Genomic DNA, 121,896 nt, shown 5'->3' on the forward strand with positions numbered 1-121,896 from the left:
GAACTAAAAAGGAGAACATTCAACAAAAGAACTCAAACAAAAGAAGAAAAAAACATACTCTCTCACAATGTGGCTGCAAATCGGGCAGCTAGCTTATAAAAACAAAGCAATTAGAAACAGTTTCATACTGGTAGTGCTTTAGGAGACAGAATGTTAAATTCTGAGCTTCGAACACTTTAAGCCACCTTTTGTGGCCTTTTGGTCTGAGGTCCCGTTCTCTCTAGTATTATGGGAATCAATAACCCCGCTCCCCCCAAATTTTTTTAAAATTAATACACAATTAGGTCAACTTACAGAAATATAATTAAGAACACAGAATTTGCGCATGCACATATGTTAGAAGAGAGAGAAACGGAAGTCTACAAGAATGCGTAATAACAAAGGTAACCAAACCCCTGCTGCTTTTGTTGGGCAAATCATAGCAAGACATGAAAGGATATGCATGCCTCACAAGATGGTCCCTAAAAAATTTGCCACAATGCAGTCAGTAGGGAGCACATCATGCATTTCTACAATAGCCTCCAATTACATTTAACTCAGAGGAGGCTACTTAAATCAATTGAGTAAACTGAAGGTAGGCCAGATTCAAAATATGCAATTCAAGTAGACCGAAACTGCAAGTTATGAATATAGCATATTCATAGCAACAGTGCTGTATATTATGTCATACATGCCAACCTGTGAACTTTATATTTTGTAAAAATTCTGCAGACAAAAATTTTTTATTAGCGAGATAGCACACATTTTTTAAAGCTTCCTCTCAGCACCCACACTGTTGCATTGATACACACATAATTAACCACTATTTAACAGCACACAAAGCAGCAGCAAACTGAAACACCAGAACTGACAACACTGTTTTATATCACCAGAGCACATTTGCAGTGTTCTTGCTGCTGCCGATTTAGCCTGTTTAAGAAATATATCTGAACAAACTGGCCTAAAGCAAGTGCCCCCTCTGGTATGCTCGTTAGAGATCTTCACGAAAAATTCAGGAGAGTTGACAGGTATGAATTATACCAACAAAACCTACAGCTTGTGTAAGTGGCAGGGACCATTTTGTACACACCTTGTCGCAGCATGCAGATCAGATGCTTTGCCGTGCTGTTCCGGCTGCAGATATGTCTTAGGTTCCTATGCGATGTAGAGATGCCTCTGGTTCACGAAATCTTGACATCCCTAAACAATAATAAATGTTCAATTTACTGTAATCCCTGCTGAAACTGCAAGCTTGCAAGTTAACAAGATCATGTTACATTCTGAAAAGTCTCATACAACCAAACTACCCGAAGCTGCATCTGGTTGTGCAAACATCTCATTGTTACATCACAAGCGGTTATTTAACATGAAATGAAACTGCAGCAAACATAAATCTACTATCAAAAGCTTCACACAAACGCACATCTGTAGGAAGTGAAATGTGAATTGTACTACGAAGAAAATTCCTTAGCACATGAAAAGTGTTCCAAATCGAATTTCTTTATGCAGTGGAACAAAGCATTGTCTCGAAGGACGATGCACTGGAAATTACAAGAACAAACGCCCTATTTTTCAGCAGAAAAAAAAAAATTCGATGAGAAAGAAACACGGCTGTTGTAATCTCGGCTTCTCTGAAATAAACATTTACAAGCACACGAAAACACACAGGACACCCAACACAAGAAATACAGTCTGTCTGGCGACACTATATGTAGTAGAATTCGCATACAAGCTAAAATCTGGCCATGCGTCAGACCCAACAATCTAGTACCATCTCGCGCAGCCGTTAGCTGACATACAGCCTCCCGCATTTTTAACTATATCGCACCAGCATACTATGAAATGGGTGTGCGTTGTCCTGAGAATAGCAGCTTAGCAGATGACGCTTGCGCAAGAGAGTGCTTTATGCGCCTCTGCTTAGTTTTGTCGGTCTCGCTAAGTATCGCCGTTGAAGGCGCTAAAATGGCCCATGATCGACGCTCGCGCAATATAGTTACAAATGCGGAAGGCTGTACTTCTAGAAATACCTATACAGAAATTACGTACACAAGCAGTAACTTTCCCTGCTTGATTTTTTTTCTTTACCATTCAGGTCAAACAATCACCGTTAGCATACGTTATAGCAGAAAGCAAATACATGATAAAGCTCCTGGCAACGTCCAATACGTTTCAGGACATTTTTTGTGAGGCTGTTCGCTAAATGTGCACTGCGACATGAACGAACATTCGAAAAACACATTTATCATTGTGGTCGCTTTACTAATCATCTCGTGATCCGTATAACAATTCACACTTCACGAACCATTGACTACAAAACTGCGCGCAAGCGCCGGACTTACCTTTCCAGGCGTAGTCGGCAAACGCTCCTTCATGTCAGGTCGCGGCGTCGACTGCACGACGATCCTTCCGACGTAAACACTGTTGAATTGCGGATGAACTACAGCACGTAATAGCTCAACAAATTCTTCCGTGCACTGTGATCCATGCGATATTATCAGAGGCCGGGAACAAAGAAAGCGCAAGCGGGCCATAACTACGATAATCGACATCGGCGAACCACGCGAAAGGTACTGCGAGCTACGTTACGCGGTCCCAGGGGTTAGGTGATCATCAAAGCACACAAGGGGCACGACATTTTCTTTCGGCACAGCGTACAGACGATTAAACATCCACATCGACCTGCCTTGATGCAGCGCGCACGCACAGCAACAGGGAGCAACAGCACGGAATGCCCATGGGGCAGTGGAAGCGCCTCCTGGGGGCACCGAAAACGACCATGCTTTCGTGCTTTTGCCCACTTTTGGCCCTTTGGTGACCGCATGTATCGTGACGGCGTAGTATGTGGTAGTTTGTATGGGTGTTCTGCGGTAGTATTTCGATATTATGCGTCTTATACGGCGGGTTCCAGCCACGTTCCTTTCAACAGTGAGGACAGTAATTTATAAAACTGCGGGACGGTGTGGCCGTGTGGCTGTGTGGCCGAGTGGTTACGACGCTCGGTTTGGGATCTGCAGTACGCGGGTTCAAATCCCGCTTGCGGCAATTTTTTTTTTTTTTCTCTTGTTATTTATTAACCTTTTCTTTCTTTTTTTTTTTTCGTCTGTGTTTGGCAGCGCCGTCGGTTGTGCGCCGACGCGAAGCGGCTGTCGTTGGGGTGTTGCGGAGCGCTCGCTCGTGTGTACCAATTTCAAATCGAATTTTTACCGTAAATCTGTTCAAGTATTAAATTGCATGGTATGACTTCATCGAGCATGACAGCTACATGTAGACCTTTTTGGTGCCAGTGGGACCAGTATGAGCCAGTTTAACTGGTTTAACTACCAAACGGGTCCCCTGTTTAGACCCATTTCTGTATCGGAGATTCCTGTTAAAACCTGCCTGCGGGCCAAATAGGCCCCTGTTTGGTGCCAGTGCCCAGTATGAACCAGTTTGTTCGCTAAACGGGGCCCCTGTTTAGACCTATTTCTGTGTGGGAGGGTCCCGTTTAAACCTATTTGCAAGCCAAACAGGACCCCGTTCAGACCCGTTTGTGTGTAAACGGGTCCTGTTTACACCTGTATGTTGCCAAACAGGACCCCGTTAAAACCTGTTTAAACCTGTATAACCCTGTTTGAATTTAAATAGGATTTTTTAGTAGGGTGAGACATCTGCGGTTCGGTTAATTTGGGAGAGGGTAACTTAATCCAGTATACCTGCACCGGCATGCTCTACCCCGGACTCTGACAAAGATGTGAATGGTTTTTCTTGTTTCTTGGACACTATTGTTGTGTGCCATCGTGATTGACGCGCACAGTACTGCAGTTTTTTTTATTAGAACTTTGAATTGTGTTAGAACTTTAGATTTTCTTGTGAGAACTTTGGCTTGCGTTCCGAAGTTTCCACGTGTTTTGTCATCAGTGTGTAAACATGAATTGTTTGAAAACCAAGAACTTTTCTTGAACGATCGCACGTGCCTGCACTTATGCGCACCCTCCTCCTAGGTTGTTTAGAATAGTTGCGGGCAACTATCTTAAGTGGGGGGCCCTTGTGATGATGTGGATAGTGGCGTGTGGCGGTGCCAAAACAAAGTGCGTGACAAGCCAGCTTGAAGTGTTGGTGATTGTATGGTAGCACCAAGAAGGGCATTGGTGATGATGATAATGGAAGAAGACCACCACGTGCCATGAACAAAGAAGTGGACGAGAGCACGCAGAGCGTGAGAGCGAGCGGCAGCCTCGAACGCAAGCTCGCAAAAACGGCGGCTGCAGGCTCGGGTACCGGCGACCGGGTGTCCAGCTACCGCGCGGACCTGGTCGGAGATCCAGCTCGTGGCTGGGCCTTCCTGCGCGCCAGCGGCCTGCTGTGATAGCGGCCTGGTGCAGTGCTTCCTGCTTGGACCGGGACGCCTGAGCTACCAGCTACCAGCCTGCTGAGCGAGCCCGAGGACTGGCGACCGGGCGTCCTGCTACCGTGCGGACCTGGTCGTGGATCCCGCCCATGGCTCTGCTCTCTTGTGTACCAGCGGCCTGCTGTGACAGCGGCCTGGTGCAGTGCTTCCTGCTGGCCACCGGGGCGCCTGGGCTACCTGTCCGCCGACCGAGCCCGACGTTATAGCGGCCGAGGCGTGACAGGCCAGGCGTTACTGGCCAGCTACAGCAGTGGCCTTTTATTCTACCGGCCTCCTGTTTTCCTCTTGCTTCCGCGTCGCGACAAGGTGCGGCGCGACAGCAGCGACGTAGCCACAACGACGCTCCACCGTCACAACCACCGTCACGGGCACCGCAACAACGAGGCACACGGGCGAGTGGTGGCGCATGAGTGCTAGGCACATGTTTATTTAGGACAAACGATTCGCGAACTATAGCCCACGTACATGTGCATGTAAATAGTCTGTATCGTTTAGCGTGTCTGTATAAAGTCTGTGTTTCGTGTAGCAAGCTCCCGTCTGCCGTGTCATTATTAAACGGATCCTGGGCCCAACTGGAAACCGGCAAGTCTGTCGTTTCCATCACAGAGACACACTCCGCCTAGTAAGGAGCCTAGTAGTCAGCAGGGTAACATACAGTCTGCCCTACTACAACCTAACTAAAGCGGAGAAGGAAAAAGCAGATGTAATCATAAAAATGGCGTACAAAACTGCCCTACGCCTACCAAAGAACACTCCAAATGAGAAACTTCTGGCCCTAGGACTTCATAACACCTTTGAAGAACTAGCCGAAGCTCAACTCATCTCGCAGAAAAACCGGCTCCTCCAAACACCCACAGGCAGGAGCGTGCTTGAGAGACTTGGTTACAATGCCCAACTCCAAGCCCACAAACAAACGCAAGAAATACCGCGCACCATCAGAAGCTGGTACCAGGTAACCCCGCTTCCCAAAAACATGGACCCGAACCTCCACCCCGGCAGGAGGCAGGCAAGGGCCCGATACATCGAAAGGAAATTCGGCTTTATGAATGCAGCACGATTTACCGACGCCGCACTCTACACAGGCAACGCTAAGAAAGCAGTAGCAGTGGTGACTGACTGCAGAGGAACAATAACCTCCAGCGGGTCGATATCCCCCAGCTCCATCACGGAAGCGGAGGAAGTCGCCATCGCACTCGCTATCCAAGAGGGAAGGAAATCAATGAAATCGCTGACAATCCTAACAGATTCGCAAACAGCATGCAGGAATTTCCAAAGAGGAAGGGCTGGTATGAATGCACACCGAATTCTCACCAAACTCAAAGAAGAATGCCAAAAAGAATTTATCCAAACGATTACATGGGTACCGGGACACGAAGGGATCACAGGGAATCTACATGCGGATAGAGCAGCCCGAGGATACGCTAACTACCGGGCCCTCAACACATCCGCTGTAGAGGACCTAACGCCCATCGATCCCGATTACTCGACTATATTAAACTACTATAGAGGGAATCGTATGCTCTACCCACCGCCCCACAGAAAACTAAAGACTGAAGAGGCCACCGATCTGCGTAGGCTACAGACAGGCACCTTCGTCAACTTACATAAACTACACAAGATACACCCCTCAGCCTTTAGAGACATGTGCCCATGGTGCGGGTCAACACCAACCCTGTACCACATAACATGGGAGTGTACATCACACAACATCGAACCTCACATACCAAATCCAAATAGAGATCAGTGGGAGGCACTGCTGGCCAGCTCAGACCTAGAGGACCAGATCCTCCTGGTCAGAAGAGCTAACAGGCTTGCGGAAGCCAGCGGAGCCCTGAAATAGGGGCCCCGACCATAGATAAGCCTCGCATGAGGCCAACTGAATAATTTATTTTACAATAAAGTTTATTCACTCACTCATTCCATTCCATTCAGCAAAACAATATGAATAGAGAATGAAGGTGATTGGCATATAGTATATACGTACTGTGTGGTTGTCCTTACAACATCGTGGCTAAAAACGGTCTGGTTAATACTACTAATAATAATAATGATAATAATCACTCACAAATTGAATGTCGTCAACTTCTTCGCATCTTGAGGACCTTATCATCAGTTTCCACGGTGATCGTCGGGCTTGGATCGTGAACAAAATGTCCACCGGGGACATCGAAACGCTATTTCGTCATTTTTTTTTTCTTTTCCTTATAACGCTCAGTGGAAAGAAATTTCGCCAAGTTCTGTTTTGTTGTCCGCGGATCGCAGGAAATCGCCGCGGAAGGGGGCTTCTCCTCACTCGTACCCTTAGTGCGGAAAAGCCAACTTACGAGGCGTCTGGCACAACGTGCAGACACGCTCGATACACCGAGCCGTATTCGGGCACGATCTCGCGAGCTCTTGACTCCCGTAATTTTACTACGAACGCGCCTCTACCGGAAGTAATTCTTCCTTTTCGATCATCCTGCCGAGCAGAACGGTGGTTCCCTTTCGCTGAAATAGCACCCAACGCGAGGACAACGAATCCTGGCAATGTTAGGTAGTTTTGGCTGAGCGTCGCTTGCGCTCAGATTTCATGCGCTGATTCGCACTTCAGGGAACGGCGTTGGTTCCGCATTGTTTTTATTTTTTTTTATTGCGATAGGACAACAATTACGCGGTCACTCGAGGTACATACGCGCCGCCGATGTTGTGCTGTCACGACATCGAACGACGCATGGGCGTCGCGGCCGGTGTAGAGATTTACAAGGTCTCCAAACACGCGGGAAAAGAGCAATGAGTTTGGCTGCGAAAAACGACAAAACTGATGTGGACGCGCCTCTCGATCACGCTCCTCCGCTCAATCGGCTCTACGGCGTATAGCGCGCGTTCCAACGCCTTCCGCTGCTGGCATAAGCATGTTGTGCGCACGCGCATTATATAGCGTTCCCGCTAAGCATCTGCCTGCATTCCACACCGCGGTGTACGTACACACAGTGGTCTGAGCGCAACGGAAAAGAAAGAGCCAATGTACGAACGTCGACGGTTTTGGGTGCGAAGCACTTTATGCGCCCGGGCTCGTCGACGTCGTCGTCACGGTAAGCAATCGGCTCGTGCTAGCGCTCACGCCCAGCGCGTGCCGAGCGTCCCGCATGCCGAGCGCTCCCGCGTTCGTCGTCGTCTTCCACAGCTGGCTACGTTGGCGCTCATCATTCCTGGTTAGAATTTCACTTCTCTTCTGTCGTCGTAATGGGGAGGCCGCGTTTACGGGGTTATGAACCATTGCTTAAGGCAGTATGAGACCATTAGCGGTGCATCACTGCATGCTTCGCACCTCCCCAGGGTTCACGTTATGTGGAGTGGCATTTTGCTCAATGGCTCATTTGACACTTACGCATGATATTTAATTCACCGCTCAAACTCGTGCTAACTGTAATAATAACTAATAAAAATGTCGCAGGTTTCACCCGAAAGGCGAAGCATCAGTTGCGATAGAGCTATACGAAGTAAAGATATTAGTTTTATCAGCTGTATAAACTTGGACATGCAGCAGCACCAGCAACGCGCAGAACTGTTGCCGACGCCGTCGGCGTTTTGCCCGCGTTTGCCCGCGTTTCCCGCGTTCGCACCGAACGCGCGCAGCGTTGGTGACTGTTGCCGGTGCCTCTGGGGGCGGCTCGGAGGAGGAGGAGGAGGAAAAAAAACTTTATTAAATAGGTAAAAGGTTTAACGGCAGGTCTGAGTGGGGCCCTCAGTCCAGGGAGGGCTCCACTGGCTCTAGCGGCTCGCTGAGCTTGGTCCAGGAGGGCCAGTTGGCTCTCCCGGTCCTCGCTTGCGAGCAGTGCCTCCCACTGCCGTACGAAGTCTGTCAGCCTTAGAAGGGGTGAGTTGATATCTCCCGGCCTAGCCATACAGTCCCACGTTATGTGAGCCAGCGTGGGTTTTGCTCCACACCACGGGCAGGTGTCTGTGTAATGCGCCGGGTGCATCTTGCATAGGAGATTTAGGTGTGGGTATGTGTCTTCGTTTGGATGCGACGCCAGTCCCGCGCTTGTATTCTTGTTAGTTTGGAGTGCGGAGGGCCGAATGTCCGTCTGTCCCTTCTCTGATTTTCCAATATGTCGCGCACTGCGGACGGAGGTTCCTCCAGGTTTCTGGCCGCCGCTCGGTTATTACTTCCTCGAGCTATGCGGTCTGCCCTTTCGTTCCCATCCAGTCCGTTGTGCGCTGGGCACCACGTTATGCCGTGATCCAGGTCTAGGCGTGAGCCCAGTAATCTTGTAGCGCTGCGCGGTAGAATTCCCCGCATGAAGAGTCGACACGCTGCCTGCGAGTCTGTAAGCACGTAAGCCGGTTGACCCTTAAAGTCGGCCTCCCGTATGGCCAGCGCTATGGCTGCAGCCTCTGCTGTGCATACCGAGGTAGTCTTCACTGTGGCAGTTATCGTAGTGACTTGGTTGGTTGCGGTGATTGTGTAGAAGTCTTTGCGAGTAGTTGCACTCGCGTCCGTGTAGTATAGGCGGCAGGATCATTGTCGAATCGCTTCTGCAGAGCCCTCGTCCTGGCCTGTCTGCGGCCTGCGTGGTATTTAGCATTCATGTTTCGTGGAATGGGTGAGACGTAGAGGTGGTCCCTCAAGTTTCGAGACAACAAGTCTGTGTCGTCGCCGCAGAACAGGGGTCGAGGTTCGTATCCCAGCCGTCGGAGGGTATACACCGGCCCTGCGGCGTAGAGCTCAGCCTTTCTCTTTGGGATATCAGAACTGCCGCGGCATGTTCTTCATATTTGTTGTATATACCCAAGCGCTCCAGGCGATCCGTGCTGACTGTGTTCGGGAGACCCAGAGCACATTTGTATGCCGTCCTGATAAGGGTGTCCACTTGCCTCATTTCAGTTTTGTTGAGGTTTTGGAAAGGGAGGCCGTAGGTGATGCGGCTAATCACAAACGATTGCACCAGCCTGATAGTTTCGTCCTCCGCGAGACCGTTGCGGCTGCGTCCCACTCGACAGATCATGCGTGCCACGTTCTGAACGGATGGTTTTAAACTCTAAATTGTGGCATCGACGTTGCCGTTATCTTGTATAAGTAAGCCGGAGGTTTTCGACGAGATCAGAACGGGACACTCGTCGAGCAGCGTCGGAAGTCTTTACCGCCTTCTCGCCTCGCAACGTTTTTATATAACTACGCATTTGGTGCCGCAGCTAAACGTCGCCTCCCCTCCCTCCCTTCCGTCCCCCCACGGCCTTTCGCGCGACGGAAGAAGTATACTTTGTATTATGCCTAAGGGCAAGCTTTCGAAATTAAAAAAAAAAAAGTTGCGTTTGCTCTCCGCCCTGCGTTCGCTCTCCGTGAAAGCGCGCGTCGCTCGCGCGCTTTCGCTCGCACATACAGCATACGGCGTGCGGCGACGATTTCAACGCCGTTGGACTTTATACGGAACCTCACGGTGACGACGACGCCGTTGGCAGAAATCCGCTTGAAGTGCCCATATAATTGTTATCGCAATAAAACCATAGAGTTTCTAAATAAAAAACCTAGAGGGAAAAGTGGCGCTAGTGTCTACGGGGGTTCTCCTGAACGTCGCCTCAACCTACATGGGAATGATGGGAAGTACAGGCTTCGGATTGACTTCTGTCTTGAAACTGGTGGCGTTTGCATGCGGCGCAGTAAGCGAAGCTGTATTAAAACATTTTCGTGCAAAAATTAATTTTATTTATGTTGTGTTTTATATAATGCATAATACATTGAATAAAGTTTGTATGACTTTGAGATTGAAGCATGGTTTACCACCAGGGTATGCATCGTTCTGCCTGATTTAGCGCCATTGAATAACTATTTATTTACTTTCACAACAGCAATAACAACCATGCATGTGCTTATATAAAAATACTCATCAAATATTTGTGGAAATAAAAATTTTGTATTATGAGAAAAGTGTTGCGCCTTTGAGAGACGCCTGCTCGCTGCGAACGCGGGGAAAGTGAACTTTTCTCGCAGACGCACTTGCGTCTGCGCAGACGCACTTGCGAACTCTCTCGCTCTTTCGAAAGGCTGCATCGGCTGTCACGATTGATGAACGTCTTCGAGTACTTTTAAACACATCTGCTGCAGTGCTATCTTGGACGCTTGTGGCCTCTTACGAGCATGCTTCACTATATTTTATGTTGACGTACCGCTTCTTCTGAAGTGCGCGCCAGCAACTGTTATGTCGTGGCTTTGCGCTTACCCGTTTTGCGACAGCAGACTACAGCCAGGAAGCAGCAACCTTTCCTACCACAAGTAAGTTTGTGTTCTACGGATTGTAGCAACTGCGCTTGGAGCAAAACAGCGAAACCAAAACTGACAAAAAAATACTTGTAGACTAGTTCGCCAGTCAACAGACTACCAATCCGTAGCCTGTACTTCCCATCATTCCCATGATAGTTGAACGATCGCAGCGCCACATTGCCCTCTAGTTATAGTAATATGAAACTCTATGCAATAAAACTAAATCAGTAAGAAAGGCGTCCATAATGGCCCATTTTTTTTTCTCCGCGATCTCGTCTTGTGCATCTCCGAGGTGGCGACGTCTGCAACGCCGCTCCTCATCGCGCCATGCAGCGTTCCGAGACGCCTGTGTTGCGCGGGGGCGCTGTTTCTGCGGCGCAACAGCCCCAGCAGTTGCCTCGCGTGCTGCGTCGCACCAACGTGATGATCCCGCCTACTTTTCAACACCGTCCAATGAGCTTTAGGCGCAGCGCTGTTGCTTGCTGTCCCTTTAAGTGATTCGCCATTTGTGCCTTTTTATTAACACGAAAGTGTTTTATGCCGGGGTCCACCAAGACTTCACTGACGTATTTCCGTCACTGACGTATTTCCGTCACGGAAATACGTCAGCTTACAATGTACACGAACATAATACAAAGAAAGAAACCAGAAGAAAAAGTTCCACAAACATGCAAAATTTGGAAATCGAACCCACGACCTCTCGGTCCGCGACGATAGATCGCCGAGCGTTTAACCCATTGCGCCACAAACGCATTTGCAGAGAGCTACACAGACGCGCCTTATATATCTAATACGCAGACCACACGCAGACCACACGTACGCTTGCAAACGCGCGCAAGCTCGCGTCCGCGCGCCCACGCATGCGCAGACGGTGCGGCACGGCTCGTACGCGGCGAAACGCGGCGCGATCTCGGTGATCAGCTCCTCTCAGTTATCGCGCGCCTGGGCTGCCTCGCGTAGGCGCGCCTGGCTACGCAGCGACGGCGCGGTACATTCAACTCTCAGTTAAGCAGAATTATACCATGCAAGAAAGTGCTTCTTCTTCACTTTTTGTGCTCATCTAACAGCTCCAAAAAGATAACAATTACGTTTATAGATATCGAAGCATTTTGAAGCACTGCCAACAACGAAATACGAAGTGGCGTCTGCCAAGGTGTAAACAAGTGAGGCCAGTGAGCGCGCGCTATCGCGCGTATTTGTGGATGCAAACCGCCATTCCTCGCTAGGCGCGGCAACCGCAAGGCGCGTAGACGCGAGCTTACGCGCGTCCGCAAGCGTACGTGTGGTCTGGACACTCCTCCGTGTACCCGCGCTCTTGCTCGGGGCGGTGCCGCCGCCTACGAGCAGAAAAGAGAAGTAATGCATTATGACACTAACGCGCACCGACAGTGAACGCTTCGGTGGTCTCAGCACTACGACGCCTCGATGCCAGCATTCGAAGGGACGCTGGCATCAAGAAGCACTACCAACGCCACCTAGGTGGCGTTCACCGTACTCAGCACAGCGGAGCGTGGCCTCCGCAATTACCTCTGAAAATGTTTCTGAAGTTGATCGCGGAGGCTGCAATTACGACGCGCTGTACGCGCTGATTTGACTCGGTGACGATTCAGTTACGTGCTTTGTCTTGCGCGTTGTATTAGTGTGTCAGTTACGTGCTTCGTCTTTCGCGTTGTGCTAGCGTGTGCAGCGTAGTGCAGCTTCCATATGCACGACGGTTGCTCATGGTCATCGACGTTGGTAGTCGTGATGGAGGAGACGTGCCACCAGGCGTCAGCGTGGGTGCATCAACGCCTAAGGGCGCTTTAGCCACAAAACACCAATAGACATTATATATCAATGTGCAATAAACATTACACTACTTCTGTGAAGACACGTTTCACTTTCGTGTTCTATACCGATTCCTATATAAGAGGGATCAACCACATTTTTTTTTTGTTTTTATATATAGCCTCGTCTTTCCGAGAAGCCAGCGACGCGCACTGAGCTTGGCTGCCAAACGACAAAGATGCCAGCTTGACGCAGCGTCACGTTCTGCGCCCGTTTAGCTGTGTAGTGGAGCGAGGGCAGCGTTCTACGTTCGGCATTGCGCGCACGCGCATTAGTGTTCGCGCTGAGCAGAGTGGACCGCGAACGCTCAGCTAAATCTGTCTGATAAGCGAGAGCTACTGGAGCCCAACTGCGGCACCCTTGTTACTGCGCGAAGTACAGACCTGCGAACATCTCCCGAATTTTCCGTAAAGGGTTTTAATTGGGGGATCGTTGTGCGATTTGACGAACGTTACGAGAAATAAATTTTGTCCACTAAAGGACTTGACTTGTCGGCCTCGCATCCTGCCGTTTGAAGTCTTCTGATGGTGATATATTGCACCAGAGGAGAATACTTGCTTCGAAGAAGCTTATACAGACAAGTTTCCGAAGCAGGCGAAAATGTTAGCAGCGGTGCCGTTGAGAAATTCATTGCGATCTGTTAGAAATAATGTTCTGGCTGCTTGTCAGTCTCTGCTGTTCCAAGTTATCGCTTATTCTTGTGCGTTGCGTCTAAATGAAAATAATCGTTTATGAAGCGCGAATGTATCTCGCAAAAAAAAAAAAAAAAAGCGTGCATGTGCTCGGGCACACTTTAAGGTAAGGCTTGCTATCCCCCTCTGTCTACCCCACCAACCTCTATCCACACCAACCAGTCGAAAAATGACTGCGTCCTCTGCAGATGACACGGGAATGCTTATGCCATTCTAAGGGGCGTTTCAGTTTTTCTTTACAAGCGCTCCTCTCTTCTTGGCCAGTCTCCCGTGGAAGGCAAGAGTCAGTTTGGAAACAAAACCGAGCAACACTCCCGCCACGCTGGCTCACAACGGTCATGCTTGCAGCTGTTGTAATTTCATGTAGTAATTGTTGCCGGAAACTGCCCGACGACGCAGCGGCTTCCCCGAAGCTATATCAGACTTCCACGGCCGTGTTTTCCGACAGAGAGGTGTCGCGCTATACGCGGGCTCTTCGTATAGCGCAACGGCGGCGGTCGTGTCTAAGAAGGAGCGCGACAAAGCCGCCGTGCCTCCTTCGGTGACCTTGTCGCGAAAGCCAGCCCGCTTCTTATCGGTTGATTCTCCACTCCGCGGCGGCGCGGGTGAATGATCGCTGTCGGCTCGTGCGCGCCGCAGCCCCGATTGAAGCGACGTACGTAGTACGTCTCTTGTCTGAGGTTCGGGACGAATCGTTGCGCCAAAGGTAAGAACGTATGAGAGTTTTGTAGTTTGCCCGCGAACATACGCAGCACCGGCCTAATTATACCGGAGTCGTGGTCCGCAGTATATAGCAATTCCGGTAAACGACCGCTTGGGACGCTTTGCGCAACTACGTGTATACAGCGAGCTTTGGAACGTTCTCTTGTGACGTGGGTGTTCTCGTAGGATGAAATTCAGGACTGAAGGCTATATACCGCTGTATGCGCTCCCGACAGAGTTTGCCGTAAAGTTTGGGCCGTCGAGCGCCGCGACACCTGTGGAAGCAGAAGCGCAACTATATATGTGGGACGGATGGGGAATAGGCACCCCTGTATAAGACAGCGCAGTTGCGTATTTAGAACCGTTGTTCTGGGGTAAGTTGGGGTATATTGGCGCGTTCAATAACAGAATGGATCTTTTTGAAACGCGTGAGCCGACGCTTACGTTTGCCGTTCCGCGTCGTTGTCCTTGTTATAGCCGTCATTCCTCAAATCACCGTTGACTGCGTCTTCGGTGCATCGTGTACTTTGACATTCCTAATGTCATCACCGGAGGGTTTCCGTCATTCTTTTACCTGTCCGTAGAGGCTTGGTTAAGATGTCATCGTCGCCACGGCAGGGCGAGAAAATTGTTTAGTAAATCGAGGTTAACGTAAAATGCGTGTCTTCTTTAGGTCGTTGCTCCGGGCGATCTGATTGATGCCTCTGTCGATTCCACCGCCGATGCTTCATATGTTGGCTTCATTGCCTCTGTGCTCTCGCTGCTGTTACTTCAGCATCCGGTGTGTAGGTGGGCGCCTGGGAGGTGCTATTCGCATGGAGCGGCGGTGTCCGGCTAATATAGCAACAATTCACTCTGATTTGCAACTCGAGGCGAGTTAATTTCGTTCGTATTTTTCAATTACGTTTGGATAGCGTGATGGCCTGTCACAGACTTGCGACAGCGCTGCAATGCTTAATAATAATGCTCCAAAAAGTCCACCGTGAGGCGGCCCTATTATATATATATTTTTGTCTATACCTTAACGCGCCCTTAAAATCTTAGTTTTCCATTTCGCTTTCTTCAGAATGTGGCCGCATGCAGATAGCACTGGTCCAGCGCAATGACTGCATTTCAGTGGCGTGAATATAATGTGCGCACTTCGTGATTAGCTCTGTGCGTTAGGTCGAGAAGCGGATAATCACTTTGAGCACACTAAAGTAAGCGAAAATTGAGCACTCGCAAGAGCGTCGAATCTGGGCCACGAAAGAGCGAGCTATACTCGAAATACACCGAGCCCAGTCGTGCTCGCAGACTCTGTACTGAATTGCGGTCACGCGAATAGATCGCTCGGTTATGGAAATCTGGAATTCGTCGCTCATCGCCCGGAAATGCCATGAGCGACTACAGTCAAAAGCGCGAAGTCTGAACAGGATGTATACATCAGTGACAAATGCTGCTGGTCGTCGCGCGGAACGATCAAACGACCGAATTTTGATACGTGCCAGGATAAAAAAAAGCGACTGCAAAACCTTCAGAAATATTTTACGCTGCGTAAGCAAAGCAAAGCAAATCAACTTAAATTATGAGAGCACGCGTGACGCCTGTTTAGGTGCGTGTTTGCTGCCCTAGCTCATACCGGCAACGTACACCGGGGAGACGACGTGGGGTTCGACTCGTATAGGCGACGAATGGACGCGACAACCACCTCCATCGCATCGCTTGTCGCCGTGATCGCGCGCAAGATCGCTTATATATACGTGGGGGGGGGGGGGGGGGGGGATATTTCATTCGTGGAAAGAGCCATCTCTTTAGCGGGCGGTATACGGTTTCCGCCGGAGACTTCGAGTATATACCTCTGTACACTGTAACTGCGGAATCCTTGCAAGACGAAATGGCAGCGCAGATATCGAGATGATGGCGCCACGCATATGTAATGAGTTCGGGTCTGCGCGATGTCGCCACAGCGGTGTGTGTGTGTGCGCGCGCGTGTCCCGTTGTTTACTGAGGAGGGGACAAAGATAGTCCTTCCCGCGTTGTCTGGAAAAGGCTTCGCGGTCGGGTCGATCGGCACGAGCGGACCTGGGGACCCTGCCCCTGGCTTCTGGGCAGCGGCTATAAGAGACCGTGGCCGTGTTCCAAAACTCGCCACAGACGGGAACGTGCATGGCTAAGCGGGAGGCGCAACCATGTGCACGCGATTAAAAAAAAACAATAAATTATGGGGTTTTACGTGCTAAAACCACGATCTGATTATGAGGCACGCCGTGCATTTTTTGACGTGTTCTTACTCTTTGCGCCGTATAGGCCATTTTTGGGACCCTCTTTCGGTGACGCCGACAGATTTTCGCGTAATAGGGCGCATAATGCTTTCGCATTAAAACGATCCAGGATATATATACGGTGCCGTCCAAACGACAGGCTGAGGGGGACGCTTGGAAACATCGATCTATAGGAAGGTCACCTGCACTAGAGAGAACGCAGCCACGTACTCTTTCTTATGCGCTTGATGTAAGTCACGTCTTGCTTTTCATAGGTTCACATTCGCAAAGAGTTGAAGCGCAGATATAGCGCGTGCTTTTCTCAGCTTTTTCGCGTCGCCGCGAGGTAGCGTCACGGGGCAGAAGCGCCTTTGCCATCGTCTGTCCTGACGCGTTCGGTTATTTGCGCTCGAAGCTGCCTTCTTAGCGGGTTTGCGGAGACAGTCTATTCCGATGCTGGCCAGAATTAGAACACACCGTGTGTGTGTATATGAGGCGGCATTCGCGGCACGTTCGAATCTAATGGCCGTCGTCGGCGCTGAGGCATTCGCGTATTAGTTGCGTTGTTCAAGTTTTCTCTGTCCAGGTTGTGAAGGCCACGGTTAGGAAGCTTCTGTGCGCACCTGCTCGCTTGGTCTGGCGGTGCGGCGCGACAAGATGCGATGCCTTCCTTTTTTTGTTTGCTAAAAAGCCCGGGAATGCGCAACTCGTTTACGCGTGTCGCATTTCCTTTCGTCCGAAACAAAACCGGAGCCTGTTTCCGTTCCACCGGCTTTATAGTGGAGGAGAGCAAACGGCGGCAGCCGTCTCTCTTCTCTCCCTCAATGCGATACGCCAGATGACGATGATTTAATGGCATCCCCTTTGAAAGGGGATGGTGACAAATAGCCGCCTATAGCCTGCTTGATTTAATCAGGTATGCTGTACATGTTTTTTATCTAGCAGTTTTGTATACATTCACTAATCTTTATTTCTTTTCCCCTCAATTGGATGACGCGAAAGAATACCTTGTACCGCTACCCATGACTGTAAGATATCAAATCAGGTGATATCAATCTCCTCCCTGCTTTTTTTCCACCAATACTGTAAACGTCTCTTGCTTATCTCGACTGCCGAGCGGTTGATGCTTCCGTCCACTTTAAACCCAAGCGCTTCTGGAATAGGTGCAGCGCTTGAGACGACTTATCCCGCGTCGAAATTCTCCTGTGATATCAGTGTGATTCGCCTTCCTAGCGCATATTACAGAGTTTCAGCGCGTCCGGTATTCGGGTAAACGTAAGCGGGCGGGCGTTTTACCGGATGAGCGGAGGCGCAAACGTGAACGACCTAAAGTCCCTATATAAATAAGTACCGCCATGCTTTGATCAACGCCGCTTCGCTCTCTTCTTTATCTCCGATTGGACGATGATAGCGCGCGCTTTGACTTCTTTATATTGATTTTTTTTTCTGCCTCAGAGCCATGTTGAAAGTCAATCTGCGCAGCCGCAGTCTCCGGCGACGGCTGCGCACGCCCGGCCTGAAAGTTTCAACGTGGACTTTCTAGGGCCGCCAGCCAACGCCGACTTGCTTTCGCAAGCAAAAAAAAAAAAAGAAAGAAAAAGAAAAGAAAAAAAAAGCAAGCGCTTTAGGAGAGGAGACGACGGAGGAAAGAGTAGATGGCGGTACTTTTCTTACTGACCCTTTTCGCGGAGCAGTTTGTTTTAGAGAAACGAGATGGCGCTCACGGCGGCGCGCCATATCTCTCCTCAGCGACCGCGCACGAATACGAAACCATTACCGCTTCTACCTTGTTTCTGTGCGATCAACTGTCGAAAATGCAACTGAGTTTTCGCTAACACACTGTACTCCAATCATGCTAGATTGAATCATGTGGGTTAAAGACGTGTGCAGCAGTTGGCTGCAAAAATAGTGACTGGCATGTTTAAGGAATAGAATGAATCTGTGTGGCCAAGTTCGCGGACCGCTGCTACAACTGTCTGAACGTGTTACCGGCACTTCGTGATGTACGGCTTTCCTCGAGGATACAGAAATTTGCTCATCCGCCAGCCTTGTATCGCTAACCTTCAAAGAAAGGGCTTCATCCCCAGAACGTCGGCGAGAGAATACCACTCGTTAAACAATGACAAAGGGAGTAGCGCCGCTTCCTGTCATAGTAAGTTTCGCGCACGTTATCTATACACATCTGTCCCAAATGGCAGGAAAAGTTACGCCCACTCTATCGCCAACGTATCAAGAATAAGTGAATGGGCGCACACTTGAATATATGCGCACTGTATGCGCACAATAAATGGTCGAAATATGGCGCACGAATGGTCGAAGCTGAATGTTTCGTGACGGTCCACAAGAGTAAGCGAGTTACTAGCTGTAATACATATTTGCTACAATGTACCCAATGTACAAAACAACTACGTTTCAAGCCTTGTGCGCAGCAATAACAAATCTATCGGAACTGAGCACACCCGCGAGCGATTAGGCAGAAAATAATCAGATAGTGGCCGCACCGAGGAACTTCACTGAGTCAGAAACTGACAAGCCACTGCTTCAAAGTATTTGCCGAATAACGAACACAGAGCAAAACACGCTAATCCTGACTGAATTCATAATCGGAAAGCTTGGATATCTTGGAATACATATTTAGCCCCGCTTTTAGAGCAAGCACCATATACGCTGCTAGCGCCGTTTGGGCATAGCTTAATCAGCTCCGAAAGCGCTTTTGCATGTTCTCTGAAGCTGTGATCAAAGCTTCGTGTCGTCCACCTAGTCACCGTTTACGATATCTCCGAAAACAGAGGTTTTCTAAGCTGCACCGGCGTCATACACTTCCATTGTAAACAAGGAGGCAACGGAGGCAGTTGAGGCAAGCAATGGACGCGTCACCACGTGATCAAACATGGCAGCGCCCACGGGATCGCCGCGAAAAGGGTCATATCCTGCACGGGGCAGCCACCTGGTGGCGCTCAGCTCAAGCAGACAAGCACGGAGCTAATATTGCTGTAAGCAAGTCTATTTTACTTCGCTGCTGATTTAAATTTTCGGCAGCGGCGTAATCGTGTTCCTGTCGAAAAAAAGCTTGTCTTTCTTCTGAGAGCTTCAGCAACCGTCGGCGCTACAAAGTTTGGCAGAAATTTGTTACCTACATCTCCATCACTGTCACAGAAGCGGTGCAGGAAAGCTGAAATACGTTCGCGCACGATTTCGTCGTCAGTGCTCTTAAAAACTAAATTAAAATAGGCTAATCGGGCTTTTTTGTCTGCTTTAGTCTTGGCAGTATGCGTGGACGAAGTAAATTTTCTACAAAAGGTGTAGCCCAACTAACACGAAGTCAAGCCCATCGCAAGTATTTGATCGGCAGCACAAGGACTAGTGGCCGTCATGGGGAATTAAACGAGCGACACTGATCTTATTTATGCCACTCGGGCTTGTGCAGAAACATAGCGCCCCTACCACAACGTTGTACTCATGCAAGACGAGTACCTGCTGAGCAAATTTGTGCAAGACTTACCCTAATTGTCGTTGTCACCAAGAAATCTTGAAAAAAAAAACTAAAAAAACTTTGCAGAACTAGAAATCCTGGTGTTCGCACACCACGGAGCCGCACATATGATGCCTCTATTTTAGCCATGTTCGTCAAACGCTTGGTTGGCTTGCTTTCCTGCGTCTTCCATTCCATGACGCCTATCGAGCTTCTCGGTCATATCTATCTCCATCTTCATATACTATCCCCATATATCTATCCCTATCTTCATGAAGCAGGTCACCGGGCGCGAACCTGCCTGCGGTGTCGGTGAGCAAGACGCACGCCGTCGGCCACTTCCCGCGTAATGCCTTAGGGATTGCCAAAAAAAATGCGAGCAACCTCATCTACTTAACTTCGTCCCGCTAGGTTATAGGGTGCCCGGCGACCGCTAGGGGCGCACATGGTGTTTGAAATCGAAACTATAGCGCTTGCCTTCCGGGGATCGGCTAATTTCATAGTGGATTTATTTGGTGTTTCGTGCTTCCCATAGTCGTCGCCTCCAAAATTTTGACTTGACCTGGATAAGTGGAATACGAGTTTTTTTTTTTTTTCTCATTGCCTTACTACCAGTTCCCTAGATCAGCTCGGCGGTTGTGGCCATTGAGCATTCGCGCGCTGGCTGTAAATGCTCCGCACTTACCCTTGCGTTCATACGCTGTCCGGTTCTCTGATTTATATTACTTTCTCGCGCCCCGCACGCTTTGAGAAACCGCTTCGTGCTCCGTGGGACCCTACGCTAGCTCTCGCTACGCGTACGCTCAATTGATCGAGGCTCGCAGAGAGAGCGCATGGCCGCAAACGACGTTACGCAAGCGCTTTCCTTCGTTGCCCGTCGGTGCCAACGATCGGTGAGGCGAGCTTCCCTGCAGCGCGTGGCGCAATCGTCCTCCGCCATCTACCAGTATAATATATACTGCTTCGTACCACACACCTCCCCACCCCCTCGCCATTTATCACTCCAGCGTTTCTTTTCATTTCTTCGCACTAATTGGCCCCGTGTTTTTCGGTAGTTGTGCTTCGTTTATAATTATCGCGAGGCTATAGAAGCGTGCGATGGAGCGATACGAAGATGACGACTCTCTCTATAACCGCCGCCGTGACTGTGGCATTGGGCTGCTGAGCACGCGAGGTCGCGGGTTCGTGTCCCAACCACGACGGCTCGCATTTTGGTGGGGGCGCAGAGGGAGGAGCTCTCGCGTGCGTAAGATTTAGGTTCAAGCTACAGCGAACCCCCGGAGGTGGTGAAAATGAATCCCGAGCTCTCCATTACTGCATCTCATAGCCACCAATGCTGCTTTTCGGACGTTAAGTCCCCCCACGAATTAATCCGATCGTTTCTTCGCGTTTATGTAGCCCCGTGTTTCACAGTTTTATGATTGTATAGTTATTGCAAAGGTAGAAGTGTGTAGCGGGGAGCGATACATAGTTAACACACACACCACACACACACACACACACACACACACACACACACACACACACACACATATATATATATATATATATATATATATATATATATATATATGCTGTCTTTCGTATCGGAATACCGCGATCTTCGAGGGCGCGCGTATCTCGGCTGCTGCTGCTGCGCCGGCGCAGACAACGTTTGTGTGTCACCAGACACACTCCGCGAAACCACCGCCTCCCGCGCGGCGTGTGTCCGAGAGTAGTAGTAGTAAGTGGTTCGTTGGGAAAGGGAAAAGGTTGGCGCTATCTTCTGCAGCCCTTGAGGGAGCACGGCTCAGCGCCAAACGTGTGTCCGAGACGGAAGGCGCTCTTGCTGCCAAAGATTTCCCCCTCTCATATCCCACGTGTCGCGCCTTCGGGGCAGTGGCATCGAATCGTGCGCCCACTTCCAAGGGAAGCTGTAGGCGTCGATTTTTCAGCGTTTCGCGGGAACTGTTTAGGAGAACAAAAAGTGTGCAGTCCAACAGCGTGCATCTTGGATTCTATGCCAAGCGATCGAGACTTTTCGTGAAGCGGGTTCAATTAAACGCCATAAAACTAAATGCGAATGCGTGCAAGTGTCTTTATCGTCCCTTGCCGCGAGCGTGATCACACGCAGTGTTCATGCACTGCGCAGATCGCAGCTTGAATGTCGGTGCTGTTTTTTTTTTTTTTTACGCTTACGCACTATAATACCCCGTTTGTAAACTTAGCAGTTCGTGAGAATGGGCACTTGTGGGACGTCGACGCAGCGATGACGCGCGATGACGAAGGTGATGTTTTGTGTTTGTACAGGGAAGAATGGCGGGGAGAGGTGTATGACAGAGAAGTGTACGACGTGGAAGACAAGAGCGCTCGTGTTTATCGCGCTTTGGGCGAACGTCGGAAGAAACTCGCAAGTGGTCCCGAATTCAAAACACCCCCGCCACTTCAGCCCGCTACGGCGTCTCTCATATCCTGCGCGTGCTGCCTCGTGACGTCTAATCCAAGATTTGATTTGATTGTTCGCTATCTCATCCGAACTGCCGACTTCGTTGTTGTTTTCCTCTACATCGCTTGTTGTGGGCTGCCGAGCTTGTTCTGGGGGAGTTTGTCTCGTTTTGCACATACTCGCAAGTTTTGGCTGTATACAGGTCGTTTACTGCACCAGAACAGAAAGAAAGAAGTGTCCGGTGCTGTTTCGATCGAACAATATTTTATTGGCGACAGTTCGCGGTATCGTGATCCTTCGTTACGTTTACTTATTCACTTTCTATTAACATTTCCATCATTTTTTACGGAACTCATTTTCATGTTTGCCTGCTATACAGTACTACCGCCAGATTTTTGTACTTTCCCCCGTTCATTATTATTATTGCCGTTAGTTTTCTTGCTTTTCGGTCTTGGCTGTCTGTCGCCTCTGTACTTGACTTGGCTACCTTCTGTGTGCGTAACCTTCTGTTGTTCTTCCTCGCAGGGACCCCTTTCTTGGATGTGTCCTACCGTACGTAGCTGCCTCTCTCCTCGCGGTCGGTGAGGTGGCTTCCCCACGTAGCGCGTCCCGCGACGTCTAAAGGTAAGCGACATTGGAACGTTGTCAGTGTTCTCTCGAGACTCGAAGGCGGGCAGCTGCTCGGGGACGTAACCGCCTTTCAAAGTTGGCTCTCATTAACGACCGGTGCGTTATGCGAACGCAAGATGTGCTGTCCTTCGAGATCCGCGTTGTTGGAGGACGCACCGGCGCAGCTCGAAGTCGTCACTCCACAAGCGAACAGTGGATACCCCTGACCTTGTCGCTCCGTTGTACGCATGTTAAATAAGTTAAATAAGTTCTCTTCTTTACTCTCTTCTATATGCCATCCGCCCACCCTGTTCTTTTAAAAGCGGCGCTTTTCCTTGCGAAACCTCGCCGGGTTTCGTGACCGTGGGTGTTGCGGCATGGCTGTTCTCTAACTGAATATAGGCCAACCAATCAGCGGAAGGCGCTGCCGCTGGGTATCTTGCACCACCACTAGGTGGCGCTCGCATCTGCGGCGGCGCCGGCCGTGCGGCGAAAAAAAAAGAGCACCAGAAAGCTCGTTTTCGCGCATAAGCGGCGGCGGCATTGCATTAGCCTTTCTACAGTGCCCGAATAAAGCCTTCCGTGTCACTTTGTGCGGACATTCAACAAACACAAACTCGTGTTTCGACTCTTTATGCCCTCACACAAAGCTTCACTGTATATAGATTCCAGCTTATTGGATCTTCTGCATTTTTGTACCCCCTTAAACCCTTTCTCCCCACCATACTGCCCACTGCTGTTCAGATGTCAGCAGCTAGCTGGGAATCCATTACCTTTCTATTTATTTACTTAAAAATTATCAGAACAAGCTATCACTACTACACTTCCCGTGTAGTAGAGAATGGTTGGAAGTAGTGATTGATTGGAAAAGCAGAGCATTTGCGATTATGTAACGAGAGCGAGAAAGCGGTCGGCCACGGCTCGGCTGCGCCAGCGGCGTCATCGTTGGGCCGTCGTCCTCTTCGGTCTGCTTGGCGTCGGCGCGAGCGTTGCACCGTGGACGGGCGAGAGGGGCGGGTGTCGCCTTTTCTTTATTTTTTCCTCCTCGCCCGCTGCCTGTGGCCTCGATCGCTGGCCACGGCGTGCTGCCGTCGAAGGTCACTGGCGCAGAGCGAAGCTGCTTGTCCGCATAGCACGCGTTGGACGTCCGAAGACTTGTTTGTTTGGTATCCGTTTTCGCTAGCCAGCACGGCACGTAACGGGATGGGCAGGGGGCAGATCGGAACCTGCCAATTTCATAGTGATCGCGAAAGGGAAACACTTGAGAGTCAGTTCCTACTGGTAAAGTATTCTTTCGAAACTCCCCTGTTTCCGTTAATTTCGCGGTAACAGTTTGATTGCTGGAATGAAAATATTATGGCTAAATGATTTTTTTTTTTTTCATTCTGAGCCGGAATCTCAGCGCTGGTCCGTCGGTGTGAGGTATATTTCAATTTATTCTCGTATTTGGGCCGTTGGGGCTAAGTGACAGTTATTACTACTTGCCAGATGCATTCTTTGCCTTCTTTAAAGTACAGTGCATTCGATTTTCACCGATAACTATGATTAAAACTAGGCCCGAATAGGCGCGGCGAAAAACCTCAACGTCACGACGAACTGCATGGTGCGTGCAGGGAACCTTGCCGTGGTGTAGCCACCAGTCATTGTACTCTTTCGCGCCTTTTCTGGCTTGCAGAACGAGCTTCGATCCTCTCGCGGTTTTACCGTGTCCATGAAGGTGTTACCGCTTGCAAGGATGACTGGTTACCGCGATCAAAAGTGACCGTGTGACACCGGTATTATAGGCGACAAGATGGCGCGTGCGTCCGCGCGGGAGACTGGATCCCAGGCGCGTACTTGCAATGCAATTCGACGAAAGTATAAGCCAGCCTCTGCTACCTCGTGTGGCCTCTTCAACAACGTAACGATTCCGCAGGTCATCTCGCGACCGCTCGCGTATTTTGTAGCATCTGCGTGACGTCACGCCACGGACTAAGGTTCTTAGCCGATGCACCAGCATGGCGGCCACGATCATCACGTCAGTGCAGCTATAGTAACGTGGCGATTACGATGATGACGTCAGGGTAAACCATCCTCGCTATCTCGCCCAAATCAATCACATTGATCCTTGCGTGTGCGTCCTGTAGCCAGTGACTAATCAAGGGTTGTAAGAGCGGCTGCTCTTCGCCCCAGATAGAGAGCGTGATTCGTCGGCCTCTGTCCCTCCGCAGTTCAAGAAATAGTCCCTGAGAATTCCCCAGCCCGGAGAGGAGGTATTCCCCAAAGAGAGAGAGATTACACTACAGTGGCTGATTATACGAAGGGGCATAGCCTGGAGGCTATGGAAGGGGTCGTTTGAAAAGGGGTCGGGAGAGGGATTTTCCCCACCTTCTTCCCCGAGTACCCCTTTGTTGACTCCTCCTTTCCCAACCCCTCCTCTTCGCAAGCACACACTCTCTCTCTCTCTGACGATGCGCGCTCACTTTTCGCGAGGACGTGGACGTCACCCGCGCCTAGCCAATATAGGGTTCCGCCGCCAAGGTGAGGCGCTTTCCAACGAGAAAAGGCAGGACATTGCGTGTGTCCGCCCGTTACAAAGGGGCTGGCCGCTACTACATCATCATCAGGGTGCGAAAGTGACCAAGACCAAGAGGACGCGATTCGCTGGCGCACGAATGCACGCGCCTGTCAAGAGGCATTCGCCCCCCCCCCCCCCCCCCCCCCCCCACTTTCCTTACTTTCGCCGCAGTAAATGTCGTCAAGGCACGTGCGTGTTTAGTGTGTGTGTGTTGTGTGTCCTTTGAACGTGTGCTCGATTGTCTATAGTGTGTGACCCACGTGTGTGGGGTGTTTGTGTGTTGACTGTCGGGTGCTGGGTTTTGTCGTTTGTCGCAGGCCGTCCCCCGGGGTTCTCTTTTCCTTGCGTGTGTCTCTCTCTTTGGTGGTGGGAGTAGTTGGTGTGGCCCTCGGCAACCCGGCGTCGTCGTCCCGGCGGTGATGGCCCCGTTCTCGGCGCGCGCGCCGGAGAACCAGCGCTCGCGGGTCTGCGGCGCGGCTGTGTCGTCGACGACGAGCATTGTCGAAGCCGCCGAGCGTCGTCGGGCGTGATGAGCGAACGCCACCACCACAGCCGCCAGCAGCAGCCGCACCGCCGGTGCTCCTCGTCCCAGCCCTCGGAGGCGCCGGACGCCGGCCGCAGGCTGAAGCAGCGGCCCAAGAAGGAGACCGCGGCGGCGGCGCCGTCGCCCGCGAGGGCTGCGACCTCCTCGCGGACTGCGCCCTCGCGACGGCCCAGCGAGGCGGCGAAGGCGGCCGCCGGGGCCCCGCCCGCGCGTAGGAACTCCAAGGTGCGCAAACACCCTCAGCTGCCGTGGTTTGCTACAAAAAATTACGAGAAAGGAAACTCCGGCGCTTGTGTCTATGGGGAGTTGCAATCGTGGCAGTTTAACAGGACTTTGGTTTTGTCTAGTTGGTTCATTATGTAAGCATAGTCGCCTGTATGAACCTAATTGTCCTGACCACCTGCTGTTCTCCATGTAGCCCCTTTGCAGTAGCGCACCCAGGATCTCTGCCAGGGGGGGTGACAGTTTGCCTTAGTTTGCCAATACCATCTAAACAGCACTAATTTAAATTTCTTATGGGAAATTGTCAAAAAATGACAGGGGACGAAATTCAAAATAAATCAGAAAAAAAATAGTACAGTATAAAGTTCATGGGTATAATTTTCGATATGATATCAAACCATAAGTTTAGTTACAAGTGTCTGGAATACTGAAATGTCTGGAATAATTAGAATGAATTAGAATTAATGCCGAGGTTCCAGTGCCACTAAGAGACACCTAAGTCAAAGATTAGGGTCGCCTACTGTTTTTTGCCTGCTACCCTGCCTATGCTTACATGGCTGTTTAGCCAATGTGGGAATGATGGTCAGTGCATGGATTTGCCCAAACCTTGTCCTTCTGGCTTCTAACGGCTTTGTGACTTTTCAAATGGAGCATCTTTTGACTAGGTATTGCATTATATAAGTGCCGCAATTCGTAATTATGCGTGTGTGCAGAAACAAATTGCCTTTCAGTGCTTGGAAATAAGTGGTGTCCAAAACGGGGGGGGGGGGGGGGGTGCAGCCAGGACGTGTGTTTCGGGCTCCTGCAATTGCTTACGGCACGTGCAGCCTGCAAGAAGATATAGCCTTCGAGATTTGTCTTTTTTTACTCCGAGGAAGTGGTCGCTGGGAGTTTGATTTGGGCATGACCTATGTAGAGATAAAACGTAATAAATGACGTCGCATAAAAATGTTTGAAGTCACAAGTACGAAGATCAGATGAATCATTGTACTGCCCATCACTCTCATGGTGCCTGAACAATTGCCACGCCAGAGTTCCTCTAGTAATTTTTTTGTAAGAAACTCTACGCCAGTTGCGACACCCTTCCACCCCCACCCTTGTATTTCTCGGGTACTCCAGTTGTAGAAGTGCATGCTGTGGTCCGTCGTACCATTTGTGTATGTATTGTGAAGATAATGTGTGGCCTTAGCCGACCCTTCTGACGATGGTAGTCTGATACTGAGGCTTGGCATAATCTGTGGCATGAAAAAAAAAAAAACACAGTAAGAGCACTTCTCAAGAATGCTTGAAACTTGGCAAGTTGGGGAGGTTGCGTGATTCTTGTGCTAGCATAAGAACACAAAAATGAGGACATGCATAAAGATATGCTTTACGTCCAGCCTTCCTGTTCCCCAAGCTTCCCACCCCCAGCAACGTGTCTTGAACTTCACTTGTTCAGCCTTGTTTCTTCAGGTTTGTGTCCCTGACCTTGTGTTCTTGTGTTAGTGCAAGAGTTCTGGAGCACATCTCAACCCCAGTTTTTGTAATGGAGTGATTTGGCCCTGCCAAGTTTCTTTAATGACTGGGATGGCAAAATGGTAAATTGTCTGCCTTCACAAACTTAAGTTACACACTTATGTGCCCATGTGGTACAATTCAACTTCGCTGGCCTTGTGGTGCAGTGGCAAAGGAGTTAAACAATCCAAATTTGTTTTGTGTTTTTTCATTCCTCTGTTTTTCGGAGAATTTCCAGCAAGGCATATCTAGTAAAAAAAAAAATCAATCACATACACACATGCAGCTTCTGTGACACCACTATTTCAACAATGAGTTAGCGCATTTGTTGTTTTTTATCCAATGGATATAGTAATGTAATAACTTTGGCTTTGGTTCGGCCTCCCTGAGCGTCTTATGCCTAATATTCCGAGTACCAGTACACAGTGGTAAGAGGTGACAAATGTCCACCGTCGACATCGGTGCTAGGCACTTAGGACACATTCTAAGGTTGTCACTTGCAGATCCCACCCAAGCAGCAGGGTGGCCCTGACACCTGCTGTCAGGGCCACCCCAACCCAAAGCTTCCAAACCGTGACAGCAACAGAGTGGATCGGAAAACTGGTCTGGTGCGCACCAGCCGAGTGCAGGAGGTAACATCTTCGTTCTGTCTTACCACCCTCTGCAGTCCAAGGCACAACAGCCACCGCCCAAGCCCCAGCCAAAGTCGCAGCAGCGGAAGCCGGAGCCGCCGGCGCGGCAGAACGGGGAGCGCATCGGCCGCAAGCGCAGAGCGGGCGCCGGGCGTACACAGGCCATCCTGGGCCTGTGCGACTCGTTCTCGTCGCAGTGCGACCTGCGAGGAAGCCGCTCTGCCTCTGCGGCAGTTCCTCCGGGGGCCGGTGCCCGGGCTGTGGAGTCGGTCCCAAGCCCTGGCCCCAACCTGCGACCCAAGTTTCCCGCCTTCCTGGCATCCATGGCAGCGGTTGAGGATTGGCCCACGGCTCGCGTCCAGCGTGTCGCCAGCCTCAATGCTATGGCCAAGGTACGCCATCCTCAGGGTTTGCTTTGCTTTGAGACACACTAAGGCAGTAAGGGGAAAGCTGTACTCGCAGATGAGTGGTGGAATGAAAAATGTTAGGGGCAAGATTAAGAGATGGAGGTAGCAGGGGGGATTAGAGTGTAAACGGGAGGAGCCAATATTTTACTTGCCGTTAAAAGGAAGAAGTGGAGTTGGGCAGGCCACATAATTTGTAGGGTAGATAACTTGTAGTCTATCAGGTTTACATGCCCAGAGAAGGGAAGCACAGCTGAGGATGGCAGGGAATTGGGTGGTGTGATGAAACTAGGAAATTTGCAGGCATAAGGTAGGGTTAGCTGGCACAAGACAGGGGTTGCCAAATTTATATATATATATTACTTTGTTATGTATTTGTTATATTCGTGTTCATTGTATCGTGATTGCAGAGCTCTGCGTCAAGGCCAACTTTTTTCTGCATTTCAGGTGCACATCTTGTATGAAAACGAGAGCCGCCCGGCCATCGTCGAAGCAGACGACACGCAGGAGGACTGCAAGGCCCTGGTGCCGCTGAGGACGGACCACCTGCCATCACCATCTCCGCCACCGCAGTCCCCTCCACCTCCATCTCCTCCTGCACCGACCACGGGGACCAAACGGAGGAAGAAGCCCACTGCAGTTGTTGCCCGTAAGGTGATCAAGCGGAAGCGGGATGTCCTCGACGCCGACGTGGAAATCATTGACACACGGCAGTGCCGTCGTATGGCCAGCCTCAATGCCCAAGCCATCATGGCTGCCAGCTACAGTCGGGAGCGCAGTAGCCGCAAGTTTGACAAGGAATCTCCATCATCATCCTCTTCCTCATCGTCATCGTCATCTTCGTCAGCAGCTTCGTGCGAACTTAAGGTGCCCCTTTCTGTCATGGCTTGCTTACTGTCTTAAAACATTTGTTAGAAACAATCCATAATGACTGTCAAAGGCAGCGATAGCTGCTTCTTTGAAATTGTTACTCATTCTTCTCTCATTTCTGATTGTTGATTAAGAAGCTTTAGCTAGAGGTAAACTCTGATTTCCCTATTGGCATACATGTAAAATGTAGGAATGCTTAGTTGTATGAGACAACTGCTGGACCAATTTGAATAAAGTGAATGAAGTTTATTGCATTTGGAGAGAGAGAGAGAGAGTTCTAGTGACTGTAGGAAGCAGAATATCAATTTATGGCTTGTAATTTTTTTATGAAAGTTCCCGAATATTGGTAAGTTTTAAAAAAAATCTAACCATGAAGTTTATGAATCTGTACCTCTGCACTGAAAACAGATATCACATTTCTAGTGAAGGCGCACACCACAGGCAGGAGGAGCAGCTGCGGAGCTAGCACTCCACCACTGAGATCACAGAGAACAAACCTTGTCAAATTTCCTTGCATTGGCTGCCGAGACAAAGTATTTCTCTGTTCCCATTTAATTAGATAGAGGCTCCCCAGCAAAAGCATCCTCCTAACAACGCTGCAAGATGTCTTATTTAGTGTTGCTTGTGTGCTACGTATCGGCATGGCAAGACATTGATGGACTGTCAAAATCGACTTGTAATGAATGTATGCTTCTAATGAATACAGATTGGATAAAACAAAGGTATTGGCACGTCGAATGCAACTTCGTTGTAACGAGGTACAAGTGTATCACGTGAATGTGTGCTGAAAGCTGCACAACTATACTGTAGACTTCCGACAATTTGACTCCTGTTAATTTGATTTTTCAGTTAATTCGGTCATGGCCAAAGGTCCCTGCCAACGCCCATACATATCTATGGGCCTAAACTTTCGGTATTTCAATTGTGGAATTGGCCTTCACCGGATTAGCTGGCTGGTCAAGCAAACATGCACCTGACCCCAATGGTGACCCCTGTGATGACTCCAATAATGGCAGCGTCTTTTTTGGTGGCACTTGGGGTACAGCGAATTCGCAGAACACACATAATCTGTTGTCGAAAATGCTTATTTTTGGTCTGCCCCACGAAGAATTAAAAGTGGGAACGGTAGCTCACAGTGAATTATTACAGTATTTACCTGACTATAATGGGCACCTTTGTTCCCCAAGAAAATTAGTCCGAAAATTGCTTGCATGGTGCAGTCCGTCATGAAACCAGATCCGCGTTCGCGCTGTTCGCAACAGATTAGCGTCGGAGCCAGCCAAGCCAGCATCGTAGCCATTGCCGTTGCAAGATGGCGACCAAGTTCTCGCAAAGCATGATGATGACGCTGTGCCGCTTTATTCTGGATATGAAAACTCATCTAAACAGTGTTAATTTACATGTTAAGCTAGCCGCAGCGAGTCTCGTCGCATGTTCTTGGTGTTCCAGAGAATTGCGTGCATTGCAGAACAAACTAGCCAAGTCTAGGCTTGGGCCACCATCCCGTTTGTGATTGTTGCAGAGTCATTTGATGAGTGCAAAGTAATTTGATAAATGCAGAATATCAAGCTCGTTATGGATCATACGTAGGATGACATGTCGTGGTTCTTTATAGACAAGTCTGTGAGATTTGGATGCCCATTAAGTAAATAAATCTATTATGTTAAGGTAAATTTCACTCGTTTCACCTTTTCTAATTGCCAGAATCGGAGGCATGCTACATGTTTCTTACTAAAAGATCGGGAACACATTGGATGTATACTTTGTTTAGCAGCTGTTATGTCACTTCTACATTAGTTTTCTATTTTAAACCCATAAAAATTGTCAGGGGGTTCGATTTGGGGGTGTGTTGCATTCAGCGCAAATACTGACTAGTGAATCAGGGGTGTGTTTCGACGTGTTTTCCTGCCTCTTGTTTCATTCCGAATTGTTAGAGCAATTTCGTCGGTCCCGTCATAGTCGAATGAACGGTAAACTGTATTTACAGACACTATTCTGTGGCAATGAAGAGAAAGCCGCACAAGTAGTAAGAGCACTTCTGTAAAACCTCCCAACATTTTTATTCACATTTGTTTAAGCCGGGGAAGAGAAAACAAAAATGTCTTATTTACGACAGCACAATAAGACGAAATGCCCCATTGAGTGTTAAATTTGACTTGTTCTTCTGCATTTCTCGTCGGCATTTGGGCACATGTGAAACAATCGCACGCGGAACCTATGCTGATCCACTATCTGTTCCAAAAAACCTAGAGAGCTGTCGAACTCAGCTGCACTACTTGATGCAGTAACACGTGCACAAAAGCTCTGCCCCTGTAGCTTTCCCATCATTGCCACAGAAAGTAGCCTGCGAGTAAACAGGTTTATTGTGGCAAGTCACCGTGCTGAACATTCATCGCTGTCTGATCCACTCTTTTGCTAGGTCGTACACCACCACCATCAGCAGGAGATTGTTGTCTGCTCAGTGCAGACGAAAACCGTCCACAAGACGGTGCAGGAGAAGGCCGAAGTGCCAGTGTTGCCCATCGTGCCCAAGGGGCCGCACGGGGAGGTAGTGAGGCGGCCGCGCAAGAACGACGCCAAGGGGTCGTCGTCTGCCGACGCGACGGCGTCGTCCTCATCGGTGGCGGTGAGCGAGTACCGCGAAGTGGTGCGCATCAACACCACCAAGGAGATGGCAGTGAAGGACGAGCGGCGCGAGAAGGAAGGCGTCACACACCTCTACCACTACCACACCAAGGCCACCTGCCTGCAGATGCAGACGACGTACAGCGGACCTCCGAGCCCCGTGCCGTCACACCCCGCAGTGCTGGGCCCTCAGGCACCGGGGTATGACCGGGGTTTGCACTCGGAGTGTGCATGGTGGGTCTTTTGCCTGGAGACTGACACAAGCGCTCCTCTCGTAGCTTTCGTTCCCCGCGATGGAGACTGCCACGTGGCATGCGCAATTGGTAATCCGGAGCCGCGGCTGATTGTATGGGGCAATCTCTTCTGTATGTCACTTTAGGGGAGGCGGGCGAGAATGTCCTTTGCACAGGGCCAAGAGTGCTGTGCTGGCACCTTAGTGCCAGGAATGGTGTCGCCTTTAGACAATGATACCCCTGGTGCCGAGTGACATGAAATGTCGCTAGCATGACTGTATCCTCGAAAGCAATTGACAGAAAGTTACACTCTTGGCAACACAAATGTTTCGTTGCTTACTGTAGAAAGAAGATGCAAATGGAAACAGCATTTTGGAGCATCAGAATGGCAAGTCGTATTGACAGGACCGAAGCCGTACTTAGTATAATTTAATCCTCCACTCTAAGTAACAGAATTCCGGATTCATACGTACCTCCTCCTTTTATGCCTGTTGATTTTGGAATAAATTTTAACACGAAAGTGTTTTATGCCGGGGTCCACCAAGACTTCACTGACGTATTTCCGTCACGGAAATACGTCAGCTTACAATGTACACGAACATAATACAAAGAAAGAAACCAGAAGAAAAAGTTCCACAAACATGCAAAATTTGGAAATCGAACCCACGACCTCTCGGTCTGCTACGATAGATCGCCGAGCGGTTAACCCATTGCGCCACAAACGCATTTGCAGAGAGCTACACAGACGCGCCTTATATATCTAACACTCCTCCGTGTACCCGCACTCTTGCTCGGGGCGGTGCCGCCGCCTACGAGCAGAAAAGAGAAGTACTACATTATGACACTAACGCACACCGACAGTGAACGCTTCGGTGGTCTTAGCACTACGACGCCTCGATGCCAGCATTCGAAGGGACGCTGGCATCAAGAAGCACTACCAACGCCACTTAGGAGGCGTTCACCGTACTCAGCAAAGCGGAGCGTGGCCTCCGCAATTAGCTCTGAAAATGTTTCTGAAGTTGACCGCGGAGGCTGCAATTACGACGCGCTGTACGCGCTGATTTGACTCGGTGACGATTCAGTTACGTGCTTTGTCTTGCGCGTTGTATTAGTGTGTCAGTTACGTGCTTCGTCTTTCGCGTTGTGCTAGCGTGTGCAGCGTAGTGCACCTTCCATATGCACGACGGTTGCTCATGGTCATCGACGTTGGTAGTCGTGATGGAGGAGACGTGCCACCAGGCGTCAGCGTGGGTGCATCAACGCCTAAGGGCGCTTTAGCCACAAAACACCAATAGACATTATATATCAATGTGCAATAAACATTACACTACTTCTGTGAAGACACGTTTCACTTTCGTGTTCTATACCGATTCCTATATAAGAGGGATCAACCACATTTTTTTTCAAAGGCCCTTAAAACTTGAAACACGTGCATCCCTTAAATTCCATGAAAATTAGGGTGGATGCAGTTTCGGGCAGAAGCATAGCTAGCATCCCACAGTTGTCCTTGTATGGGGTGGGGGCACTCACAAGTGCTGTGTGCAATGTGTGATAAGACCGATTCACAGTGCAAATACTGTCTCATTGTGCGGGCATATTAGTGTTGTCTTTATTTTGCAGGTGTGCGTTTGTAGTGGCCAAGTTCTGTATTTACTGAATCCATTACTGTTGGTCACCTGTTCAAAACGACACAGCTAAATCGCCATCACTGGGCGGCAGTTCAGAATATACGCTGAAGGTAATAGTCGAGAGAGACAAGCAACTTTCGATGCACATCAAGGATAAATGGATGTAGCCTGTTTCAACCTTCGCAAATTCTTAGTCAAATATTGCGCACGAACCGCGAGACTGTGAGCACGTTTTGCTGGCATGCAATTCTCGATTGCTGCGTGGTCATGTTCATGAGCTATGTTGTGTAATATGTACTTATAATCCATGCGGAAACTGAAATACCTTTTGAACCTAGTAAGAAAATCCTGATCTGTGGACAGCGCTGCGGTGAACGTTTGAACGAAATCGCGTTATGCTTGATGCAGCAGGGAGCTCGCATAAAAGATTGCTCTCTGTCTTTCCCGAGATGTTCGTGGTCCCCATTTTAATGCGGAAGCATTACATGGCTCATGAGGTGGAAAATCCAGCATTGACGTGACCGTGATGGTGCAAAAAAGTCAGGAGCCTAAGTGAGCCAATCGAGGTAGTTCATGCGTCAGTTAAGGCAAAGTTAATTAAGATATAGTCGTTCCTGGCCATGCATTACGTGGGAGCAAGAGCTCGTTAATGCATATGCACCATTCGAGGTCTTCTGTTAAACAGGCCAGTTCACAAGGGCCAACTGCAATGAAAAGTAAATGTTGCACTCCTTGTGTCTCCATTCATTTCAACTTTCTTTTCAAAAGTTTGTTTGTAAGCGTACTTCTTGAAAGTCTTTGCATTCATTCCAGCATGTAGCTTAGGCTTTAAAAAGAATGAAGCGTTTCGGGGCTGCCCTTTTAATTTTCGGCACCAAGTGGCACAACGTGGCGTTTCGAACGCGCTTGCAGGTATTATGGTCCACCGTCGTACCCTCCCGCCCTGACGGGTCCGCCGCCTCCCATGGCAGCGGCGGCAGCAGCGGCGCTCATGCCCCCGCCAACGGCCAGTGCTAGCTCGGCAACTGCTCCTCCTGCCTACGGTGTGAACCATGTCATGCCCATGAGCGGGGCGCCAGTGCACCGGCACTACGGCAGCGCCTTCACCGTGCCCCACTATGGACATGCGGTGCCATACCCACAGGCAGAGTACAGTGAGTAGTGCCCCTCCCCTCTACGGAGTTTGTCCCAACCATACAAAACAGACAGTGACGCTAGGGGAAGCACAGGGGAAATTAATTGACATGCTTAATTGAAATGGTAGAAATAATAAGGTAGACGGAAATGAAAGTAGAGAAAAGGCTAACTTGCCGCAGGTACCGATGGCTTTTATTTTGCACTTAGCAATTGGGCTACCCCGGAATTCATCCTCACTTTCTATCCTAGGTTATGTGTAGATCAGCCATAGGAGTGTTAGCCAGGGCCACTCACGGCCTTGGCAGACTTCCTTTTAACCACAGGCATGACATAGCATAAGAGCAGGCAACTGGCCAATGAGGCCACGCATACTGCCTCATGGCATCAAGGCTGCCAAGGTCGATCCCTCGCTATGCAATGAGCGAGATGAGTTGATTTCTTTTTTGGTTAATTGCAGTTGAGCAAAAGCCACGCAATTAGGTTTGTCAACAGGGTGTATGTAGCTTCAAGAATTCAAGTTTTCGTAGCCATGTGTGTTTTTCTCTTGTGCATTGCATGTTTGTGCGACAAACCTGTGATTGTTTCTGTCTCATTGTGAGGTCATCTCTGGTCTTTGCACTTCAGCACTGAACATGCAACATTGTTCATGTGGTAAAAAGAAACGTTGCATGAAACGTGATTCACAACTACGCAAGCCTTCTTGAGTGCAGTTAGGTTTTGACAGATAACAGCCATAACTTCTTTTCCTTGTTTTGTTTTTGTGTAAGGCATGCCTAAACGATCCCCGTGGGAAATGATCTTACGTGTAAAAAATGTCTTTGAAAAATAGTATGAGTAGTTTAACGTATTCTGACAGTCATCAAATGCCCTCAAAATTGGCCCAAGTGCAGTTTCATGTCACACAGAATTCTGGGAGTTCACCCACAAACTGACCCTCGGGGGTGGGGATTTTTTCTCTATGGTTCCAGTGCCCAGCTACTACCAACCTGCGGGGCCAATGATCCAGCCGCCGCCGCACGACCAATGCCTCATTCACAAGCCCGTGCCGTACCACCCACAGCATCGGGCCGCCCCAGTTCCCCCGCCTCCGCCCCCCAGCGGGTTCCCCTCTCCTCACTGCCCTTCCCCCCTCTGCCCCCCACCTCCTCCGCCGCACTGTTACTCGGAACACATGCCTTGCAGTCCCCCTCCACAGCCCCAGGGCAGCGGAGCCCCAGGCCCCACTCCTCCCCAGGGCTACCCGCCCTATCGGCCCGGCCCCTACCATGCCCAACCACCTTTCCAGCCGCAGCCTGCCTCTAGCTCGTCCAGCGCTCCGCCCCCAGTTTCGTCATCGGGCGTGGCTCCGCCTCCGGCTCCACCGCCCCAGTCAACCACCGACTCTTATCAGATGTCGACGACGGCGTCTGCAGCGACTGTTCCCAAGTCGGAGCCCGTGACACCGCCGGAAACCAAGTCACCGTCGCAGGGCAACGACTTTTCGGACGCTTCCAAAGCGGCAGGAAAGGACGGCGGGGCCAATGGCGAGTCGCGGACAACCCCCTTCCAGCCGGAAGCACAGCTGTCCGTGGCCGAGCCTCTAGTCCTGACAAAGAATGCGCCCAAGCCACCACCGGTGAAGCCAATGGCAACGACGCTGCAATCGGAGACGAACATCACGGCTATAGAACCGGTCGCGGCCACAAAGAAAAGACCAAGGAGTGTGGAGAAGCAGATCAAGGCTGGCACAGTGGCAGCGCAACAGAGATTGGGCCGAGCTTCGTCGGCAGAAGAACGAATGACCGACAAAAAGTCCTCTTCGGCAAAGACTGTGAAACGGAGCTTCCTGAAGACCAGCGAGACAGATAAGGTACCACTTTGCGTTAAGATTGAAGCGATAGGCATCGTGTTAGCCATCAGACAATGATGAGGCCAAGGAAAGCACGGGGCAAATGAACTGTTCTGCATTTTTAATTGAAGCATAGAAATAATAAGGCAAAGGAAAATTAAAGTGAACGAAAGCACAACTTGCTGCAGGTGGAAGCCAAACCCACGTCTTCCGCTTTTCTCTACCATAGAATGGCCACCACGGTAATCCTTACACCAACTTTCATGACCACGAGTGGCACTGGCCAACACTGCCAGAGCTAAATCTAGGACACACAGTGTAGGGGAGGACGGGCTAGCTCAACTAATAGAGCATCACATGCCTAATACAGATGCAAACAACACGAGTTTGGCTCCCACCTTCCGCAAATTCTCTTTACGTTCCCTTTCATATCCCTTTTTCTTATTTGTGCATTTCAGTTAAACAAACAGTTCGTTTCCCTAGTGCTTTCTCTGATATTCTTATGTTTGTTTGCTAGCATAACATAACTTATAAAGGTCAAGCCCCTCGGTTTCTCTCGTTCTTCTCACTCTGACATTTTGTTAGTGTTACTTGCCGTGGGGGCTCAGTGGATATTATGGTGCACTGATGTTGAGCATGAGATGGCTGGTTCAATTCACAGCCCTGGCTTCCACATTCCAATGGGGCAGTATGCAAAAACACTCGCATACTTTGATTTAGGTGTATGTTAAATGACTTCAGGTGGTCTGAATGAATCTGGAGCTCATCACTGCAGTGTCACTAGTATCCTGCAAGTTCCTTTGGGACGTTATGCCCTGTAATTCATTTTTATTGTTTTGGTGCGACTGTTAATGAGACTTTTGCAACTGTTAATGAGTTGCCAGATTTACTGCAGCAGTTGAATCGGTCGTACTTTCTAGTTGGAGAGGCAGACCTGTGGGCATAAATAAGCTCGGTGTCAACTCGGAGTTCCCCATTCAAATGCACGGGAAAAACTGGAAGTAGAGAACGGTTGAACAGACTTGAATTTATATAGTGTGCTTCATAAGGAGCGAAAGCTAAATTTTGCCTACTCTGGCAGCAACATTTTGATTTAGGGCCTGTAATATTTTACAGAAATCGCCAAAAAATCGGTAAATAAAAACATCGAAGCACACAGTTCGCAGCTCTGCACCTGTATGCCAAAAGCAAATATCAAGATTCTGTGATCTGCATCTGTAGGAGATCTTCTGAAGTGGACCAACTTGATTTGCAAGTTGGTGCCTGTGCTCTCTTCCATCCTTTGCCTCTTGCACTGTTCCCACAATGTGCAATTTTGCCCAGCTCTTTATTCTTTTGGAGATTGGTTTAGTGGAGCTTGTAATGCAAATGGTTCGTGCTTTAAAATGCACAGAAATAGTTGACAAAAGGCTGTTAGTCGTTAAGCATTGGTGTTCTTTTTTTTTCCCCCCCTCTTCGTTACAAAATGCTTTTGGTTAAACGAGTAAGAGGGAGTGCACCTACCCCCAACCCTTTTGGAGAAATGCTGCTTTTGTCCAGCGAGTGGTAAGCAGTATAGCTCCGTTACTGGTCATGTCAGTATTTATTTAAATCCACCCATGTAATGAACAAAGTTGTTTGCCTTCTTGTAAGCCGATCCCTCCTCACTCATTTCAAACTTCCCCTCATGATACCACTCCAGGTGTGCCTGCCGGCTGCTAAAAACGGCCTCAAGAAGTCTCTTCCAAACCATGTGGCAGCCGTTGGAGTCGCGGAGAAAAAGAGGCTGAGGCTATCTGTCGGACCAGAGGAGACCTCTCCAACAGAGCTGTCGTCCGGAACAGCGGAAAACGTTTCTTCTTCCGCATCCGCGGTGTCGACGCCTGTGGCTAGCAAGAAAAGTGCCGTCGTGACGAACACTGCCAACGACAGTGAAGGTGGTGTGAGCGAACATGCTGCGAGCCTGCCCCCGGGCAAGCCGCGGAAGGAGAACGGCTCGGCCGGCACCGCGCAGCCGACTGCAAAGAAGGTGCAGTCGTCCTCTGTGACTGGTGCGGCGGGGCCGAAAAACTCTTCCCTGCTGCAGGCCAACAAGACCCCCGTTGTAGTGCTTCCCCCGAGACTGCTGCTGAGCAACAAGCGACTGCCGCGGAGGAAGTTTGCTCACGGGTGGTCTTGGGATGGCGAGCCCATCCAGAGGGTCGTCGTCATGAACGTGAGTGGCGATGAGGACGGTTTTTTGCCAAGTATGCGTACAGTTGGCCACAAAACCTTGCAGCATGCGTGTTCCACGGCAAATGTGAATTTCAGCTTTGCTAAGGCGTGGTGCTTCTAATTTAATGAACTGCTCATGTGTCACAAAAGCTGCTGCACATTGAAATTAATTTGAGGCCATGGGCCCAGGCTTTGCAAAAGTGCAGGTCTTTTTTGCAGGTCCCATGTCCTGTGAACATTTAAGCTCTAAGCTATACATTTTTGTATGGAGGGTATTAGATCTTGCAGTTGAGTGTGGGAGTTGGCCGACGTTGAGGAGAATTTGACAACTGAAGGTTTATTTACATTATTTACAGGATTAGCAGAAAGTAAAGAACAGTAATAAAGTCACCGACAGCCAGCAGCAAATCGGATGCTGCGGCCCGTGGCAAGAAGAATGTCTCTCTTCTCGATATGTCTTTTAACCCCTTCGGTCTCTCGGGGTCACGTCATTTTCAGCCAATCGTCGAGTCGGCTCAGGTGGCGTCATTTTCGGCCAATGGCGACGCCCCAAGGGCTGTACTCTTTGATGGCTGCCTTTGTCCGGCATTTCCTCCTCGCCTGGTAGGCGCTCGGTTGGCTGGAGGGGACGAGTCATTCTCGAACGACCCTCCAGAGCTGCAAAACAGCTTTGTTCGGGACGAGAGTCAACTACCTGAAACCGTGCCAGCCTCCCGGTGCACTTTTGGGAAGAGCCAAGCAGGGGGGAGACAAAGGCTTCATGCGCGGCAGACGAAGTGGGGATAATCAACCGGTTTGACAAAACCGATATCACTGTCGACGGGCCCTGCGCACCAGGATTGACAAGTGACGGCGAGTGGTTGAGCTCGAAGAACTTGACGAATGTCAGTTAATGGTCCATATCTAGCAAGGGATTATATTTTTGAAAGATTGTTCTCCTCTTCCTCTATTCATTTCCGATCATCTGTGCCGGCATGTGGCTGACCTTTGTAGGAATTGTAGCACGACATTCGAATTTTCATGCAAAAGTATGAAAAGAAGCATTAAAAAATACGGCCCAGCATGATCAAGAGGTGATTTCGTTAAGGTTCATAACAGCAGAAGCAAAACAAGGATAAAAAGTGCAGTAGCGCTAACTCCAGCTATATATCTTTCGTCACGTCAGGGAAGTGGTTCTTTTTTCACATTCTCGTGCATCTACTTCACATAAAATTGCAGAAGTAACTGTAATCAAGCGAAATACACTGCTTTGAATTCGAAGCAGGTCCAGGCAACACTGAAAGCAGCCTCTCACAATGCCAACGGTAACCAGGAACTGAAGTGCAAGTACAAAATTTTGACTACAAGATAACTCTAAATGCTTTTGCATGGCAAAGGTGTTCTTTGTGGAAAAGATCTATGAGATTGCTTTGTGAATGTAATGTCACTGCACTGTAATGTCACTAGCAGGTATGTTGAACACAGTTGCTCATAGAAGTACAAGACCTGCAGAATCTGTTTGGAGATGGCCCCATGAGATACCAGCATTGATGTTGGTGCTTCCGTGAATTACGTGACTGACAAGCAAAGTGACTAGCAGGAAATTGTGTTCTTGGGGGCCCGGATTGAGAGTGCACACACCAGTTTTTCAAATTTTTTAAAGAACTACACTACTTTCATTACAGTGAAATGTAGCGTAAACGATTATTTGCTGCACACAGTGTGCGCTTAAGCCTCATTATAACGAAGTCATGTCCGACATGAACATGCCTTTGTTACATCTGATATTTGTTATAAGCGTACGCGCTCATATATATGCATATATACGAGGAAAAATTGATGATCGGTTACGTGCGAAAGAAACGCAAGCATGATGCTTCTGACGGGTTAGCGAAGGGTCTCGTGTCGATTTTGGTGACCATTTGGTGGCTTGCTGTATACATAGCACGCAAACAATCTCTCTGCATTGTTAATATGCAACTGGGCAGTCAGTGTGATTATGCGAGATCAGCATGTTGACTTGCTGGCTGTGGGCCCGCCAAGACAAGCCATTGGCCAAAATGGTTACGCATTTCCATGCTGTTTCAACTTGCTCGTGCTGCCACAATATACTACTTTGAAGTGTGAGTGAACAAATATACATTTTCTTTGCTGTAATTGATAGTGTAGCAGTCTTAAAAGGAGAACAGTACAAAAACTAGTTCGCTGTAGGTGAACATGTGTCCTGAAATTAAAGGCCGAACACTATTGCAGAATTTGTAAAGGCATTTCACTGGTTCCTTCTGTCTGATGAGTGCGTCTCTCCACTGAAAACTTTTCTTGTGGCCCCCATGATCAGGAGACACGCCACGGCTTACAATTGGATAAAGTGCTCGAGTGAAGTCGCCTGCGTGTGCAGGCGGCTTCACAAAGTTGCATGATACCTGAGATGTTGCTGACGCTCTTCTAATGGCAGCACGATGAGGTAGTGGGAAGGGCCCCACTGTAGAGTATTTGCAATGCAACTTTAATGTGCGGACCTCTCTGCAGCAATGTTGTCTCGTACCTTGCTTTCAGCTTTGTTGTAGCAATAGGATAACCCTTCCTTGAAGTATGCAGTCATTGCATTTTACCGGTGCTAACATCTGGGGCAGAAACTTGGAGGTTAACAATTAGGCTTGAGAAGTTAATGACCACGCGATGAGCGATGTGAGAAAAAAAAGAAGTTATAGCGTAATGTTAAGAGACAGGAAGACAGCAGCATGGATTGAAAAGCGAAGGGTGTAGTCGATATTCTAATTGACGTTAAAAAGAAATGGAGCTGGGCAGGCCATGTAATGGTAGAGCAGATAGGTAACCGGTGTGAAGAATTGGTGTGAAGAGAAGAAAAGCATAGTCGGGCACTGCAGAGGACTAGGTGGTGCGATGAAATTAGTAAATTTGCAGGCGTAAGATGGTGTCAGCTGGCGCAAGGCAGGAGAAATTGGAGATCACTGAAGGGGCCTTTGTTCATCAGTGGACTTCAATAAGCTTATGAAGATGATGGCAGTAGAATAGAAAGCAATTTGTGATCCATCGGGGCGAAGCATCGCTTTGACCACTCATGAACGCAAAAAGCACCGAAAAGCATTAGCGTCGGGAGGAGGCATTGCTACAAAATCGCCACCCTAGTGTTATATTTACTTCATTATCTCAAGGTTCGACTGCGTTTAATTTCTCCGTTTCTTGTGGTGTCTTGAGTTCTAAGCATTCTCATCTCTCTTGGCAGAACGAGGATACCCCACGCTTCCGGCTGTGCTTCCCAGCGATGCGGCATGTGGAGGGTGATGTAATTCGGGTACGGGACTGCGTGCTGCTCCGGTCGGGACCGCGCAAGATCGACCTGCCATTTGTGGCCAAAGTGGCGGCGCTGTGGGAGAATGCGGACGACGGCGAGATGATGATGAGTCTTCTGTGGTACTATCGTCCCGAGCACACGGACCAGGGCCGCAAGTCTCACCACATGGAGGACGAGATCTTTGCCTCCAAGCACCGCGACGCCAACAGTGTCGCGTGCATCGAGGACAAGTGCTACGTGCTGACCTTTGCCGAGTACTGCAGGTGAGGGGCAAAATGTGAAGTGCCTCTCGTTTCGTTGTTATGATGTTGATGATCGATAATGGCAACCCATTTGAATCAGGCTGGTGACAAATAGCCCCCTATACTGTTTCATGCATAGGGCAATGCTACGAAGGCTACAGAGACTTCTCACACTACTCACATCTGCCACGAAAACCTAGTGCACCACATATGAAAGAGTTATATAGGTATGCGCACTGCATTCTATGCAATTGTAATTAGAATTAAAATTTAAGTGTCATGCTTTTATGTTGCAAAATATGATGTATTCATTATATGAAAGCCGTCAATTATCCTAACCTATTTACCTCTAAACAAGCAGAGTTAAATGTTTCTACGGCCAGCGGCCACAGCGCTTCACTTATGCTCGCGACCAAAACGTAGAATTTCGCATACGCTGGAAGCACAAATGTGCTCCAGTAATGAGTGATTTGACATAAACTTGCGCCCACAAGTTGTAGTTGTAATATATGCAGTAGTCATTCCGCAGAGAACATCTCGAATCAAGAACATCTGTACTGTGACACATATGGAATGGGACTTCTACGACCAGTGGCCTTAGTGCATCACTTGCGCTCGCAACCACACTACTTGCATAGCTTCCATGGCATTGCCTGCTACGTACGAAACGGTCACAGTTAGTATAATTGGCCACAGCCTCTCCTTTCCTTTCCCTTTTTCGTCCTTCTCTATAAGTACCAGAAATTACCGTATTCACTCGTGTAACGCCAGCACACTACGATCTTTAAAAACAGTCAAAGGAGGCTCGCTTGCTGAAACAAATGTAGCAAGAACATGTTATAGCATTATTACTTATATCTCTGTAACCATACCCATGCAGCTTACTTTGGTATCATTGTGTAGAGGATACGTCATGCATGTATTGCGTGCACAGATGACACTGTTGTCGCACCATGCATGATGCAAATGGAGCTATATTTATCCTTGCACACAGTGTTCAGAGAGGTGTATTTCAGCAGTACATTTGTCCATCCGAGCATGAATGGTCATTATTGAAAGAGCTCGCTATGCCATTTCTAGTTATTTTTGTGCAGGGTGCATGCCTCTTACAAAGCAGGCTTGTGGCTGCTTGCCAAAGCCTCAAACTGCGCTCGGACTCCTACACAGAATAACACAACTGCTAGCAGCCAACTCTGAACACTTTCATTCATTTGTCCTCGTTGTTTCTGCTGTCCACTACTCTGAGATTCCCGTCACCTTGAAGCTCTCAATGACAGTTTCAAACGAAACCGCATGCCACGCATTCAAAGCCCACATGCACACTTCTTGCAGTGACGGCTTCGTAATGAGCCATGAACACCACGCCGCTTAATCCGTTAAACAGCACAACCAATACCGTCGAAGCATCCTGGGTCCATGCCACAGTGTAATCGCGATCTGATGGGATACCATGGCAATATCTATGTCGACAGGACAGTAAACAGTGCCATCCAGTGGCATATTGCAGAAAAATAACCAGCGTGCAGGGAGTGGCCTCTGACATTGCAACACGCACACCAGTGCAATCTGGAGGCCACACACGTGGGTGCGCATGATGCTTCGTGAAACTTTTGCCAATTGTCACGCTCTGTATGAGGGGACGAGCCTTACATGGTATTACCTAATACATGTACTGCTCTTTCTTGCTTCAAAAAAATGCTTACGTTTGCACGCCAAGCATTTCAATGAATGTGTCACTTCCTTTGCTTCATAGGTATCGAGCTCGAGCAAAGTTGCTCGAAGAAGGGATCCGGCCACCGATGGCAGTAGTGCCCGACCAAGAAGGCGGCTACGCTCGACGTGACAGGCTGCCTCCAGGTCGAATGGACCCGCAGATGGTGTTCTTCTGCCGGCGCGTGTACGACTTCCGTCAGAAGCGCATCCTCAAGAACCCTTCCTGAAGATGTCGTGCCCCGAGGCCCCCCCTTTCTCTCCTTCGAGGACAGCATAGGCAATGGATGACGCATTCCGACACAGCGGTGTGACCCACGGCAGTTCCCGTGTTCCACCTCCATCGTTTTTTTTTTTTTTTTCTAGTTTTCTGTTGTTCTCTCTGTTCATCTGTGGGCATCATATTGATGGGTTCCTTTTGTTTGTCTGGGCTGGGCTCGGATGTCATTTCGCAGTTTCCTGCCCTGATTGCTGAAGACAGCGTTGCACCCTGGTACTCGATGCATGTTAAGAGCGGGGACGCGAAGCGATGTAGCCGAGCTGCGGTGTGGTGAAAGGCGATTTGCCTCACCAGTCTCCAAGTTGAAACATGCTGCAGCTTGCGACTGTCGGTTTTCGAGTGCCGCTTTCATTGCCGTCAGCAGAGATCTGGTTTGGTGCTGTGGGGGCACCCTTATACAGTGCAATGAGTTGTGGAAGCAAGTTTGCAAGTGCAAGTGCTTGCAGTTCGGGTTATGAGGTGCGTGCGATAACCACGCACAGCAAGAGATTACCGAGAAACTCTACAGTCCATCTGAACTGAGCCCAAAGTTAACTAAGTTGCTGCTAACTCATCATTCGTCACAGCTGTTCAAAACGAAGTGCTGATTTTAAGATATGCTGTTCCTATGCAGTAGAGTTCTTCTGTTTGCACGTTTAGCAGTTAACCATCATTTATTCCATCCTTTCTGCAGAACCAGTGAGCTTGCACTACAAGATTTCTATAGCACATTGTACATCTGGGTATGAACAAAGCTAAAGCTTTCAGTCTGAAGACAACTGCCAGAAAAAGCAACGTAACCAAATGAAAGCCTGATCAAAAGCCCCATGCACAATCTAGTTCCTTGTAATCTGAGGACTTCGTGTTTGCTGCAGTGGGTAGTAGTAATATTAGTTCTGTAATACAGGTACCTGGGCAGTTTGTTTCATTGTATATTTGCAAGTATGTTTTGCTAATTGCTGCCGAATGGCCTCTTCCTTTTGGACCCTTCATCTGCGAAACGCTACTGGAGGGGCCAGCCGTACTTAAGGAAATATTGGAAGCCAAGCATTGTAAAGCCACTCTGCACACATGTTGTGGTACGTTTTCATCATACACTTGAAAGGCACAATCAGTTCAGAGCAGTGCCTCGAGCATATGTGCATTTGAACTCTGTGTACGTTAAATTTGTTAACACTTCCTATAGGTATTTGTGCCGACTACATTGTTTTGTTACTCTCACTAGATGTGAGATCCTATGTTAAAAACAGCTGCACCAGTTTGTGGCTGGTTGCTGACCTTCAGTGACTTCGTTGCATCCTCATTGTCACTTGCAAAGTTGCTTGTGTGTTGTTTCTCGTGAAAGTGTCATTTTTTACTTGATGCAGTATTTTTCCTTCTTTCATGTGTGAACGTGCAAGGAACGTTGTCGGCTGTTGTCGGCTCAGTTGTTTCAAGCCGGAGCATTGAAAAAGTTTGGCGCAGGAAAAATGCAACAGATGTCTTTGCCCCTGAAGATGAGCGCCATCGTGCTTCGAGCGCCCGAGTGGAGCACGCAGAGCCATTTAACATGCCACCAGTTTTGAATTCAATCTTCACCGCATATCCCATCTTCCCGCTCTTGGTTCACGAAAAAAAAAAAAATGCGGACGATTGGGGGGCTGAAGTCTGGCGCAAATGCAACGGCCAGAAGTTGGGAGCACATCCTGTAAATCGAACGCGGACCAATCACGATCAAACACGGACAAGCAGCATCTATCGTCACCCTTCAGGAGCAATCTACAGTCATCATTCCCCACTGTCAACTGCTGTGTTGCAAAGCTGTCCTCCAAAGACATTTTCAATCAGCACAAAGTAACTGAGGCGACGTGCGGCACCATAAGCGTTTGGACATTGCTGTGTTGTCAAAAAGCACTCGCGTACGCAAGCGGAGGTTGTGCCTCTGCGTGAACTTTGTTCCACTAGCAGTGACCCTGCAGAAACGGCAAGAGCAACATTGAATCAATGTGTTAGCGCCGTCACGAGCCATTCGAAACGGCACAGGAGCCCCAGGGTTCAGTGGCGCCCTCGTACTAGTTTGACTGAAGTTGTGGGGAGGGAGGGGGTGTGCTTCGTGTCAGGACTTGTGTTAATAATTTGTTGTGAAATAAATTCTCCTTTCTCTCTACCTTTTTTTTTTTTTTTTTGCTACTGTGAAACCACCGTGTGCATGTGCGTTAGGTGTTTCTTTAACCTAGGAGCCTCTTTTTCTTTTTTTTCTTTTCCTCTTTTTATAATGCTGCTTAGTTGCACTACAGTGCAACAGCACTTTGCCATCTGCTGCTGCAACACTCCGTAATGTGAACTGTAGCCACTGAAATTTCCTCGTCCTTTCATTCATTGAAAGGTTCCCGCTTGCCTTAATTTTTTACTCTACGTTGTACAAAGAACTACCCTACTAATTTTTTTATGATTTCACCTTTGGTTTGTCAGGTTTGCCCGGGATTGGTGGTCTTACACGCTGTGCCACTAATTTCATCTTTTTTCTCCCTGCATTTATGCAAATGAAACAATGCCTATCTATATATAAATACATATATAAATATATATATATATATATGAGAGTATATAAAGATGCACATATTGTGTTAGTCAGTCATGAAATTGTCAGTTTTGGCAACTTTAGATTCTTCTTTCACCCCATTTTGTTTTCGTTTTTTTTTTTTAATTGCACGCCGACTTTAATATATACACTTGTTTTCTGCATGCTTCTGCAGCCTGTAGATTTTTGCCCCTTTTCATTGTGTGTTGCATGTACTTTTGAGGATTCGTCTCTAAAGGTACAGACCCGCATATTTATTTTTAGCAATCCACCTGCCCACTTTTAAAAATATATATACAGATAACAGTTGAACCTCATTATAACGAAGTTGCGTCTGACACAAAAATACCTTCGTTATATCACTATTCATAGTGTTAAAGAGTAACATTCTAGATTTACTTTGTTATATCCGATAATTCGTTATACCCATGTTGACTATGTGGAGGTTCAACTGTATCTGAACGCTGAAGAACTCTGCAGGGTGGACATAACAGGGGTGGCTAGCCCGTATTGATGCTAAAAGCCAGTGCATTATCTGTGACTTCACAAGAGCTGCTGCAAAATTGTTTGCATTCAACTTGACATTAGACACTTTATGTAAGTGTTCCATTCTTTGCTGTTTCCATCTCCGCCGGGGCAAGCCGTAGTTGTAGGACTTGGAAGTCTTCTAAGCTGTGTTCGATATGAGGGTCCACTCTATATAGACCTCTGTAAATGTGACAAAAATCGCTTCCCTGCGTTTCAGCCCCTCGCACCGGCCTATCGGGGAGCTTTAGGTACCCCGGATTCCTTGTGGCTGTTGGGTAGTCCTCGCACTCTTCAGGAAGAGTGGAGGAAAGTGTGCCGAACCACATTGCCACTCTACTGGTTTCGAAGTCCAACGGCATCTCGGAGACCAAGCATTTGAGAATGTGCGAAATGTTTGTATGGCCGTTAGGCGACTCCCGTGTGTGTCGCTCTATACTAGGTAGTTCTCGCCACAAATTGCCCATAAACGCACGTTCGTCAAGCCCGACAGCCCTCATTCCTTGAGAGTATTTTGAGCCGTGTGTTGAAGACTGCGGTGGGTTCGCGAGACTTTGCAGCTCTTGCTGTATGGCCCACTTTCGAGGACTTTTGATGTCTCCAAGCTTGCTAGTGGTAGCCTTTTGGTTTGCGCTTGTGCGGTGTGTTTGGTGCGCAGTTGTGGTATCTCCTGCAGTGTTGCTTGCTGTCTGTTAGCTTTGTGGTGGATTTTTTTTTTTTTCTCTCTCCTACAATGCTAGTGACAGTGGGCCCAGCATAAACTTGTGCCTGTGGAATGGGGCACATGCCCCTCCTCTCCACGCTGTGTGGCTGTGAGGGTCAGTGCAAAAAAAAAAATTACTGGGGCATTGTTCTTCAGAATGATGCAATGCTTGTCTTTTCGGACTGACGCAGCGTGTGCTTTCTTTGTCGAGTTGCTCCCCCCCCCCCCCCCCCCCCACGAAAGCTTGTCACTTACCGGGTTTTTGTTCAGCGAATCTAGCTGCTGCTTTGTGTGCAAAACAAAGCAAGGAAATCGGCTGAGTTAAGCCTAGAGGAACGAAGGATTGGTAACGAGGACTCGCGTGCTGTGAAGCGTTAGTCCTAGTTGATACGACTGACGAGCGAAGACGTGACAGTATCGGTCGCCAGGTTTCGATGCCCCTATGCTTTCGGCCTTACGCTGCTCCCGTCCTGATGCATTACATCTGCTTCGTTCACTTACGATGTTCATGTGTCATAAGAGCGTCGTCTGCCGCAAACGCCGACTTGTCGCAGGCCGCGTCCGTCAGGACATCCGGGGATAGCGTCGGGAGATAAGGGTTTCGGTACTGGGCGCCCTAGTCAGGCGTTTTCCTGAACCGTTGCGGAATGATTGTGCTTCACGGCAAAATGCAACTGGCGTCGCGCGCGCAGCTTGTAATATTATGAGTCGGCGAATGCATTTGGCATGGTTTAAGTGTTGTTTTGAAGATTAGTACGATGGGCACGGAGGATTTAGCAGCAGCTCGCAACACTAGCATGCTAGTTAGTACCGTTTATAGTAACCTGTAGTACAACACTTTGGCGTCGGAGCCAGCGTTCCCCCTTTTTCCGCCTCCCTCCGTTTTTTTTTATTGGCCATTTTGCACCATGGCGAGACACTGTCAAATTCGTTGGCTCAAAGCGCGAGCATGGCAGAATTTTACTTTGCCCAGTATTATTTCGGACATTTGTAAATTTTGCCATGTTGGAAGCAACCCTGGGGTGAGCCAATCAGGTTATGACCGGATAGCGAATTCGACAATATGGTGGATCATGCCAGAGTTCAGGTGACTTGTGCACAAGATCGTCCGCGCTTCTCGGAGAGATGTGTACCTGGTAGCATAATGCCGTAACGACGCCTGAACGTGTTAGTCGCGAGCTGTCGCTATAATCTGCCTGCGCCGTCGCTTGGTACTCTTTGAAAGTGGGCAGTTCGGGTGTGCAACTGCCGTGAGCTGCGTTCGCGGGTATGAAACCCGGCGGATGCGACACCCTCGCCGCTTTGCGTCGGCCCATCTCCGATGTGCCTAGAGTTGAATTACTGTATATGCTCCTTACGGGATACAGTGACTCTAGGTGTGTCCGAACTACCGAATTGATCAAAAGTGCAGCTAGAAGCTTTCAGGAATGTCCCGCAATTAATTGGGCGCGGGTTAAACTTGGGGGGGGGGGGGGGGGGGGGATAATCCCCACTGTCGACATCCCCGTAACTCGTTGGCTTGCCATCTGGAACTTCGGCATTTCCTGCTGTAGAATGAGCCTCATTCGTTTAGGCATCGCTCTGGTCCCGTACTCAGTTTTGTCTTCGTACTTGTAGCAGCTTGACCAAATTGAAAGACGCTAGTTTGCCTTCCGCACGGTGCGTTTCTTGTAGATTGCTTTAAAACACTGTGGTGCGGCAGGATTATCCCGTGATGCACCTGAAACATCTCTTCCGTGACTTCCATCCCCCCACCACCAACCGTTGGCTTTGCGTACCTTACAGTGTCCCATGGCATATCGCATTTGTTGGTGGGGCCGTCTGTTCGAAGTGTTCTTCCGATTGAGTTATTCGGCAAACTGCCATTTAGGAAACCATCGTGGCTCCGGGCTAAAGTGACGCAGAAAGACACGGCTGGGCGCTTTCAGAATCCGATTTTTTTTTTCTCCCGTTCTGCTTTTATGTTTCAAGCTGAAAGACCACTCTATCGATCGATCTGCTAGACTACCCCCTCGCACATCGTGTGTCGTGTTGAAGTGACCGAAGAACGCCCATCTGTGATAGGTAGTAGTTTATATACTGGTGACGTCAGCGACAGCCGTATTTGGACTCGACCGGCATCTCTGTTCTTTTTTGGGGGGGGTGAAAGAAAGGACCGCGGCGCTAGATTTCCGCAGCCGCGTCCTTATGATGCAGACGGCGTCTGCGCAGTCTCGTCTGTTCGACAGACGCGTCGAAAGCAGACGACGCTTTTTGGCGGTCTCTCGCGCACCGACGCCGCTTTTGAGAGAATCGCGAAGCGCTCTCCTTTGGGAGCACTGCCTATATATTATATATCTATGTGCGACAACATTTCGAGTATCTATACTATGTGTATCGGTAATTGTGCCTCTGCGAGTGGCTTAGAAGCAGTACTGGTGGTCTGTTGCCGCGCGGTGTACTTTTCTTGAAGTTACTAACATCCTTGCCGGGTCGCCATCTTCACGTGTGTTATCGCCTCCCCCTTTCCCCATTTTTCATTTTCACTGCGTTGTTTGCCCGATCAGTTTGTTCGTGGATTTATGTGTGTTGTTGAACCTCCTGTTCTCTTTCCCCTACACAAAAAAATCGAAAGTGCATTTGATAATGAGAGTAATAAAAAGAGTGAAAAGAAAGCTTTGTAGCTGTCTTTTTTGTGCCCGGTCCTTTTAAAAGCACACTAAAGAGAAACTATCCGTTTATACAGCTGACGTGTTTCATGAAAACTCTTACACAATGACAATAACTAGCGGAGAAATAGAAGACCAAACTTGCCTCTTTTGAAATACGTGCCCAAACCGCAACGCCGGTAAGTCAGCATTACGTAACGAAATTCGGGAAGGTTTCGTATTTGGCCCGTCTTGGTGCATAGGCAGACCTCAAAAGTTCCTGTATTGCTGTCTCTGGTTCACGTCGGATATACACTTTAATCATCCTACGTTGACGAACACTCAACTAAACCGTAAGACACTCTAGTGACGTCACCGAGAAGCTGCGTGGTGGGAGAACTTCACGAGGGCGTCGCGCCCGTCTTTCGTTTTGTACAACTTTTGGCTTGCCAAACTTCCGCTCGCTATGAGGGCAAGTTTTTTTGTTTTTCCCCCTCGATATTTAGGTACGTAGTCTACTTACTGATACAGGTTAACTTATGCTCGCGCGTTCGTCGTCTTCTGCCACAGCTGGTTCCGGTGCAACCATAAAGGCCAACTGCAACGAATTTCGAACCGCGTAGAAAGCCTAGACGCAAAGCAGCGTCCATGCAAAATTTTGCGTTCTAAATGCGAGTAAATGCACCACGAAAAGCATTAAGTCATTTTAATTTTCTTTTATTCGTGTCGACGCAGGACTTGCAACGTTTAGGGCTGCAACACTATAGTGGCACAGATTGCGAACAATCAACTTTACGCAAGGACTAAAATCGTATTTGTGAACAGACCAAACTAAAGAACAAGGAGTATACACGAAATGTGTCCTCTGCGTAAACACCAGGAAGTCGAACTCACGCACAGCACCGTACACCCACACGCGGTATAGGTGCAATTCGGACCTCTGATGTCGGCCACGGAGATTTGCATCACACTGACACATCTAGATAAGAATTGACGGCTGTTACACAAAACAATTGGGTATTCGTACAAGCACTTTGCACCATCCCGACCATTCACTCGATAACTATAAACGAGTAAAATAAGTATAGACCAAGACGTGAGCATCTGCGTATTTCCTGATTTAAAAAAAAAAAAAAAACTATACTGCCACAAATGTATGTGCGCATTCTCAACCACATTCCGGGCGGTCGTCGCATATATTATTTCGTGTGAAAGTCGTGGTTTCTTCCACCACCCGCCAGCTATGGATCATATATATCTAGAAGCCTTTCTTGTCTGTGTAGGTAGCAAGCTTGGGCCGACATCAATGGATAGAGGCATGATCGGCTAGGCCGGCGGAATCGTCTTGCTATGCAGTCGGCAACCTTATTGTGCTCTTCCACGTACGCGACTGCCATATGCCTCTTATAAGATGCCGCCGTTCAGGGCTAAAGTTTGTCAGTAGGACGTCCGTCTGTCCGCGATTAATGCCAGCTATGCCTCTTGCAATTGATACGCCATGACCAAACAGCAGAGCAGGAATTTGTTCGGCGAACATGTTGGAGCTGCTTGGCGTGTCGCATGTGACAGGCACAAGAGCGCTTGAGGAGCGGAGGGATGGTCACATCGTCGTCGAAGATACGTAAATGATCACGTCGCTGATCTTCACAGGGTACGTTCGAATCTGCGCCCATCCAAAACGTGACCGACCTGGCCGGAATGTTTATAATAGCGCCGTATTCCTGCAGGAAATCCATTTCCAATATCACGTCTCTGCAGTACTCCGGCAAAATTCTGGCAGTGCATTTGCCTGCTGGGGTCATCAATTGACCTCCCGCCGTTCTTATGTGGGGACCCGTCCATGATGTCTTGACTTTATTAAGGCTATCGGCGAGTTTCTGGCTGATTATCGAGAAATCGGCCTCAGTATCTACTAACGCGGTTACTGGGTAACGTCTATAAAAACAGCGAGGTCGGCATTTACGACTTCCCTTGGGTTCGGCAGAAGCATATCGTCCGATCGCACAGATAGTGTTGCGGGTGTTATAGCATTTCGACGGTCGGTAACCTCCCCCCTAAAGGTCGCTCCTGTTAGTTTCCCCGACGAGTGTTAGGGCATCTGCCGCCCCTGACCACCTTACCCCGACTACATCGGCGTAACTGAGACCTTGCGGCGAAGAGCTCGGTGCAGGTGACGGAGAGCGGGGTCGACGAGTGGATGGTTGTCCTTGTGTAGCACCGTCGTCAGTGTAGCGCCTGTTTTAGAAGCGAGCTCGAGGGAAGGTAAGTGGAAAGATCTGGTATCCAGCGTCACGTTACGTACGAAATAGCGTGCGTGAGCGTTGTTTGCTTGAGCCGCGCACCATCAGAATTGGAGGACGCTTAAGCTTCGCCTTTAAGAGTGGAACGCGATATCATTTAAAGATCCCTGGCTGCTTGTCTGGCTTCTTTTTTTTTTCTCGTATATTCAAATTACAATCCGACGCTATCATGTCTGTAGGTTATAGTTAATCGTACTTTACGATTTTTCTGACGGACTTTAAGAAATTCATTTTTTGTTTACCAACACCTTGCGCCATGCGGAGGGCCTGTGTGGTCGGGGTGGTTCGGGATGAATTTCTCCGCCACGGATGTCACGGACGCCGATGCTTACGCCGACGCCGGATTTTCTGCGACACGGTTTCTGCGACATCGCGTTAAAGACGGTAAACATGGCCGGCTTCTCCACAATGAAAGCGCAAGGGACAGCGGTCGACGGTGCGCCACATGTCCGTCCTGCGAACAAGTGGTCGACTTGTGGGTGTTCTCTGCGGCCAAGTTGGGCGTTGTACGGCGCGGATGGTGGCTCGTTGAAAGGATGAGCCATTGGTGACGAGTTGTAGGCTGCTGCTGGATGAGGACGACAAATATAGCCGACGCGTAGATCACTGACCGTATGTCCGGTAGGGAGTCTGGCAACGAGAATGCTTGCCTGGTTTCTTGTCGCACAACCTCTGCGACAGAAGCCTCCACTGACTCTTGCGGAGTCGCAAGGAGGTTGCGAATCTCTTCACGAACGACCTCCCGAATGAGCTCACGAAGCGAATACTCATTGCCGGCAGTCAGAACAGATACGCTGCTCGAGGCGTTGTTTAGGCGATCGTAAGGCCGGCAACGTTGTTGCACATGCTCGTTCGATCGAAGTATAGCCTCAGAAATGAATTCCGCAACGGTTGTCGGCGGGTTGCGAAGACCGGCGAAAAGTTGTTCCTTGACGCCTCGCATCAAGTGACGGATTTTATTTGCTTCCGGCATCTCTGGGTCAGCGCGGCGGAACAGGCGGGTCATATCCTCCGCAAACATGGCGACGCTCTCATTCGCTTTCTGGATGCGCGGCTCGATTAGTTGGTGGGCAGAATCGCGACGATCGTTGTTTGCGAAGGTGGTTCTAAGCTGCTGTCGAAATTCATTCCAGGAAGTCAGTGTGGCTTCCCGGTTCTCGCACCACGTACGAGTGCTGTCCGCCAGGGTGAAGCAGACGCCTGCGAACTTCTGCAGTCCACCGATTCGCCTTGACGACTCGCTCGTATTGCGCGAGCCAATCTTCGACGTTCTCGTAAGCATCAGCGTGGAATGTCTCGGGACTCTGCGGGTGCTGTAGAGTCACCTGAGAAGGTGACTCTACAGTCACCTGAGTCACCAGTAGAGTCACCTGAGAAGTCACCTGCGGTTGGCATCTCGTTGGGTGGTGGGCCGGTATGTGGGAGGTTTTCCAACAGGATCACCGCTATTACCTCCACAAGTCAGCGACTGTAACGGTGGACGGGAGTGTCCACTGTAGAAAGTGGTTGCGAGTTTTAACTGGACGTTGCACTCCGCACAGCAGTTCCGGGCATCAGGCAGTACCCAGCATGCACCTCCACCAGTGTCGCACGACGCTAAGAACAGTATACAGGACGACGGTGCGACAACAAACACAAGCTCTATATTCAGAGACTCGAGAATAATTGGCCGCGCCAACTTTGTCCTCTTCGGAGAGAAACACGCTTGCTCTCGTGTCCCTGACTTCATTGTCTTCTGTGGCTGTTAGCTGCTTTAGTCGTGACAATATGTCCCTTCGCGTATACACCCTTCTTCCGGCACACTTAAACAACATTTTTACAATTAAACGATTCTTATTGAAAACGAAATAAAAAAAGAACACATTCACCGACGATTACGATACTCCCAATGCGAAATTTGAGCGCAGCTCTATATGTGATTTCATTTCGCGATATATTGGCTAGCGCGGACAATCTGCCTCGTGCGGCACGTTGCAAACGCAGCGAAGTGTGGCGCGACTGCCTCGCTAATCGGGAGATCGCGAGAGGCAGCGCGTGGGTGACGCGTGGGTGCGATTCGCAGCAGCCGCCGCAGACAGTCTTCCGCTCATGCACTGCTTTGTTTCGATATATGGTATCGTTGGACGCGCTTGCAGCATGCCATCGGTGAACAGACGACGGCGCGCTACTCTGGCGCCATCTCGTCGCGGCGGTCGTCGCCCGTCTTGCGCGGCGCTACGATTTTCTTCCCACCCTTTCGCCATACCCTCCTCCTCCTTCGCTTTGCTCCTCGCGCTCTCTTCGCTATCGCCGTTTTTCATATCCGCGTCCGCTTTCATCTTTCGCTGTGCTCGTTCGCTCGGTTACAAGGGTCGCCGACAACGCCGAGCACTTGCCGCAGGGACGGGCGCTTAAAAGCTGCGCTCTAAATCGTTACGAATTTAAGGGACTGCCGTCAAGCAATTTTTTGTGTAGGTACTTCCATGCTGCCATACGGTCACTCTATCCATGGCAGCATGGGAGCGCCTACCTACACGCACGCGCACCCACAAACGGATTCTCGTGTTGCAACTCCTATCGAGCGCGATAGTATGTGCAGAAGGGTCCCAGCGAAAACGCCTCGTTCATGGGACATCGAAGTTGTGTCTTATATCCGTACACCGCTTTTGAAACAAATAGGATCCATCCGCCCGGCATCTGACTTCGGATGACGTATCAAGGGCGTCCCAATGATAATGTACCTGACCCTTTTTTTCCACCCACACGTGACCATGTTATACAGGCTGTTTCATTTTAGCTGCACCAAATTTTTAAAAATTGCCTGTGGCAGATAGCACAATTATAATCCTTGATCTAAACTACTCGATGAGGTGGTCATTACTTCCACGAGAAATCAAAATGCCTAATTGTGTAATTAGCATGATTACGCTAGTTAACTTTTTAATTAATGATTTTACGGCACATCTTTCAATCTACGAATTATAGCCCCTGAGTTCGCAAGGCGCATCCGCTTGGAACGAATCCTCAGGACCGAACCAGTTTCGAGATATTAATTTTTAACGTGTCCGACAAAATGTATGGGCGTTCCAGTTAACTTTTGGAGGAAAACGCTGTTTTATGCACTGAAGCACAAAGTTAACTGGAACGTGTGTGTGTGTGTGTGTGTGTGTGTGTGTGTGTGTGTGTGTGTGTGTGTGTGTGTGTGTGTGTGTGTGTGTGTGTGTGTGTGTGTGTGTGTGTGTGTGTGTGTGTGTGTGAGAGAGAGATGTGTAGAGAGAGAAAACTTTTTATTTACAAAAGTCCTGAGGCTCGACTGTTTCAAGCCGAGGCGGCCGGGCCGCACCCACGATGGCACCGTTAGGCCCAGCCCTTCAGCGACATCGTGGGCCCTCTGGCAGCCCGTAGCTGATCTTGAAAAGATGAACTCTATAGCATCTTCTTCCAATGGAGCCATTCATCTTCAGGGTTGGTGAGAGTCGCAGGGCATCCTGCGAGCATGTGTCTGATCCCAATGATGTCATTGCACGCATGACAATCTTTCTTGACCTCCCTTTCTGGATAAATTTTATCAAGTTGGTACGGCGTGGGATAAGTTCCTGTTTGTAATAGTCTCAGTGAAACTGCCTGAGCCCTGTTCAGCTTTGAATGTGGCATGGAAATATTCTGCGTCCTAGATGGTAGTGTTTAGTAATCTCGTTATATATTAATAAATGATCTCTAAATTCCCCGGCCTGGTGGTGGACGGCTCGGTTGTGACTGTCACGGCTAGCAAGTCCTCGTGCCAAGTCATGAGTAGCCTCATTGAGGTTAGCCCGGGTCTCGTCCACTTCTCCCATATGCGCAGGAAACCATTGGATTTCAGTTCTCATACTCATAGTGTTTTCAATAAGTTTAGCTGCAACCGCGGCCACGTAACCTTTATCGAAACCCTTTATAGCAGCTTTGGAATCGCTGTAAATAAAAGTCCATTTATTGTTCCTGATGGCTAGAGCAATTGCCACTTGCTCCACCACCATGGAATCGCTCTGCCCCTATTGCCTGTAGTATATTCCTGCCGGCTCGTGTTTTTGTCAATCTTTCCTGTTGCGCTAGCTGCTGAGCCTCCGCAATTTCCTCTATTGTGTTGTGCACCCCTAGACTCGTCAATCTCTCGGTTGAAGTGTTAATCGGTATCCCTAGGGTAGCTTTAATGAGCTTCCTAATCCTCGTGTTAAGTTTGTTAAGTTCTACCTGCGTCTATTTGAATAATCCATCAACATAAGTGAAATGACAGAGAGCAAAAGCATGAACTCTATATCCTGAAAGCACTGTCTTCCCCCACGCCTCTGTGTCTATTGGGAATTCTCCTTAGTAGCCTAATGACTTCATCGGTTTTATTTGAGATATGCTCTATTGTTACATAGTTCGCATTATTCGCTTCTATGTGGAATCCAAGAACTTTGATTCCTTCGACTAGCCTGATTGTAGTTCCTTCGTGAGTGTGTAAGTTCACTCTGGGCTCGTCTGTCAGGATGTAACCTCTTGGTTTTCTACCTCTTCTACGATGTTTCAAAACCAAAAGTTCCGATTTGACTGCCCAGCATTTCAGCCCCATATCCTTCAGTGTATTCTCTACAATATATACACTTTCCTGTAATATGGCCTCCGCCTGTCCTACGTTACCTTTGGCACTCCATATGGTTATGTCGTCAGCATATATCACGTAATGTATATCCTCAATCTTCTCCAAATTTCTGGCAACCCTAGACATTGCTAAATTGAATAGCATGGGCGAGAGTACTGCTCCTTGCGGGGTGCCCCTATTTCCCAAGTTCTTTGCCTCTGACTTAAGCTCCCCCAACATGAGGTGTGCAGACCTATCTCCGAGAAAGTCCTTAACCATGTTAAAAAATCTCTTGCCTAGCCCCATCGCAGAGAGAACGTCAAGTATGGCCTTATGATATATGCGGTCAAAGGCTTTTTCTACGTCCAAACCCAAGAGCGCTCTCGTGTGCGCTGGGCTGGCCTGTACGGCAAACGCAAGATAAAACCGGCATGTTTTAAAATTTACCTGACTTCGAGGGGCGCGGACGAAGGCAAAAATTGCAGTTCTTTTATTTTTTTCTTGACAAGCTAGACAAGTGACAACGCCGAGTGTTATATTGAACAATCCAGATCATAAGATGCGATGTTGTTGCAAAATTTGAACGATAGCAGCCACAAGCGCAAAATAATTTGTTTAGTGTTATTAAGGGGAGAAAAAAAAAAAAGAACGCAGTTCTCTGCATATATGTGCGTGTATATAACGCAACCCAACAGACAGACAAGAAACTTTATTTCTCAACCCGACGAAAAAAAAAAAAATGTCAGGTCGTTCGGCAGCCCCGCTGCGGTGTCATTCAATGGAAATCGTGTTCGTATTCATCGAAACGCGTTCTGTCGTCTGCTCACCGCCGCCTTATACTGAGCAGAAGAACGCAGCGGTCAGATAAAACGGATTTTTAAGACTGACACGTGACCAATTATACTTGATGAGAATGGGACGCGGTCAGGGAGGTTCAGCGGCGCGAACAATCTGTTATCTCTAAATACTGGGCGCGCGAAACGCGGTGTCTGACCGCCACTTCAAGGTGTTGCCGCGCAAGATGAGGGACAGTCCCAACCGGCGGTGGGCGCGCTGGTCTTTGGCGGCGGGACTTCAAAGGACGCCGCCGGGAGTACGACGACGTGTGTCGTGCTAAACCATGGACGCTAAACAATGACATTTGCAACGCGGCCTGAGGTTATCATACACTGGGCTACCGCAGAGGAACTCCGCCATTGTTGAAGAAGTCACTCCTTATCTTTCTTCTAATCACGTGGTTTCCGTTCGCGCGATATACGGCGATCCAGGGGCGTTCCGAAGTGTTTGGCCGGTGGGATGACAAGGGTGGCTGTTTGATTGATGAGTACTGTCGTTCGGCGAAGTTGGTGCGGCATATCGCGAGTTCTAACGACGCGAAAAGAAGTGACGAGGAAAGATAAACTTACGCACAGGACCTGCAGTGTTCCTGCGTGCATCTTTGTCCTCGTCTGTTCGCGCCGTTTAGGTTTTTCATGTGAAGATTGGGCCCGTCGGTACTTGATAAGGAAGAATGATGAAACTAACACTGGACACTGAAGGGAAGCATGGTGCTAACTAACTGCAGACGGGTCTATTATAGCAATGCAAAGGGGTGCTGGCATTGGCTTCGCCGAAGCGTCTCGTTTAAACTTGCGTGGGGGGCTAAATATACCGCGGAGTTACGTAATTGGTGGCGTAATTAAGCGTGTCACTTATTGTCACGTTGTTAAAGGAATGCCGGCGCATATTTTCGTGGTTATGGGAACGCGATCGCAGGTTTTATCGCACGCGAAATTATAAGGCACTCGGCAAGCACGAAGGTTGGGAAACGCTTTGTGTATATGGCATCTTAATTTGATCGTGTAAAATTGGTTTCTAAATGCCGGAAGTGTCGTCATCGTCATTGTCGCGACGTCATATGGCACAGCAAAATGAGCCGACGTTGTGTAGCGGTAAGCCAATGATGGTGCCATGGTGCTGATGATGGTGCCATGGATGATGGTGCCATGGTGCTAATGATGGTGCCATGGTAAGCCAATGACGGTGCTCATAATACTATAAAAATAATTAATTAACATGTGCACGTTTCTGCTGGGTGCGAACCCGAAGTGGGTCAACGAAGTGTCATAGTAATTTTTTATTGTAGTATTTAGATGGCCCGGCCCAACATTCAACGCACATAGGAAGTGACTTGTCGGAAAGTAATGTCAGTATACTCCTATAAACAAGGCGACGAGACGAAGTAAGTGTTGTATACCTCTATTGCGTCGCTTGCTGCTTCAAGCGATAGGTGATTATACTAGCAAATGCTTTGAAGAGACCCTAAAAATAAATATTTAATCAGTCTAGGCTGATAAAGTATTCTTTCAAAACTGTATTTACTTCGGTTTCGATGTAACGCGATGAACTGTACGAAAGAAAATAAAGGTCGAAGTTAATTTGTTCTCTTTTTTTCTTTTTTTCTTGCATTTTTTTTTTTTAATTTCGCGCCGAATCACAGGAACCGGTAAGTCAGTGTGAAGTGGCATCGCTAAAACGGAACGAAACAAGAAATCGCCTTAGAAAAAAAATAATAAACAAAAAGGAAGACAGAAGAAAGTGCACAAGATGTCAGACCCGTCTTTCCTGTATTGTAAAGCAGTCTTGTTTCGGCCCGTTTTAGCGCTGTTTGCTTCCAAATCATGTACCAACTATAGCTATAACCTAGGTGTCATTCTGAACATACTAGTCAAATTCTGTATTGGTGGCATTTTGAGCCAGTCTGAGAGGCCCAGAGTGCTGCTACGTCCTCTGCGATTCGCTCAAAATGCCTCCAATACCAAATTTGTCAATATGGTGGAATTTGACCACGTCCAGAATAAGCACCCTTAGGTGCGTTACTTCCTCGTATTTGGGCCATTGTGGCCTCAGGAAAAGGTTATTCAACGTTACTCGCCAAGTTCAATCTTTTGCTTATCTTCATTCCCCGATTGCGACTCCTAATCTCCCCGACTTCTCCTCTCCCCAACTCCCCCTCTCCTCGCCTCCTTTCCCCGACTACCCCTCTCCTCCATCCCACTGCTTATCCTTTCCAAATCTCCCTGCGAGGATGCCTATGTCTGTCGGCGTGCCTCTTTGATCTCTTTGATTTCTTTATATTTTGCCGCCCGCGTGAAAAATTCACAAGATAGTGAGATATCTGGGAAAGAAAGAAAGGAAAAAGACGAAGGAATCCCAAATGTGGTTGTCTGAATTGATGAAGCTCGTGTCTCTTTCGGCGTGTCCGGCAGAGTTGGGTGTCGTCTGCTATCGTAGTCCATAAGTCCGTCTGCCACCACAGTCCACACTGCCGTCTGCTTACACCCGGGGTCACTGCGCGCACATCCTACGAGAATGTAGGCATTCCGCGCAGGATATGGCCAGAAACGGTACGCCTGATTAGGGATCTGCGAAGTTTGTGCATCGAACGTGGAGTGTGTTTCTTTTTTTTTTTTTTGTTTTTCATCACGTTTTCGGTGTTACCGCTCTCGGGGATAATTGCGATTCGACTCCCTTCGCTTGTACGCTTCCGCGTGGCTTACTTCCATCTCCGCAACACCCGAAGAAGCCGTGCAAGGTCCCGTGGATTACAAGAACGTCGTCGACACTCTGGCAAGTTTCACGTTTGGTTATATATTATAACTTATTTTCTTCCTACATCGGTTTCGTGATATCTTTACGGAACCATTTCCTCTCTACAGCAAGCAAGCGCTGTGCCTCTTCTGGGGCAGTTCTTACAAAAGCCTTTTGCGTATATATATATATATATATATATATATATATATATATATATATATATATATATATATATATATATATTTTTTTTACATCGTGATTGTTTCTTAAGATGCTTACGAATCTAATAATAACCAGGGATGTGAATTGTATCTTTGCTAAATGTATTATAAATACTATCTTAAGCTATCTATAAGGATATCTTAGGATAGTGTTTGTGTTATAGTATTATAGGTACCTGTGCCATGATATATTCGGAAAAAAGTGTGTCAGTGTCTGTACTTGCGATACAATAATTAGGGTTAAGATGCGAGATACTCCACCGCAATATCCACGGAGACGCCCAGTCGCTGAACGCTGGTAAATTAATGTGATTGAAGCTTAATCTAAGACACGATAATGGCTTTCAATACACATCCATGGTTAACACGATAAGCAGAGATATAAATATACTAAACACCAAAATGAAAATTAATTTGGCAAATAATACTTATTGATATGGTAAATGATACTGGTGTTGCCAGAGCTTTTAATACCTTATTAAAGGACTCAGATGTCACTAATGATATGGCAACACTTGCACATACTTGAAGAACACATAGAAAACTAATACGCACCGCAAGGTTGGTATATAATTGAACAATGTGACACACAATGTAATGATCGATTTGTGCAGCATAATCAAACCATGTATATCGGCGTTGTTTACACGTGTTAAAAGCAACGCAATAGACTATACAGCTCACGACTATTGTATACTGTAGTATACAAATGTGTTAGGCAAGAGGCAAAATTAGATTTATCCTAATAGAGGTTCGAGTTAGAATTTGTATTTCAGCATGCAAGAACCACTCGCGGGCAATGTTTCTTTATTGCATTTGATGCTTAACCTTGTCCCCGTATTGCTGAAAAGGACAATGTTCCCACAGAGTCAATTATTGTTACTTTTGCTGGCACAAACCGTCAGTCACAGTGACTTCAGTGACTTCTCAGTTCTTCATATCCGTAGTAACATGCGTAATAGTGTCCAATAGCCAAATATCATCCTTGTGTTGACAGATTCTTTTTGAAGACAATGTCCTCTTTGCTGACTTGATACGGGTTTGCCGTATCTGGAATCTGGCTATATTGTGACCACTTCCTGAAAAAAAAAATACGGTTGGTGGGGTAACTTGTAGATGTCGTACATAAACGTGAAAATTGTATCAAATTATACCTCTCCATCCCGAAACACGTAGCAATAAATATGTAGTGTAATTAGCCGGAAACACTCGAAGCTCACTGGGGTCAGGATGGATGGATGGATGGATGGATGAGGCTGAACCCTTTAAACCGGGCGGTGGCATACGCCACTTAGCCATGACTATTAACATATTTTGTACTTTGTGGTGGGTGAAATTTCACCCCTGCCTTTATTTTATCCACCAATCAGATAACCTCTGTTTGGTTATTTCTACCCGCTTAAAGTCTATTTTGCCTTCACTGTCCCTAAACCCCAATGCTTTGAAAAAATCAGCCCCGTTGCCTTGTACTGTAGGGTTAAGTCCTTTACAGAAAAGTATGAGGTTTCCTCTTCCCGTTTCCTCTTCTTCTCCACACGCGCAGCACAACGTGTCTATACCTTGGTACTTGACTCGGTACATCTTAGTCCGCAATACACCCGTCCTGGCTTCAAACAACAAAGAGCTTCCCCTAGAATTATCGTAGATATTTTCTTTGGCAATTTCTTGCTTGAAAGTTCGGTATGTTCCCAGTGCTGATTTCGTCTGCGTCCCTGTTTTCCACAGACCCCTCTCTGTTTCCTTAACCTTTTTCTTAACCGCTGTTTCCTGGTTTGCACCCCTCCTGCAGTCCAAATATTTGATTGACAATTTTCTGGTCAGCTTCCTCCATTTTGTATCAACATTCCTCATGTACAAATAACTGAAAACTCTCCTTGCCTATCGCTTTTCTGCCATTTCTCTCAATCGCTCCTCAAATTCTATCTTGCTGCTGGCTTCCCTGCCCTCGAATGACGTCCATCCCATGTCACCCTGTACCCCCTGATTTGGTGTATTTCCGTGTGCTCCCAGAGCCAGTCTACCTACCCCTCGCTGCTTAACTTCCAACCTTGCTCGAACCTCTGATCTCATGCACAGGACCGCATTGCCGAAAGTCAAACTAGGGACCATCACCCCTTTCCAAATCCCTCTCACCACTTCGTACCTATTGTAATTCCACAGTGCCCTATTTTTCATCACAGCTGCATTTCTGCTACCTTTAGCCGTCACATATTGTTCATGTTCCGTTAGGTACTCAGCCCCATTGTTTATCCACACTCCCAGATATTTGTACTTATCCACCACCTCCAGCGTAACCTCCTGTATCCTATGCTCGCTGCCCTGATTATCATTAAAAGTCATGACTGCCGATTTTTCTTTACTAAACTTCAAACCTAAGCTATCTCCCTCTTTACCACAGTTGTCCATTAATCTCTGCAAGTCTTCCTTGCTGTCAGCCATAAGTACAATGTCATCTGCATACATCAGTCCTGGTAATGACTGTTTAATCCATTCTCCCTGCTTGAAATAGGAAAGGTTGATATATTAGCGATATTTTACTACTAGCGCCATCTACCGAGTATGCGCTAACTTACGCGCGCGCGCGGGGTGTCCCGGATGTTCCCGCATGCCCCGCGCTATCGCCGCGCGCGTCGAGTTTGCCTGCTCTTAAAGACAAGGTGCTATTTGCTGACTTCACACGGGTCTGACGTATCTGGGATCTGCTTATCTTGTAACCACCTGCTTCAACATCACCACCACCACCACCACCATCTTGTAACCACTTCCGGAAAAAGAAAGAAGGAGTTAGCCAAGCGTCGACGCAAAAGAATACGATACAATACGATACGAAATGACTGAATAATGAACATGAATACGAAACAGAAAGAGACAGTATAGCGAGATATAATCATCATTTAATAATCTAATCAGCCATTTTTACTGATAAATCATTAGGGTGGCGGGTTGGGCTAGTTTGTTTTTCATAGTGGCGTTGTGCGAAACAAGACACGAAGGACGAGTAAAATCCTCGATACTCTTCGTGGCCTGAAATAAAGGTGAACAAGTTGTTGTAATATTCCTTGTGAAACTGTGGACATTACAAGGTTGTAGAGGAATACTTCATCGAAGGTCTTGTGCCTGGCATTTCTTGCTTTCTCTTTTTATTATTATTATTATTTTTTTGTAGTTGTCGACTCCATAATTGCGACACGAAGCCTCAATTCATCGAGAGCGCCGCAAATAGCTAATTACAGCGTCTTTTGTGGGACCCGTTCGAGACCCGCGCTAAATTAAGCGCGGCTTCGGACGTGACGAAAGGGGATACGGTGGCCACGTGGTATCACAAAAAAAAAAAAAAAAAAAACTTAGAGCGCCCCGCTCAGTCCGGTGCGCTGGTCGAAGTCCGTATGCCACGAACTGCGAATGGACAACTTGAGAAATTCGCAGCGACCTCTAGCTCCAACATCATAAACATTTCTCCCTCTTCCGTGTCGTCTCGTTTTGCCGCGTTTGCTTTCGAAATTGCAGCCGGCAGAGTATGGACGTGCTATAAGGTTGCAAGCATCACAAGGCCGCCTTTATCTTCCATGTACAGTATACACATATTCTCCTTAGACCTGAAAACAGCGGAGCGGCATGAGCACTAGCTATGCAAGTTGTTTATTTTTTTTTTATTTTTTTTTTTTTTTTTTTTTTATTACCGACAGGCGTGTTACTAACGTGAAAAACATTTTTCTTTTCTTTAGGGGGAAGCTTTAGGTCGGGAGATTCTATCTATACGCATGGGGAACGGAGAAATTGTTTTTCTCGGCAACCTCTGCACCGAATTTGATAAAGTTTGTTGCATTTAAACGAAGTAGTTAAAATCTACTAAGTTTCAAGTAGTTAAACGTAGTAAGAAGTGGGTTTTCAATTTATGTCATCAGTCTTTTTTAGCAATTTCCTGAGAATTGCTAAATTTCAAAAAAAAAAAACTCAATTATCAAGTTTGCTATACTCCGCAACTCAGCAATAAACGAAGGTTTATTGCTGTAAACTGTAACTAATAATACACCTAAAGCGGACAAAATTCATTTATTGCAAACAGCTCTGAAGTGTACCACTAAATTATATAACAGTTGCAGTTTACGGAACTGCGATATCTGCTTTCAGTGCAGAGTTTCGGAGTTGTAAACTGCGTGCTTCATTTTTTTTTTTCTTTAACTTTCCCATTTTCGACAATTTTCGTAAATTATTTGAGGTCTGAAAGTAAACTTCTACTTACTAGAGTTGCTGGAATTGCACAATCTCTCTCAGGTGCAACTAATTTCATTCAAATCGGTCAAGCAGTTGTCTCATGAACTGCGTTTTTTACATCTATTTGAATAGGTAAATTGTAGTTGGTCCGAAGCTAGAGCTTCCTCATAAGTATGTCGGTTTGACGCCGAAGGCAGCACATTGGTGTACGTGGAGAAAGTGACCCTATGCCCATTTTCCTAGCCGTAAAAAAAGAAAGAAAATGAAAGAAAGAAAGAAAGAAAGAAAAAGTTTCCTTTTGTCTACACACACAGATCAAGGCTTAGCATCACGTGGCAGTTATAGCTTGTTAATGCTGAATCCCCAATTTTAATGTCGACTGAACGTATTCGAAAGCGCACTTATTCGCGGGTACTTTTTGTCGCCTGTGACGACACATCGATCAAGTTGGTGGCAATTTTCACGAAAACCAACCTCAAGTACCCTGCTTTATATCCGGGATGAATATTTTACGAAGTCACTTCCGAGTTATAGCTTCGAAAAGGATTGAAGGCCACGCGCATCATAATGTGTCAGGTGTCGCTCGAGGATATACCGCCTCGAGGCGCTAACGCGAACAAACCGCACGAAACCAATTTCCGCCCTCTGATATAGTTTCCGCCTGGTTCAAGCCTCGTTTGTAGGACGTGAAGCAGCGCTGACGTCAATGTGTTGTGCTCTGTTTATTGGCTTCTCCGTTTTTCTTTCTTTCTATTTTTTTTTTTTTTTTTTTTTTAGCTTGCCACCCCGCCTACATTTTGTCCGCTTTTGTCAGCGAGGAAATGACTGGAGATACGCGTTCCCTAACGATTTTGGATATCCCTTTTCTCCTTATACGCTATACCGTGTTCCTGTGTGGTCTTGAAGCGCCAAAACACGTTCCATTTGCTCCCACGGAATACTTCTCTTTTCCCTTGTGACACGCGCAGACAGCGAAAAAAAAAAAAAAGAAATGGCAGAAACGTGACAGTTTTTCTGAAATTCCGCTTCCATTGCCGAGCGATGCCAAGACTGGGAATTGCCGTCTGCTTCCATAGCTGTGTCCGAGTGAAATCGTCTGCTCGTAACGTCGTCTGCATGGAAAACCAGCTCACCTCGTCTGCACATTCTAAGCCGTCGTCTGCTTCACGAGTCGTTCGTCGCAGTTTCTCGTAAGTCAAGCAGCTTTTTTTTCTATCACCCTGTGTAGTTTACTCAGAAACTCAACCAGTCTCCGTTTTTTATTTGCTTTAGTTAATAGTTCTGCACAATTTACCTCCTGGAGCTTCCATTGACGTGCTACAATGCGCGAGATGTTATACTCACGTTAACTGTTTCGAAGCGATGACGGTGGGAAAGGAGGTCCCGTCTAAATACATGGGAAATGAGAAATGTTTGTTCCCGAATATCTTTCGCACCTACCTAACCGAAACAAGCATGTTTTCTTAATAGAATTAGCTTTTTTTAATTAGCCTTTATAATCAAAAATTGCTCCAAATTTAACTCTAGGCCATAGAATTTCTTTCTAAGGGATGATCGTATCCTCAATCCTCGTTTTGGCTCAGAAGAAAGCCAAGTGTAACAAGTAGAACATATTCTCAGCTGCATGCCTAATGAATATTTCTTGAGAATCTTTCCAAGAGAAAAATTACATTCGTAATTTATATCCTAATATAATAAACATATTTTAGTTAATTTGCATAATATTTAAGAGAAATGCGGCAGTGGAATAGTTGGTTAAACATACTAGAGTTTGCGCGCAAAAGCAACTAAAGGACCACACTGGAGCGAATACACTAACATAGAATCGACACATGATGGTTGGCTGGCATTTTTCATAGGTCAGGTGGGTCGCTGCCTCAGTGATCGCCTCCGTGAGCATGTAAATAATGTGGAAAATGCACGTGTTGATTGGCTGGTGCATCATTGTACAAGCTGCGGATGTAAGCCTTGTTTTGATGTTCGTACTGAGGGGTTATTCTGAAAGGGTCCACCTAGTGGACATGTCCATTTCGTCTGCTACTAAAATTCTGATTGGCTGGGCTGGGGCGCGCGTCAGAAGAAGAGAGGTGCCTTAAGCCAATCAGCACTTCAGCAGCAAACGAAATGGACATGTCCACTATAGGTGGACACTTACAGAATAGCCCCCTGTTGTCCGTAAATATCGTGACCAGCTGACTCGTCAAATATGGAAGCCAATCTGAGTTTAGGACTCAGATTGTGTCAGTACTCCGTCAGTGCTTTTCACTGATAAAGAAATTGACTTCCTGAAAAGGTGAATAGTTGCTGTCACGAGCTATATATCGTTGAAATGTATATTAGCCGCTGTTTTCACGAATAAAGTTTGTTGGACGTTAGCGCTCTGCCTTTCCCTGTATTCTTCTCAAGTTCTTGCGCTATTCAAAAATCATTTACCATAATATACTAACAGGCCCAAATTGCTGCGGTTGTGAGCTTTTAGTGGTTATTTCTTTCTTTTATGTTTTATCGAAGAAGAATAAATTCAATTTAATTATATTCATTACTCTCACCCTTTTTTTAAAGAACAGGATAATTCTGCTTTCTTCAAGTGCGTCCGGGGAAACAGCGCTGCTAAATGTTAAATTAATAATGTGAGCCGATGTACTAAATATAATGTCAACTACACATATGCCAAGTGCTTCTACGACCACTCTAAGCAATTAAAAAAAAAAAATCGCCTGTGGCAGATAGCACAACCATAGTCCATGAGCTGGTCCCTTCGAGGAGGCGGACATTACTTGCACGATAAATCGATATGAATAATCGACTAATTAAAAATCACATAAATTCTTAACTGATTACCTTACGGCACACATTGCAACTTAGAATTTGTTGCCGGTTAGGCTGCAAGGCCTAACTACTTGAAAAGAATTCTGTTGACACCGTTTTCGAGCTATGCGACATCAAACTTGCGGCAAAAATGCACTGTCGTTCCACTTACTTTATTTACCAAAACACCGGGTTATACATTGAAGCACAAAAGTAACTGGACCGCTAATGTATTTCTTCGCGAAGTTCGGAAATCTAGATAATATCTAAAGACTGATGTCATCCTGAGAATTCGTTTGAAGTGAATCCGCCTTCGCGAACTCCCCGGCTACAATTTGTAAACTAGAATATATGTGCTGTATGGTAATTAGTTAAAACTTAATTCGTGTAGTTTTGTTAATTATTCCATTATGAGTTTTGATTTCTCGTCCAAATAATGTCCCGCTGTTCGAGCAATCCAGTTCAGGGATTACAATTGCGCTATCTGCCACAGGTGATATTTAAAAATTGGTTAACGTCTTCGCAGAAACACCTGTTACCGACTTTTAACGCCAACGCGTATTTATACATTTATACAATCAATATCAGGGCTCGTGCATTTGTTATCACGAATTGTATTGCGGACCTTGCTTGGAGCTGTGCGATACAAAAATAAGGAATGCGACACGTGTGGAAAGTTATCACACCGAGAAAGAGCAGGTGTGCATTGCAGAGAACCTAAGTAATCGCTGGAGTTTGACAACATATCTCCGTTCAACTGGATTTCTGATATGCCATTGATACTTGCTTTTTTAAAAGAAAAGAAAAAAGAAGGTTTATTATAGGTCATTTCTTGCTCGAGTTGTTGCCTGCTTCCTGTATTTGATTTTGATAGTGGGTCTTCCTAGCTACCTTTAGCGAATAATTTGAACTACTACCGTATTTATTACAACGGTCAAGCTAATACGAATTAAAAGGCTTTCTATTCTTTTTTTCTTCTTCTTTTTTTTAGCTTTTCGAACTCACTTAAGCAGACTTTGTTGCAAAGCAGGGATTTCTCAAGGGTGTTGAGTAGGGGTGGGCGAATATTCGAAGTTACAAACAAATCCAATATAACACACTAACTATTCATATTCGTATTCGAAAATGAACTATATTCGATACTTTAGAATATCCAAAACTAACCGAATATTTTGCAACGACCGACTGTCAAAGTCGGATTACTTTTCTCTGTCTCCTAAACAAAGTATCGCAAATTATCAGAAGTGAATCAAGGATGAAAGTTTTTGAAGCAATGCTAAACGAAACGAGTAACGACGCGAGCTGTGTTTTCAGTTTCACGGCGGCAGCCTTCACGAAAACCTGTGATTTCTGGTTGTATAGCCTGTAAATTTAGTGTTTCTTGCCGTCGGGTCAGGTAGCAGTCCTTTCTTTTACGTTACAACCAGTTATGTTTTTCTTGGAACGGGCCCTTTTGCATGTATTTGTGGCACACAATGCCAAGTTTTTCCACAGCTCTTGATATTTTTTAACAACCACTTACTTTGAGTTTTTGGATAGCTATAGTCATACAGCAGCCATCCATTCTTGCAAAGCTTGTTTTCAACCAGACTAAAGATTTTGAGAGGCCATTTGTGCATTTTGTTTTAGAATTAGTGATGTTTTGTTTAAAACGGATTGTAATTGTCCTGTGATATAGTAGGCTGTGTATTTTTTAAAGCATGAAATGATTATAGCTCCCGTTGTCGGCGAACTAGCGTATCTAATGTGGTCCTGTACAAGGGGTTGGGGTCCAGAGACCGCATTTTCCTAAGTTTTGACTGGTTGCCCGGATGATGTCGTTTTGCTCTCTCAACGATGCCAGGATGTTCTCGTTTCGTTCTCGCCCCATTCTCGTCTTGAGTGCCCGGATAACCGCTCTGGATTTTGGCTCAAGGTCTCTTGAAGGTCGCCGACAACGGGAGCTAAAAGCATTTCATGCTTAAAAATCGATGACGTCATCTCAGTACGCCTTTAACGCATTGACGTCCACCACGTGATCCTGTGGTTACGAGTGTAAAATAACCGGTGCCTCGCTATCTTTCTCCCGGCTGTTGGACATATGGCGCGAAACGGCAGGTAGCTCCCCCTTGCGACGTTCTGACAAACAACATGGCGTCTCCACCGGCGGCAGCAGACGAAACTCGTGAGCCCCGAGCCAAGTACAGCCGCAGCCAGCTGGACAGGCTGGAAGACGTGTTCCGCCACCAGCAGTTCATCGACCCGCAGCAGACTCTGCAACTCTCCTGCGAACTGGGCATCTCCGTCAAGCAGACCAGGGTAAGCGGCAATTTGCATCGAGTTGCGACGTCTATAAGACCTGACGTAAGAGGATTCCCAGCAAAGAGTTTCTATCGTTTCTTGAAACGGAGTATATTAAAGACACCTTGCGATACTTTCTTCAAGCGAAACGCTTTTAATGCGATGACCTTATAGGCGGACCTCAACCGCTTTGAAAAGAAATAGCGACCAACCCCGAAAGCAGTGCAGTCTAACACAGGCTACAAATGACAGGAAGATTAGTGTCCAACGTTTTGCTGAACCTCTAATTGTCCTATATAGTATATGCACAATAATTACGGTAGCGCAATAATATATTGTTTTGCTACCGACGCCTGTATCGCAGCACATTATGTAGCGCACAGTCCGTCATTTAAATAATAGAAAGTCTTAGTTTGTCCATTAAACGTATATGTTTCACGTGGTGCGCGATTCTTCGATGCGAAACGCTTCGACGAGCGACGCCGAGCTGCTGCCGCCGGAGGTTTGTTTTCTTCTCACGCTTTCGCCGTATACCCTCCTCCTCCGCTTTCCTCCCTTGCGCTCTCTTCTCTCTCGCCGTCTTCGCTCTTGTATTCTTCGCTCGGTTTCGCCGAGGGACGACTCCGACACTCAACGCAGGAGCGGGCGCCTAACAGCTGTGCTCTAAAACAAACTTCACTCTACGTAGACTGTGCGCAGTCAAGAGCCGTTGACTGACATGGCCGGTACGAAAGGGCAGTTACGACTGTCAGTCGCTGTCCATGCGATCTCAGAGGCGTCTTAGTCCCCTTCGCTCTCTCCTAATAGCGAATCCGCACCAAATCGCCCAGTTCGCCATTCTAACATGTTCGCATACCACTGACCTCCTAACCCTAACGTGGCGGCGGCTGTTGCAGACGTGGTTCCAGAACAAGCGTGCCATGCTCCGGAGACGGGCAATCAAGGTTGCCGGCAGCAGCTACGTGCCAAACCTGCAGCTGCCGGCAGGGCTCCCAAGACGCACCCGACACCACCGGTTTCACCGCGATACAACCGCCGGTCGGCGTCGCCCGCGGCTGTGCCACCTGCGACCACGGTCGTCTGTCCCGGACTCCAGGTGCGGTCGCAGACTCTCGCGGGAACCGAGACCCAACCGCAGCAGAGCCTGCCATCGCTTGGTTCTTTTCCCGCAGGGCCCGACTTCCTCACGGTTCCGCAGCTACGATGGGACGGCAGAGTGTAAGTATACGATATATATTGCTACGAGGATGCCCCCGTATACGTGTACAATCAATCCTTCGAAATTTACAAGCAGCTGCACAGATTCAAGCAGAAGACAAGATGGCATGTTATACTCCGAGCTAGACCTTTTTCACACTCCAAGACGCTGGAAGCCGCCTTTATTCTGACATGATATTTTTGACTCTTCACTTTTTTTTTCTCGCGTTAAATGAAGGTGCCCGACCTCTAAACCTCAGAAAAAAAGTACAGGCAAGCCTCGGAGGGCACTAAACAACCTAATAGCTTTTCTACAGCCACTTCCGGTTTCGTTTACCAGGAGTTGACTGCGTCGTGACGTCATGGGGTGGTCACGTGGGAGCAGGACATCGAGACGCTTTAACGCTCGCGCCTGTTCGCTCGGTCGTCTACTATAGACAGTTTTCAGCAGCGGCGCACGGGCGCGGCCATGTTTGATCACGTGATTGCGCCGGCATGACTGGCCTTGGGTTGAAGGCCAGCGAAGGAGCCGTACTGCTGTAGTCGTGGGCGACGGTGCGGCAAGCGGCGTTGTTTCGGGTGGACAGCGGCTGGATCGACGACACAAAGCTCTGGCCCATGGTTCAACGATCAGGTAAGTGAACCATTGTTTGTCATTTTAACGTTGTATGTGCTCGCGCCGGAGCGCTCTGGCGCTCGATCATCGTGCATGCGCGTCGCTCGTTCGCGCCGAGCGATTCGAGCTCATGGAGGCTTCTTGTGCGGCGTTCACGTCAGTTCGCTAGTTCTTTTTCTTTTTGTGGTTAGTGTGGTGTACTTAAGCTACGATCTGAGCTGTTTGAAGTGGTTGCCCAGCCTCTCGCGCTTTGCTTGACACAGCATACACATTCGAGGCCTCGAATGTGTATGCTTGAGCGCCGAGTGAAAAATCCGTGTCCGCTTGTGTGTTGACATCTCGCTCGCTGGTATTTTAGCTTCCCACATACGTTGAGGCAAGCGTTTGCCTCGATACTGGTGCACTGATCTCTGCAGAATTCACCTGTGCGGCGGGCACGCAATAGTTTCGCGTAGTTGACTTCAGAGCGGCAGATTGTGATTGTTGGATCCACTAACTGAATGCCCCCGAACGGGTGTTGTTTCATAGTAAAACCCGTGTCACACGGGCACGTTCGATCGCAATTGAGCCTCGATCCGAATCCAGTCGGTCGTGATCCGCAAATCGTAATCGAAGTGTCCGATTTCGATCGGAGACCGACGTAAGCAGCTTCTAGCTCAGTGTGACAGAAAACGAGGTACAACGAGAAAGAAAGAGATCCGAAGAAATAACCCTCTAAAAAGGCCGTTTTATTTTTTATGCACGTATAATTTTGAAAATCTGTGTGCTGCGTCGACGCCATGAACGTAGTTCTGAGAGTTTGAACTTTCCAAACTCTTCATAGGAGAGCAACATCAGCTTAGTAATCAAATATGTATGAATTATTGAAACTCCAGAACTATAATTTATAAATCCAAACGATCAGTTTAATGTCAGACTGTATCTATTGTGTTATTTTAGTTATTTCAAACATCTGCGGATGTCTTGAGGAGTAAATAAAAAATCAGCTTTCTTTCATTGCCATTTTTTTTTCATTCCCGCAGTACATACAAATGTTTCTCCCCTATTTCAGTTGTCTACGACTACATGGTCAAGGCAATCGACCAAGATGGGAAGCCTGCACTGGACTACAGGGGGTTTGCAGATGGCATCAACCTTTTTGACAGTGGCAATGTTGGGAAAGCTTTGTGTCAATCCAAGGATGGCATCTGCTGCATAAAGCTGTGTTCCAAGCTGCAGTGTTGGGTAGGGATAGTCCTTGGTTGGACGCCCATCAACAAAGTGAATAGAACATGCCTGAAAGAAAAGGGTGATTCATGTAATATTTACAATGGTTTGCTTTTATTTGAACGTAAGAATAAAGGAGTCCACATAAATAAAAGCACGCACATGGGTAACGCATGCAGTTCTTATTGCAAACTGCCACAAATGTGACAAAAAAGGCAAAAGCAATGTGCTGCCAATGTCTTTTCCATAATCACAAATAATGTCATAATTTCATAGTGTCAAATAATGCCACAATTTCGCGATGTCAAAAGAGGCTATGAAAATTAAAGTAAATAATATATATATATTCAGCATGCGCTTTGGGGGAAACCTAAAAGACACAAGGCAGAAGGAAACAGCTGATTTGTAGTTACCACTACTTTAATACGCAGCTAATCAAATAATGTCAAACTGGTAAGTTTGAAATTATTTACTTTTATTTTCATAGTTTCTCTTCACATTTACGATAAACGATACGATAAACATGCAACCAACGCTTCTAGCGTTGTTTAAAACAATAATTTTGTGCTACAGCGTCAACACAGCTAGCTTTCGCGCACCTGTGGCCACAAACAACTCCAGGTCTACGTTCTGATCACACCGTGCATCCGAAACAGCAGCGAAACCAACATATGTAAAATCAGACGCGCAGGCAGGAATTCAAGCTTAACGATTTAAAAATGCGATTCAGATAGCACTTTTCCTATCTTTTTTGCAGGAGTTCTCACCGCGACAACTAGTACGCCTTAATTGGCACCGATCCCGGCGCATATACGCACGTGGCGTGTAATTTCGCTTAAGGATAAACATCACTGATAGCAGGTGACTGTTCCAATACGATATCGCTAATGCTTGTGTTCTGCCACGGAAACACCGCACGGTGACCTTAATGTACAACAAGCGCAAGATGGGAAGTTGATACACTATTCCGCACGCCGAGCACGTTCGCTTATTCGGTACTATGATCGGCTACTTACTCTTGCCGATGTGCCTTAATTGAAGTTCTTTCTCTGTAGGTTCGCTATCCAGCATTGTCGGGTGAGCTTGTTTTTCTTTCCTTGAGGAAATCCGCTCATGGAAAACGGCCTCGGGCACGGGCAGTCTTGATGCAGCTGTGGCGCGTGTATTTCACACACCGACGTGTTCCACAGCTTAATGTCGCCATCACAGTTTTTGCATCCGACCACAGCACACGTTTTCCCTCTTAATCTCCACATGGAGCAGAATATTGTTCGACGTTTGACAAACTGCGCTTGTTAAACGCCGCTGGCTACGCTTTCGCGACTGAGCAATGGTAGTTTCGTTTGCGCGCCCAAGGCCAGAGATGTCCGACACGCGCGGCGCTCCGGTGGCGCCATCTGATTTCAGTTGCACAAACCGGCTGCTGCAAATCGTCTATACTGCGCTGCTACATTGGGCCTCACATCTAGCCGGATGTGAGTACCATAACGTCGCTCCCACGTGACCATCCTCTGCGTCATGACGTCCTGCCACAAGTCACCTCCTGGCAAACGAAGCCGAAACTGGCTGTAGAAAAGCTATAAGATTGTAATATTTAGCGCGCTCTGAGGCCTGCCAGTATTTTCCCTGTGGTTTCGTGATCCCGCCCTATCATATAACGCTCAGAAAAAAAAAAGCGAGGAATCGAAAATATCATGTCAGTATCTGCTTTAAATGAAAGTTTTCTGAGTCTGTCAAACGTCTACAGACCTCAAGTAGGTTGCATCACTTCATTACAAACTTCATCTATCTACAGGCAATATATGCAGTCGCCACACTGCCCCTGGTAGCGTAGAGACCCTGCGTGTCTAGAACACTATAGGGTGGCGTTAGTATTTATCGAGGCACCGCTAATTATTGGCGCAACGAGAAGGGCCACCAATGGCACGAATTATGCCCTTGGCATGTGAAGTACAGACGACTCTCCACAGGAGCGATGGCCGCCTTTACGAAATAAGCTTGACAGTCTTTCGAATTTCTGCATAATTCAATCAAACTGCTTTACCTCCTTGTTGATTTATGCTATTGCATACAGAGGCCAGTAAGTACTTTGCAACAGCTGCGTGGCGTCGGTTGGCGTAGTATTCCTGTGTATGGTCCCCTACGGTAGCCATGTACTCTCTACGGGAGCCACTATACTTCATTTTATAGTTAGCACTATCCTTCGTTTCATACTGAGCAGACCATGCCGCGGAAGCCATACGTGTGGTCGTGCGAGTGTCGCTCCGAGCGTTTCTCACTGCAGTTTTTTTTTTAATTATTATTATTATCTGCGATGCTTTCTACGGAACAACTATCTCATGTATTACAACTACAACCGGTGAACGTAAGGTTACGTAAAATCGTGTATTATTTGTGCATTTCTGGGCTTCCAGTATGCGACGAACTATGTTTTGGTCGCGAATGCAAGCAGTGCGCTGCGGCTGGTCGCAAAAGCGTGTCACTCCGCGCACTCGGGGGGTAAACAGGTCCACATTTGCGACATTTTACGTGTAACAGTTACGTCATATTCTGCGACATGAAAGTATGATAGTTCATGTTGCACCGAGTTACATGACGCATACCTTTATCTTTTTTTATATCTAACGTAATATTTTGGTCGCGAATTTGAGCAATGAGAGAACTCTCTAATGTTCGTAGCGTTGTCTGCTACGTACGAAACAGAGTATAGGGTTCTAATGTATACAAGAGCACTAGGTCGATGTAGAGTTACTGTATATACAGATTGCAGTAACTGTAACCGCAGTAACTATTTTAACAGCGGAACTGTTTAAGCTGGCAGTAAGTCCGTGATGCGTCGTAAAAAATGTGGGCCGATCCTGGCGGTTGTGCAGAAAGGGTCCAAGCGCAATGGCACATACCCCTGTGAACTAGCGAAGCTGAGCCTGGATAAGTCTAGCTAAGCATGGTTGGGACTACTTAAGCTTAGTCATTAATCGATAGCCAATCAATAGCTAATCGATAATTGCACAATAATCAATACATTCCGGAAAATTCTGGGGATGACTCGGTAGTGCTTAGTCTAGCCCAAATACGTGGCCAATACCTTGCGATAGCCAATCAATAGCTAATCGATAATCGACAAATAATCAATACATTCCGGGAATTGCTGGGGATGACTTGGTAGTGCTTAGCCTATAGCCCAAAAGCCAGGACTAGCTAGGTGCCCATCAGCTCCGCTGTCTCTTTAGCATTGCGCCTACAGTGCAAGCTACGCTAATTTTTTATACAGATACTGTTTATACAGCCTTGGAAATTTCAGCCTTGTCATGTGTTCGGCAGACGACACTCTTGAGAAAGGCCGCGCGCACGGCGGCATCGAGCGGGGTTTTCCCGCGGTTTTCGGACAATATGTACCACGGAACGAATCCTATGCAAGCAACATTATTGTACTTTTAAGCATGAAAATGTGGTTGCACGTCCAACTCATTGCGTGCTCATGAGATGAAAGTCCACAAAAATAATGTTGAATTTAGTGTTAATGAGAAATTCGAAGGGTAAATTCGTCTGAGCCAAACAAAAACTGCGAGAGTCTGACGTCTCTCATAGCATCTTCTACGTAACAGTGTATATATGTAACTGAGGCCTCCAGCAGCTCTTATCGGTGCCGCTGCAGTGGGCAACACGGGAGCATCGTTTGACTGCCGTCTTCTTCGCATGCCACGGACGAGGTCGCCGCCACAGGTGGTAGACTGCTCACTGAAGCACCGTGCGAGAGGTGCCTGTGCATTCCTATTAATTGGACCGCAGACTACGAAACGGGTTGTTTGTACAACGTCTAATAATGAACAAAAGTTGACAGTCACTTTAGCGTATACGCCAAAGAGGATGAAGGCGAAAGCCTGCGCGATCACGAGACAGGCATTAAATTACGTCACATTCTCATGCGAATGCGTTACTTCCTATTACTTGTTTTCTCCTCTCTGTCCCGACGTGGGAGCGGCCATAAACGCGCGCCATAAAGGACCCCAATAAAGTTTTTCATCAATCCATCCATCCCACCAAAGGTCGTGGGTTCGAGTGCCTTAATTAACTATATCTTAATTAACTGTGCCTTAATTAACTTCGCCCTAATTAACACTAAAGGTCGGGGGTTTGAGTGCCTTAACTTTGCCCTAATTAACACCAAAGGTCGTGGGTTCCACTCCCATGAATGGTGATGGGTTCGACCATCAATTTTGATGCCATAACTGCCGGACGGTAATATTTTCGATAGATGAGCCATCTAAGGCTTTCGCTTTAATAAGTGTAAGGTCGCAGGCTTCTTGCAGACACGTTATAAGCTCTATTTGACACATCTATGAACCTTTGTAGTTTGTCTGAATGCAGCTGTTTTTCTTGTTCTTTTGTGTGTGAGTGTGGGCACGGTCCTTTGCCATTGTCCACATATCATCCTTCCCGATACAATCGTGTAAGACTGCCGCAATTCGTTGCCGTGCAGGTCTCCCACGACACCGTCATCTCCGTCTCCAGCGATGAGCAGCGGCGACGAGGAATTCCTGTCCGCGTCGCTGGAACTTAGGCCTAACGTGGCGGCACCCGCTAACCGACAGTTCGGCAGCTTCGATTCGCTCTGGCCAAGCAGGCAGCCGCCACCTCCTCCGCTGACCTCGTCCCTCAGCCATTCGGCGCCGTGCGTATCGCTCGGCGGGAGCCAGCCAGGGCTCGACTACGTCCAGTACCGACAAACGCCCTCAAGCATCTCGTCTCGTGAGTATATATACTTTGTACCACGTTTCAAAATGCTTAATTGAACAGGTATCAAATTACTCTAATTAACTTTTATTTAAATTAGTTACCTTACGGCGCATATTTCAATCTACGAATTGTAGCCGGTGAGTTCGCAAGGCATATCCACTTGGAACGAATTCGCAGGACTACACCAGTTTCGAGAGAATAATTTTCGAGGTGTCCGACGAAATGCATTGGCGTTCCAGTTACTTTCGTGCTTCACTGCATGAAACAGCGTTTTTCCTTTAAAAAAAAGTTAGTGGAATAACCGGCAATTCTTACCGGAACATTGACGGCGCATATCTCGAAACGTCAAGCTAAACCTATATCTAATCATTTCGTTGGGCGCTGACAAAAGTCGTCGTGCACTATCTAGTTTCTAGACGTCTGCAACGCCGCTGGCGGCGGTCCTCGTCACTAAGCCACCGTTGTGAGACGCCCGGCATTACTGCCGGGGCGCTGCCTCTGCCGCGCAGAAGCACTTGTCTTGCGTATACTGCGTGCTGTGCTAACATGTCACCCTCCCGTGTATTGCTACAGAACACCGTTCGAGGAACTCGAACCACGAACCTAAGCATCGCTATCGCTTTCTGTGTTGCGACCTTCGGGCGAAACCGCCAGTTTTAACGCGACGGCGTTAAGGGCCCCGTGTCGCAGGAAATCCGGTGTCGGCGTCGGCGTGCGGCGTCCGCGGCTGAGAAAATCACCCGGAACCACCCCGACCACGCAGGCCCTCCGCGTGGCGCAGAGACGTTAGTGAAACTAATTGAATTTCTCAAAGTAAAATCCGTCAGAAAAATTGTAAAGTACGACTTAACCACAACCTACAGACATGATAGCGTCGTATTGTAATTTAGATGTCCGAGAAAACATAATTCTGTTACGAGGAAACTCAAACACAAACCCCTTTTCCAGCATTTCTACCATACTAACAGCGGCGCGCCCTGGTAAGTTACTTGCAAAAACACCATCCAGATGGCGCTCGCTTCCTCGGCAGCGTAAAACGGCAGCGGCGCGCTGAGGCGAAGGTGGAGAAAAGAGAAAGCTGCCGCGTTGCCGGGAAGCCATGACATGCAGCCAGGGATCTTTGAATGCTACCGCGTTCCACTCTCAAAGGCGAAGCTTAAGCGTCCTCCAATTTTTATGTGCGTCTTCTCCTGTTTCTTTTTGCCTTTAGCTGCAAGTATGTGGCAAGGACAGCCGCAGGGGCAGCACGTGCAAGTTCCTCGGCGACCAGTGAGCGACGTCCAGCAGCGGGACTGGTGGTCGCCATCTTTACAGACGAACGACGCAGGCGCCAACTCCGCAGGGAACTCCGAGCTCGTACCCAGCATCGGCAGTCTGACGTCTCTCGTGCTGGAGTTGGAAGCAGCCGCCATCGAAGGCGGAGGAGACAGCGGCCCTGGCACTGGTTGAAGGTTGCGGACGCGCGATGATACTCCGGACGTGCGATCGGACGTACCACTTGTCTCACCAAAGATCGTATGCATCCGAAAACGGTGCTAACAATCAGAGAAACGCGACTAAACCTTAACTCTTCCTGGTCCAATGATTCCTGTAGGAGTCGTAATGGTTTTTTTTTTACAGCAAATATCCGGCTTCAATAAACTTAAACGGCCGAACGGATTTTCAGAAACGTGAGTGTAAGCGCTGCTAGTGCATAATTTGTCGGCTTTGTGCAGTAGATAAATATGGCTCTCCGTGATATTGCACAAGTATTGCACAAGTGTCCACGTTTTGTCTTACGCTGATGTCAGGCGTCTGTTCTGCATATTGTGGAGGGGGGGGGGGGGGGCGCTACCCAGAATACATTGTGTTTTTGGCAGCTCGTGAGGAAAACCATTTATTGCCAAAGGTACACTCCAGTGGGATTTCAAAAAAAAATTCCAGCTTTTTGTCGTTCAGACATGCGTAATACACCATTTTCACTGTATTTAAAACATTTCGAAAGGAAGGGTTAAGGGCTCCTTAAAAAAAAAAAAGACTACCACAATAACTCATTTTTGTACGCGATATCCTTAACATGGTTAGAACACAGATGTCTGGCAAGTAGTGTAGAAAATGTAATTCAATAAAAGCGATGATAGAATGTCTACCGCTATCTACGCAGAAAAAAAAGAGAAAAAGAAAAAAAAAGAAAAAAAACACCATTTGCTCCGCACGAAAGAAGCCATTCAGGAAGTGGCAAAGTAACTGCGACGAAATGAGATCGTCATAAGCCAAAAAGTCACAATTGCTAATGACGAACTGAGGTCGTGCATGATGCCTTAAGGGGTTAAACAGGCCGTGCAGAATACAGAAAGAGACTTGGCGATCTTCTCATCTGCCACAGTCACGCATTATCATGTACTGTCAGTGAACGTGCCAAAAGCTACACAACTTTGCTGCAAGACGTGTAAAAGACTCCACTGAAAGAAAGTGAAGGTGATAGAATGACCTCTTGCGTGCATTGTAGCGAATATGCTTACATACAGAGTAATTACATCTCAATTTCCATGTGTACATTTCCGTCACCCTTTTTTTTTCGTTTTTAATAAAGACATTTGATCACTCCCTCATTTGCTGTTCAGTTAGTCATGTCGTGCTTTTATGAGACTTGAATCATCGGCTGAAAAGACACGCACAATTACTGCCTGCATGCAATACAAGGAAAAGCCATTGCGTTTTTCATTCATTTAGCCGTGCTGTACTGCAAGCAAAATGATCGACTGTCAGCCAAGTCACCCTATTGTCCAGCTTGTCTTGAAAAGTATATCAGACATGCCGCTCTATCAAAGATGACTGCGAATGATGCAGAAGTTAAATGGAAACGCACATTTCGAACTGTTTACAGTGGAATCTCGTTGATACGATCTCCACGGGAACCGGGTAATAAAGCGTATCATCCGAAAATTGTATCATCCAACGTGTTATCCAACCAAATCGTATTATCGGACACTGTTTGATTGCTATAATGACGTTATTCATTTGTAATCCCGATTTATACTGACTAGGCATGTTTTAATTTCCCACTCCTGCTTGGGCCTGTCATGGCCTGCAGTATTGTGAAATAAATAAATAAAAGAAAAAGAAACGTATTGTCCCGAAAAACGTATTATGCGGAATCGCATCAACGAGGTTCCACTGTACATGTTTTACAACGAAGCACCCTACGGCGAGTCGAGTCGTAGCGACACTTGCGGGCTTTTTGGGAGAAGCCGGTGGTTATGCGGCCGAGGTGGCTGCAGTGAGCGAGACGAGAAACTGCTCGGGAAAGATATCCGTTGAGGGTACAGGAGCAGAGAAGAAAGAGGCGTCCGGGACTTAACTTGGTGAGCGGCCGTATATATAGCCGAGGAAAAACGGAGAAAAGCCAGTGGTGCGTTGTGTATAGCCGTATTGTACGCGAAAGTGACGAAGGTCAGGATTGCATACAAGCTCGTGTGGTCCGGGCGGATGTATACATCATATCAGACAGAGTTCGATGGAAGCGTTCTGTCAATTAGCCGTTGGTCTGTGGATATATAGCTAGAAGTTGTCTATACAAGTGGTGCTTGAGGAGTGCAGAATTTCGGTAGCAGTAGAAGAAATATAGGTTGTGCCGCGGTCGCTGAGGAGAACGCGAGGAGCTCCATGACGCAAGAATATGTTGCGCGGAAAGAAATCGGCGACTTCAGAGGTGGTTCCACTTTGCACAGGAACTGTCTCAGTCCGCACAGCGAGTCAGGTGGTCAACGGCCGTCACAGTCCAACGATTGGCGTTGGAAGTCAAGGGAACGTGGCCGTACAAGTCCATTCGAACGACCTCGAATGGTGAAGAGGGGCAAGGAAGAGGTTGCAGTATGACAGAGGGAGCAGAGGTGGGTCGTTTGCGGTGTTGGCAAGGCACGCAAGGGGCGACGTACTTGGCAACGGATGAAGAGAGGGCAGGCCAGGAACAGGAAGGGAGAGGGGGGGAGGGCGACTGTACCACCAGCTTTACCCTGGTGGTACAGTCGAAAGAGCAACAATTACAACGGGCTGAGTGCCGACAGCGCCTGTGGCAGTTGGTCCACGGGGCGACAGTAGGAGTTCGGGAGTGGAGTTTAAGGCGGTAAGGAAATGCAGACCCCCTCAGAGAAGCGAAGAAGGCCAGGGGCAACCACAATCCATCTAGACAAGGTATGGCCGTAAGGTAAACTGAGTACGTTGGCATCCCCAATGTTGCTAGAATTAACGCTTCTGATAATCTCTTCTCTAGACGGCAAAGGCACGTGATCGGTGGAAGTGACGAGGCGGATACACACTTCGTCTTTGGGAAGTGAATGGCTGGTGGAACTCAAGAATGGTGCAGTGGTGACAAGATAGGAAAGCAGTCGCACGGAGACAGTCTCCCACCCCAAAATGAGTTGGTGGGCACACTCACGGAGTACTTCAAGAACCATGTAATCACAAATGTCGTCCATAGAAACACGGACTGTGCACTGCCGCGATTGGACAACCGATAACGTCGTTCGCTCCACGAAAAGAAGGGCACTTTTTTTGGAGGCGGGAACAAAAGTCGGCACGAATCATCGAAATAGCAGCACCGCCATGTTGATGAGAGCATCTATACGCGTACACTTTCCACAAGCAACAAATTCGACGGCCGCTCTGGAGAAATTCTATGGGCTGTCCGGTGGATGCAGGTCCCCCCCCCCTGGAACTCCAGCGGGGAGTCTTCCGAGTGGGCGTTAACCATAGAGGCGGGCCGGAGAGGCTTGACGCTGAGCGGCAATGTACGGAGAAGGTGAGCGGCGCCGAGATTCGCGGTAATTCATAGGTAGTACATCCACAGGGTTGGGAGGCGAGCGCGACCGGTGCGTAAAAGGGCGGTATAGGACGTGAGCTGGCAGCTCACGGGTGGACGGACGTCGGTACCTTCACAAGGAGCATAGCCGCGCCGCTCATCCTGCGAGAACACCCGTGTACTTAGATTTAGGTGCACGTTAAAGAACCCCAGGTGGTCCAAATTTCTGGAGTCCCTCACTACGGCGTGCCTCATAATCAGATCGTGGTTTTGGCACGTAAAGCCCCATAATTTAATTTTTGTTGGCGACGCGTCGACCAAAGCGCGGAGAGGTATACAGTCAGGCACAAAAGTTTATGGACCACGATATCTCAGAAAACGTTTAATTTCCGACAAGCGTGTAACAGTATAAGCGGTAAAACCGTACGTCACTATGTTGTTCGCATATAATAGTAGAGACTGCAAATGCTGGCGGTGTGGGGCCGTCGAGACATTTGAGCTTTCTCTCAGATCTCGTGTTCCGTAAAATTTTGTGGTTTACTGTACATATGCCTTCGATATAGCCACAGTAATAACAGGTAGGTCGAGCATAATACAATGTAGCCAGAGGAGCGTGGTCTCTGGGGGTAGGCAAAGGGATGGTGACGGCTGGAGACTGTGCGGAAACGCGTTGGCAAAATTAAGCACAGGACGAGCGCCAGAAACGTCTGAACGCGACGCGCTAGCCAGACGCGATCTCCTCTTTAATGATGTCACGCAAGCCAGTTGAAGGAGGAGTGCCGGTATAGTTTAGGGAGCATATAGGAAGAGCATCTCCCGTTAAAGCTCTTCTCGAACGATGTCGCGGATCAGTGCTCTCAAGTCCGCGTAGGCAGACGAGTACCAGAAGCATCGGTGCACAGGAGTTCCTCAAGTCGCTAGCAAACAGTGATGACGTCCTGAATGGTAGCGGATCTCAGCATATATCAAGGGCGTCAAAGGCGCCTGTGTTAGTATGCCTTTGATAATATGACGTATGCGGTCGCTTTGGGACACGATGGAGTTCACCCGATTGCACACTGTCAGAACATCTTCAGTGCAAATGAGATGTAGGATTCGCCTGGGAATTGGATGCGCCCACCGAGCTTTCTTTCGCGAGCTCAGCGGGGCGCCGAATAATCTGACGAAACTGTCGCGTGAACGTTGCCCAGTCGGGAAGCTCATGCTGGTTCATGGTTCCAAAACCAGCTTCTCACGACGTCGCGCAGTTTCTGAGAGCTATCGCACCTGTTGAAGTTGCTGACTCGGTCGTAGTTGTCGAGCAAGTCCTCGACGTCATGCCCACGTAGACCAGCGAATAACGCTTGTGGATCATTGTGATGACAGGTTCTTTCGTTTAATGGTTTAGATGGTTCTCTAAGCCGGAGCCTCCGAGATCCCAATTGAGGACAAAGGCGTTTGTTGTAGAACGAAAAGCAAACAAACGAAACAAACGAAAAGCAACCGTTAAAACAAACACTCAAAAAAGAAATATCACGGCAAAAAACGCACTCGGAGCTAGCATGGTATCAATAGCACACAAGTTCGGGCTGAGCACGTGTGTGAGGGCGCGTATAATAGTTCGCAGAGGATGGGAGGCGGCGAAACGACTAAAAGACGTGGCGTTCGTCTCACCACAATTCGGCGGATGAGCGGGCGACCAGAGTGCGGTAGCTCCGGTTTGAAGAGGGAAGGCAGGCGGCTTGGCGGCACGGGCAGATGGCGGTGGTGTTCTGGCCAGGCAGCTGGGCGTAGAACTCGGGCCCCTAGCTCGACTGCTCACGTTCTGCCCATGGGCGCATAAGGCGGCTTGACGGCACGGGCAGATGGCGGTGGTGTTCTGGCCAGGCAGCTGGGCGTAGAACTCGGGCCCTAGCTCTACTGCTCACGTTCTGCCCATGGGCGCATAAGGCGGCTTGACGGCACGGGCAGATGGCGGAGGCGTTCTGGCCAGGCAGCTGGGCTTATAGAACTCGGGCCCATAGCCCGACTGCTCTCGTTCTGCCCACGGGCGCATAAGGCGGCTTGACGGCACGGGCATATGGCGGCGGCGTTCTGGCCAGGCAGCTGGGCTTATAGAACTCGGGCCCATAGCCCGACTGCTCTCGTTCTGCCCACGGGCGCATAAGGCGGCTTGACGGCACGGGCATATGGCGGCGGCGTTCTGGCCAGGCAGCTGGGCTTATAGAACTCGGGCCCATAGCCCGACTGCTCTCGTTCTGCCCACGGGAGCTCACCTGTTCGCAGGAGCTCACCGGCCTCGGGCAGCAGTTCTTGATCGGATAGAACTGCATCAGGTAGAGTGCGACGCCCAGGAGTGGGTTGGCAGAAGGCCCCAGTCGGGTGAAGTCCTGGTGGCTCGGGTCCGCAACCCGACAGCGTGTCTTTAACTCCCGGTCCGGTGGCCGACCTTCTCCTACCGTCGCTTAATTCCAGGGACTCTCCCCTCGATCTTCTGCCAGCGCGCCTCGCTTTTCTGCTGCTCTGGCCGATTCCTCCTTTGCTGATTGGCCGCTCAAAACTCCGTGTTTTCTCCTGATAAGATGCCTTTTCCTTTATCTTTTTGCGCCGCGTGTTCACGTGCCGGACGCTCTTTGACGTTGTCGTCTTTAATCCAGCACGGAATTCGCCTGCGCGCGCGCTCCTTGTCGTCTGCATCTTGCCTGTCTCCACCCACCGCACCGTGTCGCGCATTCCACACACCATCATGCGCCGACGGCTGATGGTGTGTGGAATGATGGGGGAGAGAGATTTATTTACGAGCCTTCAATCTGGTGGAACCAAGCCATTCACGAAGGAGTAGTTATGATGTTAAAAGCTAGGTCCTGTGGAATCAGGTCAAACATTATTTTTTTAAAACATCCCTGAGTGAAGGCCCTATTTAGTGTAATTCAATTGCGTTGTCAAGCGCAAATTAACCTATGACAATTTTGCCTAAAGATGTGATAATGTTTTGGCAGTGTAACAACTAAGTCAGTACTTGTTGACGTTGGTATAGCCGTGCAAAGGGCAAGACAGATTTTTTTTATTGTCACTTTTCTATAGAAAACGATAACGTTTTTTATCCGCCCCTTGCTATTGAAACCATGTTCGCAGAGGCACTACATGGTGATGAAGACGTTTCCTCTATGCAGATTTTCTTTCTCTGCGTAATCACGTGCACGATCAGAATTCCACCAGAGATAACTATAAACGCACCTTTTATTGACGATACCACAAGCTCATATTTCCTTGGGATACCTTTCAAAACTGATGAAAAGGTCGCAGCGTTAATATTTTACATACCTATTAAAGAAGACAAAGTTGTCGGTGAAATCAATTAATTTTTTTAATAGTGCGCGAAAGTGTGAGGTTGATTATCTAAAGAAATTAAAGGGCCGACAGTATACATATCAATCACTATCGGACAGTGAATCACTAGTGGTAACGCCGACCACAGCTGAAGAAAAGGTGGAATTGCCCGAGGTAGCAATTAACCGCTTCACTCACGGTGTACACATTTGTGTACGCGACTTATTCTTGCCGTTTCTGTGCAGTTGTTGCAAGGAATTAATCACAAAACTAATCTTAGGGAAAATTAAACGTTCTGCTTACCTCAAGTACCTTCATTTTACTTCTGAGGGAAATGTATCGCTACCGAAGATCGCTTTGGAGAAGGCACTACTGTGTCTGACGGGAGGTGTGACGTGGGAACGTTTCTGCAGCAATTGGCGAAATAACTCTTTTCTTTATAGTAAAGCTCGCAACCAATAATTAACTTGTGCAGGTAATTCACACTAGTCATTCAATTATATTTATGAAGAAACGCATCATTACAGAGTGCACAACAATTACATACTTCATCACCCTGTAATTACTGGCGACTCATCATAAAATGCAGAAAGAGTAATCCTAGCACCTTGACTTGCTCTAAATGGAGCCTGCAGCACCTTGGCATAAGATTATGTAAATTTCATACATTTATCGACAGTCGATCATAATTCGTGACCGAAGGGGTGAAATGCTAAATCTCAGAGCGATTGATCGCGAATAAACAAACGTTACAACTTCAGAATTTTCTCGCTGTGGTGGCTACCTATGGCTTTCTACCGCTGAACACGAAATCGGGTGCTCGATTCCCGGCGGCAAGAATTCGCGCGTGTGTTTAGCTTGAGGTGCACATTTAACCCCCAGGCGGCCAGAAATAATCCGGAGCTACGACGTCTCGCATGACCCCGGTGCTGATTTTGAGAGCTAAAACACGTAAAACAGCTGGACCGTAACTGCCATAACTGTAGAGAGCGTGGTGCACAACCTGGAAATATTATTTCCACTAATAATATTTCGCATTTAAAACATGTGGTTAATTCTGTCGCTTCTTAGTCACTGTTTGATGCCTTGACCTCTAGAGAGAGTCGCCAAGGTCGCATTTGAAACCGCATGCTCTGTTTTTGCGATTGAAAGCGAACATTCGACATTCGCGTCGAAGACCGTCTGCTCCTCGGCGTCGTCTGCTAGCGCATGTACAACGCCGGCGGGATGACTGCAGTGAAGCGCCTCGAGGGCATCTGCGAGCGAAGCGCGGCTGCAAAACGTGACCTCTCCACGCACACACACACACTCAGAGGCGGCATGTTCGGCCCCAGTGGCCCCCCGCCAGTGCTCTACGCCGTTGCGCCATTCGGCCCAGGTAGCGAGCGAGCGCCTGCAGCGCACGGCTGCCTGCGGCCCTTGTGTTTACAAGGTGGCTGTGACGTCACGGCGCGCACGTGGGTAGGAGAACCGCGTGGCCAGCGTGGCGCTAGCGTCGGCCATATTTTCTCCTCCGCTCGCATTGCGCTTCCCCCGTCGGCCGTGTTGACGGCGGTTTTTCTGTGGTGCGAACGCGAGGCGTTTGTAATACTCGACCCTTTTTTTTTTTTACCCCCACCATCGCCACCACGACTGTTCGGCTCGCCGTCCAGGAATAATGAGCGATGAAGAGCGCGACGTGGACATCGAAAGCGACGTGAGTAGAAAACCCCGCGCGCGAAGCACGCGCGATAACCCAGCGAGCGTGGCCCACAGTTGGTCATGCGGCAGCGGCCGCCGCCGTCGCTACGTCGACGTTGGCCCGCGCGTCTGCTTGCTAAGGTAGCGTGGGTCCGCTTACACCGGGTCTGCGGTGACTACACGCAAGCTGCCCGGGGGTTTGGACTCGAGCGTTGTTCTTCTCTTGTCTCTCAAAATGAGGCGGGCTCCACTACTTGGCGTTTCGGGTTTTTTTCTTTCTTTTTTTTTTTCCTTGGCCCTCGGTAGCTAGGCCTAGTGTCCTGTCGGTCCTCTCCCCGTCACCGGTTCGTCGCGCCTACGTGCTCGAGCGGCACATGCAGCTCTAGGCGGCCGGGAAAGTCGGCTGGTGCAACGCCCCGCGCCGTAGCTTGCTAGGAGGACGTGACCGCTATTCGTCCGCCGCCGTTCGCATGTGTAGCATGGACGCGGCGGCTGTTCAGCTGCGCGCTGCCACTCACGTGACTACAAAAAAAATCACGCCGCTTCAACCAACACAAACCAACGCCTGCTGCTTTGCTCCCCTGTCAGCATTGCTGTCGACTTCTTTTGTCCCATTTTTTTTTTTTTTTTCCTACGGCAGTTAGAAGCTCTCTCGACTATTTTACTTACTAGCGCGAAGCGACGGTGCGATTTTTGACGGCAACTTGCGGTGCCTCCATTAAACATAGCTTGCGTGGCTGTCAGCTGTAGGGAGAGCCATTTTTTTTTTTTCTTCTTTTACTACTTCTTCGTTGCTTCTCGTTCGGCTAGATCGGCTCTCGATCCCAGCGGCCTTCAGCCGCTCGTGCTGTGCTGTGCCGCTTTCGTTCGAAACGCGCCACGGCGTTGTTCAATCCCGATCGGCCCGCACCGATTGCAATTAGCGATAGCGCGTTTGATTACTTAGTTTTCGTAATTTGGTTAATTAGGGCGTTGCGTTAGCTTCCGTCGTTCGCCGTTAGCGCCCGTTCGTCGGACCTCGACACGACGCTGGTGCTTTCGCGTAAGCTATGTGCCTTGGATGAACTACGTTGTAGCGACGCGTTGAACCGTGTCGTACGCTGTGTATGCCCCCGCTGGCACTGCGCATTGAAATTTCGCCTCGGGACTCTCGCCAGCCCCTAGCGTTTATGGCCGAAGCGCGCGGCGTTTTAATTCTGGCAGTCGACTGCTCGCGTTCCCGTAATTAACCCCGTTTACCAGACGCTAGTCCGCTAGCAGACGCCTACCCCGCTTTCTACGTCATCGCGAGTCGCAGACGACGGTGCGAGTGCGGCAGATTCGAAATTAAGGGCTCGAAATGTGCGTCGGGGGGTTGACGCACCGGATGCGAGCGCCGGATGTGTTGCGCGCACGAGCCCGTTTCTCTTTTGTGCTGGGCCGTTCTCCGTAGTCATCGATGACCCGACCACTGCGCGACCCGAACGAAATAAATAGCGGCGAGCATCCGAACTAGAGAGTCGAGCACGCCGTTGCGATTGGAAGCGTCGACGGTGCTTGAGAGGCTCGGGCACTGGCCCGATCAATATGTGACCCTGCGCCTGCTTTCGACCGAGTGTTAGTAATCTAACGCCTTTTGTTTTTCTTCTTTTTCTTTTTCCGCGACCTGAATGCTCAGCAGCCGGTGCTTATGAACACCGTGCAGCTAGATATCTTCGTTAGACGTAAAGAAACTTGGGAAGTATTTGATTCTGTTAACCAATGCACTTCTTGGTTATAAAAAAAATAATTATTTTAATGAATTTAGCCGGCTGCTATTGGGAATCGGAAATTTCACAGTGTTCGTTTCTGGTGACTGTTAAATCGTATGTTCAGTGCACTCCTTGGTGACCAGGTTTTTATTGTCGATCCACTCAGCTTCAGCAGCTTAGTGTTCTTGCGAAATTTTACCAGTTGCTATTGGGAATAGGATGATGATCCAGTTGAACCGCTTGAACGTTCTCATCTGGGCCGTTTCGTGCAATATACAAATGAATTCATTGCACTAAACCATTATGCATGCTTGCATATCTTTCTTGCATTGTTTATCAGCGACAGATACATTTTGCTCATCTTTGCATGAGGAAATGCAGATTGCATGCACACATCATCTCAGCATTTTGCATCGTAATGCCTTTGACATTGTTCTTGTATGTCTTTTTTTTTTCAGTCGTGATGCAGTGTCTAATTTATTGAGAATGCATTGGTATGGCCCGTTTCAATTCACAGCACAGCCATCCTTATAGCTGCAAGACTGCTGTGTGTAGTGTTTGCATTGTTCTAGCGTGTGCATGTTTGATTGGCCCGTGCTGGTTCCTTTATAAAGATCACAATAAGACGAGCTGTCATCATCACTGTCATCTGTTAGTCATCTTCACTCAATTAAAATAATTGTTACAATTGCTGTTGTCATATCTCAGTATTTGTAGCAAATACAAGACTAAATTAAGGTCAGTGTTATCATTGTGCAACAAATTCAAATTTATCATCGTGCAGTCAGTATCATTCACCAGAACTCTCAACAGCTATCGTAGACCAAATTATGGGCAATGCTGTCACTCTGTAATGAACGTCATTCCACCGATGCCAGTCATTTCGCAGTCAGTATCTCGGACGTTTAGCATATTCTCACACAGTAATAGTGTGTTGTTACTTGAGTTGTTTTTCCAACTCAGCCTTACATTTCGTTGACTTCCAGTCGCACCCCACAGTTTAAGTGTTTTCTGGCACAGGGTTTTCTATTCAATGTGCTGGAATGTTGCATTGCTGGGCACGAGGTCACAGGATCGAATCCTGACTGCGGCGGCTGCATTTCTGTAGAGGCGAAATGCAAAAACGCCTGTGTGCTTGCGTTGTAGTGCACGTTAAAGAACCCCAGGTGGGCAAAATTTATCCGGAGCCCTCCAATGGCATGCCTCATAATCGGAACTGGTTTGGGCACGTAAAACCCCGGAAAGATGCTTACTCTGCAGTGCCCTCGTTAGAGAAAGGCAAGGGCTTGTGTCAGCGAATCTGTATTGGGAGTCTGCTGTTTAGGAAATGGAAGAAGGGATTGTTCATTGGGGGGGGGGGGGGGGGGGCACACTACGAAATATAACTCGTAATGCAGGAACACTCAGATGTGTAGTGCAGGGCATCTCTTTCAGGAGGGGAGTTGGTTCTTGGACTACATTAAAAAAAATCGGTTATTTGAGTTACGGTGTTGGAAGACTTGTCAACGTGGAATTTTATGTGCTTGCTTCGTACATGAAGTTCGCTATTATCTCGTTTAGTTCCAATTTTATGCAAAATTCCTTTATCTATTTTTCTGGAAAATTTTGCAAAGAATCAGTTTTTCAGTTGTCAGAAAGGGTATCAGTGGCTTCCGCACGATTGTCAGAATTCGATATGACCAACTGTATTGCTCTCCCTGCTCTAGAACAAGAGTTGCGAGACTTTCATCAACACAGTCTTGCAACTCTTTTTCTAGGACAGACAGGCCCTCTGCTGAACCACCCTAAACGGATATCGCCAGCTAGCCAGGAAGTGTAGCCCCTCATTTACATGACGGTCTGTCGTCACCATTGGCAGCATCTGTGCTGCTCAGCCCGTAGTTGGACCAGTTGCCAACTGTCACTGTTGGGCTTTTGAAACTCTCCGCCCAGTGCGACGTTTCAGTTCGTTTGTCTGCTTCAAGGATTCCTTCTTCTCAAGTGACAGGTCAAGTGGAAGTTGCGTCATGCTGCACATTCCCTTTTGGTTAACTAGCAGCCGGCAGCTTCTGCGTTGTCACCACCGCTGTTTAATGGGGACACTAGTCACGCGTTCAAGGTTCATCGCTTGACGTGTAATGTTTTCAAGTTTGTACTCGCCAGTGCACTTTACAACGTGGTGTTGGAAGCTGTGATGATGGGAAATCAGACCAATCTATATTGATGCAAATTGATGGCAAAAGAGTCCATGTTCTTTAATTTAGGTGCACTTGAATAGAAGTGCACTTCATGAAGGTTAACCTGGAACTTCCCGCTGTAGTTACCCTTATAGACTGGGCGTTGCTTCAAGACATACATTTTCTAAATCCTCAATGCAGTCACTTAGCTGGAATGTCACGGTGAGCTTATGTGTAATTCTGGACCGATTTTCTAGTGCACAGATAACGTAGGCAAGGAAATGGACAGCATGCGTGCAGACTTTCATTAGCCTTTGTTTCAAGGTCACCTTTGGGAAAGCGATCACTTTCATAATATTTCAGATGGCCTAGCATCGAATGTGTCCATGCCCACGGCCCACAGCGTTCTGGGCACCGTGCCAAGGACATTATCTTCGCTGAATGCCCTGCATGGTATTCAGCTTAGTCACTTTTTTTTTTTTTCATGCGTGCGCGTGCGTCTGAATGAATCTCGCACGTTGGTGGCCTGTCTCTTAGCATTTTGTGAATGCTTACCATTCGTGTGTGACATCAACCTGAGATGACATCACCTGTGTCATCAACTGACATTGTCCTGTGTTGCTGCGCTCTTCCCTCCCACTACAGGCGGACAAGAGGGCGCACCACAACGCGCTGGAACGAAGACGAAGGGATCACATCAAATTCAGCTTCACCAGCCTACGTGACGCTGTGCCATCACTACAAGGGGAGAAGGTGAGCTGCGGACATTTTTTTCCTGGATTGGGCGCTTCTCTGTTGAAGCTGGTTGCTTTCAAACCAGCTAGCTTCTTCTGGTTGGTTAGATTATGCAGCTTGTTACTTCACTAAAAAAACGAAACAAAAAAACACTGTTGTAAGCTGCATCTATTGGGACATCTAAAGTGAATAAAGTTGATGCATTAAAAGCTGCCCTTACAATATCAAATGATTTGGGAATGTGACTTCAACAAAAACACTGTAAAAAGTGTAACAATTTCACTTCAGCTGTGAACTAATATTTGGTCACTTCAAGTGCCCTGGCAAGTGCAGCTTCTTTTTTTTTTTCTTTTTTTTTTCTTTTTTTTTTGTCTCAAGTTACGGTAGTTGTAGAAGTAGTTGTGCTTTTCAGCAGTTCTCAATTTGATTCACTTGGCAAAGTGCCAACATTCATAACTTGAATTCACATAGTTGTGATAAAATATATTGTACTATCAACAGGAAATAGAGGGGAGGGGGAAGGTTCAGTTTTGGGTAGCAACAGGTATGATGAGCACTCTGCACAGATTATGTTATCATCTTGCCATTAGTTTCTGCTTTCTTGTTAGGCTGTGAACTACAACTTTTTTGTGCGTGAAGTACGAATAGTTTGGTGACGGCACGTTTCTGCAAGACCAGTACGACTATATTAGCTTGTCAAAGGGCATGTGCTGTCTGGTGTGCTTGTTGAACGCACAGCAATCCCTCATTAGCCATTCCAGCAGACAATGCATCGAGCCAGTCCTGACGGTTGTGAAGCCCGTCTGGTTACAATGGTCACCAGAAAGAGGCCAAGCATTCCTAACTGGCAAACACAAATTCCAAGACCGAGGCATTTGTTTATGCCGGGCTAGGCATGGGCAATGGATTGCGCACACTGGCCAGCCAATGTGCATGCCAGCAATCATTGCACCTGTCCTGTAGGCATCCGCGAGTGACTGCCAGCCATTCACTTGTTTCGATGGTCTCGCATCAACAGCAACTTCGGGTTCCTCGTACCGTGTTCGCAGATTGCGGTGGCCGATGAGACCCCGTTTTTGCAACGCCGATTTGTCCCATCAGATAGTAGTTCTTCCGCTGCACCCTTGTTAAAAAGCATCTGGTATTTACTCCAGCCAAAGCCGAATACTTTTCGCTTTGTGAAATGATGCACTTAAGAGTGAATTCAAGCTCTTTTGCAATGAATTGAATCTGCTGTTATCAGGGGAATTAGTGCACAATGTTCACGAAGAAATTCCACCACTGTGTCTTCAGGTTCAGTATGAACAGCGTAGTGCTTGTGGTATGAAGTTTTCAATGAAAGTCAACGGTTGCACTGTTTCAATTTCTGTTCATGGAGAGCGATAAGTTCAGAGCCGCCATGTTCCTGTTAGGTTACGCTTATCCTATTGCATTGTTTTCGAATGCAGCGCTTAAGTCATGCCAAGACCTGATAATTTCGCACCCTGAGGCATTATTAACACACCTTAGCAGAGAATTTGCGAAGTTTGCAACAGCAACAGTAAAAAAAGGAGAGACTTTATCTGTTGCTATTTGTTGCCTTGTACCAAATTGGCCAGACGACAATTGAAATTGTGCCAAAGACCGCTAATAAGACAAGGAGGCACTTTTTCACAATTTCTTCTGAGAAAAACTCGATACATATTTCAATTTTTACGGTGGTTTACGCAGCATTAGTGGAGGAACACAATCCTAACAACTTTGCATGAATAAAAAAATCTAGCCAAATTGGCACTATTTTTAGAGAGAAAAAAAAGAGCCCCGAAACAATTTTGACAATTATTGTGCAAACATACTGAGTCATTAAGGTCGGTCCTTCTGATCATTAAATGACGCATTTAAGCACTCCGCATAAAGCGTGTAATTATAAGGTTTTAAAAACGTGTTTCGCTGCTGATCGTCGCGGCGCTGCTGCCCTGAGTTTTCGGCCACCCCTTACCAATTGACGTAGTTAGCCCAATTGGATGCCAACTTGAGCGAGCTATCCGATAGGCTACCCAGGTCGTGTCATTGATAATTTTTCCAACTTTATGGTGAACAAATCTTGTTTGTCATAGTTTGCATGTTGGTTAACTTGTTTCTATACGAAAAAGTAACAGAAAGAGAATACACAACAGCAATTTATCACTACACTCAAGCACTTCTGGCACACAGCAACTGTTGTCTGCTTGTGTTCTCCGTGTTAACGTGAGCTGCAGGGCCAGTGTTGGTCTTGAGCTTTCATTTCGCGAGCACCTTGAATCGCCCTTGATACGTTGTGGGCTGCAAATCTAGAGATCTGCAACCTGTCAAGCGGCGACCTCATGTCCCTCTGCAAGGCAACATGTGAGCGGAGTGGCTGCAGGGCATTGGGCTGTCTTGTCCGTAATCTGATCAGCACCAGCATCCACATGTTTGCGTCATTCACTTCACGTCGGAGTATTACCACAAGGGAATTTTAGCGTGTCTGGTATTTGGATAAGCGCAAGCAGACTGGGCGTTTTACCGGATGAGAGGCGGCACAAAGATGAATGGCCTGCAGAGTGCAGCCACCTGGTAAATTTTCGGCTGGAGCGTAATTGTGAACACATTCATTGTCTCTCTTAAATGTTTAAATTGTTTGACACTTGGTTACAGCAGTAGTAGCTCTGTTCGTCTGGTTAACTCTGTGCCAACAGGTGGCGGTACCGTGTAGGCCACTCTAGAGTCACTGGAAAAATTTTCGAGTATCGCATTTGTTTTCCGCGCACCGTCGCCTGCCGCGGCCACCGGTGATTGGGGCGCTCGTGTCACGTGACCTTTTGCCGCCATATCCCTTCCAAGCCCTTTCAGTTGACACGTCGAACCCATAGCGTACGTGCCACGCACGGAGAGCACTTGGTCGTTTCGTTCAACGCTTGCGTTATGCTTGCGAACACAGGCGTCAGAAATAACCCATCATGATGCCTGGTTGCTGCGCCTTCGGGTGCAGCAACCGAATGGAGTCCGGGAAGGCATTTTTCTGTATTCCGTGCGGGAAGGACGACGGTGAACGACGTTCTGCATGGCTCCACAGAATTGGCAGCAAAAACTTCGCGCCCTCGAAGAACACCCACTTGTGCGAGGGAAGTTTCTTGAATAACTAGTTTGCTGGACAGTTATTGCTTTCAAGCGACTGTACTTGCGTGTGACCGCTAAACTTTATCTGTCCTGTTCACGCTCATCGCTCTGCGTGCGACTGTTGAACACTATGTAGCTAGCACACGCGGTTTTGAGTGAGCTGTTCTGTTCGCGTGGCTCGCTTTGTTTCACGCTATTCAAAATCGCCCAGTACCTATCTTTCAAGTAAGCTCTCCTGTTCGAGTGGCCCGCTCTGCTTTGCGCTATTGTTTCCAGTAAACTGTTCGGTTCGCACAGCTCGCGCTATTGAAAATCGCCCAGTACCTATCTTTCAAGTAAGCTCTCCGGTTCGCGCTGCCTGCTCTGCTTTGCGCTATTGTTTCCAGTAAACTGTTGGGTTTGCACGGCTCGCTTTGTTTCGCGCTATTGAAAATCGCCCAGTGCCTATGTTTCAAGTAAGCTCCTCTACTTAGTGCAGTTGAAAACATCATAGTACGAACTTTCTAGCAAGCTCTCCACTGTTTCATTCGGTTTGCGCGCCGCGTTTGAAAAACGTACATACATGTCAAGTAAGCTGCAGTGCCGTGAGTGCAGTGATAAGAGCATCATTTAAAAAATAGAAGTGCTCAATGTTACAATTCCGTTTTAGAAACCTAGTTTTTACCGTGTCTTCGCAACTTTTATTTAGAAAATGTCTTTTTGTGTTAATGTTCTGATTCACATAAAGGGTATACAATAAAAGGAGCATGATCAAAAATAAATATAGGAAAACCGCACTACTGTTTAGTACTGGCAATGTCAACACAATACTCAGAACACAGTAGCAGATTGGAATTAAGTGCACTAAAAGGTTCACGCTATCAAAGGTACAAAAAGGCATTCGTACACATTCTTTATAGCCGTATGCAGATACCTGCTTAAGTTTTGCGTGAATTAAAAGCTGTTAACCAGTCGTTTACAACGTTACCTTCAAAGAGCTTATTTGACAAATCGATGAGAACATTACAAGCACGCATTCGCAAACACGCCAGTAGCCGCAAACCGCAAACGCGAAGTTTGACGCGAAGTTTGCTTGCAGCGGCTACTGGCGTTTTATCACTGGTACGTGACAGGCAACTTTATGAATCTACATAAAAATTACTGCTCACACTTCGCTCCGATTATACAGATTAACCAGCGCAGCAGTAAGCTGTTTACATTTGCTTGCTTTTGCACTTCGAAAGGACGCGAACGAGCACTATGAAGGCAATGTAACACCCGCTGCACATTCCATCGGCTGTCAAGCTGCGTTTTTAGCGCAAACACAACCTCAAGGCCCAGTTTTCACGTGAAATATGTTTCAAGCGAATTCACTGGGCGCATACAAGTATGTTTGCAGCAGCTCTGCACATAGCACATGACGCAAGACGAAGTCCATAAAGCGACACGTAGAGCATCGGTTCGCGAGCATCGGAATCAGCGCCGCACATTTGATACGTTCCGTCGCTTACCGCGCAGTACGTTCATTACCGTTGATATCTCGGTGTCACCTGTGACATCCACAAAAATAATCCAGTTTCGCGAAACGAAACGCGACATCTAGGGGGGAAATCCGTCGGTTAACTCAATGCTGTTCAATGCACGCTAGCACCGCTACAGCGCGTCGACGGTCTGGAAGGGATATGGCCGCCTGTCACCCAATGTTGCCGGCATGCCGCGTATCTTTGCGGTATTCTGAAATTTTTTCCAGTGACTCTAGGCCACTCAGGCCACACGTTTATGCTAAAGCCCTTCGATCACAGCCGTAGTAGTATGGAAAGGATTTAGATTGCGCCTCTGCCCATCCTGTAATCGTCCATAGATCTCTTAATATGAGCCGCTTCACTTAAATTGTGGCGCTAATGTTCTACTGTAGCTGTACCCTACACGTCTACAAAATTTGGTCAAACCGTTTTAGGGGGCCCTTAAATGGGTTAAAGAAAAAGCAAGCAGGTTTTGTGTGGCCATAGAACATATGCGAGATGATTCTCACTAGTGTGTGCTACTTGTTGCCTTCCCTCGCAGGCATCGCGGGCTCAGATCCTAAAGAAGGCAGCAGACTACATCCAGTCTATGCGGCGCAAGAACACGGCACACCTGCAGGACATCGAGGACCTCAAGCGACAGAACAAGCTCCTCGAGGAACAAAGTACTGACTGCATGCCAACTCTCGCATGCTTGCCTTCTAACTGCAATAGCATTTCTTTGCGTGCCTTTACCAACTCTTCTGAGTAGGGCTAGCTGTCCAGCCACTGAAGTAAGTTTAGAAAGAAAGAAAAGAACGGCCGTAACACGAGTGCTCTACCACTACTTCACAACTGCGTTGCGTTGGTCAGAAAAAATGTGCAGTGTGTCCAAAAAGTCATGGTGTCGTTTTGACCGGTCACAGGAAAGCAGCAGAACAAGATAGAAATGCGAAATCTTCACCAAATAAAAGGAAAAATCTCCAAGTTTCCGTAGTACGATGTGCAAGAGTGTGCCCACACAGGTGATGACGCAGCACCACGAACTGCACAGTAGCGGATCAGCCCATGCCAGTTGAGATGTGGACGGTACAGAGGAAAGTTCAGTGTGTTCTGTGGCTTGCTAAATTCTAATCCGTGACCATAGTGCAACGTGAATATCAATGCGTGTACAACAAAGCGCCACCACACAGGAATAACAATAATTGGCGGGTAAGCAGTTGAAGGTTACCGGCAGTTTGTCGGACAAAACCCGTTCTGGTAGGCCATCAGTAAGTGACGAGTCTATAATTGTTTAGGTATGTGTAGGGCAACAAATGGAGGCCATATCGAACTGCACTGAACAGGTATGAACACTGCACTGAAGTTTTTCTTTTATTTGGTGTAAATTTCACAATTCTATAAACTTTTGTCAGAAAAGTTCCAAGACAAAGGTCATAAAAAAATATAAAATTGCATTTACTAAGTAATGATCCTACTTCCTTCCTATCAAAGTAGTCCCATTGGCTATCTATTGACCCTTTTCGCGGCGATCCCGTGGGCGCTGCCATGTTTGATCACGTGGTGATGCGTCCATTGCTTGCCTCAACTGCCTCCGTTGCCGCCTTGTTTGCAATGGAAGTGTATGACGCCGGCACGGCTTAGAAAACCTTTGTTTTGGGAGATATCATAAACGGTGACTGGGTGAACGACACGGAGCTTTGATCACAGCTTCAGAGGACATGCAAAAGCGCTTTCGGAGCTGATTAACCTATGTTCATATGGCGCAAGCAGCGTATATTGTGCTTGTTCTAAAAGCGGGGCTAAATATGTATTTCAAGCTATCCAAACATTCCACTCATGAATTGAATCAGGATTAGTGTGTTTTGCTCTTTGTACTTTATTTGGCAAATATTTTGAAGCAGCGGCTTGTCAGTTTCTGACACAGTGAAGATCCTCGGTGCGACCACTATCTGATTATTTTCTACCTAATCGCTCGCGGGTGTGCTCAGTTCCGATAGATTTGTTCTTGCTGCGCACAAGGCTTGAAACGTAGCTGTTCTGCACATTGCAATACCTTGTAGCAAATGCGTATTATGGCGAGTAACTCGCTTACTCTTGTGGACCTTCACGAAACATTCAGCTTCGACCATTCGTGCGCTATTGATGTAGTATCGTCACGTATTGTGCGTATATGTGTGCATATATTCAAGTGTGCGCCCATTCACTTATTCTTGACACGTTGGCGAAAGAGTGGATGTAAGTTTCCGTGCTGGTTGGGGTAGATATGCGTAAATACTGTGCGCGAAACCTACTATGACAGGAGGCGGCGTGATTCCCGTTATCATTGTTTAAAGAGCAGTACTCAATCTTGCCGACGTTCCGGGGCTGAAGCCCTTTCTTTGAAGGTTAGCAATACAACGCAGGCGGATGAGCAAATTTGTGTATCCTCGAGGAGAGCCGTACATCTCGAAGTGCCGGAAACACGTACGCGCAATTGCAGCAGCGGTCCGCGAACTTGGCCCCACATATTCATTACATTCCTTAATATGTCAGTCACTATTTTTGCAGCCAACTACTGCACACGTCTTCAATCCACAGGATTCAAACCAGAGTGAATAGAGCCCAGTGCATTAGCGAAAACTCAGTAGCATTTCCGACAGCTGATCGCACAGAAGCAAGGTGGAAGTGGTAATGGTTTCGTATTCGTGCGCGGTCGCTGAGGAGAGGTATGGCGCGCTGCCGTAAGCGCCATCTCGTTTCTCTAAAACCAACTGCTCCGCAAAAAGGGTCAATACACAATTGTCAACATTTTAGGAGGTCTTGGAAGCAAGCAGGGAAATCTCTAACTGCAATGCTTGTAAGCTCATTTGTCACAGCCCATTGGATGTCTGCGATATCTTGATGAAGCTTTCCTTTCAGTCGCCTTTTCATTCGCGGAAACAAGAAAAAAAATCATACGGTGAGGGGTCAGGCGAATATGGCGGATGTGGGATCGCAAAAACAATGTCTGGCCAGATACTCGTTGACAGATAAAGCAGTATGGGGTCTTGCATTGTCATGCAGCAAGAACCAGTCCTGAGAATGCCACAAATCAGGACGGTGATGCTGAATTGCTACTCGCAAACATTTAGAGACTTCGATGTAACGAGTTTGGTTCACTGTTTGACCTGAAGGAACATACTCATGGTGAACCAATCCTTTACTATCAAAAAATGCGATCACCATTGTCTTTGTTCTGGAAGGTTGTCGTTTGACTTTTTTTGAGGCTGGTGATTCATGACTCTGCCATTCAGCACTTCGACACTTCGTATGAGGATCATACTGGTAGCACCAACTTTCATCCCCTGCAATAATCTTTGACACAAATGTGGGTGACACAAGTGTGGGATCACATCTGGCCCTATCCAATAGTTCAGCGCAAATTCGTCTTTCCTCTTTCTGTTCATCTGTTAGTGAGTGAGGGACGATTTTTGCATTAAGTTTACGTTTCCCTAAATCTCTGCGTAAAATCTTATGACACGCATCACAATTCAAATTCAGTTCTTCTGATATGATACACACAGTTACACGACATTTTTCTTGCAATAACTGCCTTACACGCTCCAGCACGTTTGCATCGGTATGTGCTGTAGACGGGTGACCAGCTCTGGGATCGTCTTGCACTGAATCTCTGCCTTCACGAAACCTTTTGTGCCACTCGAAAACACTACTTCTTGACAGTGCCTCGCCTGCATATGCTTGCTTCATCATGTTCCACGTTTCACTAGGTGTTTTCCCGAGCTTAACACGAAACTTAATGTTCACTCTTTGCTCACAGTCAGCATCCGTTGTGTCACCTTAACTAAGGCGACAACAATCCGAACAATGTTATGCGAAGCACAGCCCTGCCACCTAGTGAGCTTGTGCAGAAACATGGCCACGGTTATGTCAAATAATAACACCTACCAGGTAACATAAAAACAGTTCCTTTTTAGTATTGCAAACTCAGAAATAAAAAAAATTGTCCTAGAACCTTTCTGACAAAGGTTGTATCATGTTTCGTTAATTTCCTGTGACCGGTCAAAAGTGCACCATGACTTTACAGACACACTGTATACAGTGTGGTAAAGCACACTTGCAACGAACATTGCCGTAGTGCATATGTTTTCACTATATTTGAGGGCTTGTAATAAAGTTGACTGCCTCTAAAGAAGCCAAGAAACAAGACGAAAATTTGTTTGAGAGTAGTCGGTGATAGAAGTTTGCTTCTTCAGCACAAAGTGATGGCGGCGATTTCTGGACTGCTTGGAGCAGGCAGGTGGGCTCATCATCGGAGCTTCTGGTGAAAACCAGGTGCTTCAAGAATAAGTACAGTAGAGACTTGTTGATACAATCCTGTTTACCGCTTAATATGTACTGGGAAACACAATGTTTCTGCACCAATGATTAAGGGGGGACGCGGCTTTCGCATCGCGAAAAATGGCTAAAAAATCGATTTTTTGAAAATCACATTTTCAATTTCTGTAACTCTTATTTTATCTGATTCCGAAATATCATCGCTGAAAACCAAGTAGAAGTGCTCTAAAGAAATTGTTGTATCAGCCAAGGTGCCGAAACATTTCGCAGAAATCGCGAAAAAACGGCGTTTTTCAAGCCACGATATCTCCGGAACGGCGCAGCCGAGCGCCGCCATCTTGGACTCGTTGGAAAGCGCATTTCTCCGTCTTCAAATTGGCCGCTTCAGCTATCTCCTCTATACAGAAACAAGCACACAAAAAGCAAATGATTGAAGGTCGTGCCGGAGCCACCGATTGCCCACGCCCGCCACGTGACTCCAGCGCGGTTCGCCATTGGTCCGGTGCTCGCTTCGCGATGGCGTCGTCTGCACCGCTTGTTGCGGTCTCTTCGCGAGCTCTGGGCGGTTTCCGTAATCTCGACTAGTAATAGAGCGGGCGCTACGTGAACATCGCAGTAGCGTGGCCGATCCCGCTTTTTGTAGACGTCTCAGACCCGCGGCTAAGCATTCGGAGCATCGGTGACGCGGATTCGCGACCTCGCTTCGGGCACGGAATCCTCGGTCACGCGGCTAAGCCTTTCGCGCGTAGGCGTCTCCGACTCGGCGATCAAGCACATCGCGCGCGGGCTTCTCGGATCCTTGCCTAAGCATTTCGTGCATCGGCGCCTCCGACTGCGCGATTAAGCACCTCGAGCGTCGACTCCTCGAGCCCGCGGCTACGCATTTCGCGCGTCGGCACATCGCTCAACGAGTCTCGACTCCGCGGACCCGCGGCTAGGCACTTCGCGCGTCGGCCCTGCGAGCGTCAACTCCTCAAGCCCGCGGCTAGGCATTTCGCACGTCGGCACATCGCTCATCGAGTGTCGACTCGTCGGACCCGCGGCTAGGCACTTCGCGCGTCGGCACCTCGAGCGTCGAATCCTCGAGCCCGCGGCTAGGCGTTTCGCGCGTCGGCACATCGCTCATCGAGTGTCGACACCTTGAGCGTTTATTCCTCGGACCCGCGGCTAGGCATTTCGCGCGTCGGCCCCTCCGACTGCGCGATTACAGAGCGTCTATTATTTGGACCCGCGACCAGGCATTTCGCGCCTCGGCACCTCGTACCCGCGACTTAGCACATCGTGTGCCGACTCTATTATCGTAATGCCACGATATCTTGTAACAATACCTATCTACCACCCCTTCATAAAGAGAACCTCATCATGAGCTCTGCTCACTAGACCACTTGGGCTGGCACAGACACCTGGCTGCAGAAGTGAGGCATCATACAAAAGTACAGGCTGGAAAACACCTAGCAGCTGCATTGCTGCCTATCTATCAGTGACTCTCCTAACCTCCATGTCAATGGAAGATGATTCAGAAGGCTGCTGAGAGCCTTCATTCAGTAACATGGTCGATTCTACAAAAAAAAAAAAAAAAAAACAATGCCTCACTGACTGCACTAGAGACTGCTATCAATGAGGCAGTCTGCAGGTACAACGCTAGAACTACTGTATATTTGTGCCCACATAGTTCTGCACCTCACTTGGTTTGAAACCCAGGCACCATGCTCTTTGTAGAGCAGCAGTAAAGAATGCCATGCAAACTTGAAAAACGCAGAACAAAGGCACAGCAGCCCAGAGGCCACATGATGCGGGAACGGTCCCACATTTGCGACGCAACAGCGGTGCTACCTGTACATCGCCAGACTATGATTCCATGTACATTTTCTGGCCGCTAGACTCCATGTGAGCAAGAAAAGGTGCAAGGCACACGTGATCGAAAGCAGTAGGCGCCCTCCACTGCAGATTCTCCGCAGTACTCGCCTGCCCATGTCTTGTGAAAATGCCAGCACACACTCAATTTCGTCTTCCGGTACCCGCAAATCTCGTGGGACGTCGCATGTTGCATTCACAGCTGTCACAGCCAGCCCTATCGTGATAAGCATCTTCACCTATCTGTTTCACAATCCATATAGCATAGTTCCATTGGAAGTGTACTGCACGCTTTTAATGAGCGATAACCCGAATGCACCGCCATTCCCTGTTGCAAGGGGCATGCAGCGAGTGTCATGTTCCGCTCTGGCAGCATTGTATTCCAGAGTTGCCCACTAGCTCGATTTCGTTTCGGTGTCGAGCCGCTGACTTGAAACATTATGCAAAAAGAAAATGACAAAATGACAAAGCACATTCTGGGCCAGGGGTCCCCACTAGCTCGACATCCTTCGGCTTCTCGTGCTGTAACGATTACCGCCAAGTGGGCAGTGGGCACATCAAAATGACCTGCACGAAGAAGCTGCTGATGCACGCCGTATTCGAGGAGCACAAACGTAAGCTTGCCGAAGCTGCAAGAATGACAACAAGAGCCCCTCGCCGCTTGTCTCATGCTGCAGTGCTCTGCATTACGTAGATGTCAACTATAGTTGTGTCTGCCAGATTTCTTCGTGACTTTGGATTGCACATTCCCCCAGTTTGTATGGTTTTTTTTTAAAAACCGTTTTTCTCCCAGAATGTACGAAGCAGTGCAGGTACACTGGTCTGAAATCGGGCAAGTGAAGAAGGAAAGCAATTTTCCCTGCCTTGGAAAGCATGAGGTCATATGCTGGTTAAAACCTTTTTTGCATCTCTTTGTTAGGGAACCACTTCAGGAGAGCCTCTTCCTCAGCATACATTGGCTTCTGGCAATGCATTCTTGTTATTGTATAGGGACTCGTCATGGAACCCAGATTATTTTTGTAGGGTTGTTCGTAGTGCTGATTTCGATAAGCATGCATTTTTTTCTGGCTGCATAAGTTTCTTGCACCTTGATCAATGCCCTCTATTACAGCGATCCTCGCTGAAAGTTCTGCGGTCTTACGTTTTGCAGTCGACTATGAGGGGTGCTGCACAGGGTCCGCTGTGTAGTGGACACCACAGCACATGACTGAGGCCGTTAGCCAATCAAGCCACAGAAATCGGAGGCAGTGAAGTTGAGGCCAACACTATTTAAGCGTGCGGTTATGTAAGTTTGCCACGTGAATGGCCGTTGAGGAAGGCAGGAAAATAAGTTGAGCACAGATGAGTCTAGAAAGGTCGAGCTGAACAGTGCCCAACAGTTACAAAGAAGCGCTGCATTTTGGACAAGTTGGGACGGATTTCTGTGCACTTTTTGGAACGGCCGCAAAGTAGACATGCATGAAACAAAAATACATGCACAAGCATCACTACCAACTGTTAAATGATGAAGGGGCAATACATTGCATTCCTTGTGGCCAACTAATGTCCCAGCGATAACAGGCACCCACTATTCCGCCGTGCTCTCTGCCTCCGCTCACCCTCTCTCTTCGTGGCTTTTCAATGTACTCTCCTCCATTTCTTCTTTCCCTAGAAGTTGGTGCCAAATATTTGCACCTTGTGGCAGTCAAGTCGAGAAGTCAGGGTATCGAGAGCTCTCTCAGCTATGAAAATATTAAGTGGCTGGATGGTGCGTTTTCGCTGTTGTTGCTGCTTGAAGTGGTATTGTGCCGCTGAAAAAAAAGGGTATTGTGTCGCTGAAGTTGCCCATTGCTAGTATATTAGCGGCGATAAAGGGGATAACAGTGCTGCACTGTTTAGCAGCAGCGGTATATTGGCTTGTGTGCAAATGAATGGTTTATTTATTTCTGTAGATACATACAGAAAAAGGAAGCGAAGCTAAAGGCCATTCAGCTTGACGGGGCTTTGCTATGAGGTGACATAAGTGACATTAGAACACACAATGCTAATCTAAGTAGAAAACAATATAAAATGCTTTGAGCCGCGGTTACCAATCTGCTACTACATTCACGACAATCGCTTGAATAAAATTGCATTTGTTTTAAGCAGAGTTCCAGCAAAAAAAAAGAAAGTTCTGATGTTTCTGAGGGCCTACAATGTGCCTTTACTAATTTTAGGGCACTGGTGCCACCAGTCACTGAATTAAGTGGTGTACTGTGTCGTAAACAGACCTCAAAGCTTTAATTGTAGCTGGGGCTGTTAGCCTGGTGGCAGGGCTCATTATGATGCGTAGCATGCCAGCTGAAACATGCCTCGACACAGGCCGGAACATGCAGTAAATTAAAGTTCATGAACACAGACAAGATATGAAGACACGCTCAAGCAAGCAAAGATATATAGATTTCCTCTCGGTGATCTTCTGAATGCACACAGACATGAAGCAGTTTACAGCTTTTCATTTAGGTTTTTCATTAAACTGTTCACAAATGTAACTTCAGTAAATGCATACCAATGTACAAAAGTGGATTGTTTAACAGCCGCTACCTTGACAGTGACACTTACAGTGGGAAATTTTTTATGCGATTAGAAACGTACCACGAACTTCAGCAGAGGGAAAGTGGTATTTCCTAGCACGCACACACACAGCACTGTGTGGGCAACACTGAAAATGCGTGCATATCTCTACAACAAACGAATCAGTCAACATGCAGGAGGCCCACTATGTCTGGCTACATGCCGCGCTTGGGCCACTGCACGCGATGCAGATCTGGGTGCTAGCAACAAGTTTCCGCGCCACAAAGCAGCTCGCTCACTGGGACACTAGTTAGGATGCCTTATAAGGCGAGTCGGCCGCACTCCTGTTTATCTTAGTAAGCTCCGTGGCTAGAACCTAGGTGTCACTTTTCCTTAGGCTGGTGGTTGTCTTGGATGCACATAACTCTTCTTGTTTGTGGTTCAACTTGAACTATATTATCATCTTCCCTTTGACAAACTTCCACCTGCGCTGGGGACAACTCCACCTCCTCGCTGCAGCAAGTGAAAGAGCTTATTTGCACACTTGTTGCACCCTTTTGGTGCAATCTGTGCGCCCTCACGTCTATGTGTGCACGTTTTGTGCTCTCGGGAAACCCTACCGGCTCTCAGAAAGGTCCGAGGGATGTGTGTCCCTGTCTTCTAGATACAAAATCATGAGCCATTTGACTCTGTGAAGGTGGATAACCAGCGTAGCTGTTTGGCACGCGTCGTCTTGCGGCTGGCCTCTCGGGAACGCTTTTCATCGGTGTTTGTCGCCCGCCGCTGCCGATTGCATTCACGCATCTGTTCTTGCCGTCGCTATTCGTAGGAGCGCTGCCGGCAACGCATGGCGGGGCCGCCGCCCCGGGATAGCAGAAGGAAATGAGGCACGCCAGAGCTTTGAACAACGGACAGAGAGGGTGGTGTGAACGTAGACGTGGCGGACGCAAGGCGCGCAGCCGTAAATCTTAGCGAAAGTTTATCTACCAGAGAGTCTACCGATCTTGAAAATGGTGCCTATTGATTACTAGTTCACTCAAAATGCATATCCAAGTGATGAAACAGGTTTTGCTTAGAATTTAGTGATTTTGCATCAAATCTGGGAGCTGAGACGGACACGAAAAATGCATTGAACCGTAGTCATAGACAGCGTCGCTGTAAAAAGGCTATGGGGAACTGAGGGGCTCAAATCTTTTGCAGCGTAAGCTGTTATGGGCTCATTCCAATAGCCGTTTCGGGTCGCGATGATGCCGCCGCCCTGTAGCCGCTATCGCATGCGAAAAAAAGTACCCGCTCTCCGCCGGGATCGAACCCAGGCCCGCTGCGTGGGAGGCGGATACTCTATCACTGAGCCACGCAAGCGCTTGCTATCCGAGAGCGGGAAAATGTACTGTAAACGCGCCCTATGCAGGCGCGCAGGCGCAGACGACGAGATGCGATTCTAACACGGAACGCAAACAACGCGGTCCCAAGCCTCCGCCGATATGGTGGCTCCATCTAGTTAAGGCGCCGGCAAACGCAACCTTTCAGACACTAAATTTTGCTGCCGCCTTAGCTAGATGGCGCTAACATACCGACGGACGCTCGGGATCACGTTGATTGCGCTAGATTGGGCGCGTTGCAATGGGAGCGAATGTGACAGCCGTAGATGCATTGCCGGCTGCTTGGCTGGGCCGAACGGCGCTAGCCATCGGCGATGGAACGCGTCGACTTGCACGCGCAACGACGTCCCAAGCGCGTTCCTGACTCATTCACTCAAATTACTAGGTAGTACTGCCGAAACGCTCATCTAGCTTACGCTGTGACTGTGCTGCGTGTGCCGCGCAGGCCTGGCATTTTTTTGTTGAAGACAATGCACAAAGTCTGTAAAGGTAGTTAACTGTTGTTTTTAATTGGAATGTACTAAATGAACATTGCTGTCTCTGCCAAAATGCAAAGCAAGGACATGACAGCTGGCTCAGTTTTACACACAGTAGGTCTCTCACTCGTTCCTGAAAGACCTACCATCGGAGTTGTGCGAACATCAGCAGAAGCGCGCAAGCAATCTGCTGTTGAGAAGAAATTTTTCTTCCTTGTTGTCTTCGTCTCGGGCAATCCCTTGTGGGTGTGCACGAATGCCTGAAATAATCGTGCTTTAATTTGTGGAGGTTGCATTCCTCAGCAGTGGCAAAGTGGAAAAACACAGCCTCCTTTTTAAGGCGAAGGCCTTAGGTGGTTAGGTTGGCGGTGCCCTTGGCAGTGAGACCTTGGTGAAACTGTGCTGTGACGGAAAATGGCTGACACCGCAAAGGATAATAACACATCTAAAAATTCTCTGATTGACGTCACATTTCTCAGGGAGGTTCCCATAAACAAAGTAAATTAGTGGCTTTGAAAAGAAAATTTTGTAAATTTAGGTCTGGGTGGGAATCGAACCCGGGCCTCCACGGTGCAAGACGAGCGTGATTCACTGAAGCCGCGGCTGCTCCACGGTTGTGGCTTACTAAAGGTGTGCCTAGTACGTGTCTGATTGCACACGTCACGTGGTTACAGAAACGCGCTCGTGCCAATGCTCGCGCATTCGTCGGTGTCGTCTTCCACAGCTGGCAGGCTTTTGCCTTCACATTTTACAAAGATTTAACGCTTGCTTAATTTCCTTTGCTTTCTTACCCTATATTTTGCTTCTTACCACTGATTAAGTTCCCTCAGTTTGGTGCTGGCTTATATAGATCAGCTGCAGGGCGTGGGGTCAGCCAGTTGCAGCTCTCAATGCAGGGTACTACGTGTAGAAAGTCCTGCACTGTTTCATGCTGCACTGTTTGGAGTAAGCATTCACAGGTGCGTGGAGCAATTCCCTGGTGATTAATTGGAGGGACTGCTATGTCTTCCTCCTTTTTCCTATCTTGCTTATTGCATTTTACAGCAGGGTTCATCTAAGTTTTTTCATGTTGGAGCTGGTTTAGAGCCAAGTTGCAGAGCGCACATTATTCTTCTCTGCTGAAGTATCAGCAGAGGTAGTAGATAGTATTCCCAATGGCTGATAGGGAAAACCTCTAACCGCCACTCTTGTGAGACTAGAGTTCCAATTTAAGTGGGGCACTGCACATTTTTAAATGCATAAGCATTTCTATGGTTACGCAACGAGAAAACTGTCCGAGCATCTGTCCACCCTCTGCGTGAGACAATCGCTTTCAAGTTCTGCCAGCTGTGGAAGAAGACAACGATCGCACAAGCAGTGGCACCAGCGCGTCTCTGACTGCGTGACGTGTGCAATCAGGCATGCACTAGGCACACCTCTAGTAAGCCAGAACTGTGGAGCAGCCGTGGCTTCGGATCAGAATGTCATCAGCACACCTGGGGCGGTATTCTGTAAGTCTACCTAGTGGACTGTCCATTTTGGCTGTCGCTGATTGGCTGCTGCTTGACGTGCAGGAAGGTGCCAGCCAGTCTCCTTCCTGCACGTCAAGCAGCAGCCAATCAGCGACAGCCGAAATGGACAGTCCACTAGGTAGACTCTTACAGAATACTGCCCCTGGCGCCGCCACCTTCCAGAGCAATTCGTGTCGCTGTAGCACTTTCGCATTTACCTATAGTGGTGCCAAGACGACTAGCTGAGTAGTGCTAGGATTACCAGCAATGTTGAGTGTGAGCATTCAACAGCACGTCGCTACTACGAAATGCTTGCGCATCATTCAGATAACTCCCTGAGGAGATTCTACGTACATTTTGCTTTCTTTTTATGAACTCTCTTTCAAATTTGTGCACAGTCACCGGCTCCACTGGCTGACATCAGAAGGATTAGGGGAGTGAGCCCATTGGCCTCTATCACTGTAAAATGAGAGTGGACAGAGAGAACTTGCTGCAGTTGGCACTGCACCCGAAACCTCTGCACTATGTGTGCTATGCTCTACCACTTATCTACAATGGTGGTCATCCTTCTGTGCACCTGCTTTGGTATTTGTGCGTGTACTAGATCTAGCCTTGGGGAGTGTTAGCCAGCGCCACTCACGCTGGTGGATGTGGAACATGCTGGAACAGCCTGGAGAAGATGAGTAAGTTTTTTGAGTCACATTTGTAAAGCCTGCTACAGCATGCTAACCTCCTGTGATTGATGCTGCATTTTCATTTTAATGAACATGTCTCCTTTTAATGCCTGCTGCTGCGCATTGAATGCTGTGCCTGGTTTGTTGGCGCTCAGTATAGTCGGCCTCCCTCCCATTTGACCGAGTCGGCTACCTCGTCAAGTTGACAAGACTGATAGCAGACCTGTTCAATCTTGTGTGGTAGTCCAAGGAGGTGCCAAGTTTGCATGGTTTATATGTTGTGGAAACTTCTTGCACATATTTGTAGTTTCCTAATAGCTTGTATACATTGGCTGACATGCCTGACAGCTCAGCTGGTTCTGTAACCTTCTGAGGGCTTGATGATTGTCATTGCTGCCGGCAGGGGACTTTCCATGACTATACGTTTGCTGTGCTTTCTGTGACCGTAGAGACAGAGGAGCAGTATGATCCAGCACAGTATAATATGGGACATTGACCCCCTACTATAGCTGTTTACATAAAGAGACCCTGGCACGCTTTCCAGTTTTCCTCACAGAAATAGAGTGGGCAAGAAAGACAGTGGTGAGCTACGGTAGTGCAGCAGAACAGCATTCCACAGATTTTCCAGTGCTTTTCCTCTCTAGTTGATCTCAAATTTTCGTCGTATATTACATGGAAAATTATATGTGTGCTTTAAGCATGATACGAATTAGTTATTTGAAAACATAGTAGAAAGAGGTATCTATACTTTGAGCCAACTTGAACGTGCTTTTTGATCTTTTTTTTTTTTTTTGCATAGTAGGCTGATTGTCACCAAGGTGTGTGTGAAACAGTCTATTGAATGTGGCATTGCATCAAGGAGGGACAGTGCTTGCATCAGAGCCGTGGCTCTGAGGCAGGCTTCCAAAATTGCTTGTTTCTGTACTTGTCTTGAGGGGTGACCACATGTAAAAATCCATCCATTACCGGGGTGTCCTGTGCCCTCAGTGCTGCTATAGTACGGAGATTCAAGAACAGTGTGAAACTGTCTGCAGCCAAGTCGTGCAGTCATAACGACTGGGATGTGCAAAGCCTTTGCTGCGACAGTTTTTTTGTGCTGACTGCCTCTGCATCTTCAGCCAGTGTATTACATGGACCGGAGGGTTTATAGCTGTCTTTGAAACGCTCGAGTATCAAGATGTCATTTCAGAAGTTTGAAGGCACTTGGATCTTAAAACGCGACTTCCACGGCATGCTTTTAGCACCTGCAGTCGTTTCCGGCGCCTGCAGTGCACAATAGCTTAGTCTCCAACATTACTTTCCATCATCTGAAGGAGCTGTTGTCGAAGGATGAATGGTGGACACAACCAACCGACCAAGGCGCCCAAGAATCCCTGAATTTAATTTTCAGGTGGCCTCAGTGGATTTTGTTTGGATGCGTTGCAATAAAATTGGTGCAGACCAAGAGTCAAGCTAATAAAATCCACTTAGCAGTTTTATGGTGCGGAACCTCCTTGTGTGTGGGGGCTGTTTGCTAGCTGTGCCTTTTAATGTACTCACTTTTTTTTTTTCTGCGACATCAGTCGTGAGCTCTAAAAAAACTGGGCTTCCGGTGTCTGTTTTTGTCTGCATTTGTTCTTGTCCCGCTGTTGACATCGTGTAGTCACTTCTTTGGCTTCACCCTCTCCATATGGTGACGAAAAATATTATGCAAATCTCGCACAATCTGGGAACCAATGTAATATGAAGCATTTTGCAGGTTGGTGGCTATTTAAGGTCAGTTGGGGTGCCGCAAAGTATTACCAGGTGGACCAGTGGAGTTGTAGTGTGTGACAATGGTAGTAAGGCAACGATGCAACGACAATACTAGTATGACAGCGATGGCAGCACAAGTAACTTTTTGGTACTCTAGCGGAGAAACTTCACCTGCTTTGTTACAACCTCGGTCAGTGCCAGTGGTGCCACAATGTTGCACAGCATCTACGTAGCTCTAGCTGCAGTGAGGAAAGGAGTGATTCTGTGTGATGGCTGGATGCGGTGCTGATATAGAACCATTTCTGCCACCCTGGTATCGCAGCCCAGGAGCTATTGCAGCGCTACCGGTCATCGGGCAGTCGTCGGAAGGGGGGAGCTGCTCAAGATTCGTGACTACTGACCGCCAGTGGCGATGCCCTCTTCATTTGGCGACACATGTTCAGAAGTAGCTATGTTGTTTCAGCTTTCCCCTGGTGCCAAGGCTCTTGTAAGATGTGCTCGCATGCTAGGGTACGTCGGCTGCTTTCGGTAGTTCAAGTGGCTGTGGACTGGACGTGGTGATACTTCCATTGCAAGTCTGAATCTGTTAGTGAAAGCAGTGAAGAATGCAGATTGGTGGTACTTGGCTTAATCTGCATCTCTGTGGATCCCTACACTTCTGTGGAGGCTACCAATGTTGCTGGCCAATAGGGGAGGGAAAATGCCATCAAGATTGGGCTCAACCGCCTCTTATCATCTGTCTGCTCCCTGCTCAATGACTCCCTGCTCCAAATGCCGGCTGTTTATTTCTCTGGTACGAGCCTCAAATGAGGTGCTCCTGTCTGCTTCTGCTGCTGCGCCAAGGTTGTTTGGGTAGCGACAACAGTTTTCCGGCTCTTTCGTGTTGCAGCCTAGCGGTACCGGGCGCATCTGTTGTATGTGATGCAAATTTGGATTTTGTAAATTTCTCCCCCTATGTAATGCCCCTAGGCATGTAAATAAACAAATAAAAATAAAGACGCACTGGGGTGCTGTCTGCCACCAGCACCTGAATGGCATGCAAAGTTGGATCATGTTCGGAGAATGCTTCAACGAGGCCAAGCACTGTGATTGCATCATATGGCCGCTGAACTTTGGCCAAATGTAGCAATTATTCTTACGTGAGAGAGTAATTCATCATCATTTGGTTGCTCTGTACGCTGTATGAGAAAATCTCGCATGTTTTTCGTGCAGTAGCTTCTCCAGAATGTGAGCTTTCATTGAAAAAAATTAATAAATAAAAAAACTGGTAGCTTGCTTTTAAAGCAATGATATAGTAGTGTGCAAAATCAAGGGTCTTGGCCCTCAACAGTGATGCATTTGGATGTGGAAAAGGATGCACGCTTGTAATAAGCAGGGAAAAGATCATAGAAAAGACAAAGTAGGAACGCTGAGGTACCAACGCAGTACTTGTCCTATGTCCTGTTCGAGTTCCATGCCGTCATCTTCCACGCTGATTTCAAGTATGCATCAATTTCATCTAGCCAGCTTTCTACCCTATAAAAAGGACTCGTGCTAATGTCATGTGCTGGAAAGTAGTTCACGCAGTATTGCTAGGTAAATGTTCAGCATTTAGCTTACTTGAACAGACTTCCGACAATGTTCAAGACCTCTTTGCTGGTATGCTGTTTCACTGACCACAGGAGCCCACATCTACTATTCATTGGTACAGTCAGGTCATCGAATTTGCCTGTTTACTGTTACGTGCTTTTTGATATCTGCATAACTTCGGGTGATGTAAGCATGTATAACATCTTCCCATTTAACCCTTAGCAGCAAGACACAGGACTAGCCCGAAAATATTTGTTAAACTTTGTTCAGGCTGCCATAGCTGTGTCAGCCTTGTGCATGTGTGTGTGTGTCTGGCATTTCTTGCGAATAGGCAGCAGACAGGCGCAGGAAATCGCAAGTCATTGATGTTTCTGAACATTGAGTGACACAGGATGAGACTAAATGTAGTTATCTGCTTGTGGTACAGCAAATGTCAAGAAAGGCAATAAAAATCACGAGACTGTGGTGGGTGCTTACTGGTCATATTTTTGCATAATGGTGAAGAAATGGCTAATTTTATGCAGTGTTACCGAGCCATTATTAAAATTCGTTATTCGATTTGCTGTTTAAAAAGGGGGGGGGGGGGTGCATGCCAAAGGCTGTTCCCTTTTTTTTTTTTTTTTTTTTTTTTACGATGGCAAACGCGAAGAGAGCATCATAGTCCACACGTCGTGAACACAGATCCTACACAAAAAGTTACCCTATAACGCCGTGACTTCGAATCTTTAGCATAACATGTTCAGGATAGTGAATGAAAACTTAGGCTAATTATAAATAACGAAGTACAGTGTCTTTTTTACACCAAATACCCAAACACGGACCAAAACGAGCGCATATCACAGAATCGACTGCATACCCCAGGAGCTATGGGATGAACCCCTCAATGCTATATAATGTATGGAGTAGTACTGAGAGGTGGCTAGGTATCGAGTTCGAGTGTCCCAAAGCACCTTTCTGGCTGCTAATACTCTGATTGGTAATTGTGGACGACAAGGGACAAATTTCCTGGATAAAATTGCAAAAGGATGCCTCCTAAACTGCGCAATAATGTTCACTGCAAGCTGTGTTAGCTTTAGAGACAGACACAAGGCTGTGACTACGCATGTGCCAACCCCAGCTTACTATGTCATTTGTAAAATTGACTCTATATTGTCACAGTAACATATTGTATAATAAAATATGTTGAGTGGTGGATGGTTCCTGTGCTGATTTTTCTTGAAATTATTGACAAACTGGAAAAAAAATGCTCTCTAGTGCTCTTTTGAGATCTAATAGGCAAAAACATCATCTCTAAATAGACAAGAACATTGTCTCAATAGACAAGAACATTGTCTCTGTAGCTCACAGTGTATGTCAATGCATGTGTCGATGTGTATATGAGCAGGACGTGTTCATTGCGATGCTACATAGGGGCTTCAACTTCTCGTATGTTGTTAATAAACGGAAAGAAATGGTTTGTATGTTTGTTTTCTTCTTTAGGCTGGTGCAAAATTTGAATGCTAAAAGGACACTGCTAAGCATAGCACATTTTTTAAAGTTGTTTCCATAAATGGTTGGGTCACTGTGTGACTGATTAGGAACAAGCTGTAAAATTTGTCCGTCTAAAAAGCCACCGACTGCCGCCTGCTTCAGTGGCAGTGTCGGAAGTCAGCTTGGTGACTGTAAATTCTGGTTTTCAGTGTCTGAACGTCGCCATCTGTCCTGCCTTGCAGTCCGGGCGCTGGAGAAGACCAAGGTGGCCGGTGGCGGTGGCTACTCGACTGCCCCCATGCTCGACGCGATGAACATCAAGGGGGACTCGATCTCCGCCTTCGACGGGGGCTCCGGGTCTGAGAGCTCCGACGACACGGACAACTCCTCCCGGGGCTCGCGGAAAAAGCTTAAGTCCAGCCCGGGGTCGACGCCCCTGCACCTCTGAAGAAGGCACCGGTGTTGTTCCGTCAGTTGCTTCGCCGTTGAGCAAGCAACGAGCTCTCGAAGAAGGCCTGCCCGGATGCAACTGCGTCGATGTTGAGCCAGATGCCCTCTCCCTCTTGCCCCTACATGCCTGTTACTATTATTTTTTTTTTTTCTTCCTCGATACCGGTTCCCTCTAAGCAAGAGGGGCTGAAAACGCAAGTGGATGCATGAGGGCTTTTGTGGGGGGAGGAGGTGAGGACGTTTTTAGATGTTATTTATATCTTCGCGTGCGATTTTATTTTATTTTTCGGCCCTCTTAATTGTGCTCATGTTGTGTGGCTTTTTCATACTTGTACCTGTAAGCGGGCACAAACGATTACGTACGACCGGGCGAGTCCTCGCCAAATGCCGCCTGCCCTCGGCCCCGGCTTTCTTGGGGAAGAGCTTGGCTACTTTCGACTCACAGCTATTGCAGCGGAATTAGGGCCCGTTCTCTCCTGATGTGGGCAGGGATTACGTTCTCTTTGATCTCTCCTCTGCCTTCTTGGTTACACGCGGGAATCTTTCTTGAAATGGCATTTGTGTGTGTGTGTGGGACGGTTGTGATGCTCCGCTTGTGGTCTGTGCTTGACGACTGTCAAGGGGTGCCTGTCAAAGGTGGTAGGGAAGCGAGACGAGTGGCATCGGCGACGCTAGCTTGTCCTTTGATTGCCGCATGCTTCTGGCAATGCCCTGTTCTTCCTAGGATTGCGGTTTGCCAGTATGTTTTGGATGAATTCGCAAGTGTCGTTTGGAGGTGGAATGCGAGGCGAATGAGTCAGGCTTGGCACTTAACAAGAAAGTGATAATTGATGATGTTGGGATTTCCGCGTGTATTGAGCGTGGCTTTGAGCCAGGGCCAGAACTCTGCGTGATTTAAAACCGTCTGATTGCTTGTTTCTAGAATTTGACTTCTCTTTCTCTCTGTCTCGGCTGCTGATGACGAGGTACAGTTATGCTCACTTGCGAATTTCCAAATGTATTGGTTGAGAAACTTGAAATGTCTGGCAGTCTGCTATGAGGCATAAGAATGTAAGTTTGGAGAAGTTGTGGGAATACACCTGGAAGGGCATTTGGTGTAAAGCCGCCAAAAAGAAATGTTCTGTACAGGCGCCTCGGGGATGAAAAATCTGAAGCACCCAGGGCCTGCTGAAGCGCATCGGTGTAACAGTGTCCTTTGTGTGTGCGCGCGCGTAGCAAAGCTTGTTCTCAAGTTGATTGTTTGTTCGTACGTCAAAGGCATCCTGTGCTTTGTTGGTGGACTTGTGGTCTCCTTGCGTTGCAAAATTTTGATCCTTGCTTTGGCAAGAACTGTCTGGGGCTTTTTTTTTTTCACCCTTTCTCTTATTTAGTTTTGCAGCTGTGTACATGCCCAGTTTTTTGCTTAAATGGACATCTGAACAAAAAGCTTTTCTTGTTCTGTGATCTTGGGGGGTCTCTCTGAGACATGAGTGCAAAAACTGTGTTTTGTTTGAGTTTCATTTTTCTTTTTCATAATTTTTTAAAGCATTATGACCCTCTTTTCATAAGTGTTGCCTCAATTGACGAGAATGACTCATTAACTTGTGGCTCGCACACTATGACTGAAAGGCATCTTCCCATTGGAGAGAGGAGTACAAGAAAAGGCCACCGGGGTGCATGAGACTGCCGTTGTCATCTTTTCCGCTGTCTTTTCGTTAAGTACAGATCGCTAAGAGCAGCTGAGCGCGAGCCTCCAAAGAATTCTAGATATTGTTCACACTTCTGCGTGCGTGCCGTCTCCCAATTGATAATGCTCCCACGAGGAGCCGAGTGGGTGGCTCCTCGTGGGCGGAAGCGCTCTTGAATGCAAAGCGAGTGCGAGAATCTGTAATGTAACTCTACATTGTTGTGTTGCCCTCCTTCCTCAGCAATAAGAAGCCCTCGGGAGCTTCTGTGCGGCTCGGGAACTGGAAAATAAGTCTCTGAAGACCCTTTCTGTTTAACAGCCCTCTTGGTTATCATCGGCACCGACGCGAGAACCATTCCCCTGCCTTGTAAAGAGTGGCACAAACCAGTGTTTTCTTTTTTGTGTGTGTACCTAATTCAGTTGCGAACGTGGCCAGCCTCTGCCCGCCAGTACGTTATCACTGCCTTCCTGCAAGCACAAGCAAAGGGCGCAGGATTGGCGTTAACTGGACACAATGAATTTTAACGTCATCAATTTTTTTTATTTCAGTGTTATAGATCATGCAATGCACCAAGTGTACCTATAAATGTGCCGTGTCCATTTCCTCGGGCCAATAAACCCTGGTCTGTACATAAAGTCTGTGGCCCATCCCTTGTGCGTTATTCAAGTTCACTTGTGAAAGCGAACAATTTACTCAACTGTTTTTGCTTGACAAGCAAGGCGTGCTTCAGAAGAATACAAGATTACACTGATGGCATCGGTGACCTCTACAGGAGACACATAAAGGGACACTAAAGGGAAATATTAAGTCAAGCTAACATGATTAGTGCTCAAGAACGTCTAAGGCATAGAGCTTCAGTAACCGAGAAATTGAGGTAAATGCAAGACACGATTGGAGACTCCCCGGGACATTCAAGTACTAGCCCAATGACTGCACTCTTAATTCTGTCACTAGTACTCAACTACTCGTAATAAAAAGATAATTGTACCTCCCGAGACCCGAACACAATTATGGGATATAATCAGTTTTCAAGGTGGTTTTTATTGTCTACTGTTACGTTATGAACTTGAAAAACAATTTTAAAAATTTTAATATCGTGGTTAGATGTCAGAAACTGCGTGTGGAAAAAATCCCAAGTTTGCTATGGTAAAAACTGGATTTCATTGCTTAAACACAGATGATGGAACTGTATAGTACATTGTCGTGTTGCAGCCGGTATTGTCACGCAATCTTGATGATTTCTTAACACACCTCAAGGTTGCTTTCGGCTGTCCGGGGTGACGCAGGGTGCGACTGGTTTCACACCAAATCCGCGCAGGGGTACGGAGAACACGCTGGGCTGGTGGTGACTAGGCACAACTGGGGCTGCTGTTAAGGGATCGATGGTATTCCTAAATAAACGCATCACTGTTTTCGTGATCCAAATATAATCTCACTATCAAGGGGGGAGCAGTCTGCCTGACTGGAGCAGTATTTTATTTGGGGTGTTGCTGCGCTGCAGCTCCGCAACATCCCAACTACCGCCGCTTCGCGTCGGCGCCCGGCACCGGGGCACAACCGACCACGCCATCCAAATAGAAGAAAACGGTGATCGAAGAAAGAAACATCTTGCCGAGGCGGGATTCGATCCCGCGTATCCCCGATTTCTCGGCGAGCATCGTAGCCACTAGGCCACACAGCCACGCTTCCGGAGCATGCATTCATGCGAACCATATGATTGCGTTCCAGCGTCGTTACGTCATCGAGGCGAGGCCGCGCTTCTGCGCGGATTTGTTGTGAAAACAGTCGCACCCGGCGACGCAGAGGTCGATCAATTGAGTGTCAAATTCCTCGAAAGCGATGACGAATATGAGTAAACCACTTCTTTACAGTTGCACATGCACCATACTTCATACTCAGAATGAATACTTTGTGTAATTACTTCCGAGGGAATTTAACAAAAATTGAAGGCAACAAAATAAAATGCTACTTAGTTCTATCTGATTTTTAGAAAAAGAACTCGTTGACATAACCCTTGACAACGACACGGGCGGTCGCAAGGTTTCGTTTTCTCCCCTTAGCGCCGCCCTTGCTTTCGCGTTTTAGTAATTTCGTTACCGCGTAGTGCTGCGCTGGTTTTGCTGGATCTCGAAACTCGCACAAACTGCAAGTAGCAGAGAATGTCACGTCGATGCGATGTCGCTCGTTTCCCGAACGGTCCACGCCACTTGACCAAGAGCAGCAGCGGCGAATCTGTCTTGGCTCAGTTTCTCCATAGCCGTGCGTAAAGGGCGGTGATGACGTATGCAACGTCACCACTCCCCGCGCAGGGAGCGGGCGATTTGAATTGCGCTCAAAGTATACGGACCCTTCAGACGCGATTTTCTCGTAACATAAGTTTTGGCATAAACAAGCGCTGCGAGGTTTCTGGAATGTTAACAGTCCAGGTCGACTTTGTGTTTACCTTGAACGTCCCTTTAAAGGTGGTATATTCCAGACGAAGACTTCAAAGCGAAGGACTTGTGCCTAAGCACGTTGAGTACCCCGCACCGGTTCCCATTTCGGTTAGCGCAACTGGTCAGTCTTTTTATGTGCTGCGTTCCACAACTGGGGGGGGGGGGGGGGGGGGGGTATTCTGTAAGAGTCCACCTAGTGGATTGTTCATTTCGGCTGTCGCTGATCGGCTGCTTCTGCACGAGCGAGAAGGAGACCGGCTGGGGATACCTGTCTCCTCCTCTCTCGTGCAGCTCCAGCCAATCAGCAGTGGCCGAAATGGACAATCCACTAAGTGGACTCTTACAGAACACGCCCCCTGAACTTAGCAGCTGCTTCCTGCACGCAACACGCCGGAACATGCCCAAATGCTGTGAGGTTTAACTAAAGCGTGAGCGTAGTTACCTATACTCCATCTCGCAAGTCATTTGCAGCACTGTGTAAGCTGCAGTACTGCTTATAGGCAATAGAAAGGCCGAATGGGCTCGTCAAGATGGGTTCATCCGCGCCATGTCGTCTGCTCACCGCCACAGTAATTCGCGGTATGCGACGTGCGTACGCATAGGTTCTAACGTGTCGCCTATCGCTGTAAAGTATCTTGTACCAAGCAAAAATAAAACTAATAAATTATCCCGCCAATAATAGGATAGTTACGCCCGGCAATATATTACGCTATATATAACCTATGTACGCCTCGTGCTTTTGGCAGTGCTGCAGACGACTTTCGAGATGCACAAGCAGTGTGTACAAGATGGAGAGAGCTCTTCTTATTCGCCGGCGTGCGCTCGCATTCGAAAGCATTCGAAATTGTGCAACGAGAGTACAAAAGGGAAAGAGAAATATATGCTTGTCTATGTGTCGGCTTTTGTCAGCAAAAGAACAAACCTAATTATCGGGATTACGTATGCTATAGTCCAAAGGCAAATAAATATTCCAGCTGTAAGTGTCACTGAAATGTGCAAACGCACAAAGAATGTTTCATCTAGGGCGCAGCAAGCTTTAGTTTTCTTTTCTTTTTTTTTTCTTTTTGTGTGGTCTAAATAAAATCGGTGTGTTCTGCTGCGTGCCGCTGTCTCCAGGCTGGATGGAGCGAGAAAATGTGCACCAAGCTTGAAATGATAAACTATGCAAATATTTTGTTATTGCCATTACGAGGCATTACCGTAACTAGAAGCAATAATAATTAAAATGTTAATTACATCGAACAAAAACAAAATACCAGTCGCTTTTCCATATGTCTGCTTACGGTATGTTAATTGTGACTTAAATATATTTATGAATGCCTTACATGCCTTCAGGAAGGGATTGGGTAAGGGGGATTACGATTACATCAGCATGAAACGCGTGAATCAGCAAGGCAAAAAAAGAGCGTCACGTAACAATGAAAACCTTTAATCGCACAACGCAGTAGAACGCAACATCAAACAAAAAACAAAGAAAATTACGCACAAGAATATAACTAGTAAATTAGAACATCATTGCACTACAAAGAAGGCGTACAAACGCAACATTGCCATATCAACTACTGAGTCGCCGCAATGCATGCAAAAAAGGGGGCGGGGTTGAAAGAAACTAGGCATACAACAATTAAAACTGTCATCTACGATAATCTACCATTGCACAGAAAGTGTATGGTATGTGCAGCCACACATCATTTGTTTAGAAAAATAAATTAAGCATAGCATATAAGTACGGACTATATATACTACAAAATCAATAGATGACGATATAGGAAGGTGCAGGGAAAGAAAATTCACCGACGATTACGATACTCCCTAATGCGAAACTTGAGCGTAGCTATATACGTGTTTTCGCGATGTATTGTCTGGCGGCGCGTACTATCGGTCTATGCAGCACGTTGCAAACGGCGCGATGTGTGACGCGACTTCCTCGCTAATCTGGAGATCGCGAGAGCCAGCGCGTGGGTGACGCGTGGGCGCGTTTCGCAGAAGCCGCCGCCGCCGTACCTACCAGACGACGCGCGCTACTCTGGCGCCATCTCGTAGTGATCGTCGCCGCACTACGCTTTTTCTTCTCACGCTTTCGCCATACCCTCCTCCTCCGCTTTCCGCCTCATGGTTCCGCTGCACCCTCCTCTCCGCTTGTCTCCTCGCGCATCTTCGCTCTCGCCGCTTTTTTTATCCCTCGCTGCGCGCCGCGATCGCTCTCATCTTTCGCTGTGCTCGTTCGCTCGGTTACGCTAGGGGAACGCCCGCCACAGTAA

General features: G+C 47.8%; 3 protein-coding genes and 1 long non-coding RNA gene across 7 annotated transcripts in view; 3 read left to right on the plus strand and 1 right to left on the minus strand.

Moving 5' to 3' along the window:
• Nucleotides 1-2,909, minus strand: part of LOC125946725 (uncharacterized) — a 5,013-nt gene extending 2,104 nt beyond the window's left edge. Inside the window, exons 1-2 of the long non-coding RNA XR_007467817.1 lie at nucleotides 2,319-2,909; nucleotides 1,070-1,179 (exon numbers count right to left, since the gene is read on the minus strand). This is a non-coding gene — a long non-coding RNA (uncharacterized LOC125946725). The remainder of the gene's footprint in view (nucleotides 1-1,069; nucleotides 1,180-2,318) is intronic.
• A 19,561-nt stretch (nucleotides 2,910-22,470) lies between these two features.
• Nucleotides 22,471-50,889, plus strand: LOC119457983 (serine/arginine repetitive matrix protein 1). 3 transcript variants are annotated; one of them, XM_037719769.2, is made up of 10 exons: nucleotides 22,471-22,589; nucleotides 25,449-25,900; nucleotides 28,059-28,415; nucleotides 28,875-29,294; nucleotides 31,717-32,156; nucleotides 34,696-34,937; nucleotides 35,889-36,769; nucleotides 38,430-38,942; nucleotides 42,168-42,499; nucleotides 44,232-50,889. In XM_037719769.2, exons 2-10 carry the CDS (start codon nucleotides 25,661-25,663, stop codon nucleotides 44,416-44,418), a joined length of 3,612 nt encoding a protein of 1,203 aa, XP_037575697.1. In that variant the 5' UTR covers nucleotides 22,471-22,589; nucleotides 25,449-25,660; the 3' UTR covers nucleotides 44,419-50,889. The 3 variants fall into 3 exon arrangements, with proteins under 3 accessions (XP_037575697.1, XP_037575698.1, XP_049526557.1); XM_037719770.2 differs by having other exon boundaries at nucleotides 31,717-32,123; XM_049670600.1 differs by lacking the exon at nucleotides 22,471-22,589 and having other exon boundaries at nucleotides 25,257-25,900.
• An 18,934-nt stretch (nucleotides 50,890-69,823) lies between these two features.
• Nucleotides 69,824-80,294, plus strand: LOC119458837 (uncharacterized). Its single transcript, XM_037720700.2, has 4 exons — nucleotides 69,824-70,859; nucleotides 71,738-72,059; nucleotides 78,341-78,609; nucleotides 79,808-80,294. Exons 1-3 carry the CDS (start codon nucleotides 70,692-70,694, stop codon nucleotides 78,376-78,378), a joined length of 528 nt encoding a protein of 175 aa, XP_037576628.2. The 5' UTR covers nucleotides 69,824-70,691; the 3' UTR covers nucleotides 78,379-78,609; nucleotides 79,808-80,294.
• Nucleotides 80,295-88,183: 7,889 nt separating this feature from the next.
• On the plus strand, nucleotides 88,184-117,835 carry LOC119457984 (protein max). Of its 2 annotated transcripts, none has more exons than XM_037719773.2 (4): nucleotides 88,184-88,382; nucleotides 92,898-93,005; nucleotides 98,148-98,271; nucleotides 115,293-117,835. In XM_037719773.2, the coding sequence occupies exons 1-4, from the start codon at nucleotides 88,344-88,346 to the stop codon at nucleotides 115,529-115,531; spliced, it is 510 nt and encodes a 169-aa protein (XP_037575701.1). In that variant the 5' UTR covers nucleotides 88,184-88,343; the 3' UTR covers nucleotides 115,532-117,835. The 2 variants fall into 2 exon arrangements, with proteins under 2 accessions (XP_037575701.1, XP_037575703.1); XM_037719775.2 differs by having other exon boundaries at nucleotides 115,326-117,835.
• Nucleotides 117,836-121,896: the final 4,061 nt, after the last annotated feature.

The sequence above is a fragment of the Dermacentor silvarum genome, chromosome 7 (genome assembly GCF_013339745.2).
Source record: "Dermacentor silvarum isolate Dsil-2018 chromosome 7, BIME_Dsil_1.4, whole genome shotgun sequence".
Classification (NCBI taxonomy): domain Eukaryota; kingdom Metazoa; phylum Arthropoda; class Arachnida; order Ixodida; family Ixodidae; genus Dermacentor; species Dermacentor silvarum.

What these genes read in the sequence shown, in the direction of transcription:
- LOC119457984 (XM_037719773.2), top strand. Translation starts at nt 88,344, where the DNA reads ATGAGCGATGAAGAGCGCGACGTGGACATCGAAAGCGAC. An exon ending in ACGTGGACATCGAAAGCGAC is followed by an intron (nt 88,383 to 92,897) that starts GTGAGTAGAAAA and finishes CTCCCACTACAG; the next exon opens with GCGGACAAGAGGGCGCACCA. An exon ending in CAAGCTCCTCGAGGAACAAA is followed by an intron (nt 98,272 to 115,292) that starts GTACTGACTGCA and finishes TCTGGTTTTCAG; the next exon opens with TGTCTGAACGTCGCCATCTG.
- LOC119457983 (XM_037719769.2), top strand. Translation starts at nt 25,661, where the DNA reads ATGAGCGAACGCCACCACCACAGCCGCCAGCAGCAGCCGCACCGCCGG. An exon ending in TTGCACTCGGAGTGTGCATG is followed by an intron (nt 32,157 to 34,695) that starts GTGGGTCTTTTG and finishes ACGCGCTTGCAG; the next exon opens with GTATTATGGTCCACCGTCGT. An exon ending in AGAGGGTCGTCGTCATGAAC is followed by an intron (nt 38,943 to 42,167) that starts GTGAGTGGCGAT and finishes CTCTCTTGGCAG; the next exon opens with AACGAGGATACCCCACGCTT.
- LOC119458837 (XM_037720700.2), top strand. Translation starts at nt 70,692, where the DNA reads ATGGCGTCTCCACCGGCGGCAGCAGACGAAACTCGTGAGCCCCGAGCC. An exon ending in TCTCCGTCAAGCAGACCAGG is followed by an intron (nt 70,860 to 71,737) that starts GTAAGCGGCAAT and finishes CGGCTGTTGCAG; the next exon opens with ACGTGGTTCCAGAACAAGCG. An exon ending in CTACGATGGGACGGCAGAGT is followed by an intron (nt 72,060 to 78,340) that starts GTAAGTATACGA and finishes GTTGCCGTGCAG; the next exon opens with GTCTCCCACGACACCGTCAT.